The sequence below is a fragment of the Chroicocephalus ridibundus genome, chromosome 14 (assembly GCF_963924245.1).
Source record: "Chroicocephalus ridibundus chromosome 14, bChrRid1.1, whole genome shotgun sequence".
Lineage (NCBI taxonomy): Eukaryota > Metazoa > Chordata > Aves > Charadriiformes > Laridae > Chroicocephalus > Chroicocephalus ridibundus.
In genome coordinates, this window is record NC_086297.1 from 12,506,063 (window position 1) to 12,628,950 (window position 122,888).

A 122,888-nucleotide genomic window follows, 5' to 3' on the forward strand; every position below is an offset into this window, starting at 1 on the left:
AGACCTTCCTACGGTGCCTTCCAGCAAAGTCAAAGACAACCAAGGTTAACATCCAGGATAATTAATACCTTCTTTGTTTGTTTTACAAACAACCTTTTCAGATGCTCAGACCAATCTCGTTCATCTTAAACAGCTGAGAAAATCATTGAATCATTTGCAAATCACCTCTGTCTTCATCCTAAGGCTGTACCAAGCATCATCACTTTGGTGCTCAGCCCTCCTCTGTGTCCGTGAGCGGGGAGCAGTTCCTGAGGAGTGTGTGTTAGTCCCTGATTTCTCCGTGGGCTGCACCCACGCTGCACCCACGCTAAGGCGGGAAATGGGAACGTTGCCTGCACGGGAGCAGGGGGATGATCACGGGAATGGGGCAATGATCACAGGAATGGGGAGATGACCTGGGAATAATGTGACTGTCACAGGAATGTGGAGATGACCACGGAAATGGGGCGATGGTGAGAGGAATGAGGAGATAACCATAGGAACAGGGTGATGCTTATGGGAATGGAGAGATGACCACGATGGAAGTACCCTCCTTACCATGATGCTCTGCCTTTTCAACTCCTGATCTCATGAGGAAAGGTATTTTTGTAGCTCTGGGAGCCATTTCTGTGGTACCCAAGAGCTTCAGGCTCTTTGCTGTGATTGTCTCCCATGCTTCCCATGCAGTACCCACACTTTCTCTCTGCTGAGCTCAAAGCAGCGCCATTCACAGGCTGTGAACAAGATATGGAGATATTTTAAAAGTCATCCCTGCTGGCATTGGCGAGTGCCTTCAGCACTCCGCTCTAGCCCTTCGCCAGTGCTGAGGTTGTCCACTGTGTGTAGGAGAGACTGAAGCCTTCCCCACCCAGCCCAGGCTTCAGGTGCCTGTCTGCCAGCTGGGGACACCTTCACCACATCGTCACTCTGCTCCATCATCTCCTGGGGGCTGTGACATGGGGACAAGCTACACCAGCACAGCACCTGGAGAGGAATAGATGCTGCTGGTGGGATCCCAGTGCTCAGGCCAGCACCAGTGCCACAAACGGGTGAGCAGCCTGACCTTAGCGGGGATCTGCAAGCTCATTTTCTCTTTGGCATCAAGGGAAGTGCTGGTGCCTGACAATAGAGCTGGGTTCCATGGACTAATGTGCCGTGTGGGCTGTGCCAGGGGTTAACTGCTCCTCACCCTGTTCATCCTCACCCGCCCCAGGGAGTTCGTTTACTGGGACTGAGCAGAGTTCGATCCCCCATCTCCGCTCCCCAGCCCAGGGAAGGGGTTGGCACGTGAGTTACAAACTCAACGACCAGCTGATAGACGAGTATTGGCTTGGTAATTAAACCAGCAGGGTTCAGTCAATCATTAAATTGGATTGAATTAAATTGAATTAGATGGTGGCTGTGGGCTAACATCCCAGGGCAAGCGCGGCTGCCAGGGCCGCGATGGGAACTCCCTGCGTAGCATATCCCAACAGAGCCAGTGTGCCGCAATACGGATGCGATAGGAGGATCACTGACTGCTTTCCTTTGGAGGAACATCCCCCAGGAATAATTTATCTCCCAGCCCATATGCACTGGGCTCAGCTGCTGGGTTTCTAGGGGAGAGGGTTTCTCCATCTGGCCTTTAACCAACATCAGAAAGCTGGTGTCCATGAGGCCTGACCCTCCTGCTTTGAAGTCAAAGATAAATAGCCATGGAGGAGGCTTGTAAAGACCAACTGGCTCCTTTGAATGTAATATGATAAAACAAACTGCGTGTGATAATTGGTAACGGGAGGAGACCACCCTCTTCCCTTTCAGGCATACTATCATGCCTCTTGTGCAGAGACAAACTGGACCAGGACAGAGATCCTTCATGCCTGCGAGACCAAGAAGTGATGTATCAGCATGAATGGAAAGGGTGAGCTGCAGCAGAAGAGACATATCCTACAGCCACTGGATCTGTCACCATCTCTGCTGGATGCAGGAAGGTGATAGTGACTGGGACATGGTCTTCTACCCTGCCTCTGAACTGTCCTGAGCTGGGGAGCAACCAGGGTATGCCTGAGCAGGCAGCAGATCCAGCCTGGACTATATCTCCTGTTCCACAGCAGAAGCTGTGTTTTGCACCCTGGGAGAAACACTTGCACATCCATGGTGAAAAGCTCCAGGCAAAAACCTCAAGGCCAAACTTACGGGACAGAAAAGCCACCAACGAGCACCAGAGCAGTGGCTGGAACATGGCTGTGCTGCTGGAGCCGCTGAGCGGGATGAGCGGCTCCCCGACCTGTCGGGCTCAGACATGCTCATGCCCCGGTGTTTGGGCCCACTGATGGACGACCGGACAGGCTCCCACCGGCCCAGCTGGCAAGAGTTATTTATTTAAAGACCAGAGAGGGGCTGCGGTGCCAGGCTGCTCGTGAGCAGGCGGCAGCTATAAAAAGTCCTGCAATTGCCTTCCAAGCTGGTGATTCAATAACAAAATGCAAAAGTAATATTAAAGCTGCCTGCTGTGCCAACTGCTGGCTGTCTGCAGCAATAAAAATGCCGTAAATCAGCTCCAATTAAAGACTGCACAGAGTCTAACCGGAGGTTCCTGCTGAAGCCAGGAAAATCCCCGGTATGCTGAAATCGCTGGGGCAAATGCTGCATGCCGTTGCTTGCCACTTGCAGGGGACCGGAGAAGGTCAGAGGGTGGAGCGCTGCAGCCTGGCCCTGCAAATGCTTACTTTTGAAGTACGAGAGGGTTTTACAGGGCTCAGAGAGTTGGCAGTGTCTGTGACCTGTGTCCAAAGACGAGCCAGGGCTTGGGAATACTCTTCCATGGATTTACAAGCAGGCACTTCAGAGCTCTCAGGGTCAGGTCTGAAGAAGCTGAAGTTGCTGCTAGCCCTGGAAACTGCTTGCAGTCTTGGTGGAACCTGCCAACACATTTGGGCACATCCATGCCTTCCCCGGGTGGACCTTGAGAAGCTCACACCTCCTCACAGGGCAAGGAGACTGCTCAAACACATTATTCATCTTTAAAAATGGGCCCCCGGCTCCTGAGGCACCCCAGCAGCCAGCAGCTCTCTGCCCTTGGTGGAAGGTTTCTCCCCTGTGGTCTGTTGGATGCCATCCTCAGCTCAGTTTTTGACCGTTTGCTCCTCAAAGTTGGCCCTGAAGGGTTTTTCTCCTCCATGGCATGTCAGAGCACTTGAAAAGCCCATCACAGCGGGTGGGAGGCAGGTGTGTGGAGCTGGGATGCAGGAGGACACGCTTGGTTTCCAGCGCAGGTCCCATTCCTGTCCAGCAGCGCATCTGTCCCATGGGCTGGGGAATGCCTGGGGCAGCCCTGACCGCAGTGTCCCTTCAATTCCCAGCATCCCACACACCCTGGCATGGTCCCAGCATTGCCCCCCGTCCTGCAGAGTATGGACAGCTCTTCCATGCCTTTGCTCCTTGGCCAATGGACGCAGCCAGGGCTTCCACCAAGGGCGCTGGATATGCCCAGATGGGAACTTTTCAGGACTATTTCTTCTTTGCTGATCCTTTAATTGGGTAAAAAAATGGATGGGTTTAGTTAAATCTCTGACAGAAAGGAGCAATTGGTCTTGGATGGAGGTTCTGGCCCAAGAGGAAGGATTTGGTCCCTTCAGCCCAGCCAAGGGCCACCATGGGACAGTGAGAAATGGGCCCTGGGCAGCTCCCCCCTGCCCGCTCCCCAGCCATGACCAGAGCTCAGTTCTCCCACCCTGGGGCTTTGGGGCTTTGGTATGATGAGCTCTCTCAGGTGCAGCCCCTTGATTTTTGACCAGCCCCTCCAGCATGAGGCCAGTCCAAACTCTGGACCATGTCGGGGACTCGTGTTCCTTGGCATCACTTTTGTATATGACAAATCTCAAAAAAAAATACCCTGCTGGATTTGCTCAGCTCGTTCTAATTCAGTTCAAGTTAGAAAATGTTCTGTGAGCTTCAGAGTGTGGGCAGAGGGACAGGGGAAGGACAGTGAGGGGACAAACAGGGTTTCCAGCTGGAGTAGCCAGCGTGGGTGCCATACCAGTACTGATGCACAAGCCTTGCCTATGGGCAATGAAGATGGGGCATGAGAGAGCAGGCTACAAATAAACCCTGCATCCAAAATGCAGGGAGGGGAATCTTTCCCATCGGGAGAGGTATGCGTGACGTGCTCATCCTGATGGCATCTGAGCACCTAATCTTGCAGTTGTGCTGAGTACAGACCAGTTCTGGACGAGGCAGAGATCCCCAGGGAAATGTGTCCTTCACAAGTGGCTCCATGGGAAACCTCCATGATTTTTTAAATTTTTTTTAAATCTGCAAAATCCTAGCTCGGTTGCATTAGATGATCTGAGGTCCACTCCAGCTTGAATTATCTTCTGATCCTAATATGACAAAGAAATGTTTCACCTGGCCTTTCTACTACCTAATGGCTAAATCCTTTTCCCTTAAAAACTGTACTGCAAGCGAGAAGTGCTTCTGCAACATGAACTGGTGTAACTGGGATGAGAATCTGGCCCAGTGAATCGCAAGCTCCCAGCTAGCCAGAAGTAAAAGGGCAGCTCCCCAAACCTGCCGCACGTGGTTTTCCCGGGGACAATTTCCGATCTCAGGGTGTGGTGAGCAAAGCGGGGGAGGACAGATCTCGCAGACAAGTTCCTGCTTCGAGGGGAAAAGGGAGGTTCAGATTTCTGTCTGTTTTTTAGCAGAGGCTTGTGAACGAGCCCTCCTTTTCCTTGAGGGAAGAGAAACGCATGCCAAACCCTTGCGCAGAGGGTGGAAGGCCTGGTTGCGAAAATCCTGCTCTGCCTTTCCAGCCTTTGCTCCTTCCCAGGGTGACGGATGGAGGAAAGGGGAAGGCAGAGAGAAAGCAAGGAGCGGGCAAGCACTGGTCCCTGTGCATGTCTGGGTCTCGCTCCCAGCATGGTTGCAGCAGGATGATCCAAGATGGATCTCGTCCTAGGTCCTCCACTTCAGCCCTTCAGATTCAAAGAGGCTTGAGATTTTCTATGGAGTTTCTCAGCTTCCAGCACAACCTGTCAGCAAACGGCTGCGTGGCTGTCGGAGGCTTGCTCGGAGGGAATGCAAATCTTTCACTCTGCTGCTCGGATCTTGACTCATTTGCTGCAGAGGTGGCTATTTTTGCTGATCTGACATCAGGTTCACAGCAGCCTGTCCGACCAACTATTGTGCAATCCCCTTTTGTGAGTAAGGAGCAGACTTTCCATTCCTGATTTAGCTAACTTTTTAAACTATCCAGGACTAAAATATATGATGGGTGAGACAATGAAGCTCATATTTGGTGCTGATCCCTGCGCGGCGCCCTGGAGAACACCTCCTGTTCCAGAACGTTTCCTATTGACATATGAGATAAAATAAACAGTGCGGTCCTGGAGGACAGCATGCTTCAAGAAATAAGTGTAACCTCATCTTACTGTAATTTATTACATCTCAGAAAGCTTTGAAACTCAAGCATTAAGGATGAGGCTTGAATTTCCAATTCCTTTCAAGCTTCTCTCATAGAAATGTTTACTATAAAGTAATTTTATTGTGGAATAATTTTTCTTTTATTCCTACACTTCTCTGTGTTTTGATCCCATGCAACAAAGCAGCTAGTTTTTTACATGAGCAATTCTGCTTTTTCCTCGCACCTTTCTTCTGAAGGTGTCAAAGCACATTATACATCAAACGTGATCTCACCTCTGAAATGACAAACGGGCATAATGAAGTCTCTTCCCTTTGCAAGGTAAGCAAGGGCAGGGAAGGTATTGTGGCTGCCCAAAGCCACAGCAAGTCAGGATTTGAACTGGAAACCAAATCCGCATGGAATTTATTCACGTGTCTCCTTGATCTTTAAGGTCGCTTCTAACCTGAACCATTGCACGTTTCTATGATTCTATATGCAACTGCTGCATTTAAGCATTTGATTCTAAACCCTGGCTCAGTACTGCTCAGTACATGAAGTTATGGAGAAAAAAAATGACCCAGAAAGATGCTAAGACGTCCTGCTTTGCAGAGACGTGGGGCTCCTGAGGGAGGCCAGACCTGGGTCTGTAAGTCTTGGAGATGCGCCCAAAACCTGCCGCAGTCAGAAAGCAGGGCAGGAGGGAGGACACCGGTCTCTGCAGGAAGCAAAGGTGTCAAATAATCAAGGAACGAGGGTTGTTTGGATTATTTGTGGATGCTGGTAGGGACATGGGACAGAACAAACAGCTGTTGGATGTCGGTTGTGTGTTTTCCCCTTGCAGAAGTTCGTTCTGCCCAGCAATGTCCAAAGCAGACTGGGGATGGAGGCACACATCACCCAGTATGGAAATTAGCTTTCCAGTACATGCCACCAGTAGTAAGACCTCCAAAACCTCCAAGTTAGAAAAGAATAGAGCATTTTTTTGCCAAAATCCTCCGCATTATTTTAAAAATCTCAAGCAGTGCTTTAAGCTTAAGTAGTTCCTATTTACCTGCTCAGGTTCCAGCTCTGGAAACACCCACAGGGATATGCTTTGCCTTAAGCACATGCATGCCCTAGTAGCAACGGTATCATTAGCCTTCTGTTTAAACGCAGGGAAACAATTTTAGGATTAGGGACTAGCTGAGTTTCTATTTCAAATAAAAATCCTCTATGAGATGTTTCTTTCTGCTCTTTCCGGTCTCCTGGGAAAGTTAAAAATATCATCTTTCTTTCCATGGGTTAAAGATATTCAGTGGATTTGGGGAATTCCTTCCTAACACTGGCCTGGATAAAAATAATTGTGTGATAAAAATAATAACTCAATGCTATAACCCTGACACACTCCACGTGGCATCTACGGGATCCTCAAAGATTTTCCATGGAAATCATTTTCTATATGAAACTAAAGTCTTCAACCAGCTTGTCCCTAGAATGTCGTTTTCTGTGTGATGTTTCTATTTTTCTTTTAAAAGATGCCGTATGCCTAAAAATAGAAATTTTGTGATTGAAGCCCGAAGCAGCGTGACGTGGAGGTGCTAACACGGAGCGTGAGGGTGTCGGGGTGTGGGTGCTGCACCATCCCGAGGCCTGAGCCGCCCAGAGGGGTGACCATACCGGTGCACGATGCTGCTCCTTGGGTGCATGGTTTTTCCAAAGGAAGCAAAATACTCATCAGGCTGCTCCGTTGCAAAGCCCTGGAGTTGCCGAGGGGCTCGCATCGCTCCGTTGAATGCCATCCGAGCATCTTGTGGAGACCTGTTGGCTGAGCAAGGAAAAATTGTAAATCCTGGGAGATGCAGCATGCTGGATGCCTCTATTTAAGCAACCCAAAGTCCACGCGGTGTTGGCCTCACTCTGCTGCCTACAGCAGCTTGCCATGCAGCTCAGCCACCCTGGCCCCGGGAGTGGCAGTCCTTGCAAAGCGAAAAACAGCTGGGGAGTAACCAGTTCAGCCTTTCGCCTTTCATCTACCTGCGTTTGCGAGTCAACACCCTTATTTTTCGGTGAAACAGGATGTACGAGACCTCCCACTGAAATGGTAATTAAGAGGGAGACTTTCATATAAATCCAAGTGCCAGGAGTTGCGCATGAACTGATTTGTGTGCAGAGATGAGCAGAGATGACCGAATGATTTCCAGCTCCGTGCCAGGAGCCTGGATTCTGGTTCTCCACGGTTTGCCTTATTGCCTCCCCTTTTGAACCCAGCAACCCATCCAAAAATGCTAAGTTGTATTGAAATGGCAGGTCCTACTTTGAAACATTTCCATTCCTGTAGGTAGTCCATAGAAAGTTCTGCTTCCTAAGCACAGGGGAAATGGGAGACATCCTTACTCCTGTCCCCAGGCGCTGCCTGACCTGCCCAGCCCTTCCTGGGATCCCCCGCTGCAGCTTCGCCCTGCGCCAGGCTTGATGCTCCTTCTTGCCACTTCTTTCTGCTCCTCACCCCGCTCATCGACATGGTCAGAAGGATCTGCTGCAAATTCCTTCGAGCCAAATAGCTCTAATTCCTGAGCCACTCGCATTTGCATTTGGTCTGGGCAGAGAAACGAAACCCACAGCTCCATCCCTGGGAATCCTCGAAGTTCCTAGCTACCCACTCGCACGCAGGGCTGGAGCGAGCCGTGGTTGTGGCGGGAGGTTGTGCCTGTTCCCCAGAGGCTGAACGCGCCATGTGCGATCCCCGAGAAGCTCTGAGCCAGGGACCAAAACACGGGAAAGATTTTGCAAAACAAAAAAACACGGAAAGCCATCATGGTGTTGAAGCTCTCCATCTTGCACTCCCAGGCAGCAGGAATGCCGGAGTGCATGGGCCAGCAGCCCCCACCGAGGTGTTCCACCCAAAACCCACCCAGCACCGATTTTCAAAGTCCACGTGAGCCCACAAAACTCTCAGAGATGCTGCAAACAGCATTTTTTCCCCATGTTGCAGCCTCCTGCCTACCCGCTTCATCCAGAAACGGTGCTGGCGTCGGGTGAGGGCTCCAAAAAGCCTCAGGATTATGTTTACGGAAGGGTAAAAGCAGGGATGTGATCAGGAGCCCGGCGGGTGTGGGGTGGAGGAGGCCGGGGCTGCTCGGAGCAGGCTGTGCTGACGGCGGCTGCCAAGCCAGCACCGACACCGGGCCGGACCCGGGGGCTGGGAGCCCACGTCAAACTCACAGCGAGGGCTGGGTTTTTATTTTTAATAGTTGGGGTAATTACCCCCCGGGAGTAATTACTGAGGGCTGCGGCGGAGTTTCTCGAACGGGAAGTTTGGAAATCGGGACCCGGTGCTTTTCTGCCGGATCGCCATCCCGCCCAGCGCCTGGAAACCAGCGCCCGCCCCCTCAGACGGGCCCCGCTGAGGGGAGCGTGAGGTGGCCCCCAGCCCCCAGCATGGCCCCGCCGGCGGGAGCGCAGCGGCCGCTTCCAGCGCCCGGCGACGGGTTTCCCCGTTACCTCTCACGCCGGTGGAAGCCGGCCCGGCGCTCGGCGCCTGAAAAACCCTTTATCGCCCCAAAATACCAGGACACCGCCTGGGGGGGGGGGGGGGGGGAGAACGTGGGTGGGTGAGGAGGAGGCGCGCGCCCGCCCCGCGCTGCAGCACCGCGCGCACCGCCCGCTGCAGCGCCGGGGCCGCGCCGCGCCCCCCGCCGGGCGTGCTGCGGCAGCGGGGCGGAGCCCGCCCTGACAGGCGTGGCGGGCGACCACTGAGAGGAGCGCTGAGGGCCGACGGGCGGGCGGAACCCTCCAATGAGCGCGGAGGGGGCGGGGCGAAGCGGGGAGGTGGGGCTTGAAGGGTAGCGTGTGGAGGTTGCTATGGCCGTGGCTGGAGAGCGGCCGCGCGGCGGGCCAATAAGCGAGCGCGCGGCTGTGGACGGACGTGGCCGTCGCCCAATGGGCGGGCGGCGGCCGGAGGCGGCGGGGGCGGGGCCGGCGGCGGCGGCGAGCAGGGGGCGGAGGGCTCGGTGTGGCGCTAAAGGCGCGCGGCGGGCGGGGGGCGGAGCGGCGCGGGTGCTGAGGAGCCGGGCGGGCGGCGCGAGCTCCGGGGCACGGCGGCGGCCGGGCGCTACGCAGGTGAGGCGGCGGCGGTGGGGCCCGGCGGCGGTACCGATCTCCCCGGGGCGGGCTGGGGGGGGTGGGTGGGCTCGTCGGGGGCGCGCGGCCGGGCCCGCCCGCGGTGGGGGTGGGGCGGGGGCGGCGGGCCCGCCACACAAAGACCCCCTTGTGCGGGCCGCGCCGCCCGCCCGCCCGCGCCGCCGCATCTCCCCCCCACCTCCCCCGCCCCCCCCTCCGCCGCATCGCCGCCGCTCCCGGCTCCGTCGGTGAGGGGAAGGTGGCCATTTTCTCCCTTTCCCGCAGCCTCCGCGCGGGCGGGGCGGCGGGGGGCGCGGGGCTGTTGCCGGGCCCCGGCGGGCCGAGCGGCCCCGGCCGCCTCCTTTGTCCTTCGGGGCGGCGGCGGGGCCTGCGGGCCTGCGAGGGGGGCTCCGCTCCCGCAGAGCATCAGCCCTCAGCGCCCGGGGGCGGTGCGGCTCCTCGGGCTGCCCCTGTCCTTGAAAATGCCCGGGCTGCGCTGAGGGATGCCGCTCCCGGTGCCCTCCCCTCCGCTCCCCTTTTGTTTAGAGGAGCAGAACGTGTGTAGGGCTTAGGGCTTTTCTCCTTTTTTTTTTTTTTTTTTTTTTTTTTTGTACCAGTCTTTTGGGAGGGCTGGATTCCTGCATGATAAATGTGCTCATTTGTGTATTTCATTTGAATGCCATTGTTAACGGAGGAGCCCTGGGTAGAGTAAGCTGCAACTTGCTTTGCTTCTGCAGAGGGTCTTTTGTGATGGGCTCTGTGGAATTAAAAGCCAAAGTGGAAAAATGACCCTGAAACTGGCCGTGGTCCCCCGACATTAGGTATATTCCTCAGGAACTGGTATGAAGTCAGTCCATACATTCATTTCAGTCTTCAGCCTTTAATTCTGCTGGGGAACAATACTGATTAATTTTGTCGTACGAGTTCTATCTGACCTCTAGGTTTCATTCCATCTCAGTGTGCAAGGCTGAGACTGAGCTGACCATAACAGCCTTTGGCTGCCTGTCATACCTGGCCAGGGAGCTTCAGAGGCTTGACACCAAGAGGCATTTGCACATGAGGGCGGCAATGGTTGGTTCCAGGTCTTTGTTGGAACTTCAGCTGTAGGTCTAGCACAGTGGAGACAAACGGCTTTCTGAATTGGGCTTAGAGGCTCGGAAATTAAGTTTGTGGGCTTCTTGAGCCAAACGTAGCATTCCTTGACTAATATCTTCATTCTCCTGGCAGAGTCGTCCAGCTATCACCTAAGGTGTCCCCTCAGCAATTTCCTCTTTCTTCATTGAATTTTTCTCTCAGAGGCTCTTCTAAGATACTTTAAATGTTGAGTCATCACCTCTGATTTGAATTAAGCCGTCTGTAGTAAACGGTCTGCTCCTCAAACCTCTGAAGGGTTCAATGACTTCATGCTTACTTTACATTAAAGTTGGACAACATAGCAAATGTCCATGCCATAGATGGAGACACAGCTATTGTATTTAATTACACGTTCTTCTGAGGATGGGTGTGTTGCAGAACTTCTTCCATCAGGGTGCATACCATTGTATGAAAGATGACAAATGCAGTTTGCGAAACCCTGTTTGCTTTTGAAGCTAACCTTTAGATTACCTGCTAGAAGAGGCTACCATTAGCTAATGTAGCATTCTTCAGTAGAAAAAGATCTAGTGTGTGAAGAAACAAGATATTTAATGACCTGAGTACTAGGTGTCAGGCTTGACCTTTTTGCTCCTTGGGCAGTTCCAGATGAAACTACTAGCTCCAGGGTTCCTGGATGTGACAGTATTATTAATTGAAGATAGAGTGGCCTCGCTTAGATGGAGGCAAATAAGTAAAATGAGTGTTCAGGAGCTCTTGTCAGCAGTTTTTCTTTCCCCTTCATATTCTTCATATTACCTGTGAAGCTGGTAAGTTGGAAGTTGGAAAATCTAACATCAGTCCTTGCTGCGCCTTGAGCCTGAAGGTAAACTTGAGATCTGGAGACATTTTTTTTGGAATATGGTAATATCAGCGCTCACGACTGAGAACAGAAGCCATAGAAATGCAAAGTCTTATGTTTTCAGGAAGAATATGAGCAAGGCTTAGCCAACTTAATGGCTTGCAGAAACCCCAAGTGTCTCAAGTTTTTGTATGTAGTTGAAAATCCACAGTTTAAAACACATTCTCGCCACCTTCTCATTACTGTAGTTAGTAGGCTGTCCACTGAATGTTTTTTATGTTTTTTTATATCTACTTTTTTTACTGTTCAGTTGAAGCTGAGTTTACTGGCATGTTTTTGTTAAATTTGCTCTTCCTTATTTAAGAACAGAGACATATTTTGCCTGCTTGTAATTCTCACAGCTGTTGCAATGTCTCTCCATTGTTGGTGCACAATTAGAACCAGTTTATACCAAGTTTCCTGTACTGGGTCTGGGATTATACTTGACAGATCATTTTAACTTTTGTATGGTGGTTGTCTTATTCGGAGAGCTGCTGTGTGACTCTCAGCTGTATAGCAACATCTTTAGACTATGGAAGAAATTAAGGATGCTTCCTCATCAAGAGACGATACAGATATTAGTGAAAGGCCATTTAATGGGTGCGCTATAGCTCCATTCACTTTTATTGATAAGATTATGGTGTGTAACATACTCTTCACTTTCTTTCCCCTCCAATTTACAGAGTAACTGATAGTGGACACCTTCACTTCCTACAATGTCTCAGAGATCCGGACTGGAAGATCCGGAGAGATACCTCTTCGTGGACAGGGCTGTAATCTACAACCCTGCCACCCAGGCTGATTGGACTGCTAAAAAGTTGGTGTGGATTCCTTCAGAGCGCCATGGTTTTGAGGCAGCCAGCATCAAGGAGGAAAAAGGGGATGAAGTGTTGGTCGAACTGGCAGAGAACGGAAAGAAAGCACTAGTCAATAAAGATGATATTCAGAAGATGAATCCTCCCAAGTTCTCTAAAGTGGAAGACATGGCAGAATTAACCTGTTTAAATGAAGCCTCTGTATTGCATAATTTAAAGGATCGGTATTACTCTGGGCTCATCTATGTAAGTACTAATTATTAGATTCATTATGGGTGCTAATTCAGCTGAACTTACCTGGTTCCCATTCCTTTACTTATCTGACATGTGGAAAGCGGGTCTTGGCTCTGATTTCGATAGCCTAAATACTTTGTGATTAGTCCAGGGTCTTTTTCCATGCTGTGTACAGGTCAAGAACTCTGTTGTCATAAAACATATAATAAAAAATTCTCCTGTGGAAATAATTCTGCAAGCATCTTTCAAAAATAGAATGCTAAATGGCAACTCTGGGTGCTTAGCTCATGCCACTCATTAGAGCACTTGCCTCAGACATGCTTAACTGATACAGGGAATAGTATCAAATGGCTTGTTTGAGCTGACGAGAGATTACAAAACCTAACTTTGCTAAATTACTGTTGTTTAATTGCTCACATGAATAAGCATATATCTTGTTTTAACTTGCTGCGTATTAAAAATGATAATAAGAGGCTATGCTATTATTTAAAAGCTGAAGTTGGAGAGTGCTAGGAATGCAAAATGTCTTTTTGGAATCTAATATCAACTTAGTGGGCCAGGAAAGAATGTGTTCAAGTGCTTAAAATAAACAAATATGATAAAGCTTTCTTTTTTCAGTGGTTTTTGAAGCACTAATTGGAACATCTGGCTTATAGATCTTTCTGTAGAGTTAGGAATCACCACACCATTGATGCTGCTTTTGACCCCCTTCTTTCCATGTTAAATGAGTGTCTGTGGTGTACAGTTGAGAGTAGCTCCTTGTCTCTTGGCAAACGGATTGCATAGTGACTTGTTGAGTCAGAGTATCATTAAGAGCTACAAGTAGACTTTCAATCTTAAAAGAAACTGGAACATCTGCTTAAATGTTTGGCTCATTTTAATAAACACTTGTTCTGAAGCTTAAATCCACTTTATTTAGTTCCGCTAGTTAGTTGGCTCACGTTCCCTTCCCTTAGGTATTAATGGGATGCCTTTTTTGCTTGGCCCGTGGTAATATATGGACTTATTAAAATTATATGCAACTTCAAAATATTCTTTGTATTTGTACTTTTTTGTCAGTTTCCTATGTGGATTTTTGGTTTTTAGCCTTCCAAGGCCTTACATTGAGATCCTTACAGCAGAGCTCAGCAAAAAACACTTCTGGAATGATTCCTGCAAGCTTATAAGTAAACTAATTGGATAATTAGTAAGGACTGGATTGAAAATGAAAAGTAAACAAGTTGATAGGTCAAAAGTTTTCAGCATATGTATCAATCATAATGCTAGTTGTTATGAAATCCATTACAACTGTTATAACCCTATTTCATTAGGAAGGTTAAAAGCTGAAGGCCTTAAATGTCAAAGCAAGCTCTAGTCCAAGGACTCCATACAGTAAACATGACCACAAATGCTTCTCGAGGATGGCGTCAAATTAAAAAAGTCCACTTTGTGAAAGGCTGGCTTATCATATACGTGGAATTTTAAGTGATACGCTATGGGTGACTTACCTTTTTTTTTCCTCCCCCTCCACTTCCCATAAAGGTGCTTTCTGCTTTCATTCTTTAACTGTTGAGGCAGACTTTAAACCTTGGTTCCTTGGCATTGAGATGCTGCTGTCACATAGGAGGATTACTGCATCTGTCTATTACTAATGACCTCCCTGCCCCCGAGCTGGAAGAAGTTGGTTGGGATCAAGAAGCTAATGGATTTGTTGGCCCCAACTGTAGGTCTGAGCTACAGGAACATTGCTGGAGGGTGCTACTGTTACCAAGAATAATGTTTCTATGCTGCTGTAATAATGGCTTCTTGTTTGAAATTAAAACTCTGCTTATTTCTTGAAGGGAGAGAAAAAGCAGTTGTGACTACTATTAGAGTAGAGGTTGAATGCTGGCAAAGATCACTAGGCCATAGAGAGACACTTCACCAAGAACTTGAGATGGTGGGGTTTTTAGTGCGGTTCTAGCAAGGATCTCTGTGAGGGATCCCTAAACTTCTTGAACGTGGCACTATCAGTGCTGCTGCTGAGGGTGCAGCCTGGAGTGATTCCCATTGCCCGTGTATCCTGCTGATGTTCCCGTGGTGTAAAAAGAGCCCGAGTTAACTGAGCTGATGAAGTGAATGATGGTGGTTTGGCCATGACAAGAATCATTTAAAGGTATGTTTTGATTTCCAGATAGTACTCTTATAATAACCAAACTGAAATCTTATATTTTGGCGTTAGTCTCAAGTAGTTAACATGGAGATGGTGAATCTGTTTTGGTTTCCTGTAACTCACAATAGGCAGCATGCAGCGTTGCCTTTCAAGGAAGTAGAAGATGAAAGGCTGTCAACTGAAGCAGATACATGTTTCCTTTCAATCCCTAGAAAGGAAACAATCAAGCTGAGGGATTTGGTGAGTGGGTCTAGTCATAGGTCTATAATCTACCTCTCCAAGATGACACTATGACACTGCTGGAGGAACAGAGGTCTGACTAAAGCTAGCTAGTGCCAGTCGGCATGACCTGGGCAGTGATCCTCACTTCATCAAGAAGAGTTTCAAGTAACATCTAAGTGGGGATGGCGAGGAGTTTCTGGAACTTCTAGCATTTCTAATGTCTGCCAGTTGGCAGGATCTTGGCCTCTCAGTTGGGTTATCACTGTGCTGTGGGAGATGAACACAAATGGAGAATCTGGAAGACCAGTAGCTTGTAGAAGCATGATGTCAGTGCTTGGTCCTGTTTTTATTTCTGGTCTGTTCACAACAGCACAGAAGGTGAAAGGTAGCAGGACTTGTACAAGAACTGCTGGGAAGAATGGCTGTAATTGTAGTGATTGATCCCAGTTTTGCTTTGGAGATGAAATAACTTCGTTTCTTGCTCCACTTTTAACATCACCTATTCCATTTCTTGCCACAAGGTTTATTTTGAGTGTAACTGAACAGTATGTTAAAATTCTTTCCTAAAGAAACTATACTATCTTTGCAAAGTCCTCTGAAGTATACTAGATAGATATGGATATATATATATATTCATGCCTGAGGATGGGGCAAATCTGTCATTATGAATTGTTGTACTTTTCTCCTTAACCCATCAATGACTAAGCATGATCCTGCAGAATCTCAAAGTCATCTCAGATGATTTCTGCTCATGTTTGAGGCTTGGTTTTCATCAAGTGCAAGTGTTGGTTCTGGCAAGGTGCAGCCATCTCCGGCAGGTTTTTCTTTTTCTCTCATTCATTCTAGCTTTGGTAGGAGTTTTCACTCTTCTTTGTGTTTCATAGCTGACTTTTTCCAAATTCTGTGCTTTTCTAGGTATTTCTTATGGCAGGGATGTATCATTTGGGTCACTTAATACTCTAAACTGGTCTCATGTCTTGCTGTACTGGCAGCTTCTCATGGTTTTTGGTTACCTTAACTGCCAATTCTTCAGCTTCATATAAAACTTAACTATTCTGTCTGCTCAGCTTTAGAGTGGCCAGCGTTAGCACTAGCTTCAGTGTGTATTTAGCAATATCCTTCATAGCTGTAGATCAGACACTGGAGGTAGTTCATTGTAAGGGTACCCAGAAGGAATACCCAAAGGCTTAGGAGGTCCTTGGAAGATTTGGAATGAACGTGCTTTTGCTCAGACTGGTTTTGTGTGGCTTTTTTAATATCCTTATACCATGATGAACAGAGATCTTTCTGGGGGCAGTGTTTTAAGAAAGGAGTCTAGTCGTCAGAGGTTTTGGGTCACTGAGGTTTGTAGCCTGAGTGAGGAAACATCTTTGTTTATAAAAGACCTGCATGTAAAATGCAACTGTGAAGCCCTAGATCTTGGTTTCTACTTAAGTAGTGTCAGCAAAATACGATTTTCAGGTGGAGGGGGGATAATTTTTGAATCAGAAAATGAAATGCAGACATCCACTGGAAAGAGTGGATGTTAAGGGTCCATCAGCTTTGAATGCTAATAAGTTCAAGACTGTTGTTGCCTTAATGCTTTGTGACAAGCTGTGATAGCCAAGATTACTGCTGCAGTAATTCTCCTTGTCATGAAGTTCAGGGTTTCTCGTGAACCAGCTTCCGAACTCTTCATGGTCCAATATGGTATCTGAACGCAGGAAATCACCGATACCAGTTTTTGAACTGCTGTGCTGTAAGCTGCAGAGGTTCAGTTTTGCTCGTGGCTCAGAGGTTTGTGGTGTCAGTTTGCTGTTGGGGGTGTGTGTGTGAAGCCCAGCTGAAGAAGTGACTTTGGCTGCCCAAGCTATAGCTGTCCCCTTCAGTTGGAGTCCTGGGAAAAGGGAGACGCTTGAAATGGGTCTCTGGTTTTGGTGGGAAGGGATGGGAGTGGCAGGGGAGATAAACAAGAAGGAGGGTTTAGTCTGAAAATAAAGTGCTAGGAGAACAGATGCTACATTTGGCAACATGGGGGGGAGAAAAGCTCAGTTGCTTTGATGGAAAGCTACAAATAAGGTCTGAAAGCTGCAAAGGAGTTTCTGGTGCAGGAAGAGGCATTTTCTCCATCTTGATCTCTCTGCATTTCAATATCAACAATGTATTAGCTTCAGTGTCTATTCAGAAAGCTTATATGTAGGCATGTCAGTTATGTTCAAAAATAGGCTTCTACTCAAAGTTTACTACCTAATTTGACTCATATGGCTGATCTGAAGGAAAGAACTGTCCGTATTTTTTTTAAGTATTTAAATTGTCTTTCACCATGTTGTTTTCTTTGCACTTGGAAGAGAGAGTGGCTAGTTAATGTGCAGTCCGAGAATCCTTTTCTTTCACTTCAGAACAACATGATTCTCTTTTTTTCTTTTAACTCTGAATGTAAATTTTGAGATATGCTATATCGCTCCTAGAACTGCAAAAAGCAAAGTGGTCAGGAGTGTTCCTGATCATTCTAAATAATGCTGTGTTAGGCAGCATTCTGCGTATAACTTCATTAGTGTTTTGAATTTTAAGTCTATTAAAAGCATTTCAGTTAATCAAAATGCAGCTGGTTGCATAGATCAGGAATGTAAATACCTCATTTCTACCTAAATGGAAAGCAACTTGTTCTTGATATTGCAGACGCTGGCTGGAATTGGAATAAATAAGCTAATGACTTTTAATGCTTGTAAGTCAGGGATAGGTGACACTTTTTCCAGCAATTTAAAGCTCTGCTTTTGTCAGTACTGCCTTTGATGACTAGACTGACCCTTCCATTTCCCTTTTAAAGCATATTTTAAATCTTTACATGTTCCTACATACTCTGTGGATTAATGTAAAAACATAACCTTATGCTCATCTTGTTAGCAGAAGTATTTTCTTAAACCAAAATAGGTTTCTTGCTAAGTGCACTAGCAAACACAAATAGGATGGATCCTGTAGAGGTCTGACACACTTTACTGATTTTTCCAGAAAAGTATAACATCCAAGTTGCAGATGGCTGTATTTTAATGGTCTGACTGGTAAATGCAGACCAATATCTGAAAAGTTCCTGGACCAATGGCATGTTGTGCACTCAGTGGATCTATAAATGTTCTGGTTTGTTATCTTTTCTAACTGAAAAAAGATGTTGCAGGACCAGAAGTCTATCTTGTGCAGTCAAAAAGTTCCTGTACCCAGTGCAGTAAGATGAGGTGAAGGAATTGCTCACTCAAACATAGGGTGTAATTAACCTACAGTAAAAACCTAAGATATTAAAAAATCCAATGAGCTTTATAAAATCTGTTTAAAAAAAAATGTTGCTGTTGCCATATCTGTTCTAGTCCTCGCTCTCCTGGAAGAAGTCCATTGCCCGCAGTTGATTATATTGTAGCTTACCAATACCGCTATAAATCATGCAATTACTACTTAAATGCTTCCTGACCTCATTCAGTCAGAAAGATTAAAATTAATAGAATTTCTGAAACACTTGACTTCTATTAACCCATGTCAGTATTCAGAGGGCCTCTTGCCTTGGTGTGGCTGTGTGTGGGATGTTCCCCTGGAGCTGTCTGTTGCTGGTGAGCCCATGACCTATGTTTGGGTGCTCAGCTAGAAGATTTCAGATGGGGACGTGTGGCACAAATTGCGTGTGTGCTGTAGGTGAAGTCAAGTTAGAGATGACTGGTTTTGCTTTTCCTTGAGGAAGGACAAAAAGACGGTGAAGCACCCTTGAGGAAGGGGTTAGGTTCAACTTCAAAGTCCTCCAAACTCTAATGAACTATGCATTATCTTCCCCGCCCACTCCTCCACTTTTTTTTGTCTTAGCAAAGACTTTTTCAAAAGGGTTGGAAACTGTTTATGTAAGGCTTGAGAGCTTCTGGAACCTCGCTGCTAATTATTGTTCTCCGTGTACATGCCTACTGCGTTTTCTTTCTACCAGTAGAGAAGAAAGCATGCTTACTATTGTGCAATTAAAAATACGTCAGCAGATATTTTTTGATAATTACAAATGCTAGTTTCATTTTTTTAATGTACTTTCCATTTTATTGGGGCAGAAGAGGGAAAGAATGAGAAATATGCTGTAGTCCCCAGTTCCAGGGCCTGCTGTGGGTGGAAGCTCTTCTAAAAGTGCACTCGAGGAGCTATCTATAACCTGTTTCTTCTCTTAAGCTGCTGCCTCCTGTGAGGCCAGAGCATAACCTAGAACAATCTGTGTTATTATATAAGCTTCTGTGTTCTAATTGCTTTAATTTTCCTGCTGGTCCAGTTGGGAATGTTTCACGTTACCAAGTATCAAAGACTGGTATTCAAAGAACCTGTAAGAAATGGAGTTTGTTACTCAATTTCATCTTTTCCTTCACGCAAACCAGTCACGGGGTCTAGTACCTAATATACGGCAGAAGAAATGCTGGGTTTCAAATTGTAAGGGCTGCTTTGACACAAGAACTTGTTTTTAAATTAACTCTGATTTTTTGGAAGACTCATAAACGTGGTCGAGAGAGTTCTGTCTAGGGCTTTACTTTTGTTAGAAATGTCTGAAGGATTTTTGGGAAGTGAATCCTTGCCCTCAGGCAAGCAGATGTATGAAAAAGTACATGTTATTGTCAAATATTCTGTTTCTATATAAAATGGTAGTTTATCAGCCTAAAAGCGTTCAATAATTTGGATTGTGGGCTTCTGTTCAAGCGCTCAGTGGAATGCACTGTGTTGCAAGATACCCCTTCGAGCTGTGTGCCTGCATCAGAAGTCACAGGTAGGTCACTGTAGGCCGTCTGTAGAGCAGTCAAGCTCTGACATGCAGCTATGCAGGAGCCTTGTGAAGGGATATGAATACTCTTCTGGCCCTGGTGCAACGTAAGATCATGTTTTATGTGTTAGCAGTTGCTGTGGCTGAAGCAGTCATGCTGTCTGAGTGGCTGTGACACTGAGCCTGTCTGTCTCGGGGAGGTGGTGAGCTGACTGAGCAGGAGAATAACCTGAACTGCTGATACCATGTTGGGTTTTTCTCTCTTTAAACACATAACCTGAAGGCTATAAATGTGAAAATACAGTACTGGTGAGCCTCTCGTCTTCAGTGTTAGTGGTAGAGAACATCCATAGACAAGTCTTCTAAAGTCTGGGCTGTGCTTTTTCTTTAATAGAAGGTATGTGTTGTGCTCGTGCACGGATTTTACTCTTCAGTTGCCCTGAATAACAGTCAGTGGCTCTTGTCCCCCACCCTCTGCCACAGCCAAGCTTCCCAGTATTCCACACGAGGTTCCTCACCCTTGATGGCACCCTTGACTCCAACTTCCTGGGTACCAAAAGGACATAGTGGATTTTTTTTATCTAGCAGTTTGGGCTTGTATAGAGATGTCTGGGATAATTTCTGGGTTTCTTGGGGTGGTGGTGCGGGGGCTGCTGCGTGGCCCCTCTGCCTGGAGAGGAGGTGGGCGGTAACTGGGGATTAGCTGCTGTGCAGAGCAAAGATTGTGTGTCCCGCCACGGGCCGCGGCCCCCCTTTCCTCCCTCTGAGACTGAAGAGGTGCCTGCCCTCCTTCAAGGCTAGAATTCAGGATTGGATAACTGCTTCATTTAGGGGGAAAAGCTAGTACATGAGAGAGTGACATCAAGCTTGGAGGACTTAATAGGTTTTGGAGTGTGGAAGGTGGGTCTGTAACCTCAGGAAGTGAAACCAGACAAGAAAATGCTTTGATGATGCAATTTATCAATGTGGAGAATGTGCTCTACTTCATTATTATATGGGTGCTTCTTAAAACATGTATTGCTTTCTAGGCTAGAAACTGCTGGTTTATATTTCAGGTAATAATAGGAGATGTCCGGATACTTCAGCTTAATTATTTATGTAGTAATAGAGTAAATCTGTCACTTTCTATATTTGAAGAACTGGAGATAAATGTTGATCCTGGGTACTAAGGTGATGCAAACTGATAGTTACAAATTCCAAAAATTTACCTGCATCTTCCTAATGTGCTCTGAAGTGATGTTTTAAAGAGCCCTTTTGATGTTGCAGCAGGAGGAACCAACCTAACAGTCATAACAGTGTATTCCTTGATGCAGGAACTGTAAAGCTGAGCTATTAATCTACGGAACTGTACAAGGCTTTTGACACTAATACCAGCATATGTGTATACACAGTGAAGGTTTGATATGATTTTAAGGGAAGACAGACCATGAAAACCTTTCTTGCTGTGGAGCCCACACTCCAAATTTAGAGCTTAAATTCCCATGTGCTTTCACCTGGAAATAAGGCACTCTATTTGCCGGTAGTTCACTTCCATATATTTCTTTCTCAGGTTGCTTACTGCTAGGAATATAACGTAGTTTTCAAATAGGCCAGTGCCAGGAACCTGAACTCTGCAGTCTGGGATGGCTTACCAAAATCCAAATTACTAAATGATGTACTACTGGATAAAGGTTTGTAAGCATCTGGAAACATTCAAACTCTGCAATTAGTGTCCTGAAGGAGAGTTTGTATAACAAACCTCTGCCGGAGCACTGCTTTACTATTTGTGTCTGGAGCCTTGCCTAGAGAGTGTGCATTCCAACATATCTTATTGCTGTTGGTTGATATTGTCTATATCCTGTTCCTCAGCAAGGCAGAAATGTGTGTTTCAAGCAAGTAGCTTGTTGGCAGCTGATCCCATGATCTCAAGGTGAATAAGCATCTTTACTTGCCTTTAAGTTTTTAATAGACGAATCTACCTCTGTCAGCTGAAAAATTAATGAAATCTGGTTCTTCATACAGGCTGGCTAATTACTGTAGCTCTTCAGTGCTCCATCCTAACTGTAATTCAGAGCTGAGGGTTTTGGCAGAGTCCGTGTACTGCAGAACAGAGAGGAGGCACGGGGCATCACTCTGCCTCTTCTGTGTGTCTGGAAGCTCTGGGCGTCTGTGACAGTTATGTGCAGTATTTATTAAGTAGGGTGTCCACTTGTAAGGCAGGTGTGTAAGTATTCCTGTTAATTCTTTCTATGACTAGTCACCAAGAACCTTTTAAAGGTGTGTAAAACAATCTCAGCCTACTTTTAATTTCTTCAGTTTGCACGCAGAAAGCCCATACCTCCAATCTGCTGTCTTAGATATAGTAATATACTTGTAGTGTGAGACTTGCAGTTATGAAATAGCTGTATAAAGTTTTTGTACCACTCACCTCCCTCCCAATTAACTTTGACTCAATAAAAGCATCCCTTCTGTATTTATATGCCTACCAAGCCATGAAAACAACCCACCAGTATGTTCATATTTTGTTTTCTGCAATAGACGATGGTCAGGAAATTTGGGAGTGTTGTGGGAGAACTTGGTTCCATCTTCCCTTGAATAAATTAAGGCTTTACAGCGTGGTGATGTTTTGAAGAAAGTGTGATTTTTTTTTTTTTTTTTAATTTTTTTGAGTTCTGCAGGAAAATGGCAGGAGAGTGAACTGAGTGACAAATGTGCAGGAAAACAAGATGTTGGAGTTCAAGGTGCTGTATGTGAAGAGCTATGTCATGACGCAGACTTAATGGTTGAGGATAAAATCCTATCCTTTAGATTTAATTTCAAATAAATGAACGCCAGCACTGGTGAAACTATAGAATTTTGTGCTTCATAACTTCAATTTTGGCCCTGTTCAATATAAAGCCTCTTAAATACCCTTTTCACGTACTCAGGGCTTCTGTGGGTCTTTGTCTAGATTGGCTGAGTTACATCAGCATCTAGCTGGACTCTGCTTATTCTGATCATTCCGGGTTCACAGATCTATCCAAGTACTGCATTGGAAATAGTCTAGAAAGGCTTCCAGGTTAGGTATCATCACTAGAGGTCTGAAGGATTGTTACATTTGTTTTTATAAATTATTAATTCTTTGTGTAGCTAAATAGTGATGACATTTGCTCCATGTCTGTGTTGGGGAAATAAACAAAAGGAAGGGGATAGGAAGGAAGGATAATCTTCAAGTAGCTGTTCTTATCCTAGCACTTAACTTTGTGTTGTGTGTTGGATTGTTTTGGTTTTTTTAACTTAGTAGATCAGTTTATTCATGTCTGGGGAAGGTCAGTGATACTGGGGGAAAAAAAACAACAACTCTCCTTTGTGACCAAAACAACTGATAAAAGCTTTACATGAATTTGCAGAGAAATAGAGGTGTTGCACTTGAAAGAGGGCAGATAGTACCTACAGCAGGACCTTACAGCGTAACCATCCATCACTGTTTAGAGAGTTCCTGTCCGCAGTAAGATGCAGAACAGCAGCCCGTGGAGGTAAACTGCACGTCTCTGAGGCTGGTGGGTAAAAATCAGACCAAGGCTCAGAAGTGCTGCTGGATGAGAGAGTCCAGAATCATCCTGGAGGAAAGGGATCTGCTGGCTTAAGCAGATGTTCCTGCCCTTGCACTGGTCAGAGGGTGTTTGGACAGATTTGGAAATGGACTTTGGCTGCGTGAATTCTGCTCATGACCAGATTTCCTCTGCAGTCAGCAATAAACAAGTCTTTTTGTTCCATTAGATGTGGCTGTGGAGGAGAAACACGGCAGAGGTGCTGTTCAGTGATTCTGAGCTGGTGATCGTATGATGGGCTTGGTGGATGTGTGCCTTTCTTCTGGTTATCCTTATATGAAGGCTAGAATGGAAATCAGGCTTGTGGTAATTCTTGATGCCTTCGTGTCACCCATAGTAATTGTAGATGAATGGGGTGACCCAGTTGAGCACAACAGGGAAGATGGGTGGTAGGAATGTAGATCCAGTATTTATCAGCTAATTGGTTCCTTGGTCATTTGGACCATGCTATTAAAATAATTGTCCTGCCTTCCCTGTCCCCTACAGTATCACTGGTGGCCATGAAGGAGCTTGGTCAGGGAATCGATTCTATTACCAACCAATTCTTTTTGAAATTTATTTTGAGTAGTATCCAGCTGGATAAGTTACTGCAAGGGCACCGGTGCTGGCAAGAGGGACAGTGGTAGGAACATGAGGCTGGGAGGAACTGCCCACTCGCCAACAGACTCGCGTTTACATTGAGTTAATGACTGATAAGTTGTTCTTTATGCTTGGGTCAGTTGACCTGATAACATCTGTTTCCTTTCTCTTGAGAAATAAATACCTTATTACCAAGGTTGTTTGGCTGAGTAAGGCACTGCAGGTGCTTATCATCCGGCAGATCAGACCTGAATATTTTCCTGTAAGGACATAAGATGTCCTTATGTCAGGACATCTGGCATAAAACCAGGTTCTCTTTCTTTACTGATGGTGCTGCTGACTCAATTCAGAGATCACCTTCTCTCTGTCTTTCCAGAATCCCTTGTAGGTGTAGAAAGAACAGGACACCTTTTTCTTCAAATAGAATCTTTTATATAATTAAAAAAAAAGACAGATCAGGAATTTCAGCTACTTTGTTCATACATATGTAGCAGAAATTTTTTTTTTTAAATCAACAAATGTTATAAGAATCATGAGTTATCTACTTAATAATGTAGGCCCTCAACAGCTGTTAATGCTGTCTGCTTTCTGTCTCCATTCTTTCTCTCCTCTCAGCCTGCAAAGGTAAGAAACCCAGTTTTCCTGACATTCAGAAAGATACTGTGTTTCCATCAAAACGTGTCTCGCTTGCTAATGTTCCTATGCTAGTAAAGATGTGAATAATATTAGTGACCGAAAAGAATAAGTGTTCAAAGCACACAGTGAAATAAAGGTGAATGGAGAGATTTTGCTTTCTTAAAACCCATCAGCTCCGGTTGATTCTGAGAAGGCAAGAGCCACCCGGATGCCTTGGTTGAGGGGAAACACCACGGATGAGCTCTGGCTTTTGTATGGTGCAAAACTGCCTGAGTTTAACCTCTCATCCCTCCTAAGGACCGTACAGCCAGACTGCGCTCATCTGTCCCTCCCAGATAACACAGTGTGAGTGGCTGACTGTATGCATCTTTCTTTCACAGAATAACAGAATTGCCTGGGTTTGAAGAGACCTTTCAGATCGAGTCAAACCATCAACTGAACTCTGACAAAAACCATCACTAAACCATATCTCTAAGCACTGCATCTACCCATCTTTAACGCCTCCAGGGATGGTGCCTGAACCACTTCCCTGGGCAGCCTGTTCCAATGCTTAACCCTTTCAGTGTAAAAAATCTTTCCTAATATCCATCCTAAACCTTCCCTGGTACAACTTGAGGCTGTTTACTCTTGTCCTATCGCCCGTTCCTTGGGAGGAGAGACTGATCCCCACCTCTTTACAACCTCCTTTCAAGGAGTTGTAGAGAGAAATAAGGTCTCCCCTCAGCCTCCTTTTCTTCAGGCTGAATGTATATTTATTATATTTTCTCCGGGATTTCATGTATATGACATGATAACTTCCTTACAAATAACTCCTATGGAACAGAGACTGAACTGTTCTAAAGTAGTCTTTGACACTTAATTCTCAGGGAAGTGTGGACCTGTATGTATCGTTTGCAATGTGTGCTCAATTTTGTAAAACTCAAGGCGTTTTTTGACTAAACGGAAGTGTCTCAATAAGAGTCAATGAAATAAGCAACGTAACATTTGTTCTTCAGTCTCTTGATGGTGTAGTAGTCCTGGTAACTTCTGTTCAGCGTCAACTCTAAAAGCAGAGTGTGGAATGTCGTCTGCGGTGCCTGCTGCCAGGCTGCCCATCAGCTGGGCAGGGAATGACCTCTCCAGGAGGAGACTACTTTGGGATTGAGAAAGGCTGATGAGCAGGAAAGACATACAAATATGGAAAAAACCGTAGGATAGCAGAAATAACGGTGGCTGGAAATGGGCTTTTTCCAAATTAGTTACTGGACTAATTGAGGTTATTATAGTTCCTTCAAAAATGAGAAAATAACTTTGAATGCACATCTTACTGGAGGAGTTGAACATCAAAAGATATCCATAAATCCTGTAACTTGGCAAATGGAAGAGAGACTTAAATATCTGTGGGGAAAAAGATCAGATGCTCTACTTCATATTTACTCGTGTTTATTATCTTTAAATTACTTTGTATGTAGGTAATTAAAGAGCCTTTTAAGAGAACTAGACACCACTAATTGGAATATAGCATGTACTTTGAGTTGCTCAACAAAATGGACCTTACTTTTGTTCTAAGATAAATATTATAGGACCTGTGAAAAAAGTTTTCTGCTCTTTATGGCTCTGTTTCAGTACCGTTTACTAACAGAAATGTTTCTCATTTGTGTTTTTTTTTTTCTTTTAAGACCTATTCAGGGCTGTTCTGCGTAGTTATAAATCCTTACAAGAACCTCCCGATTTACTCAGAAAACATTATCGAGATGTACAGAGGGAAGAAGCGCCATGAAATGCCACCGCACATTTATGCAATATCTGAATCTGCGTATAGATGCATGCTACAAGGTAAGAATTAGTTAAGTGTTACTGAACAGTTAGTTGACAACTCTTTGTAATGTACCTAAAACTCAGGAGCTTCGTTATCCAGCTTTATAGTAATTTCTAACACAATCAGAATTTTATCTAATACTTAAAGGGGGGTGCGGGGGGAAGCTTTCTTATCTAGAACCTTAAACTTGCAGAATATAATAGCTTGGAGATTGACCCCTGTTGGCATACTTGTCTGACTTACTGAGGCACAGAAGCAAAATAACGCTAATAGGAAGTGTTCTGTGCCAGCTGCTGGTGCTGAAAGTTGTACTAGAAACACTTTCCTCTTTAAAAAAAAAAGAGATAAAATTCATGTCAAAAGACATTAGTGCGCTGGCTTTGAATGCAGTAAGAATGAAAAAGTGGGATTGAAAAGGGAGCGCTAAAGTATGTTAAGGACTTGTCTCTCTAATTCTATCAAAATGTTGGTGTTTTGGCAGCTGACAAATAATCTGATGTGACAATGAAACAATAGCGTGTGCGAGTTCAAAAAAGGGTCAGGGAAATACTGAACCTTGAAGATTTTTTTTTAGATTTATTTTTTTTTTTCCTCCAAACTGGTATAGGTCATGTCTGCAGTAGAACAGAGAGTAAGTTTATGGTGGGCACGTGCTTTGAATTTTGGCTTTAAGGCTGTGCCGGACAAATATGAAAACTGTGAATTTGACATTATATAAATGTGTTGAAATAAACGTATGGTGTTCAACTTGTAAAACTGCACTTTGGACGTAGTACGTTAGAAACACAGCTCATACTGTCCAATTTTGGTTCGTATTTAGGTGGCTGTTTTACTGGTCTGGACACACCGGCATCTAAAAAAAGTTGTATCTAAAAAAGCGTGTAATAAAGAGACAGGTCTGAAAAATTTCCCGTGTTTTCTGCTATAGACCTGGTCTAGCTGTGCTGGAAGTGGGTTAAAAGCTATTTGACCTACTTCACACAAACTAGGAAAACACTCTGCCACCAGGTTAACCAACCATTTAAATGTAAATCTTTTTGAAAAAAGACATTTCCTGTCTTGAAATAAATCACTGTAAGTGTTTCTTCAGTCGTGCCTTTGTCTCTAGGGCTGCTTAATAATAAACTCCAGGTTGCTGGATGGCCGAGTGCTCTTTCACCCCAGGAGAAACCACGCTGTTGTCACAGAGCAGGGTGATGCAGGGGCAAGCAATGGAAGAGCAGCAAATTGGGGTCACCAAGAGTCATCACACTTCTCAATGGATATTTGGGGCTCTGTTTTCACTTTTTTTTTTTTTTTAATGAAAGAAAAAAACCCTATGGCCTCTTGACCAGAACAACGGCCTCCAACGGCTCAGATCAGGGGACCCTTAATAACCAGTGTATGTAGAAGAATAGAGCAAACTCTCAAGTTATTTTAAGGAGTTTATTCCTAGCAGTCTCAAGTGGTTTGTGGATAAGGGCTTCCCACTCTAAAAGCACAATATCTTTTGAAATTGTTTCAAGAACTTCTGAAAAGTTCTTGAGACCAATGTCCTCTAATAAAGTAAGTCAATGTCAGTAGTTATCGCATGCAGGTGCTCTATATTTTTGGTCACGTACCACGGTAATACTGATTTCTATCTCTGGAGATCTTGCTACAAGTACAAGTTTTACTATTTTTGGAAGATGAAATGAAAAAAAAAAATAATTCATGTGACATTTGTTTACAGTCTTGTTTTCTTTCTATACTTTATATATATATAGGTTCATATTTTGTATCAAATCTTTGCTTGTGTCTTTCTGTGCTTGCTTTCTTTTTGATTTTGATTGTCTGAATTCTTTTCACTTGAAAGAACGAAGCCATAGATTGGAATAAGAATAGATGAAAAGTGTGCAACAGGATCAAATTATTAGGGAATAACTTCAAGGTTAACTAAATCTACGCTTCTAGTGCCCTTCACCTGCACAGAGCTACTCCCTGTGTATTTAGGGAGCAATTGCAGTCAGGCAGTGAACTTTACATTGATGGCTTGCCTCCACAACTGCATTGCCAGGGATAAGTACAAACTCTAGAACAAGCATTAGCAGTTTTGTGCTTGGCAAATATTTTACTAAGCAAACTGTTCTTGCCTGATTGGGTTGGATCAGAGGAAGAGACAAACCGTGCCGCGTCTGAGTTTATAACGCACTTACGAAACTCTTTGCAGACATTGCTTCCTTTAGGAGGGAGGCGATATGCAGGCTTGGAGATAGGCTTGCGTGAAGTATGAGGCTCACTGCTGTTTGTAGGAGTGATTTTATACAATCACCCTGCCTTTACATAGCCTTGTGAAAGAGTGATCAGTCCTGTTGAGAATGGCTAGTGAGCATTCGTGTAAAGCGGGCACCAACACTGTGCAGGGCTGGTCCCTCTCTGCCTCCACAGCCTCTAGATGGGACCTGATGCAGAGGCACTTCAGGGACTGAATTTAAGTCTCCATATAAATAAAACTTGCAATTACAACAACTAAGGCTTTCTAGTCATTAGAGCATCAAATAACACTTGTCTCAACAGTAGGAGATTGTTACAACATTCAGCTTATTTTCTGGTTAGCAGTGACAACGCAAGGTCGACTACTGAGCGTACCTAGAATTGGGCAGGGAGAGCTGGGGTTTCCTTGCCAGCCAAGCACTGAACATAATGCACAAAGCGTCCTTCATCTTCTGACTCTGCCTTATGTTTTGCCAGACTTTAGTCTTTAAATAATGAAACTGAAAACGTGTATCAGAAACTTCTGGTTAGTAGACACGAGTCTCTAACCAAGAACTAGCTGTATTGATCACAACGCTTTGGAGGAAGTCATCAGAGGTCGCCGATTGCATTTATTTGCTGCGTAATCTTTGACCAAGATGCTTTTGCTGATAAGTTACTAACACATATTTATAGCTGGAAAACTTCTTCTAGAGATCGTGTCAGTGTTTGTGCACATAGTTGGTAGAGGGTGCCAGGTAGGGGATGTTAGTTTTTTCCAATGTTTTTGCAAGTCCTGCTATTACTATTATAGCTTGTTCATAGAGTTAACTTGATATGAATGACTTTTGTATTTCCAGTATTTGACAACTAGAGTTTAACTATTAGGATTTAAACCTGAAATTGAAGCCATAGGAATACAATTCCTCTGGATAATATGACCATACCCTTGTAGAAGTATCTTTGCTGCTAGTTTGGGTCAATGAAAGTGGTTGGCTGCATTTTTCTGGCCTGTTCAGTGGTATTTTATTCAGTATAATCATATTTTCTTTCTTTGTAGCTAATCCCAAACTACTAATGTTCTAGGTGTTTGTGAGACGTGCTTATGCCAATTAACAGGGTACCTGGACCTGAGCTGTGACTCTGAACAGCCTGATGTCTTAAAACACAATTTTTCTCTGTGCTGGTAATTGGGTACATGGAGTAAACTGTTCCTCAGTATTTTAAAGCTCATGCTTTAATTGAGGGCACGCGTGATTAGAGATCAAGTTCTGCTAATCTAAAGGTATGTATGCTTAAAATAATATTTATGCTTAAACAACAAAACATAGATTTTCTATTGTAGATTATGAGAGCAAAAGGTTTTCAGTCAGCAGAAACAAGTGACGTGCACGTCAATAGTTATTCCTTGTCTTAAATGTTGCTGGAAATGCTCCATTTGGTTAAACCGGCGCTCCAAAGGGAGCAGCACCGTGCTTCAGTGTGCGCTCTGTTGGGAAGCAGTTATATGGCAGCATTGCGAGCTGCCAGTCATCAAACTGCGTGTCCCCTCGAAGAATTGCCTGTTCCGGAGGCCCTTTGGCCCCGCAGCCCCACGGGTCGGCTCTCATCCTGCCCCGTGGTGGGGAGGAGAAGGGGCTGGAAATCTATTTCAGTGCTTGTAAAATGTGGAGGACAAAGGGGCTGTAAAACTGCGAGTATGTTCAAGAAGCCCAGTTTGCCCCTTTGGAGAGGGAATGGTATTCTCTGGAGAGACGCACTGAATTAGTGTAAGCCGAGAGAGGAAAGAGGGAGGTGCAGAATTGTTTTTAATGGCCGAGTGTTGCAGCGGAACAGTTCAGCGGTGGGGCAGCTGTGGGCACTGGGGATTTGAGGCGAGTTTTGCGAGGAAAAACAAACCTCGTTAATCGCTGCATCTCCTAAGCGTCGCCTTTTCTGCAAGACTCCGTAAAGATTGAGTGTGAACACCGTGTTATTAAAAACAAGCAAGACTTTGGGTGTGCTCTGGCTGTGACAGTCAGGATTTCTCTTCAGGAAAAGACTCATTACCTAGTGCCTTGACCTCAGAAGATAATAACATGCAATTCAGCTTTATATACTGGATTTCCTCTCTCTCCCCTAGTAATTATTTTTCAAAGTAGTGTGGCAGTAGGGTAAGTGTTACTTCACGGGTGACTTAGTGGATTTCTCCTGTGCTTTCTCTTCATTTTCCTAATGTCATGCTGAAGCAGTCGGTGCCCGTAACCCAGGGGCTTCTGGGCATATGGAAATTGTTCAGCCCCAGACAGAAATGAAGTGCATGAGTGCGTAGGGTTGGAGCTGACGTGCTTCACAAAAGGTAGCTAGACTGAGCTTTTCACGGCTGCTGGACAGTTGACATGGTCGTAAGGAATTGGTATCCTAATCCCTGTGACAACATTGACCTTAATTCTGTTTGGTAATACAATTTGCGAGACTCGCTAGTGCTCTTCTCTACTGCTAAAAGTTATAGGCAGTGAGAAGAAAATGCTTTGATGGGGACTAGGATTTTCTTTAAGAAAACTAATTCTGTAAGTCTAATAGTTCATCTGTGACTATCTTGATTTTACCAGCGAGGGAGACTTGATTGTGTGAAAGCCACACTAACACAATTTCTTCTCTAGTGCTTTTATGATACTTGGCTTTCTCTTCTCCCCCCCTCCCTTCCTATTCTCCCACTGTATTTCTAGAGGAAGTAGAACATTGTTTTATTATGTCTCTTTATTCTTTGCCTCTTAAAAGTGCTTTGGAGGAAATATTAAGGAAAACTTGTTTACTTTTTGTTGCCAAAGACCAGCTTGCCTACTAATATTACTCTTGTATAATTATGCTTAGTCTCTCCTTTTTATCCTGTTTCCCTGAGGACATCTTGATGAGCACTAAATTAGCACTGATATTTTAGGACCTGCCTTTAATCCTGTTGCAGAGAAGGTTTATCGGAAACAGCATAATACGTGAAGTGAACACTTGTTGGAGAAGCCAGTACTGCCTACAGATGCAATACTTATCCCTTAAAAACGTCATATTGATCTATATTTTTAGTTAATCTTGACTTAATCCTCCCTTTGGGGACATGGGGGTCTCTTGTGTGTGGTGGTTTTTTTTTTTTTCCTCTCCCCCTCTTAAAGATATGGAAGAAAAGAATTGAAACTAAAGTATGACAGCTTTTTTCTTTAAAGGTCTATTAAATCTTCAAGTGGAAGAGCAAAGAAAAAAAATTGCTCTGAGACTAAAAAGCCTGGGACTGATAACTGGCACTTTCTGTTACGTGGGGAATATATAAAACCTGTTGTATGTGCAGTTAATATTCTTGATATTTTCCTTACTACTTGATGTATCAAAAGATTCCCCAAAGCTTTTGAACTGGTTACAAAGTTCAGGATGGCCAGTCTAAGTAGAACCAGCAGCTTGGTAAATGCCATGTGAAGGATTTACAGGTCTCTCCGGTGTTACACTGTGATTTCTGTGTTTTCACTTTGTCCCATCGGGCTGCTGTGGAGTATAAATACTTAAGTGACAATAACATTCACATCAGGATTGGATCGTACGCTGATAGGAATGTGGTATGCAGTGCTCTTCATGGCTGTGAGGGCCATTTCCCATGTAAAGGAAGAGATTCTAGAAGTAAGAAATTAAGTAGAAAAAACCGAAATCCATCATGCTGAAACAGTTTTCCACCTCCATTATTTTTGAATTTGAAGTAAAAGGAGAAACGCTTCTGTCAGCTGAACCTATTGCACACTATTTCATCTCCTTCCCCTTGCTCTTCCGTTCTGTCTCTTGGTATTAAATCTGTGTGTTTCAGGGACTGGGAAGTTACTCTCATGATTTAAATCGTTGCACCTTGTTAGACCAGCTCTGAATGAGACCCGTAGCGATTACTTATTGAACAAACTCAGTTGAACTTAGTTTCTAGAACCAGGTAATCGTATACTGCCATGTCTCTTTTTTTTTTTTTTTTTTAGTACTTTAGTGCTTGTGACAATAATTGCTAACCTTTGTCTTTGTGTAAAAAAAATGTGTTTGGATCCCTGCTCTTTCTTGGTGTTCAACCTCAAGGTTAAAAACTTAATTAAGCATAATGATATTTACAGTAAACAACTCTTCTTAAGCCTCAGTTGCTTAGAAGTGTTATGTGAAGTTACGCAAAAAAAATTAAGTCAACCACTTCAAGAAGCAACTTTCTTGTATTTAAAAATGAGACAGGGCTGACAATTGTTACAGAGAGAATTCTCAAGTTTCTTTGGTGTCTTGACTGTTTTCTCCCCACTTCTGAAGGAAAGTGTGGCAGCAGATTAGCCCGTTCCATGGTCTTTTCAGTTGATATTCTGACCAAATGATGATGATTTTAATTTTAAAACTTGCTATGCAAGCTGACCTCATAATTGAATTGTGACTGTGCTAGCCTACGGACAGGAATTCACGACTAAGTGCATCCAACTTAGGAAATCATTCATGAGATGAATCATTTTGTGCATATTACTCAGCCAGCACCTGCTTCTACTCTGAAGCTTTAGCTTAAATTAAACTCCATTTATTTTCTAGGTAGTTGTGAAATGGATAATTCACTTCTCCTTGGCTTTAGCCTTCAGATGACATACATCAAGGCATGATTGCTTGTGCAACAGAGACTTAAATGTATTCCAATCTTGTCAGCACGTAGCTCCGTAGCAGCACTGCTGGGTCTTGTGTGTTTTGCACAATAACTGGTTTTTGTCAGTCCTGTCTGCATTCCTCTGGGGTGTTGAACTCAGAGTTCAGCTATGCTCTGACTGCTACTGATAGCAATTGCAGTAGCTCCTTTTTCCTCCCCCTTCCTCTTCGCTGAAATGTCTTTGTTATACTCTGGCAGGGAAGCGACAAGAAGTAGGAGCAATTTTTATCACTTAGTGAGTGGAGAGAAGCGGTGAGGGGCTGGTGGTCGTCTGCTCTGCGTCTCCAGTAACCCAAGGCTTGCATCACCAATGTGATTACCAATTTGTAGCTCGGTGTATCTCTAGCTTCCTTTCACCTGTCCACACTTGATGCTTTCAGGAATTTGGCTGCTTAAATGCTCTTGACAGACATTGTGTATCTTCCCCAGTGATTCAGCGTTGCAAGGTGTTGTGCACCTCTGGCCTGCTGTTTCATAAATCGGGGTGAGTAAAAGCTCATGGCTTTCTGAATCCTCTGGGACGTTAAAATTCTTTTTATTCTGGGGTGTTTTCCAAGTGACGGTAAAGCCATCAGATGATGTGTAGAAGGAAAAGTCAGAAGAAAAAGCAGGAATAAAATACAACTACCTCTTTGTATGGGTATCTGTTATGAAGTAGCTTGGGAAGGTCTGACAAGGGGTAATGGGTACAAGTTACTCTTGGAGAGATTCCGATTGGACAGAAGAGGATTGTTTTTCGCAATGAGAACAATCAGCCATTGGAATAATCTCCCTGGGAAAGTTGCGGATTTCCCATCACTGGACACCTTTAAGATTGGGCTGGGCAGGGTGCTGGGCCATCTTGTCTGTGCCTGCGCCAGGAAAGGCTGGACAAGATGATGGGGCATTGAGCGACCTGGTCTAGTGGGAGGTGTCCCTGCCCAGGGCGGGTGGGTGGCACTAGATGGTCTTTAAGGTCCCTTCTAACCCAAACCATTCTATGATTCCTGAGGTCCCTTCCAACCTGGGATTCTATGAATTTTTCAGGCTGGGAATGTTCCTTGGAGGAAGACAACAGGGAATCTCAAATTGAAGGATTAGTAAATAGAAAAATGATGGTAGCAAACTGCAAGAACCAAATTCTTAAGCTCAGAGATGGAATGGGTGACTGACTAACTGTGCTGCACGGGAGCGTTTGGCACAAACCACTTGGTACCAAAGCACCCAGGTGTTAGTTACTGGGTGCCATCACTTTGAGTTCCCGTTTCAGGGCTGGGAATATGAAGACCAGCATGCTTGTGATCTGTGCCAAACACGTTGGGTAGAAACTGTTCTGAAGGATAAAACTAGCCTTTGCAGGAACATACAAATGCATATAATTTATAAATATTCCATACTGCTTTTTAAAAGAGAGGCCATGCCTCGCAAATGCATTGATCTGTGAATGAATCTGTATGCACAAGGGAGGGCTGTCTGATATGATCTGTGTGGCTTTCCAAAAGTAATTTGCTAATGATCCTAACCAGAGGCTCTTAAGTAACTGCAATACAACGAAAGGCCTTCGTACACATAAAGAACTGGTTAAAGATTGACCAATCTTGTCCATTGTTTTCTGCTTTTATGGTTTGGCAGATTTACTGCTGAAAACCCCGTGGAACGTGTGCTTGTGTTCATGCTTCTCATTTATAAACTTCTGGTCTGGAAGAGAGATGAAGGTTGTGAGGGGATGCTAGGCTTATGCTGTTATCCAGGGTAACAAAAATGAGAGCCCGGTGTGGAGAACTGCATCTTGGGGTGTACCGGGGGTTAAAAACAGTACGAGACTGTCGTTGTGGAGTGGCATGTGTGGGGTGTACTGGGGGGAATGGACTTCAGGAGTGTTGGAGCTGTTGTTGGCTTGAGTAGAAGCCCTCCATCTGTGGAAATGTAAATTCAGTGTTCAGCAATGGTTGTAAATCGGGTAGAGAACAAGGGGAGTAGCTGGAAAAGGGATCAAACCAGGAGACACTTTTGCCATAGACTTACAAAACATTTTATCTTCAACACTGTGTAGCTCTGGCCTTTCCCTGCTGGAGTGAAGAGGAAATATGACAGGAAAACAGTCAAAGAACAACTGAAGTCATCAAAACTGTATTTGGCACAGGAATAATAATTCAGGTCAGATCTAACAGAAGTCTAAAAGTGAAGTGGCGCAGGGAGAGGGAGTGGTGATCCTCCTCCCACCCCGTCTCTTCCTATGCAAGAACAAAGGGTCATTACTTGGAATTCACAAGTGACATCTTCAAAACAACAAGAAGCAGCAATTTTTTTTAACAGCATTGCTAAGCTGTGCTAGTCTGTCCCTCAGGATATATTGGGTGCTGAAAGCCTATGCTTGTCCAAAAAAGCAATTTGAGGAATTCATGAACTTGAAGTTTGAGGATGACGGATCAGGAAATTGCGGAACTTGCTGGCTGCTGGGAGGTGTTCTGGGGAATCATCCTTGCTTGCTAATTTTGGTCCTTAACGTGTCTGCTGTTGGAGTGCGTGATACCCATTCTCGTTTGTATGAGGTCTGTCTTGCTTTGTAACCCGCATATAAAAGTGCGCAGGGAGTAAATGGTAAAAGTCTGTGTCGTTTTAACCGCTGGAGGGTTGTGGAGTGCGATGGGGTAGTGGTGCGGCGCGGCAGCGCCGGGTCTGGCGGAGCTGGCTTTTCAGAGACCGATGAGACTCTTAGAAGCTGTAGCACGGCTGTAAGTTTATTATGACTGCACGGAGCTTAATTAGTCTTTATTGGGGTGCTTTCCATAAGTAGTATTTCATACTACACTGAAGTGTTAAACTCGCTGGGAAGAGGCAACTGGTAAAATGTCATTATATCTCTCTTTAAAGCAGTAGTTGTTCACGACGTTCAGCATCTCAAATGAGATAGATGTAAAAGACGAGGCTAACTTTTTCTCCACAAAACCACAGGGAAACATTGCCTTTAGTACAGGAATGAATTCACAGTAGTTACAGGGTCAAAAATTCCTACAATGACTATTGTCTCCTTTCTCGTACCCTTGTTTTATCCCCCCTTTCTTGCTGAAGACTAAGGCTGAAAGAAAGGGAGTGTTTAGGTGCTAAAAACGGGTGGAGAAATGCTGTAGTTGGTGGGGAGATGCTCCTCCTGTTCTTCTGTTCCCCTCCTGCTCTCCATAGGGAGATATCAGACTCCCCCCCGCCCCAAGTAATATACACCAGATTTTTAGATGGAAACAGTATTAAGCCACATAGAAAAACCCACCGATCGAAGCCATTCAGGAAACAATAATTGTTCGTGACCATTTCTGATAGGGAAGAATTACTCTAATTGTCAGCAGATACAGTGGAAACTATCAGATGAATGTTAGTGCTTTGCACTTCCAGAAAAATATGTTTGTGTCGGGTTCGTGTGCTCAAGGGAGAGAGAAGAGGATTTCAAGGATTTCCCCCCTGTAAATAGCATAAGGAATAGATGATGCTTGTTTTTAGAAAAATGGCAAAGGGGAGGAGAAAATGCCTGCTTGTGCACACAAATGCATGTGAGTAAAAGATCTTTTGACCTTAAAGCAACGAAGGTCAACATCTTTCCTGCAAAGGAAAGGAGATCTGAATATACCTGTGAATTTTGCTTTAAAAGCCGAAGGATAAATTTATATCGTGCAATTTCAAATTGTGGTGCTGAAATAGAATTTATTGAGAACTTCGTGGCGATTTAGGCACCAGAGGGTAGGGGAAGTGTGGTGTTTGTCCTCTGAATTGTCGAACTTTACAAACTATTCAGAATCAAACCTAAAGGAAATCTGTGTTTAAAAATTTAAGAAGGCAGCATTAACGCGGGTCCTTTGAGGAAAGGATTTTAATGTTTGAACTGGCTCACTTAACTTGAGAGATCCACCACACCATCCCCCCCCCCCAAAATCTTAATTGTAGACAAATGTTTATCTTAAACATTGCCCGGCGCATGAAGTTGGTTGTGCTGTACCTCAGCAGTTTGGTATGTAGAGTGGTGGACGCTCAGGAGCTTTTGTCTCCCGAAATGTCTCAGGAGACTGTAGCAGCGGCTTTTACAGCTTCTCTTGGGGAAGCGTTTTAGAACTACTTCGTGGTGTTCAGTGAGTGGGGAAAAGTAATGACTCCGCTGCTGAACAGAGGAATAAGGAGTCCATACAGCAAATCTGGACTTAAAAGTACTTTCAGATAAACGTACTCATCAAAAGGCTTGTAATGTGTCTTAGAAAATACCCATTAAAAATATGATTTTTAGCCCAGCTATTGCTGGGCCATGTGTCCCCATCACTGGGGTGTGTGGTGCGGCCGACCTTACCGGGGAGGGGTGATGTGCCCCATGGTCTGCGTCCCGACCTGTGTGGGACGGAGAACAAAAAGCCGAGCCGCTGAGCGTGCTGTGCTGAAGTTAAAAAGCCAGTTATGTGCTGGTATAGTACTTGCTGTCCCTCCGAACTTGTGGAGTTCAGGCGTAATGAAAAAACTTGGGAAGAGCCTGCTAGAGCGAAAGCTGGTTCACAGCCAGATCTGTTAAGTGGCTCGTGCTTGCTTATTTGTTTGGGAAAGGAGAAGAGCAGAAGTTAAATGAGTGAGCTTAAATGGCAGATATTGCAGCTAAAGGACCTCCTTGCATCGTTGTTTCGGTTGACAATGTAATCTTTGTCTAGACAAAATTGTACTATATAGGAAACAGAAGAGCTTAAGCGCGGGGTTGATGGAGGATAGAAACCACCCCTATGCTGAATACTCTGTGGTGTAAATAAAGCTTTTCCAGCGTGTGTCTTGCCAACTGCTACTAATCTTAGGTTACTTCTAAGCAGCATGCAAATAAAAACTGAAAAGTAAGCATAGGGGCGGCCTGCGTAGAAGACTTAGGACCTGCTCATTTCTACTGGGCAAGCCCTTCGGGAGCCACAAATCCAGAAGGCTGAGAACGGCTCATCTGTGTCATCCGTAGAACAGTAAGCGTAAGCGAGCAAGTCCTTGCAGCTCTGGCTGGAGCAGTTTAAGAAGTTGCTGCCTTATGGGTTGTTACTGCCCTTCAGCTAAGGTGCATGAAACGCTTCTGTGGGAACCTGTCGCTGGCTTTGAGGGTAAATCAGTCCCAGAAGCTGTCGGGGCTGGCCCGGCTGGCTGGCGGGGTGCTACAGCAGGAGTGTGCTCACAGTGGAGGCTGTTTCCCTCTGCATGTATCGACTGTTTGTACATCGCAACAGGTATGGATTTATAACCACGCTTGTTATAAATCCATACCCGTTTGAATTTGTTAGGGGAGGAATGTGTTACCCATTAACTTCTGCTCACAAATGCAGCAACTGTTTTAATTTCTAAGTTAGACTTACTAAAGCTTCTCTTGATACCTGCCGTAATAAAGGTAGCGAAAAACTGCCAGTGAAAACGTAAACCATGCTTGAGCTTCTTCAAACTTAATGAGAATTGAAAAAAATAATTCAAATTCTCTCTGGCGTGTAATGGAGAAGCTACCCACGGTGTCATTAAGTGGGCAGGACGTAGCCTGGCAGCTGTTTGTTTTCTCCTTTTATGCTGATTCAGCCCTGGCTAGCAACTGAAAACAAATGTCACAATTTTTTCTTTAGGAATTTGGATGATTTCAAGCTAATGTTGCAAATAACGAACTCGTGACTTCTAAAATAGCCTCAATTCATAGCTTGGCTTATTCTTCCAGGGTTTGACGGTGCTGTGTTGGGTTGGCCACTCGCACTGTGTCAGTGCTGGGCGCTTGTGCAGCAGCTTGAACTGTCTGGGGTGAGCGAGCGAATAATGAGTGTGGTCAGGACGTCTGCTGTAGCCATGCAAGAAATACTTGTATTCAGTGCCACGGTTCACCGTAAACGAGTTGCAGGGTAAACCGTGACTTGGGTTTGACTGACCTCTGCTATGCTTCATTTAACAATAATTAACTCAACCTACTTTGCAGTCAGTCAGCAAGCAAAACTGAAGCATGGCTGTTGTGATTTATCTCAAATCTCGCATCTTTGAGAGTAAGGGATAGAACCACATATTATTTTTTTAAAACTTTTGTTATTTTAACTTCACAAATAGCAGGAACGCCTGTAGAGTGTCTCCATCAATACCCCCACCCCACAGTGAAGAGGTGCTTTCTCAGCCCTTCACTAAAAACGTGGAGGTGTCTCGGAGTAGTTAGTCACAGGATACTAACGAGGCAGGAATGAAATACTGGTCTGCCAAAAGTGGTTTGTGGCGGTTCAGCTTGACGGCTTTCTCACATAGGCTGGTTCCTAAGCAGAGGAAATGTAGTCGATGGTGGCTGCCTGTGTCTTGTATCATGCTATATGGGAAATACTAGGGAAACAGGCAACGCTGGGAATTGGTAGTTGATTTAAACCAGAGCTGTTGTATTTGTCTCTGAAGTGGACGGCATTGGGCGGGAGGGAGAGTTTTGGTGTGATTCTTCATGGACTGGTGTCTGAGCCAGCATTGGGGGCTTTCAGTGTTTTGTGGAAAAAGTGTCTGAGCACTGGTGAAGCAAAACTGATAAATATTATTATACTATATCTTAAACCCACTGGATACCCGTGAGGAGTGGAACGCACCTGAATTTGATCTTAGTTCTAGTATAAATTAGTGTTACACGTTTTAGGACAAAGAATGAGAACTTCTGCAGGTTGATGGCTTGACAGTTTCAAAGAAATAAGACGTGGAGGTGAAAACCCGACCAACAGATGAATAAGCTGGTGATGAAAAGGCAAGAAGAAAAAGATGAATGCGGTTTCAAGGTACATCCAGAGAGAGGGTTTTTCCCTAAAGAGTGCCAGCGTCCTTGATCGCTTCTGACCTCCAGAGGTTCCTTCCAGCTTTTAGGATCCTACTTGCCTTTCTTGAATATACCTGTGATGTCTCCCTCCTTTTAGTGACCTGAAACCTGCCGAAGAGAGTAACCTGACAATGATAATTGTCCAGCTCCTTTAGCACTGGTGGATGTATCACATTGGATGCTTTGGGTATGTGTAGGTTCAGCTTCCTTAGTACTTCCTTGATTAAATTTAGGTATTATCACTTGAAATGTCAGCTTTATGGTGTTAGCAAATTACATGCTTTCTGAAAAGTTCACTTGACTCTTTAATGGGTTACTGTTGGCAAAATACCGACTGGATTCCTGTAACCTGCCCTTGTCTCTTTGTGAAGTTGCAGAAGGTACGTTGGAGAGTGAATGATGAAGCTGGACATAGCGAAGATTATTGCACAACCAGAGGCAGAGGTGAAATGTAGGATAAACAGAAATCTCATGGTGAGCTTAAGTGTGTCAGGGTATATTTGGTCTGCAGTAAGGTGGGTACTCGGCAAACAAACTTGTGCCTGTCAGTCTTCCTGTTACGCTTGTTAGAGATGTTTGTCGCAAGTCACTTCATAGTGTTAAGTGTTTGATGATAGTTTATGGAGTAACTAGGCAACATTTTGAAGACAAACACAAAATATAAAGGCATGCATCGTCTCTGTAACCAGATCTTTCTGTGCTCACCAGTCCAGTAGGACTTGGTTTAAAGAAAAGAAGGCAAAAAAAAGTTATTCAGAGGTTGGAACTGAAGAACGGCAGATTGTCGGACCACCTGCCTGCTTCGTAATGCTGTGTAGCATTTATGACCCAATCCTGTGAACGCTGTGGCAAAATCTGTGCTGATAGGAAGGTCTCTTTCCTCCAGGCAGTGACCCACTTCCACAGAACTTGTCAGGAATTCAGTTTTTAAATGTCCTTGAATAGATTGATATTTGAGCCTGTTCACCTACAGTAGAGGGCAAACATACACAGATCGTCCAAGCCTGACATCCACAACAAACAAGGCTATCGACCAGGGAACCAGGCTTTTCTTGGTTTATGCGCTATTGCACCCGAGTATTAAATATTTTCTAAAAATAAACAAGAACCCTCCATGCCCCCGACACTTACTGCCACTTTTTGGAAAGACAACGGTTTCTCCCATTTGAGAAATATCAAAGTTGCCTTCCTCCACCCCAACAAAAGCGCCAACTTCTTTAGTTACGCCAGCTACAGAAGTAAGGCTGGCATTTCATCCCTGCTGAACAGGTACTTCATGCTCTGGAGAAATAAAAGCAGGTTGATACTCCTATACATCCATTTTCACTGTTTTTTTTTGGTTTGTGTTTGTTTTTTTTTTTTTTTAGAATTAACCTTTTTATCTTGGCACACTTATTTCATGTTCTTACCTAAATAAAGGCTGTATGCAAAAGGGAAGGTGCTTATAGGAAGGGTGATGGGATTGCGAGACAGTCAATATTTGTATGAAAATTACTGTGTTTGACAAGAATTGTAGTTGCTGTCAAAGCAATCAGAGATATGTTAAATCTGAAAGCAGGTAATACGTCTGTGGAATTGTTTTCATAGATTTGCGTCTTTGTGTTAAGCTCAAAAAATGGCTTTCTAGTTGGGCAGTTCAGTGTGTGTGATAGCTCCAGATGGCCGCTTCCATGCGTTTCGAGTCAAATCATGAGGGTGAAGATCCGGGCATTTGCAATGCTTGAACTCTCAGTATAGTAAAGGGCAATTGGAGCAAAGACCAGTTGAGAGGGTGGGCGTCCGTTTACTGTTTTCTGATAAAGTTTCTGTGCTTGCAATGCCGCTGCCTTTGAGTTTCAGTAGGGAACTTGAAGACAGACTCTTCCTTTTCTGTTTGATTATCTTCTATCAATTTATGAATGACTATAGTGTGACCACAGCAGAACTAAGGCATGCTTTTAAGAAAAGCTGCTTTGTTAAAATACAGTAATTCTTTTGTAGACAGGCTTTATAGCTTTGAGCTACGACTTTTCAGAACATCCTGCTTGAACCAATTACCCAACAGAGTTAACAGGGTTTTTGTTAGGTCGGGTCTGTTAACTGGCGGGGAGTGAAGTCCTTCCATAGTTTGGTGAGAGAAGGGATCTGGAGTAAAATGTTTTGTATTCCGACAGTCAAAACTTCATGTTTGTTTGGTTTTATATATATACCTAGTAAGGTAAATGTCAGGATCTACTCTTACTGGATTTTCAAACAAGAAAACATGCAAAAGATGCAGCCAGGCAACAGGTTGGTTTGAAGAGCTGCCAGTTGCTGTCCCCAGAGCATATTCCTTTGGGTAGACAAGAGCAAAGTAGGTTTAAGAGAGTATAGGGAAAAATGGCTTTCAGAGCTGTAATTCTTCTTGTCCTCCTTGTATTCTAGTAATTCTCCCTGGCCTCTCCTTAAAGCATTTGCACCATTCAGTGTTGCATGACTGGGTTTCCCTAACGTGGCTGCTGCTTCTTGCAGTGGGACGTCCCTCAGCTCCACGGCAGTAGGTGTCAAATGCAGCAGCTGGCTCTTGCCTTGAGGTGCGGGAGTCACTCTCCCTTCGGGTGGAAGCAAGAGGAGGAGGAGAGCAAGAGTGAAAGAAATGCTTCGATGTCTGATACTTCCAGATGCTAAATATATAACTTGATACAGCGTAAGCCGATCTAACGATTAGCCTCTGCCAAAAGAGTAAGACCCGCTCTGATTATTCGTTGCTCCATCGCCCTTGTGCTGGCTGCTCTTTCTTTCGTTTTCCCCCCTCTTATATATTTTGATAGGATTAGTTTTCTGCTAGTATGACTCCCTGATGGGCTCACCATAGCTGGAGGTGACTACTAGAGCTAGCTCAAGGGAAGCAGTGTGAATGTAGGCTGGGGACAGAGGAGGTGGCACCTTCTGCTGGCAGCAGCTCACCTGAGCTTTTTCCACGGCTTTAGGGTGCCCAGCGCGTGGGTAGCTGGCACAAGAGGTGGTTCTCTCGCTTCCCATACACTAATTCCAGTGTTTGTGTGGCTCTGTTATAAACTGATCTGGCTGAAAACTAAATTTTGTTAGTTCCACCAGCTACGTGAGCATCACCTGCATCTGCACAACCGGCTGCTGGCTCAAAGGGAGGAATGGGATGGTGAAACTGGGCAGGGGAAGCAGACGTCAGTGGCAGCTGAAGTTGAATTACAGCAGCGGGGGAGCTTCAGCCTAAGGCTAGTGTCGGGTTGTGTTGCCTTCGTGCTTCCAAATTCTTCCATTCAAAAAGACATAGTCATCTACAGAAAGCAGAAAATCAAATTTTGTTTTTATTCATAGACTCTGCGTAATTTTCAGACTTTGTATTTCAAATTAAGAATATTGCAGTAACTCTCTTCTGTGCAACTTGATTGTTACAGTCTTCAGTGTAGTTTGAAGACCTTGGGATATATATAAATCCAAGATGTATATCTCTAACGTGAAGCGAGAGATTCCAATGGGACCCAAAGGGTTGGTCTTGAATTAAGACCTTGGTCCTCTCATTTCATCCCCCCACCACACACCTGTCCTCATGCTTATATTCATCTGACTGAGTTAAATGGACTTAGCGAGTAGCGTTGATTAGTGAGCTGAGTGGCTTTAACCTGCCATCGGGGGAGCACTGGAGCCTGCTTGGGGGACAGCAGCGGTGCTCTCGGTGTGGCAGAAGCGTGATAGACCTTTCCCTGAGCGACTGGAAGTTCTTCGTTTGGCTCAGCCTTATGATGTTGGGTTATAGGGGAGGAACTTGAAAGATGTTTATGCCGATAGCAAAAGTTGTGTTATCTAAGTCATCTTATAGGTGCTTTTCCCCCCTGAAATAGTGTCCTTTTGGGCTCAAAAGTGTAATGAACCTGTTGTGACTTTGTCCAGAGTAACCTTCCAGACCAATACGCTTCCTTGGCCCTCACATGGAATAAAAAGCAGCTAATGTCACATTTGCTAGTGCTGTTCACAAGAGCAATTTATTTGTGTTTCCTATTTCAGTTGCTCTAAAGGCTGGAGATGAGGATTCTCTGCAAACACATTCTGCCTCTTACTGCTGCAATGTGCTTATAAATCCCAAGGGATTTGCTGAATTGGTGTAGTCGTTATATATTCCTACAAATCTGTTTGTCAGATGTTAGAGTGCTGTTATTGCATGAAGACTTTGCTAGAGAGAGATGGTTTTGGTCTGTTCTTACGAGTCACAAGACTTATGTAGAAACTTAAGTGTTTTCCAAATATTTTTAGGTTTCCATGAACAACCATGTCAAAACTCTGTGGCTTTAATAAAAAAATTGCTATTAAAACTTCTGCAAAGGATGGCAGATTATTTTTAAGACTTAGGCACGTTCTCTGTCATAAAAACATCTGTCTTGTGGGCTGCCTCCTGCCCTTCAGCTTGAAGCTGGGTCACAGAGAATCGCACAGTTGTGTTTTTTTTGAAAGTAGTATTGAGATGCAAGTCCAAAGGTGAGGGATTTGGTGCTTCTTCCCTGCCCCGGATACCAAATGTGGCAAAAGTGGGCTCAGTCCTTTCAAAAGGCCGGCTGACGGATACGTAGGTAGTGCTCTAAGGAGCCTTTAGGAAGGGGACCAGCTGCTTTGAAATCAAGACGATGGATAAATTGTGTTGTTTGGGGGAGGAGAAAATCAAAACAAACAAACCAACCAGAAATAACTCTTCCATCTTAGTCATTTTGTCAGAATCTTTTTCAGAATGAGTCCGGAGAGATCAACTCTTCTTCTTGGGATGCAAAAGGCATCCGGCAGGCGAAAATGCATAAAGCAGCACCCTGAGCCTTCAAGCTGTAATTTTTTGTTATTAAGTGCTAGATGCTGGAACTGGCGGTTAGCAGAAGGGAGTGAGCAGAAGGCAAAGCTTGAAGCTTGCTGTTGTCTCGCTTCCACTTCCATAGTTTGTGAGGTTCGGAGTCCAGATGGACACAGAAAAATGGATTGGGAGTAACACACGTGAGTACCTGGTAACTTCAGGAGCTCTGTGTCAGTTCAGGCTCCTGGACATAGGAAATAAAAAAGCCCTGTTGAACTTGCTGGAGCTTCTGGCAATGACAGGATACATAGTTGTATGTCTGGCTTTGTAGACTTTCTCTAAGACTAAGTAGGTAAGAAAATGCATTTATACGGTGTGTCTTGCGTGTGGTGGAACACTACGTTTGCGTGGTAAACTGACGGGTAAAAGAGGTCATGATACAAAGCATTGACAAATGCCCGTTGCCTTGGAGTAAACTACTCTCAGTTTCAAGGCAAACATCACGTGTGTTCTTAAGTTCTTTTAAGAAGTGATAAACTGAAGAGCTGTAGTTTAGAGGAGACGAAGTGGCCTAGCTATAGTGACAAAATTAGAGAGAGGAGTTACTGGGAAGCGAGCAAGGGGGAAATCAATTTGTCACTGTAGAAAATGTCTCAATAAATATTAAAGCTAGGAAATACTAACTTTCCACTCTACTCATGGTACCAACTTGGCATCTATTCAGCAGTTTCTTCTAAAAGAACAAATGATTTGTGCTGTCCTATGTTATCTTGATTCGTTTGCTGGTGTATGGAGTCGCCCGTGATGCATGTGAGTCACTGTTGGCTACCCCTGGAAACGGGTCAGGGTCAGAAAGTTGCACTTTTTTCCAGTTTATGCTGACAACTGGGCAAACAATACACCCGCCTGCCCCTGGAGTTCTGGGGTTTGTCTCCTGCTGGTACCAAAAAGTTATTTCTGATTGGACTTGCAAGACCAGCTGCTGTAAATCAAAACCAGAAGAACATAAACTTTTTTAGAGTGTTCTCCTAATGTTTCTGTTGTCATTCTCCCACTGCTTTTCTCTACTCTCAGCTTTTTATTTCTCGCAGTCCTTCCCCCTTCCTCTTGTTTGTGTGTCCGTCCAGGAGCCTGCTCTACATCGTGCAGATGTAGGAGATGATCCGGTACCAGCCCTGCAGTCTTGTCAGAAAGAGCACCAACTTCTTGACTTTTATTTTCTTTCCCACTTGTAATAACCTAAACTAATATTCTTCTACTACTCCTACTACCATCATTCTGCTCTGTTTGTCACCCTGTAGGTGGGATTTTTGGCGCGAGCGTTGCCGGCCAGGCACGGGTGGTCGCTGGGATGCAGGTTTGACTTGCGCCTGCGGGGAAGCGCACCCCGCTGCGGTTTGTCTGCACCATGGCTAAGAGGATCCCTGGTATTTCTTGCTATTTTTGAGCAAGCTAGTACAAGGGGTTCAAAGTACCACTGTTCTCGTGTTTCCAATGTTTTTCAGTCAGAAAGCACCTCATATTTTCCATCATACTTGATGTTAAAACATAGTCCAACACTTGCCAGCGGTGCAGGCCACGAGCCTCTGGTGTAGCCAGCTGTGGCAATGTGCAGCAGCATCTGCCTGCTTTGAAGGCATGTCCTTCATACTTTCTATTCTCAAACTAATTAAAACAACAATATTTTGCTGAGACCAGGTCTCTTTTTAGCTGGTTTGCTTTTTTAGCTGCATTGTGCCTGTATGAACGTAGTCTTTTGATCTGAGGTCAGTTGGGGCTGCTGCGTAGCAAAGGGATCTCGGGTCTCCCTTCCACCAGTACGGCTTTTTCTACGTGACGCTCAGGTTTTCTGACATGAGCGCTGGCACGGTTGGGGGAAGGGCAGAGGACATGACTGCCCCTTCAACAGCAGCCTGTTATTTTGGCTGCGTACCCCGTCGCCAGGCTCCTGGCAGCCCGAGCTGATGTAAATGCAGACGCCTGTCTCTGCCCTGCTCGGCAGCCCCTCTCCCTGCTCACACGGCTATTTCTGGGGCTGGGTGGCAAGCCCGCTCCGGGAGCTGGTGTGCCTGGCCACCAAGTGCTTTTGTGCCTGGGTCGGTCACGTAATGGGGCAGTGTAACGGGGGCAAACACAGCTCACTGCTGTATTTTTATTATTTATTTTTTTTACATGCTACCTAGCTAAGGTTGAACTCCTGCTTCAATACTCATGGTTATGCACTAGCGCTATGAACTCGGCTTGTTTTACATAGGTAGGGTGAACGGTTTCGCACAGTCTGCAAAACTCAGCAGCAATTTGCACCTCAGTCTAATAACGCTTTTTCTGGACCCATTTAGAAACGATGTGAAATGCCATTTATGTTACTCAGCTTACCAGCAATGGTCATAAATGTAGTGAGGCTGTATATATGGACACAGAGCTGCTTCAAACCTATCGAGCACGTGGGGAAGCTGCCTTGTAGCAAGTGAAGCCGTGTGCTCATCCTGCTGGTACTGACTCTGTGTCCTAGAAGGAATAATGATCATCACGTTACCAACTGCTCCCTTTCTGCATCCCATCAGGGCATCGTGTCCAAGGAGAAGGGGCGCATGCGGAGAGAGGCAGGGAGTCTAGTGAAGTCCTGAGCTTTATTTACACTTGAGCAAAATAAAGCTTGACTTTATTTATTCTAATGTAATCCGTTACAAATTACCAATCAGAAAATCTGTTTGAAGTTCTGAGCTGGCAGGAGGCAATTGTGTTCTTTTGGAGCTAGTGACAAATGACTGAAGTGTAAATTCTGCATCTCTGATGCAGATTTATGAAAAAAGATGTTGAACTCATTGAAAGCCCTGGCTTGAAGGTGTTCTCCACCCGCTCTTTAACTGAAACGTTTCACTTTTTTTTTTTTTGGATAGATTTGAATGTTTTGATTATAGAACTTTTAATATAGAGTGTATGACGATGAAATGTATTCTGCGAAGATCCTGTAATTAGGAAATACCTCTTGCAGGGTATAACTGACCTTCAGGCATTCTTTTCAAAGGTCGTGAGTGCGGCAGTGGGTGTCGCCAAAGTGCTGAGCAGCACCATATTGCAGAGCTTTGGCTCTGTTCAGTATTTCCCTGGATGTCCTTTTGACAAGTCTTTAATGAATAAGCTAAATTATGGAAGCGCTTTAGGCTTGCATGTTCATTATAAAAAAAAAAAAAAAAAAAAAAAAAAAAAAAGTAGAGTAAAGCACTTGTTTTCTGGAGATGTTAGTGCTATTTCGAAGTGTCTGGTCGTTAGTATTGTGTACTTGAAACTGTTTTTTATTTTTCCTTACTTAGTACTTAAGATTTTAGATAATTTGATTAATCTGGGAAAGGGTGCATACAGAATAAAAGACGTGGGGCCAGCTTTGTCTGAAAAATGTGCTTAAAACTATTATTGTGGATTATTATTTAATTTAACCAAAACTTTGACTTTATTACATGAAAGGGCAGAACTTTTAGGAAATTCTGAGCTGTTGGTTGAGGCCTGTGCGTGTGAACTGGGATGTTTAAGGGATATTATTAAAATTGCTTGAAAGTATCATTATAATTGCTCAGCTGAAAAACGGATTTTTTTTTAAAAATATTCATTTAAAACTGTCTTACAGGTTAGAGGATAACATAACAAAAGACTATAACCGTGTTTGTTCTTGTTTTGCAGACCGTGAGGACCAATCAATTCTCTGCACGTAAGTGACCGCTTTTGGCCATTTTTTGACATCGGGATTGTGAAAGGGGTCTCTGGTACAGCTGGGGTAGGCAAAACTGGGTCTTCAGCCTTGGCAGCCAGAGACTAATGGTTAAAGATGTAGCACAAAGTGATATTTAATGTGGGGATATATTCTTTTAGTGCTGTAATTCACCTTATTGCAAGTTTTATAGGTATGTGCCGTTTAAGAAATGTAGTCTAAAAATGTCAGTCAAGAGACCTGAATCAGAAACAAAAAGCTTTTAAAAAGTGCCCATCTGTCTGAAACGCTGGGTTGGAACTACTCGAGGTGTAGCGCCCGAGGGGGACATGAATCAAAAGCCGGTGTAGAAACCCCGCTGAGCACCAGCTTGGCTTTGTGTCTGCTTCCAACAGAGGGCTCTGAACAAGTTGACACGAAGGTTTCCTTTTGCTTTCTCTCTGCACCTGAACTTGCCTCACCCAGCAGCAAACTGCCAGCTTCAGCTTCGTTTTCTCTGGGATCTGGAAATGCAATGGTGAGGTAGCTAGAAGAGTATGAATGCACTTCTGGGCCTATGACACCGTTGAGCTGGTCTCTCCCTGCCGTTAAAAGGGGTGATCCGGTTCCTCTCCCCACAGGCTGTGTGTTTCTGCAGCCTCTTGCGCCAGCCCTGGGGCTTGGTGGTCAGTGTTCAGAGAGCGAAGCTGGCAGAAAACTGAGGCTGCCACAAAATGCTGCTTTTCATCAGCCGAGTTCTCCGGGTCTGCGCTCTGTGGGCTCAGAGGAGCACTAGCCTGGGGCAGGAGCTGTGAACACGCAGGCGGGGAATGGTCCCTGTTGGTAGCAGCCTGGGGCTTAGGATGGTTCGTCTGGGTTGTGAAACAGCTCCTTGGCTCCATTCTGAACCTGCTTGCAGCCAGCAGTCTTGGGTATAACTGAACGTGTTCAATGATCTGAGGGGGAGAGGGAGGATACGGTAGCTCTCATGCCTCTGGCTGGGTTACGTGATCAGTTGACCGTGCTGTGTGCCAGTGCATACCGGCTGCATTGAGGCCATAGTTTGTGAGGATGCCTGCTCCCTGAAATAGCGCCATGGTTAGATTAATTGCTAAATGCAGATTAATTGCTGAACTGACCTGGGTTCAGTTTCCTTCTTGACATGAAGGGATTCAAATCTTTATCTCCTGCTTCCTACAAAAGTGCCTTAACTATCACACTCTACACAAGACTGAAGGTGGATCCTTTCAAGCCACACTTTTTTTTTGAACTATGGATGCTATGGTACAAGATTCGTGGGGCCTAAGGACAGAGAAGCAAATACAGTTCTGTAGCTAAGATAAAAGTTGATCCAGTTAACACAGGCTTGTCTAGGTCTGTGGTCTCAGCTCTTAGTGGGACTTGTGTTTTCATGTGATGACTACTTCATATGCCACGTACAAAACAGCCCTCAAAGCAGGGCCGGGATCCCAGAGTGAAAGAAATGCTTTGTTCTTGCGTGTCTGTGGATGCTTTGACAGTATGTGCTTGCCTCAGGTGAATTTTTTTGAAGTAGCTTCATGTTTTGTGCCTATGCATGAACCTTGCACTCCTTTACATGGTCAGCCGAGACCACAAAGCTTGGGATGGCAGTGCTATAGGATTTAGTGAATGGCTCGTCCGTTCATTTGCAAGTTGGAAAGCTTTTGCGTTCTCTTGCCTTCAACTTTGTTATTACCTCACCTGTAAGGTCACCATGAGCTTTTCATCTAAAGATGTCCCTGCTGACTGCAGGGGGGTTGGACTAGATGGCCTTTAAAGGTCCCTTCCAACCCAACACATCCTATAATTCTGTGATCCTTCAGTCCTGAATAGGCAATTGAACCCTGGTTTATATCTGGTACGGCACGCTTCGACGCCAAATATCTGGATCTTGTGAGACGTTCCACATCTTGGCGTGGCAGTGGATAAGCTGTTTGCTGGACGTCCATTTGCAGAGAGGAGCTTGTTTCCAGATGGGGAGGGGTGGGGAATGGAAACGCTTCCTTACAGGCAGACCTCAGGAGAATGTGACTATAAGCAGTACCGAAGCCTGGAGCTGCTGGGGACCACTCTGAGTACAGTCCTAATATTAAGACCCTCAGAGATGGTCCTGAGGACATCTCTTCTGTTGCACCTGTAAAATGCTTGGTGACAAACCTGCTCCATGTAAAACTTCAGAAGCTACTGCGAAGAAGAAGCCGTGAACAAGACATCTCTAAAGGACTTCAACACTATCCTGGAATCGTATGACAAAACGAAGTATTGAAACCGTTAGTACCATGACACTGGGCAAGTTTTGCTACCTTTAATTTCAGGGTCTTGGTTGCTCAAGTGTTAAAAGCTACACTGAACAGAAATGTGACAGAGTCTTAAAGCCGAGTTTCTAAACAACTGATTCCAGGCTCTGTTGGCTTTAACTTGCTGCTTTAACTTGTGTTTCTTGATGAAATGCTTAGGCAGCAGCATAAAGAAAAACAAGATTTAAAAAATAAAAAATCAATGTCACTGAACATAGTTTACAAGGTAATACATCTTTCCTTGGTAATGTGGCCTCAATTAGGAACTGTAAGGCATCGCATCTCCAAACTGGCCATACAGGACCGAAGAACATCCAGTCTAGGTCAGATCTTTTGAGAATATGAAGACACGTGATGTGATAGATGCTAGGATCCAAGGTGTTCCTGTCATCTTGAACACCAAAGTTTCACCATAGCCCAGGAGGCCTTGCTAATGCTGTCTGACCATCAACACCATGTAGATGCTGCCTATAAAACAGGATAGTAGGGGTTAGCAGACTGCTGTTCAGGATAATAAACACTCTTCTCTTAAAATAGGTTTGTCTTGGGCTGCTTTTCAGTCCAATTCAGTGCCATCAATACCATTTGTATTCCCCTGCTTGTATCTTTTGAACAAATAGACCATGAAGACAGCTGTCTGCTGTGGTACCGTCCGTAACGTGATTTCCCCCGTGGGCTTCATGGGAGAGCTGTGTTCGTTTGTCACGTTTGCATTATAAACTCCGTACTTGACATCTGGGTGGCTGAGATGCTAAATCCTCTTCATGAATGAGACAAGGCCATGGCAAGCTCCTTCGTGTAGCAGGCTGAAAGGAGGTCTCGTATGTTTTGACCAAGAGTGGGCTAGTATCCAGAACTTCTGTTGCATTGCTGATTCTGTGGTGAAAAGGTAAACTCTGGGTGTTTCCTTTCCATGCCACTGGTTTTACAGGTCTTAGACTAATGCAGGAATAAATAAGGTGGAAGGAGTGTGTCTCAACTGCACCAGAGGTGGTTTCAGAAACTGCTTTGGCAGTTCATAAAAGGCTTGAGACATCTTCTCACTCCAAACTTGTCTCAGGACCTGGGTCACCTGATTGACTCCAATCTTTAGTAGAGCTGAAAGTCCTTGGAATGCTTTTGCTTTTCTCCAGTAGAAGCGGTTCAAGCCAGCTAGTGAGAAAGAAAACATCCCTTGACTTGTGTACTTAGATGAGGGGACAGTTGTGGTGTGCCTGTCGTTCTCCTGTCTCTCACTGCCCTGCCTGTAACTGTCTTTATGTACACCTTGGAGATCAGTCTGCCCCAGTTGAGACCAGTGATGAGTGGTGTTTTTCAAGGGTCAGTATTGGGACCAACGCTGTTTAACATCTTTGTCGACATGGACAGTGGGATTGAGTACGCCCTCAGCAAGTTTGCCAATGACGCCAAACTGTGGTGTGGTCAGTGCACTGGAGGGAAGGGATGCCATCCAGAGGGACCTGGACAGGCTTGAGAGGAGGGCCCGTATGAACAGCATGAAGTTCAGCAAGGCCAAGTGCAAGGCCCTGCTCTGGGGTCAGGGCAATCCCAAGCACAAATCCAGGCTGGGCAGAGAATGGATTGAGAGCAGCCCTGAGGAGAAGGACTTGGGGGTATTAGTGGATGAGAAGCTCGACATGACCCAGCAATGTGCACTTTGCAGAAGGCCAACCGTGTCCTGGGCCGCATCAAAAGAAGCGTGGCCAGCAGGGTGAGGGGGTGGATTCTGCCCCTCCGCTCCAATCTGGTGAGACCCTACCTGGAGTACTGTGTCCAGCTCTGGATTCCTCAGCACAAAAAGAACATGGAGCGAGTTCGAGTGAATCCAGAAGAGGCCACGAAGATGCTCAGAGGGATGGAGCACCTCTGCTACGAAGACAGGCTGAGAGTGTCATTCAGCCTGGAGAAGAGAAGGGAGATCTTTATAGCCTCTTCCAGTCCCTAAAGGGGCTCCAGGACAGCTGGGGAGGGACTCTTGATCAGGGAGTGGAGTGATAGGATGAGGGGGAGTGATTTTAAACTGAAAGGGGGAGATTTATATTAGATATAAGGAATAAATAACTTTATTCTAAGGGTGGTGAGACCCTGGCCCAGGTTGCCCAGAGAAGCTGTGGCTGCCCCATCTCTGTAGGTGTTCAGGGCCAGGTTGGACGGGGCTTGGAGCAACCTGGTCTGGTGGGAGGTGTCCCTGCCCGGGGTAGGGGGGTTGGAATGACATGATCTTTAAGGTCCCTTTCAACTCTAACCATTCTGTGATTCTATGATTGCTTGATGAAGGTCCATGCAGTTAGCATCTTCACCTGTCTCTCCCTACCTGTAGCTGATCAAATTTTCTAGGTTTTTACCTTCTATGGCAGTTAGAGTAGGGGGCCAGACCAGCTCTCAAGTAATAGTATTTGAATGGCATCTGACCAGCTCTCTGGATCCGGCCCCCTTTTCTTGACAGCCGGGAGTGCCGCTCGCAAGGGTGTTCTTACACGTCAAGGTGTGAGATTAGTGCTATTGCAGGCCTTTGGGTTTGGTTTCAGTTCTTCTTCAAAGACTGCCTCTGCATTTTTTCCAGGTGCCTTCCTTTGTTTAGTTCTAACTTACTGAATGTCCCATCCATTCATACTTCCCTTGGAAAACCTTTAAACTCTCTTGTCTTCAGTTTTGTTATTACCTCACCTGCAAGATGCCCTTAAGCTTTTGATTTATCTGGACTCAGTAGACAGGACTCAATAGACAACTGAATTCTGATTTATATCTGGTACACGTGGTATTTGTTACCCTAGGCATGAAAGTGTGCAATTTAAATCTGGGGTTGAAGCTGTTGCATATTCTTCACCTGTCCAGATCTTTAAGAAATACCAGTCTGTTTCCCCTGGCAGGACTGCAGGACCTTCATGCAATTTCTATTCTGGTAAATAACTAGCTGTGTCCAGGCATGTCATGAAACCGCAAGGGTTATTTACTGTGTTTTCTAACATAGTTGAGACACTTCTTGGCTCAGCTTTTAGCACTAATGGGCTATATTAAAGAATGTCTTATCTCGGATATTATGTAGAGACTTGGAGATTTGGTCCCACTCTGCCTCTGGAGTAACAGTGGGTAACGATCCAGGTTGGGTCAGCACTTGGTAGAGATGAGTCACTGTTTGCGGGACGGGGCAGTCCGCAGGCAGTATGTAGCATTGAGAGAAGGTGCATGCAGGTGAACCTTCTTGAGGAACAGAGTTTGAGAACTCTCTCAATTTTTTTTCCCTCAAAGAGAACTGTGCTGAAGCATAACCTGTATTCTGTTGAAATGATGAAGATACAAATGTTCATTTCTGTCCAGTCCAGCTCTGGAGCCCTCAGCACAAGAAGGACATGGACCTGTTGGAGGGGGGCCAGAGGAGAGCCATGAAGATGCTGGGAGGGCTGGAGAGAGCTGGGGGGTTCAGCCTGGAGAAGAGAAGGCTCCGGGGAGACCTTAGAGCCCCTTCCAGTCCCTGAAGGGGTTTTACAGGAGAGATGGGGAGGGAGTTTTTATGAGGGAATGGAGCAACAGGACAAGGGGTAATGGTTTGAAACTGAAAGAGGGGAGATCTAGGTGAGATATTGTGAAGAAATTGTTTGCTGTGAGGGTGGTGAGCCCCTGGCCCAGGTTGCCCAGAGCAGCTGTGGCTGCCCCATCCCTGGAGGGGTTCAAGGCCGGGTTGGACGGGGCTTGGAGCAACCTGGGCTGGTGGGAGGTGTCCCTGCCCAGGGTAGGGGGTGGCACTGGATGGGCTTTAAGGTCCCTTCCAACCCAAACCATTCTATGGTTCTTTGATCTAAATGTGGAGTGAGCTAGCCTGGTGGGTAGCTCTCCAGGCACGCCTCTCATCACATCTTATTATTTTTTTTGAAGGTGGTGGGATTACTTGGAGGTTTTCTGTCTCAACTTCATCACCTGCTGATGTTCCATGAGGAGTTTGGGGTCTGACATGCCCTAAAGATGAGGATTTTTGCATAAACTGGTGATTTTAATGTTAGTAATATTTTCTCAAAGTCAAACTTAGTACCAGGAGTGGGGGAAAAACCAAAACAAACCCAAACCCTGCTGCTGCGCTCTCTGGATGCTTGTCTCAGCAGAACATCTTGTCCTCTACCTGACATGGAAGCAGGTTCTCCAGAGGTACTGCTCAGGCTGCCACCTGATGTGGTTGCCGCTCAGTTCTCCAGTCCAGGCTTGATGACACAGATGACTTTCTGCTCTTGCTGGAGAAATCAGAGTTGTCTCTGAACATAAAATGGTGTGCCTTCTTCCTCTCTCTTTTTTTGTTAACTTCTGATTTCTTCTCTTTCCACTCTCTATCTTCTAAGGAACCAAATACAGGCAATTATTGCTGAGGAGACTAGTCTGTGGGGCTTTATTCTGAGTTAGTGGTATATAATCTTATGGATATTTATGCACTGACTTCCTTTCTTCTGGTCTCTTTTTTTTTTTACTTGTTTCATCGTGCTCCCCTCCCATTCCCCCAGCCATGTGTGGGGGGACAGACAGCCTCAGGGACAGAGTTTGTAGGAGAAACTTTTTGATGAAATTAATACAGAGGTTTTTCTCAGAGTGAATCAAAAATCTTCTTTCCCCACGTCTAGAAGGACTCTATCTGCTCCGTGCTATAACCCTGGTTCCCTCGGGTGATGGCGGTGTGATTTCTTGTGTGCCCTTTGGCCTTTCACCAACTGAAAACCCCAAATGTATGCCCAGGCACATACGCGTGCAGTTCCGGAGTCCAATGGACAATTTATTGGACATTGGTGAAAGCCAGATTATTGCCTGGTTAATGATGAGATGGGAGGAGCTGAATGAACAATAATAGTGATGATTTTTTTTTTTTTTTTAGCTTTGAAGTTGAATGGTAGCAAACTGTCAGGAAGGTGCTGGAGCTCTCGATCGCTTTATAGTTTAGTTCATCAAGCTTTCAAATAAGAAGCCAACAAGCAGCCCCCCAAACCCAGCGCGTCTCTTAGAAGCTCGGCTTAGCTGACTTCCATCTCATCCCTCCCCCTTGGCCGGAGTGCAGATGATAATTTATTTAGGATCTTCTGTCTGTGAAGTCTTAGCTTGCTGAAAAGAAAGGAAAATATATGTAGTTCCATCAACTTGATCTTTCTGCTAGCTTTTGAGTATGTTATCAGTCTGTATTAACCCAGCATAAGAAATTAATTAGTGGTGTTAACTTTAATGTGCACACACGGAAATGAAAAGATGCACACTGAGGTAAATTGTGAAGTTGCGATGAGAAGCTTTGCAGGCTTTTTTATTTTTTTTTCTCCTTTGAGAAGCTGCAGCTGCTGATGTTTTGCTGAGTTTTGTTGTTCCTCTTTGATTATTGCTGTGAATGTTAACCGGGCACACCAGGCTGCTGCCCGAGATGAAGAAATTCCTGCTGTGGCATACGAGGAATCTGAGAGATATTCAGACCTTTCCTGGCTTTGTTGCCGTTAGCTGCGAGGCGACTTTGGGAAAGACAAATATGAAATGTGCTGCGCTGCACTTTATTTTTTTTCCTAAGCTAATATATTCTAAATTGGAGAATCTTACCACAAGCTTATGGTATTCTCAAAACTGAGACTGGGCTTGATAAACAGTCATTTGGCCGACGCTTGCGGCCGTACGAGGGTATCTAATCTGCACTGGCTTCCGTAGGAGTGGTGGGGTGTGGAGGGAATAGAGGCTGCTTAGTAAAGGACAACAGCAGCAAATGCCAAGCATTTTTGTATCCAGCCCCTGGCAGGAGTCCAGCTCAGAACATTCCCTAGCCAACGGGTGGGGAGATGATGGGAAGCATCTCAAGAGCAATGAGGGAGCCATAAAGCAGCCTTGCCGATAGTAAAGCCAATTAGTGGCTCTTCTGTGCTAGTCCAAACTATCAGTTCTACCTCTCTGTTTCAGAAAATTAGCCAAGTAATTAAGAGAACCTTTTAATTACAGGTCTTGACTGTGAGTATCTATTAATTTGTAACTGGTAGAAGATCTGCTCTATTTTCTGCAAAGATTCTCAGTTGTGTCTGAGAATCAGTTTCTCTTCTCTTCTTTGCGACTGCTGCTGTCAGGAGGACAAAAGACCATTGTTGGGGCTCTTCCTTACGCAGTTACTGTCTCCTACAGACAGTGTAAGTGCGTACTTTCATGCTTTGCTGCCTCATGGAAGTGGCTGCTGCGTATGAAACGAGGAATTGCTGGCCAGAGGACCTGTGAGCAGCAGGTCAGGATTGCTGTGTCTGGGGAAATCGGGCACTGAGGAGAACTTGCCCAGCTGCCAAGGTGGTGGTGCCCCTTCTCCTTTGCAGAAGGGTTTTCTGCTTCCAGATGAACTTCCTATCCCAGGGCTTGCTGCTGATCAGGAATGACAGACTGAAACTCCCAGGGCAGGGGAAAGGTTCAAGTGATCCAGGCTCCCAGCATGGAAAATACTGGCTTGTTTGGTTAGTTTTTCAGTAACTTAAATCACAGAGATGATCCGTAATGAGATAGATGATACGAACTGCATCTGAGCATCCTGATATATTCCAGATGCTTATCTTCACAAATGTTAGTTTGCAGGAGGGACTTGTGCACAGGTAGCAAGATGAAGAAAAGTCTGCCTTTGAATTTCAGAACTTTCTTTGTACATGTGTTTTTGTGTCCTTCTGTCTTACGTGACTCACGGCACTGCACTCTGGATGTCCTGCGTAGCCCTGACCTGGCAGTGAAATGAACGGTGAGCTGGGGCAGTGCTTGGAGGCTGCCAGTCCTTGCAGCGGGACTTCAGCAAGCGACTTTTAAACTGATTTGACTTCCTTAAAATCCAGAAACTCCTTTGCCAGTTCAGGAAGGGGCAGTGGTGTTGCCTTGTCCTGCCATACTGAGCCCTATAACTATCGCAAGAAGATGCGTAGATGCTTCAAAACTGCTTGTCGATAAGAAAAGCAACTGTTTTGCTACTGTTTTCTTTTAGAACAGGTCTTCCCCCTTAGAATCTTTCCCAGACGGATGCTTGACCTGTTGGTAGAAGGATCAGTGCTGTCAGAAGTGGGCTGCACGGGAGCACACGCTGCTCGCCGGGGAGTCAGGAGACCAGCTTCTGGTCCTGGTTGGTGCCTGTTTGCATTGTGACCTGCGAGTCGTCTCCTGCTCTGGTCGTTTTGCCTGTTTTCTAGATGGCAATCTGTTCAGCGGAGGAAATGCCTCTTAACTTCTGTGCAAGATTTGGGTTCAAGTTGCTCAGGGAAAAAACCTGGAGCTGGTTGAGCAGTCAGTCACTGATTTTTGCTAACCAAATTGTAGCCGAGATAAATTTGCCTGAAGACTACTTTCCTTTATTGAAAATAACGCTATAGCTTTACATGCAATGAATTTAAAAACCATGTAAAAAATTTAAAATGCTCAGGCTAGCTAAGCTTTTCCTATTTTAAATGTGCTTGAAGCTGCTTCAAAGCAGATTTGCTGCTCTAGGGAGAAGTGCTTTAACTCTAGATGCTGCATGAATTTACCAGGGACTGTCAGATATTCTTTGACCTGTCTCTGTGACAGAGTTTGGAAGGGAGGGATCCTCCAGTTGATGGATGGAATAACCTCATACCTCCGACTTGAGGCTATGGCTAAAGATGGTTTGTTTTCTTGGATGCGCTGTTTGATGTAGCCCGCGGCTTGAGCTGATGCAGCATCTCCATTCAGTCTCAAAAGGTGCTGTTTCTACTAATAGTGGAATTAACTGGCTGAAATAAAGGAGGTGAGATTACGGCCCAGCTGAAGTTGGCAGCAAAGATGCCATTGACCGAAGTAAGGCTAGGATCTCAGCCAGGGGTTTCAGTTGTTTAATTTATGGTAACATATTAATTGAGTTGTATTAAAACAAGGTTTTGAAAAAGTTAATCTTTAGCTTTGTGATACCATCTCCATTCCATAAATATTGCATGGAGCGTTACTAAAAGTTTACCTTTTTTGGGCAGGTTGATGGAGGTAGAAGATTTTAATTTATTTTTATAATTCGTTTGTTTGCCCTCCTGGGAAAGAACTGAAGTATGCAGATGTCATCATTTCTATAAATGAAAAGGACTTTATCCTAAATCGTCTTAATTCTTTTATTGCATATGGCAGCAGAGCTACCTAACACGATCCTGCAGGAAATACTTGGCATACTTGGGAGCTCCAGGGAGAGGAGAACTAGGATGATAACATCCATTAGTGTTGCTTTTGAATGAGAACTCGCATAAAGACTTCCTCTAAAAAAAAAAAAAAAAAAAAAAAAAAAACAAAACAAAACCCACTATTAGATTTAAGGGCTTTTTAGCGAAAGGAATGTATTGCAAGCACTTGACCTTCCTGTGCCGTATGAAGCTTTAGCGGTGCGTACGCCAGAAAAGCCCGTTGATCAGGAGACTCTTCTAAAACCATGTGCTGCTGCTGCCCTTTTAGAAAGTCGACATCTGGACTGTGTTTATTGTACTATTTTCTTCTCGCTGCATGTGTCAGATTAGATTTTCCTCCTTTAAAATTTAATAAACTTTGTTTTTCTGTAATTTGACAGAAAAGATTATTTATCTAGTTTTAAAGGCCTAGCTAATAACGCGTTCCCAAGCTCTGACGACAATAAGAACAAATTGTATTGTTTTAAAATGCAAATATATATTTCGGTGTACTTCTTTTCTTTCTTCTCTTACCTGCTGGAATAGTTTAGCATTAAGCATATTTTAATACACATCTAGAAACAGGCAGGACCGCTTCCATTATTGCTTATAGTCATGAATCATGTTATGTAAACACTGCAGTAAAGGGGAAACTAGAAATAAAGACTAATTGGGAAGCAAGAATTGACATCCGAGGTCTTTTTTTTTTTTTTTTTTCTGAGTATCAATCTTTACATTTGTCTTGTACGTGGTGACTCCGGGCCAGGTCGAAATGGGATTTTTTTCATTAAAAGTGCGTTGTTCCACTTGTAGCGGTCCCAAAGTACACCCAGTTTCTGTGTTGCATATTGATGGTATCTTGGCAAAAAGGAAACCCGGTTATCCATTAGCTAATTCTCAGAGTAATCCTCTTTGTAACCAGCTCTTCAGGTAATACCTTCCCAGGTTTTCCATGCAGCGAGCAAAGCTACCATAGGCAACGTGTTTCAAGGGAACTGCCGTCTCGGTCTCCGGAAAGTTTGGAGTAACTGAGTCCAGTGATTTCTAATCTTTCATATTCTGTATTATTTTCCAAAGTTGTTAGTCCTCTTCTGAGGAAAAATAGAATAAAACTGCTTTGTTGATGTAGTTCTGAGGAGCAGATGCCATCAATAAACTGGGGTGCCCTGGTTAATGCTCTAACATTGCAGGCTGCAATTTGAGGCTGGGGTGAATATCCCAGAGCTTCTCTGCGGAATCCTTCTCTTCAGTGTTTTCAGGTGAAGGTTTTTCTCCTGCAAAACCCAGGGGTTGATGTGGTCTGTCAGGTCAGATGCTGGGAGGGCTGGAGCCCCTCTGCTGGGAGGACAGGCTGAGAGAACTGGGGGGGTTCAGCCTGGAGAAGGCTCCGGGGAGACCTTCCAGCCCCTTCCAGTCCCTGAAGGGGTTTTACAGGAGAGATGGGGAGGGACTCTGGATCAGGGAGTGTAATGATAGGACACGGGGTAACGTTTTCAAACTGAAAGAGGGTAGATTTAGATTGGATGTTAGGAAGAAATTCTTTGCTGTGAGGCTGGTGAGCCCCTGGCCCAGGTTGCCCAGAGAAGCTGTGGCTGCCCCATCCCTGGAGGGGTTCAAGGCCAGGTTGGACGGGGCTTGGAGCAACCTGGGCTGGTGGGAGGTGTCTCTGCCCAGGGCAGGGGTGGCACTGGATGGGCTTTAAGGTCCCTTCCCACCCAAACCATTCTATGGGCTGTTTCCCCCTGAGGCTCGTCCCCAGCTCTTGGACTTACTTGTGGAGTTTTGCTGCGCTGCCATGAGGGGGTTTCTCTGTCCCTGTCACTCGCGGCTGGGGGATGCTCACGCTGCCAGAGCTCCCCCCTGCTAAGTGCCATTGTCCTGCAGGGTCTCCATAACTTAAGAGAATTGGGAGGTAAAAAGAAATGAGGTTTAGAGTCCATTCTCTCTGAAAATCTGGGGTAATATCATTTCTGCAAATGCCAAGTTAGAATTTCAAGCGTGATGTTGTCTCGTTTTTGCAGATGAGAAGTGTAACGTGAGGGTAGGGATGCTTCTAAGCTCACTGTCTGATCTAGAAGTGCAGGTCTGAAGGCACTAAATACTGAAGTAAATGCAGACTGGCTACAAAACTGGGCTGTTGCAGTGTGGTGGAGAAAGGCATTTATGAAGACTGCAAAAGAATGTGCTGAAACCCCCCCTGGAAAATTAACGTTTCCGTTATAAATGCCTTAGCTGAGAATCATGCAAGCACACAAAATGTGTATTTGTCGTTCTTACGAAGTAGTTGGCTTCCAAACTTTTAATTTCAGAACAATTGTTGAATGACACCAGTAATTTCACTCTTCCCATGCAAATGCCCATAACAGAATCCTTTTCAGTCTCATACACTCCAGAGTCGGTAGCGGCGGGCGCTGGCTCGCCTGAAACGGGCTCTTTCTGCGGTAGTTTACTGCCATTGAGTCGGGGCTGGGTGAGCCTTGGTAATCCCTTTGGTGTGTGGATTTATACAGAGACCAGACCTAGGTTTTAAAAAAAAAAAAAAAAAAAAAAAAAAAAAAGGCAGCTGTCGTAAGCTCAGTTGTGATCGCTGTGATGTGAACTGGGTCGCGTTTCCTGCCTGGAATATCACAGATGTGAACCTCGCAGTAAATTCTGTCTAAACACGTTCTGCTTTAAATCTGCCTCCGTCTTAAAAATGAAACGTGTCTTTACTATCTCTATTGATCTGTGTGCCACTCTACGCGAATAAATTCATCTCTTAATGAATTCATGTAGCCCTGTGGCCATAAATACGTCTTCAACCTAGCTGAGAGCCTGAGCTGAGTAGTGCACACAGTCTCTGGGTTTAAAATGTGTTTTGCTGTACTTTGAAACTGGCTTCTAAAGATGCTGAATGTTTCTATCAGCTTGGTAATTCTCATAACCAGCTCCTGGAATATAAAATATATGACAAGTATGCTAAACATAAAAGCGTATGTGTGTGTATATATATATAATGATTTAAAAAAATTAATATATATGTATCTGCACTCTGATAAATTCCGTCTCTGGCCTTGCGATCAAGGCAAAGGACACGTCTGTTCCTTGGTACTTAAGGTAACAAAGGAATTCAGGCATGTAGTCCAAAGCTTTTAATCAAACTAATGTTACGCGTTGTATCAACATCTTAATGCTAAAGACATCTGTAGGCTGAAGAAAGTATTTTAAACAAATACCTTGTGGTTCCCTGCCGGGTCAGTGCTTTTGGTTTTAGACAGTTTGTGAAGGTCCGTTGCGTAGTCGAAGCCATAAATGGGCTGAAAAGAGGTTGCTGTGAACAAAGGATTGATGAATTGTTGCAAATTAATTTTGAGGAAAATGTCTGAACTGTTTTGCAGAGGTGAATCTGGTGCCGGGAAGACTGAAAACACTAAGAAGGTTATTCAGTACCTTGCGCATGTTGCTTCCTCCCATAAAGGAAGAAAGGACCATAATATTCCTGTAAGTTGGGATATTTTCTCATTTGTTTCTTGTTCTTTTTGAAAACTACCATCTTCGCGTTAAAAAACCACAACTCTTTTAATTAAAGATAAGCTGTAATGTATCCACATAATTTTGCCTCAACCATTATTTTCTCTTTAGTAGTGGCTGAAATGAGCAGTTACATCAGATTTTCCAGTTAAAGTTAGCTGTTTAATTTCTGTTGTGAAATTAAATGCTTTATGCCAACAGTGTAACTAGAAACAGTATCAAAGCTTTCTGATGCAGTAAACCCCAGTTTAAAAAAAAAATAAAAAAAAAATTAATTAACTTGGGCAGTTCTTTGTGAATTTAGTTCCCAGGAGATGCAGTTTTCAGGACTCTATTTGTGAACAAGCTTTCTGTTCTTCCAAAAATTAACTTGTAGATGGGGAAAAATCATCAAGCTTAATAACTGCTGCGGACTTGCGATATCTAGAAGTCAGCAGCTAATAAAAAGCTCAGATTTTATTACCTTACAAATAAGAGCATATGCACTTCCATGTCAGAGAATCTTGAGTTTTTGTTAACTTGTCACTGATTTACATAAAATTTCAATTTTACTGCCAGCCTTCAAAATTTGCACGGATTTTTTAGCAGCTCTTTGCTTTAAGAAATGTGAATGGGTTTGAATATCGTTACTGTGAGCACTTGGAGCTCTTTGTAACGAGGAATTAATTCAATTTGGTACAAGGCAGTGGCTTTCCGTGATCAATCCCGGCGTTCGCCTGCTCTTCTCCAGCCGTACCGCGGGCGGCTCCGCTTGGAAGCTTTGAACGATATCATCCGGCTTAGCAGCAACAATTTCTGTAATTTCTAGTGCACGGCAATTAACGTTAAGACATTCTTGAATGTGTCAAGACTCAAACTCCTGGAAAAACAGGAGACGATTTTTGACCCATCTGTGAAGGGAAAAATAAAGGCAAGGCTTTGAACTGGGAGAGAAGGACAGGTTGCTCTGCAGGGAGACTTGGAGAATTCTAGTCGAGGCTATGGGGAAACCCGAATCTTTGCTTTAATCAAAAGCAAATAACGTGGCTGTGCATTGATAATTACTCAAACTGTTGCTGGTTTATCGCATCGGAAAGATCACAATTTCTTTTTCTAAGTATTTATCGTGCAGTCTGAGTGTGCTGCAGGTTGTGTCCACATCAGTTACCGTTAAAAGGAAGTTTCTCCTGGTCGGAGCGGCAGCTTATTAGGTGTGTGTTTGTGGCACACTGTCTTGGGTGTTGGGAGAATACGTGCCTCCAGGGAACGTTGTTTAGAATGCCATCCATCAGAATTGGTTTTCTTTGTAGGCTTTGATTTATGAATATTCTTGGCTTTACCGCTGTGCAGCCTTGAACAAAACCAGCACTTTTTTCCATTTCTACAGGAGTAAAAAAGCCTACAGCTATTGGAGAAGGGAATTATGCAGAGAAGGGAATTGTGCGGGGTTTGTACCAAATGCTTATGAATATACTATTGACCACTTGGAATACTTCAGGTTGAAAGAGCCTTCTGGAAGCCTGTGGTCCAGCCCCCTTTCATTCGTGCCTTCTTTCAAAGTCAGATTACGTTGCTCAAGACCTTGTTGAGTTAAGTTTTGAAATTCTCGAGGGAGGGATATTACGCAAACTTTCCGCAAACCTGTTCCAGTGCTTAACCACTTGAAGACCTCTTTTTTTATTGTTTAAAAAGCGCTCTGTGTTTATTTGGCCTTTCTCATGCCGCATTTCCGTGAGCGCTTTGTGGCAGTGCCTCTGCTGAGGAAGCTCCAGAAAGGAGCTCCCGTCATCGTAACAATTCCCGTGGCCGCTGGCTGGGCTTGGGAACTGGTGCTGGTGTTCTTAAAAAGACTATCTGGCTTTAACTGAAACAAATTTTCTTCGTTGTGTTTATTGCATGGCTGGTATGAAGGGACGGCACAGAACAGAAAGGGTAGAGTGGGGGTGGAAAAGGTCAGTGAAGGGAAGGACGAGTTGCCCTTTTTAATGCAGCGTTAGCTAATTCAATTGGAATCGCTGATTGAGCTGCAACGGGATGGTGGTGTTCATCTCAAAAGAGTTTAAGATGGTTGTTGTAACGATCTGCTTCGTGAACCATTGATAACTGAGACTGTGGAAAACCATTTTTTTTCTTTGTACAACATAATTTAAACACAACAAAAAGAACAGAGCAGTGTCCTGAGTGAAAGTTCAATGCTTTGATCGTGCACTTCATTCACTACAGAGCCACAGTAAGCACTGAATTAAGCAAACGTTTATGAAAAATGTAACCAAAACAGTTTTGAAAACACAAATGTGTCTTCCTTTTCCGTAACAATTCATTCTTATTTATATATTGCAAACCAAGAATATCTTAACTTACACACCTAACACTCAAAAGTTAGGAAGTGTCAGAGTTGGGGTTATAGAGGCAACCCTGATTTGTTGCCGATCCCATATTTGTTAGAAAACTGTGGAGGGCTGGTGGTGATCCATGGTACCCATCTGTACAACCGTCACATTCTCCTGCGCACGGAGAAGACGCTGAATAGGCATGTTAAATACACTGCTAGTCGTGGGTTTATTTTTATCCGTCCTGTTACAAATACGTGTTAGTGACATGCGTGTTACTGAGACGGTTCTGAATGCTCCATGCAGTATATTTTTTATGAAGCAACTTGTACGCTGATGAATGAATAATTATCTTCCCAACACTGTTCTGACGTCCAGAGTTAACTTTGTCTGTTTTGCCTGACGGTGCTGTAAAAGTATTTCAAACAAATGTCACCCCGTTTGACAGCTCAGGCCGTGGCCAAGCAGCGCTGATGTTCTGCTGCGTCACCACGTGCCTTCTCCAGCAGCACCGATTGTGAAATGCCCAGCTCAGGCGAGGAGCATCACGTAGGAGTTCTACCCACCCCTTGGACGTCCTCGTCATGTTTGGCATCCAGCTTCTTGTCCATGGCCGTTTTCTTTCCCAACAGCCCCCTTTCCTAACAGCTGGTGACTGTGCACCAGCAGAGGAGTCCTTGGCGTGTCCTCCTCAGACGGGGCTCCTGTGGGAAATGGAATCCATAACACGTTGTAACCACAGAGGGTGGAATTACAGCCCTGAACAGCCTTTATACCAGCACTTCCTAAATTTTGAGTGTTTGAATCTGTAGCCGCACTGTCTCATTTCCCGTTTAATCGCAAAGAATGTTAAAGGTATTGTCTTGGGCACTGCAGTAGGAAGCCTGGGTAGGTGCTGATGGTAAAAATGTCCAAGAGAAGCTTTAGTAATTGTGGGGCTTACCAGAGTTGGTGAGACTAAAGTAGTCCCTTAAATTAGGGATAGAGACTGGGCTTTCTAGAGCCAAGGAATGGAGGGGGGGGAGAAGTGCTTGGCAGTGAGTTATAACCTCTTCTAAAGCCTGAAGGTGGGATGAGAACGAGCCTGACTCCTTGGCTGTGGTGGCCTTGGTTGAGCATCAGAACTGACGCATGGACAGTCCTAGTTGGCCTGTAGCGTGGGAGAGAAGATGGAGGGTATCTGTTGTAAATAATGGAAAGCTTTAGCTTCACATCCAACAAATCTGAGCTCTAAAGCGTTTGCGGGCAGTGGGGTGGTAGTGTTGAGAGCTTTGCCGGTAAATCTGAATATTTTGCCAGCACCAAGTATATCGTGTTTATTCGGTTGCGAACTGTGCCATGCATGGGCCAGCTTTACAAAGGCAACCATTGTGCTTGAGCTCGGGTGGCTCAGACCAAAGGAGACCCACGCTGGTGTCTGTTGGCCTGGTCAGCTGTCCCATGCTCCTAGGCCACGCGCAGGAGCCCCTCTCATCTTCACTCCCAATTATTCTCTTGTAGGCTCGGGAGGTGTGGAGGAAAGGATATTTAGAATAAAAGGCGAAGAAGAGAGCAAGGACGGGTAACTGCTGAGCACGAGGAGGTGGCTGATATGTCTAGAGAGGGTTTTGGATGGATTAAGCAAGGAGGGTAGGGAGGAGATTTCCAAACTGCTTAGCTTGGGCTCGTCACCCCCATATGTACTAAGTGAGATGGGGAAGAGAGAAGGTAATGAAATAGTGTTAATGCATGTGTTAGAGCTGCTTTAATGTGGTTTAGTGAGTCTTAATTCTGACTTTTGAGTTCTCTAGTCTACAAACAGTGCAAAATATAGAAATAATTAAAAAAAAAAATAAAATTCAGTTGCATCCATGGCTTTCCAAAAGAAGGAAAAGTGCTGTTTGTCACTTACTGCCCGGGGACTGCCGTGTCCTGCAGCCCGCGTGAGGCTGGGGGTGCCCTCAGCCGTTCCTGTTGACTGTGGACGTACCTGGACCCTATTCATGGTCAAATGCATGAAGTCCGGCAGTATGTTAAGTTCTATAAATAACTGCATCCATCCACTTCCAGTCATCCTGCTGCCATGTACCTCTGGTTTAGAATTAGACTTAGACTAATTAGTCTAATTAGACTTAGGCTTTTGTTCCCTTCCCCTCTCCCCAAAAGCCTTCCCACCCCAGACTCCCTCTATTGTCGCTAAAGCTCAGCTCTCACGGCGGTGCCATTTTAAGCTTCAGAAATAGAATCGTAGAATCATTTAGGTTGGAAAAAAACATTGAGATCATTGAGTCCAACCGTAACGTAATTACTGGTACTTTTAGGTTAATGATGGCTTTCAGTGACTGCATTTGCCTTTGTAGCTGAAATACTAAATTGCTTAATCTGTTTTATTAATTTCAAAAGAAACATAATTGGTTTTGAAGGTCTTGGCTCGCTGAGATTGAAGCTCCCCTTAGTGAGGATTTCCCAGAGGAGCTTTAACTGCCCTAATTTGAACACAGAAGTTAAACGTGTGTCTGATTTGTGCTCAGTTCTGTTTCGAAGCGAGGACAGAAATGGACACCCCAAGAGAGCAATTCAGCTTGGCTGAAGACAAGCAAACGGAACGCCTCCTCATTTCCTAGGTGTGCCTATTATCCAGCGGTTACCGGAGGAGCGGTAGTTTCACACTGAAACATCTCACCTTTTTTTAGATGCCGGAGTTGTTTTCTGAGCAGGTGTGACGCCGCTTTCAGTGATTTTCAGTGATTCACATCACTGAGCTGCGTAAACCAAACCTTTGCCAGCTGCTTTACAGACCTCTCTCAAAATCTGATATTCTGCGCTAAACCAGTGCTCATTGTTTAAAATAATAGACATAAACGGCGGAAGTGCGCATCTGGCTTGGCATGAAAATTTTTGGGGGGGGGGGCGGATTGTGTTTCACCACAGTGCTTCCCCCCCCCCCGAGGCGCTCTGATGTGAAACTCAAAATTATCGAACTTGCAAACTGAGCCAGGGAAATAATAATGGAATTGACAATTTCTGCATAAACTGTGCAAATGTGGATTTTGAGCGGGTTTTAGTTTTACTTTATTACATTCCTGTGCCCTTTACCCTTCTTCCTGGCAAAATTTCAGGGTCTTCCAGTTTCTTAAGATTTTGCTGCTTCTCACGTGGATGGTCATTCTTGAAGGAAAGAAACAAAGCTTTTGTGTTGATTGTAACTTTGCGTTTCTTAAACGCTTGAAGTATAGTGCAAAACCAAACCCCCAGCCGCCTTAACTAGTGCTTTCCTCTTGGTTCTTTCATAACCTTTCTGATTTTAGAAGACTAATTATCACCTTATCTGTAGAAGACCACCTTGCAGTGACTGAGGCTGTAGAGAAAATTCCTTGGTGCTGTGGGTTTATTTTTTGTTGCTGTTTGGCAGAACTGAGGAAAGAAGTGCCCAGCTAATTAAACTGTTGCCCTTTTTCTGTGCTGCTCAAGGTCCATCTGTCATCTCGTGTTTTATTTGGAATTAATCCTTTGCGCAAATACAGGTTTTGGTATTTTTTTTCCCCGTGCAATGACAAACGAATAACTTCTCTTCTAAAATTAATTTGAACCGTTTCTCTGAAGTGAGTATATAGTTAAACTAAACCTACTGACATTAATAATTTGGGATGTGACTTGCAGCTGGAATGCTTGCTAACATATGCGTTTGTTTGTTTGCAATGGACAGCCCGAATCACCTAAACCCGTCAAGCATCAGGCAAGTGTTTTTCTTTCTGCTTTTAAAGTTATGTAGGCAAACTGATATATATTCTTCTATTTTCTGTCAATTTGTATTTATAACATGTGGGAAATCTTGTAGAGGTATACAAACTTGTAAACTTTGGAAATATTTAACTGGCTTTGAGGGAGTGGACTGGTGACCAGCTTACAAGTTCCTCAGCATTGCAGAGCACTTCTCATCGCATTCGAGGCGTCGCTCTGTCCTGTGTCCTCACAGGGTCACCCTCTCTCCAGCTGCCCTTCTCCAGTAGACTGTGCGTAGGCTTGGGTAGCGTGCTGCTGAGAGAGTGCAGAACACCTTTTTAAATATTAAGCAAAGTACTAAATAAGAGAGATTAATGGAAGCTACAGAATTCTTTTGATTAACCTACTGTGTTGTCTGAATATGTTTATAGCTTCTCAGGTAACATGATGACTTTAATCTCAAGGGTAAAAAGCTTGGCATAACCAACCATCTTCTGAAATCAAGTGTTTCCCCTGATTTCCAGGATAAGTGGTGTGAGCGACGTGGTATCTGTTCAGTGTTGCTGCCCAAAATAATGTTTGAGCTACGGCTGCTCCTATTCCCCAGGTTGGCTGGAGCTGCTGTGCAGGTCATAGAATCACAGAATGGTTTGGGTTGGAAGAGACCTTAAAGCCCATCCAGTGCCACCCCCTGCCCTGGGCAGGGACACCTCCCACCAGCCCAGGTTGCTCCAAGCCCCGTCCAACCTGGCCTTGAACCCCTCCAGGGATGGGGCCGCCACAGCTTCTCTGGGCAACCTGGGCCAGGGGCTCACCGCCCTCGCAGTGATAAATTTCTTTCCAATATCTCATCTAAATCTCCCCTCTTTCAGTTTGAAACCATTCCCCCTTGTCCTATGGCTCCCCTCCCTGATCCAGAGCCCCTCCCCAGCTTTCCTGGAGCCCCTTTAGGGACTGGAAGGGGCTCCAAGGTCTCCCTGGAGCCTTCTCTTCTCCAGGCTGAACCCCCCCAGCTCTCTCAGCCTGTCCTCCCAGCAGAGGGGCTCCAGCCCTCCCAGCATCTCTGCGGCCTCCTCTGGCCCCCCTCCAACAGGTCCATGTCCTTCCTGTGCTGAGGGCTCCAGAGCTGGAGGCAGTGCTCCAGGTGGGCTCTCCCCGGAGCGGAGCAGAGGGGCAGAATCATCTCCCTTGACATAACGCTGCCTGTTTGCTGCTTCCCTCACCCCTCCCTTCCCGGGGCAGCAGCAGTCGGGCAGCTCTAGCCCACCCTCTTGTGCGAGAGCAGGAGTCGCAGAGCTCCCGGTGCTGGGGAACCTGCTCGGCAAGGGGCAGAAAGAGGAGGGTTTGGTGGAAGTTGAGGGTAAGACTTTGGAAAGAGATAAAACAATTGCTGCCAGGTGTCATGCAAGGTAAATGCTCCACTCTCTAACCTGAGATGGTAAGTGATGCCTTTTTGTCATGGACACGAGCTTTTAAATAAAGAAAAAGCTTTGCAACAGCTCCGTGTGGTGTAACCAAGGCTTGGTAACTGAAGAAGCAACCATGGGGTCAGTTTAGCTGGTTGTATTCTTCCCCTTACGTTTTTCTGAAAGCTGACTGTAGAGCGACTTAAACTGTAGCGGAAAGGAAAATAATAAAAGAAACTTCAAGTTGGGTCTGGTATATTGGAAGCAAAAAGGAATCACCGGGACAGCTGTGATGCCTTTGCTGGTGTGTGGTAACTTGTTAAACCTCTGTAACCCAATCGTGCGTCTGAGCCCATGGTCTCATTTTCAGAAGTTACAGACATTCTTAGTATTTAACCTAATCCTCCTTCCTTGCAAACCTCAAGCCCGTTCTAAGGGTTTTTTTACTAAAATATTTCTCTGTTCCAAAAATAGAGGGAGCAGTGTTTAGTTTAACCCTCCTTTTGCTTAGAGTTACCGTGTCAGGGTTGAAATAAACCATTTGTTGGCAAACATTTTAAATGTATCAGTGGACACATGCTAATCCAGAAGTGTTGATACAGCGTAAGCCATAACCATTAACATTTCTGTTTCAATGTCATTTTGAACTACAGAGTGGATCCCTGTTGTATGTGAGTAGCATGTAGTTTTCCCTGCCTCACCCAGGCCTCACGACCAACCGAAGCACTGGGATGCTGGTTTTTCTGAAACTGAGACAATAACCCCTCCTTATCTTCATGTTGCCCTGCATGACGTATTGCATGACTTCACTTTTCCCACCATACTGCCATACTGCTTTTTCCAACTCCTGTTTAGATGGCTACGCCGGAGATACGCCCATAGGCCAAATTTACGCTCTTGCCAAAACACTGAACGCTTCTGAAGAAGAGGATTGGTTTTTGGCTGCAAAGCAGTCCATCTAAAAATGAAAACTACTAAATTGGAAGCCGTTTAACGCAGGGTGAGAGGTTGGCCATTCCTCAGCGATGGCGACGAAGTCTTCTTGCGAGCGCAAACCCCGGGGGCCGGCCGGGCTGCCATTGCTCTGCTCCCACGGGTCTCACCCACGTTTCACCCAACGAGCCACTGAGAACTTTTTGCTTTCAGTTGGCGAATTCGAGTAAGATTTTACGATGGGTTGCAGAAGTTCCTCTGCACGAACCCAAATTAAGGTTGTGGGACACAGAGGCACGTTAAAGCACGGCCAGAGCACGTCTGCAGCAAGATGCTTCAAGTGGCACGGTGATGTTCTGGGGGGGGGGGGGAGGCACATTTTTGAAGTCAGTGTGCTTTTCTTTTCCAGAATAGCTAGGATTCGAAACGTAAGCTGTGACGCGCTTGCTGCGTTTATTATACGTAAAGTGGTTTGTTTCAAGCTGGGTAGAGCACGGTAAGCGAGCTTCTCGCTTTTATACTTGGTGGCTACGCAGGAGCTGCCAGCGTGGCTGGGAGAGGGGAAGGGGAGGAATGGTGGGAGCAAACGCTTTCCCGCTCTCTGATGCCTTTACGTGGGAAGCTTTTAGAATATAAATCACAGACGTGCATATAGTGGTTACAACAGGGATCACATTTTTCTCCAGTTGTGGATTTTTTTCTGTCATTTTAAAAGTGCTCCTGAGAACTGTAACGTGTCAGACCTATCGTATAGCGCGTAGGTGCCGTGGCCCGAGCAGTGCGTAGGGTGCTCTGGGCTAAGACTCGCATCTAGTCCTCCTTCAGCTACTTGAGAATTCAGAGAATATGTAGTCCCAAAGGGAATATATTTGGAAGTAAACAAGTTTTGAGCAGATAACTTGAGGTCACATTAAAGAACGAGCAGCTGTTAGTTTCCAGAAGGACTTGAAATATGTTTCAATATACAAATAAAAGTCTCTTTTAGGTGTTAACTAATGAATTTAAAAAAATTCAGTATAGGAACTGACCTCACGTGGAAGCCTCAAGAGACTTACGTTTCCCGTTCTTTGATGCTCAGTCTGGGGCCTTTATTCATCTACGCTATAAATAATTGGAAAAAGCAGGTTTATGAACTACATTCCAGACAGCTTCATTTTTTTATTTTTTTTATTTTTTTTTTTAAACCATCCTTCAGAGCAGGAAGACAATGTCATATTTTCCTATGTCCATACGTACCTCCTGGGCTCATGGAAGCAGCACAGACTGTTTTTGTTACCAGACCTCCTCACGGACAGCCATTCTAAAAGCTGTTGTGCAATTTCCTTAAGATAAGTACTTTGATTTCTACAGCCATTGGCTTGAACTTAAAGAAATGTTTTTTTTAAAAAAAAAAAAAAAGCATTAAACATACTGAGCAACGTTGGCTGAATTGAGCAATTTGAAAATGGTCTTTGTATTTGGTGTGGCTCGGTTCCCGTTGTGCCATTCTGGGTGTTTCTCAGGTGCAGTCGGGTCAGATGGTGCAAGGATACGAATGGCTGGCTGACTGAAAATTCCGATTTCGCTGGTTTGAGAGTCAGTTTGAAAACAGGTATCCCAAAGCAGCCGTATTGTCAAATCGCTAAACAGGAAGCTTAACTTAAAACGGTTGAATTAGATTTTTCCACTTAAGTACTCAAAGTCTGTGCCTAATTTCATTAGCCCTCCATGTGAATTTTCTTTTCCGTGTTCAATGATTTGCAACATCTGTTAAGTCCTATTTGGTCACTGCTCTGTTTGTGTGTGTATGTGTGCCTGTTTAAATAAAACAAAACAACAAAAAAAACCCCAAACAAAACAAAAAAACCCTAAAAACTAAAAACCAACCAACCAAAACACGTTCTTCACTGGCTGGAGGAGACTTATCAGCGGATTTAGAAGTGAGGGGAAAATGATAAGCCCCTTCCGAAGGTGGTAGCGCTGCCACAACCTGGGTAACGTGCCTGCCAGGAGGCAGCAGAATGCAGGAACCTCGATGGCGTCGCGCTATGCTCATCTCTCTCTGTCCTTCTCTTTGTGTGGTTTTTAGGGGGAGCTGGAGCGTCAGCTTCTTCAGGCGAATCCCATTCTGGAATCCTTTGGGAATGCAAAGACGGTGAAAAATGACAACTCCTCCCGCTTTGTGAGTTACTCCTTTTCTCTGTAGAGTCTGTAAATCTGTTTATGGAGAAATTCCCTTTTTAGATATTTATCTAATTAGTATCGGAAGCTTTCTCTGTTCTTTCCTCCAGGCGTTCAGGTTCTATTACAATGCTTTTTGCATTGTTGGAGTCACCAAACACTCATCCTCACTGGCTCCTGGCAAAATTTGTGTTGATCTTATCCAGTTTCTAACTTCAACCGTCCTTGAATCCACAGGAGTGTTCACAGGAGTGTTGATATAACTGCCGTAGAGCTCTGCTGGGGCTCGCCTGCACAAATTACTGCTGAGCTACTGTAAAGTATGAAGGAGTATGGCATCAGCATGGAATCGGGCTAAATATGGCGCCTTCCTGTCAATAGCTATTGACTTTATCAATGGATTGGCTTATCAGATGGGGTTTTATGGATTTATTTATTTATTTGTATTATTTATTTTTTTTTAAAGCCCGAAACTTGCATATAAAAACTTCTCAAAAAGCCAGCGTGACTTTTTTCAAGGTGTGGGCACTTGTGTAGCTGGCCGATGTTGTTGTTGGGTCAGTGCCCTGTGTTTCACATCGTGTTTCAGGGGGAGATAACCGCTTCTGATGCATTCCATTGTTTTAAAAATAGAGGTGAAACTCGGGGTGAATAGCTATTTACCACTCCTTAAAACTTCCTTTCCTTTGAAGGGAGGAAATCAAAAGCGCCATCTCCTATTTCAGGGGAAAGATAGTTTTAATACAACTGTAAAACTGTATAGGAGGTATTAAATCTTTTTTTCTTGTGAGAACACGGCTAAAATTTACCGAACAAATGAAAGATTTCTTGGCCGCCTTGACGTGTCAACGGTTGCTTGAATTTATAACGTATGAACTCGGCTCCAGTGATAAGGACTCTGGAAAACTGTATGACTAAATCCCTCAGTCTTTTCAGTCAAGAAGGGAGAGCAGAACACTGTGGAAATTCAACTTTGATAATTTTATAGATGCATTATTTACAATTTTGCTTGAGGCATATATACGTTGGGTGTAAGATTTATGATATCAACGGGTTTCACTGCGCAATAATTCTACTTTGTACTAATTTAATGAAGATACTTTTTTTTTTTCTCCTAAAAGATGTTAGCATCTGGTTTGTATTACATCGAAGTCCGCGTTGCCATCAGGAACATAATCACTCAGATGGCTCCAGCTCTATTTTTGTAAAGGAGCAAGTATAATGCACTCCAGATGGTGTCGTCTCATGCAGAAAAAAAATAATCTTCAGTAACAAACCATTTTAAAACCTGACTTAAAAAAATACATATCCTCCCCCAAAGTGAGAAGTGCTGTCGTTCAGCCTGTCCAGGCTTGACAGCCTTCACCACGCGGCATGAAGATGCCAGCCTGGCCCTCCTTGTTGGTAACACCAGATAGGACTGAAATAAAGCTAATGTCTAATCGGTTTTTAAAATTCTTTTCTTCTACCAAAGGCGGTATTTTCTTATGTTTCAGGAAATAAAGTCTCTCCTTCGCAGTGGATGGGAGAGTGGGCTTATTGGGTTCACATTGCAGAACTAAATGCTTCCTTCTGATGTGGTTTTTACAAAGCCACGTACGTAGTTCTGTAATGACGGTGTAAGCAGAATTCAGCTGTTAGATGACCACCGCTGCAGTCGCTGACTGATTAATTAACGATTTCATAGCAAGATTTGCCAGTGCTAGCTAAAAGGATGTGTTAATATTTTGCTTTTTAGAAGATAAACTAGATAGTGACCCCTTTGGGGTCACAGTGATGACTGAAGCTGGAAGCGTGTGGGTCCCCTCTTCTGGTGCGTCACCTCGTTTAGCGGCCACATTTCCTCTCAATTATTTTTATTCATGGAATTGGTAACTTGACAGCAGAAATCAAATAACTTTTAAGAGTGAAAGAGTAAAATGGTTCTGAATTATATCAGAAAAAAACCACTGACTAGACCTTAGGTAATGCTTTATGTTTGTTTTCACATGTAACGTGGCAAATTCAAGCCATGTCATCCTGAAGGGGTCTGTGGTACCTCTTCTGGGGGAAGAAGTTGTCAGCTGCCGCTCTTGACATGCCAGTGCTGACACACGCGTGTTACATCGAGTTTATTGGCTGGAGTTCAGTAAAATGTCAGTTGCTTCTTTGTGACAGTTACAAATACAGCTTGCCGGAATTGTTACTGAGCAAAAAAGTATAAATGCTTCAGTTCCAAGCTGAGTGTAGAGCGTTGCGTTTCTTCACAGTCAGAAATCTGAGTTCAGCGCTGGTCCCTGACAGGACACGCTTTTGACAACAAGCCTGGTTCCTTGGCACGTCCTTCTCGTGCCACCGGCTTTCTGCCCAAACTCCGTCTGAGGCTGTGGGGAGTAACCATTGATGTTCCACCAGTTTTCTTAAAACTTGGAGAAATCACTCTGCGCTGAAGATGTACAACCGCAGGCACGGAGCCGTGGTTTGCTCTCGACGAGGTTGAGATCAGGCTGGTGGGTGGGTTATGGCTTCCTCTGGGCTCACCGGTGTGGCTGGGGGGAAGAGACTTGGTGGATCTCACGCACACAAATCTTTTTGATGTGAATGGGCTTTATCCGGGCAGGCGAGGAGAAGGGTGAGGTGTGCTGGTGAGAAGCTGCAATAGCTGAAATGATTGCAGTGACTTCTGCAAGGCTGCAGCGTGGCCACGTACCCCCCTCCCCGATACACACTTACTGGGGCGGGCTGTTGCTAGAGGACACATGTTCTACAAGCTTGTGGAGTAGGATATTTAATAAGACAATCAATAGTACAGTCCCTGAGCTGAATGGATCTGCCAGATGGGAATTCACCTTAACGTACTAATAGCGCTAATCAGTCAGGCTTGAGATAAATGAGGATCTAGATACTGATTATAAGAGTGCTTTCAGAAGGCCTCCACAAAGAATATTAGTAGGTGGCTTTGTGCAAATACCGTCTAAAGAAGCATTTAGATGTTAGCAAACGGCTCTGGTGCTCCCTGATCTCCAGACCCTGTTCCTACGTGGAGAGAGGACTTGCAGAAGTTGGTTGCAGTGAAAACGGAGAGCCCAGAGCAGTCACTGGCTATTCCCGCTGGTTTCTTCACGTGTTTGCAACCACGGGAATGTCGCACAGTTTCATGGGCACAAACTTGAAATACAGTAACGGTGCTGATAAAAGCGGTCCAAGTGCAAGCCGGAGCCTGGTGTCCTGTTGGGAATATTTGTAACCAAGTGACAAATCAGATGGGGCAACTGATGTGGCTTGAACTGGTATAATAGATCCACTTGCAACCGCTTTCTTTGCAAGAGCTGCTCTTCGTGTGGGAAGCGTGCGCTTTAGTTGGTCCTTCGTGGAGAAAGGTCCTGTGTGGAAGAAATGGGTATATTCGCTCTCTCTTAGTCCCGTCTTCACCAACAGCTAGCGAAGAGAGGCCGTGCAGACAGCAGCCATCCTGGCTTTGGAGATGGAAGTAGGAGCACACCGGGATCCAGGATTGCTGCCGATAAAGCAAACTTCTTGGTGCCTAAAGGCGCTATAGAAATACGCGCACTTAAAATCTAAGTGTTGCTCTCGGCCTTAGACATGTTGTGTCAATGGAAGAAATTGAGCTTCACTTTCCAGAAGTCTTTCATCAGTCTGGATTACAGACATATCGAGAATACGAGTTCTTTAATCATTAGGAAGTGTTTGTGCACAGCATAAGACATTCCACGGAGTACATTGAAGGGGAAAGATTTCGTTTGAACTTGTGTGAAACGCTTGTTACATGAATGCAAGAAGAATTACATTTTTATACAGACAGCATTGTTGTCTTAATGATAAAACTAGCAATTACAAAAAAATCTTTTTTTTTTTTTTGCAGGGCAAGTTCATTAGGATTAACTTTGATGTTACTGGTTACATTGTTGGGGCCAACATTGAGACGTGTATCCTACTTCATGCCACGTTACTGTCAAATCCAAGTTTCCCGATTTGTTTTGCTTTTAACCCGAGAATTCATTGGAATGCAGTGAAAGGTTACCACACTTCTACATGCCTTTGACAACATCCATCTCTTCCTTTGTTTCAAAATCGCGATCAGATATCAGAAAGTCAGCGTGCTTCCTCGTGCTCGGAAACCGGATACCCCAAAGTTGAGCGCTCTCAAGTCCGCTGGATTTTCAGACTGGCCTTAAACCCAGGGTTTGTTAAATAGACAAACCATTTAAAGTGGGCTTGCTCTATGAATGTTTTTAGGAAAAAACAAACAAAACCACCCCACCTTTCTCATGAGAAGCCGAGCTACTGTATTGTGCCAAAGTTTGCTTCGCTCTCGGCGGCGCTGCGGGAGCAGCTCTGCCTGGGGGAGGTGGATCCTTATCATAAAGTGATGGCGCTGGAAGCGCTGGGACACCTTCTCTTTTCTTAGGTCTTCTAGATACCAGCACAGATTCATTAACACGAGACCTACTAGCGATTAATACTGAAGCCTAATTCAGTTTTAGCTTTAAGGTTTATTTTTATTTATGATTGTGTTAAGAACAAGTGAAAATACTCGCAGTGAAAGCCTTTCTCTAAAGCTGTTTTCTTTGTGCTAAAATTAATGTGAATGTAACTTTTTTTTTTGTTTTTTTAGGATGTTTAGCCTGTTTTCTGGGGGAATAGCAGTAGGGTGGTCATAAAATTACGAAATCAGAAGTCTTGGTAAACAATATCATGTGAGTATTAAAGATAAACAGTGCTGCAGTTAAGCTTTCATTCTGTCGCTGTGAGTTAAACTGCTGAATTTTAAGTGCAGCGAATGTTTGGAAGTGTCACAAAATATAATTTCCCCATAAGGCTGGGAAAGATCTATAGTTATTCAAAATACGCTTTAATGATAAATGATTATTTTTTTTTTTTTTTATTCACGCAGCACAGGAATGAAGGCAGTTTTTGCTTTCAGATGAATTGTTTTGCCTGGAGCTTTGGCAAAACAGCAGGACCTAACTCTTAGGGAAATTTTTCTTCATGACAAGAACTCATCCTTGCTCGTAACCTGTGTCACTTCAAATCTCTGTCCCCCATTTGTTTTACGGTATGGAATAGGGAAAAAAAACAAACTTAAATAACATTACAGGGCAGTTTATTAGGCAGTATCTGCTGCCCAAATCCAGTTTGGAAGCTGTTGAAAGGCAGTGAAGGTTGTATGTAAAAATGCAGGGCTTGAGAGAAATGACAAACGCGTTTCAGATAAAACACTCCCGAGTTCAGCGGCTGCTGGGGTTTTGGTGCTACGAGTCCGCCGTGACCTTAGTAAAAGTGACTGAAAAGGAAAAGGACTGGCTGGCTCCTCGCTCACTTAGGCCTCGGCTGAGCCATTGCAGGCAACGGTCGGCTGCGTGTGGCAGGGACACGAGCCAACATCCAAGAGATGAGTTTGCTGGAATTAAACGTGCGCTTCTACCGGCCCGAATTTGAAATCTCTCATCTAAAGTTAGTGAAAGTTCAAATTGGCCCTAGTCCTGTCATTACTATTAAAGCTCTGCTTGTTCTTAAAGTAATTACATAGCCTGCTTGGAAAGTTTTGTTTGCACTGGATGTTTTTAGCCAAAAATTGCAGAAGATCCTTAACTGGTTATCATCAGACTTGTTGGAAAAGTCTCGCGCAGTTCGTCAGGCTAAAGACGAGCGGACATTTCATATCTTCTATCAACTGCTAGCTGGAGCAGGAGAACACCTGAAGTGTAAGTCAAGAGTCTCATTTTATGAGCTCCTTGTTTCTGCTGCCGCGTTTATTATTCTGGTGTTAAGACTGTCGAGTTTGAACTGTTCTTTGGTCTTGAAACAGTGCGTTTTAAAAGAAGAACGAAAAGCCAGGTGGCTCTGTTTTGAAATAAGCTCTGTGCTTTGTCAAGTTTGCTGTCAGGCAACTGTTGCATTTCAAGCAAAGGGCTCCTACGTGACAAAGTCCAGTTTGGCCAGTCTCTGGCTGGGAGTCGCTGGGTTGAAACCACGATGCTGATTAATAACAAACCCGGCCGGCAGCGACAGCCCGATCTGTTCTGGGCCGTGCCTTCAAACTGGGGAGAAAAGCAGCCATTTTACCAAAACATAATGAAACCCTGCGGCTTTCTTCAGCCACTGCAGTACTGTGTTGGTTATCTTCTACTCTTGGTTGGTTTTTTTCTTCCCCTTGGTAACTGTGAATTTCTGCTAGCTTGTGATAAGCGAAACTGCATGAAGGTACAGAGAACTGATCCACTCTTTCTGCTCCCGTGTTAGATAAACCTGTGTTTGGCGTCCTTGGGGTGGTTATCGCCAATACCTAACTCCATTTCTGCCTGTGTCTGTTATCTTTCGATAGAGATATTTCTTGTCTGATGTTCCAGATAGGGATTTGAGATGGTGGGAGCTAGATCTGAGTCAGGTAATGTTCTGTTTGCAGGCTTAATGCATTAAAGAGCTCATGTAGGTTGTTAGAGATAGAGATTCTGGGAATCTGGCTTCAGCTTTTAAGGTACGCTCACGTTTTTAGAGTTTCGGAAGCTGGTATAATGGCATGTAGCTGTGTTTGAGGAACTGATTTTGTAAAGCGCAGTTTGGGCGTTTAGCAAGAAGAGAGTACAGGTGGGTGTCAGTGCCACTTTTGAGCTTATTTTTTTCTCTCTCTTCCCCTTCTCCCAATACAGCTGACTTGCTGCTTGAAGGATTTAACAATTACAGATTTTTATCTAACGGCTACATCCCCATTCCTGGGCAACAAGACAAGGATAACTTTCAGGAGACCATGGAAGCCATGCATATCATGGGGTTTTCGCACGATGAGATCTTGTGTAAGTTACTGAGTGTAACTTGTAACCTTGTGTGCGTTGCTGAGCCTTTTGGATTTTTAAAGTGTACTCTTTTCTCTTGCGTGCGCACACACACTTGCCAATTTAACGTCACCACGTTTAACATTGCTTCGGTGTCTCGACAGCCTGCAGCAAATGTTTGCTTAACATGAGCTAGGGCTGAATTAAAGCCATTTGCCTAAAAAGTGCAGTACAAACTTTATTTCCTTTCTGAACTCTGAATACTTGGAATTTTGAAGAAAAGTAACACAAGGAATGTAAGAGAAAAATTTGTTAAGCTGCGCCCTCTTCAATGAAACTGTTGCATATGTCTTTTGTTAACACAGCAATGCTGAAAGTGGTGTCTTCAGTGCTCCAATTTGGAAATATTTCCTTTAAGAAGGAGAGAAATACTGATCAAGCTTCTATGCCAGAGAACACTGGTAAGTCGATCACGTTTGTGTGGATTCCTTTAACTCGAGCTGTAGTTTTCTTCCTGCCGTTTGTTCGGTGCAGATCTTGAAAAGTCCAGAGCAGTCTTCTGAGCTTCCTCAATAGCGTTCTGGGCCAAAAAGGGGCCAGGACCGTTGTGGTAGTAGCCAACGGGCAATTGTTGAAACTCTCCTCTTCCATTCTCGTAACACAGACAAATCTAAGTATCCATCACCAGGATTTATGCTGTTTGCATTGCTTCTAAACTTTGAATGAGTATTTCAGTTGTAGTCTTGTTTATTGCTATCTACGAAGACTTAAGCACTAGGAAAAAGCACGTGCTTAAATCAGTTTGTGTTCTTTGGTTCTTGAGGGCAGTTTTCTTGCCAATGAGAGGAGCCTGGAGGCCAAGCACAACTTCCATAGTGAAATGGCTGAACACAAGAATGCTGGTTTTAGAAAAAGCTGATTTCTGAAGTGGCATGGTAGTGTGACTATGATTGAATTGACCAGCAACGCAATCAGTATTTTTGAGGAGCGTATTTCCTCACCAAAAAAGAGAGTGGCTGAAGCAGATACCAGGTTGTTGATTTAGTACTTCAATACTGGCCTCTTAAAGGCTCTGGTGGAGAGTCAGCTTTGAGAACTGACTTCAGAGGAAAGAGCAGCAAGAACCATCGTTCACGGGACCTGCTGCACGTGCACCACTCGCATTCTTGTCTGTGGCTCCTTTGGTAATTGTCCTAAATCGCTGTGCGTGTCGGCTGCTTGCCATGCCCAAAATGTTTGTCGCTTCTCAGGGCGGTGGCCTGCTGCCCCAAGTGCTCCAGCCAGCAGGTACGGATTAAAGCGCAAAAGTCGTGGCCTCGACGCTGGGCTGGCGCTTGGCACTTTGAGTTTTGCAGTGAGGAAAAAAGGTTGGGCGAGGGATCAGGGTTTTCGGGCTTTTCGTGATAGCTGAGGCGACTCAACTGAGTCATTGTCCATTTGGAAGGTGTGATGTAAAAAGGTACAGAAACTTCTCACTGCTTGACTATCTCAGCTTTTGTATTGCCGTTGTTTTTTGGACGTAACATTCTGAATTAAAGTATTGGATATAAATATATTGATACTACCCGATATTTATAATACCGGACACAAAATTCTGAGTTACAAAGCAAAAATGCTGAAAAGCTCAGATGGCAGTTAAAGCACGTTTCTGTTCTCTTGTTCTTTGTTATTGTGTGTTTCTGAAGACACTGAGTGAAACTGAGCTCTCCTTTGTCATCTGTATTGTCACATCTCACTGTAATGGGTTTCCCAAGTGTCCTCCAGAGAAGTGAGCGTGTCCTGAGAGTGATTCATCTCAGCTAGAGGCGTGCGGCTGAAATAGGTCAGGTTAGTGTCTCCATAGATGGGAAGAAATTTGTGTGGGTAGTGGAGGTGTGAGCCTCGACAATGTGGATTTCAAAGCATATGGAAAGCAAATTCTACCCTATAGATAATAAATATAGATAAACAAATATCAGGTTCAAGCATTAGATAGAAGAGATGGCAAGAAAGCTGTATAGCCTTTGTGGATGGAGAGGAAGGAGAAGCTGTCTTCAGAGGACCGTTTCATGCCTACCAGATTTGTAAGACGCCTTTCTGCTGAAAGGGCAGAGGTTCATAAGCAACCTCATAAAGTTCACACTTCGACTATGATATGAGCTTTTCAGTATCTTTGTTTTATAATAATTCAGAATTTTATATCCAAAACCCAATAGTAATAAAACACAAGTCAGGATAGTCAGGACTTTCTACAACTGCACCTTTTAAATGGGATTTCCTCAACTATAAACAAACAAGATGAATTACACGTTTGTTTTTTTTTAAAGTGCGAGATTAATCAAGCTGAAATTGTGTGAACCAGCGCTACCTTTAGCTTCGACTTGAAAATGGTTCTGTTTCCTTCGGTCCAACCTCTGAAATGCTGGCTACAACCTCCTTCCGTGTCCGAATCGGATGGGATTTTAGCATTACCTCTGCTGTGGTTAATTGTCGTTACTGTTACCTAAGCTGTGGTTGGTTACCAACTGGAAAGGCCGGGTCAATAAATCCCCTGTTACAGGCTCATGAAAGAGGAGCCGAGTGCGGTGTTCGGAGTACTGCATGGGAGGGAAAAATACCCTCATTCCTTAAAAACTGTAATATCCTTTATATAGTAACCGTTATGCCGCAGTACCAAGCTGATGCTTCTGGCTACTTAATATTTTCAAGTTTTGTTGTTTTTTTGTTTTGTTTTTTTTTTTTTTTTTTTGAAAGATCCTCACAGCATTTGCTACTTGGCACCTAAGGTTAAGTTTTTTCTGGGTTGCTGATACGTATTTTTATAGCACTGAAATGTTCCTGTGTGTAGCTAAAGCAAAGGAGTGCCCAATTTGTGATGCTACCCTAATTTCGCTGATTTAATTGGGTGTTGATTCATGACCCTTCTGACGAATATATGGCCAGACAGAGAATCTCAACATGGAGAGCAAGTAGTAGCGTTTTTAATACCAGGAAAAAAAAAAACAACAAACAAAACAAAAAACAATGCAAAGAAGCTCTTATATACTGGTATTAAAATCTATTTTCCAATGCTGGTTTGTAAAAATAGCTTTTTTTCATTTTGACAGTAAAACACGAGCCGTCAGGTTACAAAGATAAGGAGTTAAAGTACTTTCTGGATCGTGTGGAGGGCTTCCTGCTAAAGGGCAACACTTACCCGGACCTAAAAATACCTTTAGCGTCACTCTCATTTTTAGCAGTATGGAATCATAAATACCGAACCTACTGGAAAATTCATTTAGAAAAAAGGGATTGATGCAGCAAGAACATGTAACGATGGTGTGGGCAACTGGTTATTTCAAATAATGAACGTGACACAGGGAGAGTTCCTGCCGACTAAAGAAAGTGCACTGCTGCCTGCATTGTTAGTCTATATAAAATATTACAAACCCCTGTTTTAAACAGTTTAAACAATGTATTTTGCTGTAGTCTGTAATAGAAGCATTACTCTGGCATACCTGCCTAAATTGACACAGGTTTTAAGCAACCTGTAGTACGATGGGGTTGATGTGCAGTGTCCTCGTGTTGTGCTTTTTTTCTGGAGATGAGAAAATGACTGTTCCCTGTAAGAGTAACAAAAGGAACACTTGCATGTGGGCTATGGACTGTTCATGACCTGCCTGCAATCTCAGGAAGTCTGGTGTTTTCCGCGCTCCCCTAAGGGAATTCAGCGGTGTCCTTCTGTAGAGCCTCCGTCAGCCTTGAGATGGAGGCCCTGCGTGGCAGGGGACATCTGTCCACAGGGCAGAAGTGCATCTCCCCAGCTGCGATTTCGAATGGCAGTTCAGTTTTTACACGGGCACGCTGTTGTCAGGAGCTTGTGTCACCGCTGTTGTTAGCAGCTGTGGAGGGTTTGAGTGCTTCCATTTATGACTTTGCTCCCCAGTCGCACAGAAACTCTGCCATCTGCTGGGAATGAACGTGATGGAGTTCACCCGGGCCATACTGACACCGCGCATCAAAGTCGGCAGAGACTACGTTCAGAAAGCCCAGACCAAAGAACAAGTAAGTTTTGGTGCTTTAAAGATGAAGTTGCCTCATCCTGATTAGCTCTTAATAAAGATAATTGGGGTTAAGTGTGTACTGACACTGACTTTGTTGAAGCTGTATTAAATATTGTTAGATGGTAAAAATCAATGGTAGAATAGAAGAAACTTTTCCCTTTCCCTGGCCTTCTGCTGGTTTCCTCCTTTAATGTCACTGTCATATGTATCAAACATGCAGAGAGCCTTTGGGTTTTTTATAGAACAGTTTAAAAACAATTTTTTCAAAACATTAATCAAACTATATACAGTTGCTACTGCTTGTTTTCATTCCTCGGTGGTATTAAGTCCATTAAACTTCTTCTGTTACTTAGTTATTTGGGGTAACATCCGTGTCCGTGTTCTTTTGATGACTTCTCCAGGGTAAATAAATTTTCTTGTTTGGATTTTCAGGCAGACTTTGCAGTGGAAGCTTTGGCAAAGGCCACCTATGAACGCCTCTTCCGCTGGCTTGTTCACCGCATTAATAAAGCTTTGGACAGGACCAAACGACAGGGAGCGTCTTTCATTGGAATTCTGGATATTGCTGGATTTGAAATCTTTGAGGTATGTCAGAACGCTGCTTATCAGATTTTTCTTTTCCTTATTAATGTGTGTTCAGGACTAACTGGAGAGCCACTAAACGCATGTGTGTTCCAAGGCTGCAGGAGGGTTTGGTTTCGTAGCACGCAAATGCTTTGATAACCCTAAATTACAGTGGCAAAAAGTCATACTTCGGTCTAAATTGTTCTTGTATATGTGACGTTTTTTCCTACCATACATTAGTTTAATTGTGTGTAACAGGGAACATATGAGACTTGTGTAACGCGTTTTCCAATTTTCTTTACATTATATTTGAACGTTGTGGAGTTTTAGTGAATTCCCTTGTAAGGAAATTTTTGACTTCCAGGTGTGTGATGCATCCTGTCACTGAATTATTCTTGCTTGCTAATGTTATTCTTTTAGTTGAACTCCTTTGAGCAACTCTGCATTAACTACACCAACGAGAAGCTTCAGCAGTTATTCAACCACACGATGTTTATCCTGGAGCAAGAGGAATACCAACGCGAGGGTATAGAGTGGAATTTCATTGACTTTGGACTGGATCTGCAGCCTTGCATTGACTTAATCGAAAGACCTGTAAGTGTGTGCATTAATAATGCTCTAAGGAGCAAAGGTTAGACTTCTGAATTTTACTTACTGAATCCTCCAAATTGTAGGATTGCATAACCACGTCTTGCAGAGTTGTCACAAAAAGCGAATTCACTTGAATGTTGAAGTCTAAAGCCTAAAATACCGTGTATTAGTAAAAGGATTTATCCTTATGTGATCTTGCCCTGATGCTAGGGTAGAACACTCAGCTAAAGATATGAAGCTACTATTTTTATACTTTTTTCCTAGTATTAATCATAGAATCACAAAATGGTTCGGTGGGAAGGAACCTTAAAGCCCATCCAGTCCCACCCCCCTGCCCTGGGCAGGGACACCCCCCACCAGCCCAGGTTGCTCCAAGCCCCGTCCAACCTGGCCTTGAACCCCTCCAGGGATGGGGCAGCCACAGCTTCTCTGGGCAACCTGGGCCAGGGGCTCACCACCCTCACAGCAAAGAATTTCTTCCTGATATCCAATGTAAACCATTACCCCGTGTCCTATCGTTACACTCCCTGATCCACAGCCCCTCCCCATCCTTCCTGTGGGCCCCCTTCAGGGACTGGAAGGGGCTCTAAGGTCTCCCTGGAGCCTTCTCTTCTCCAGGCTGAACCCCCGCAGCTCTCTCAGCCTGTCCTCACAGCAGAGGGGCTACAACCCTCAGATCATCTTCGTGGCCTCCTCTGGCCCCCCTCCAACAGGTCCATGTCCTTCTTGTGCTGAGGGCTCCAGAGCTGGATGCAGTGCTCCAGGTGGGGTCTCACCAGAGCAGAGCAGAGTCTTTAGTCCTGTCACTTCCCTATTAAACCATGCCATTGCATTATAGGATCTTTGGAGTGGTGGCTCAGTTCAAAAGACTTTGAACACTAAACTTTTTTTTTCATTTGAGATCAATAGCAAAATTCCTGAAACTTCACATAGTTTTCTCCATAAATCTGCCTTGCAAATAGAAAAACAGTTATCTGGAAGGCGGCTTTACTCACTCTTTAACATACTTTTCTAGTTGCTCAATACATGGAAGCTGGAGAGGGCTTCAAAGAGCAGGAGGAGCAGTTGGGCTGGGGGAGAGCAAAGGTCATCATTCCTGAAAATGATCGTTTTCACACCTCAGAACTACGCCGTCAAAGTTATTTTATGAGTTTTTAAATTAAAATTAGGGCATTGCAGTTACTACTGTCTGCATTTCAGTGTGTGTGTTCTAGAATACGCGTAAGCTCACAATGATGCTACGCATCCTGAAGAACAGAAAGGCCCATAAGCCACGTTCTTGTTTTTCTTTAGAGTAGGAAAAGGGAAAACTGGTTTCAGTGCAAAGGTTTGCACTTTGAGTGTGGAGCTTCAGGAAGTTCTGCCTCTTTGGAAGGTAAAATCCCTGCCAGAAAGCCTGAAGGGCGTTAAGTGTGGATGCTTTCAGTATGCAGATGTTTTGGTGAATATACTAAAAATGCATCAAATTACTTGATTATTTTTTTTTCCTGAAAAGCAAAGGTCAGTACCTTCGTAGTTGTCCTGTAAATGAGGTATGGGATGCTATGTAAGAGGCACGTAGAAACACCTCTCTTCAAATGTATAAACTTTACATTGACTAGAAACTTTTGAAGTATAAATTATTACAAACTCCTTTTTCCACTGCCTTCCTGTGCTACATCAAGTGTTTTCCCTGAGGAAAATGATCCTGTCGAACAATTCTACAGCTGTTATATACAGACATTGCTCGTTCCGTACTTCACTTTAAGAATAAACAAACCTTCAAACGGAGTGATTAAATCCTATGGAAAGAGAAGGGATTATCTAAAACTCTTCTGGCTGCTGAAGTTAAGCCTGCTGGATCTCTTTGGATGCTGCTACTGGATATCAGCGTGGGGCTTGGCAAGGGGAGGCTTGCTGGCTGCCATAGCAGTATCGAGTGGCTGGGAGGGATAATTGTCTTCAGTTTAGCTCATGTGAAAGCATGACATTAACTGCTGTGGAGATGTGGATGAGCTGCTGTGTATGGATGTGTCGCAGAAATGTCTGGAAGGTAACTCTGGAGGTCATCTATTCCAGGCTCTGCTCAGAGCCCAGGCAGCACTAGATCAGGTCACAGAATCATAGAATTGCTTTAGGTTGGAAGGAACCTTTCAGATCGAGTCCAACCATCCATCTCACGCTGCCAAAACCACCATGAAACCATGTCTCTCAGCATCATGTCTGCCCGTCTTCTAAATGCCTCCAGAGATGGAGATTCCACCCCTTCCCTGGGCAGCCTGTTCCAATGTTTGACAACCCTTTCAGTGAAGAAATTTCTCCTAATTTCCAACCTAAACCTCCCCTGTCACAACTTGAGGCCGTTTCCTCTTGTCCCATCGCCTGTTCCTTGGGAGAAGAGACTGACCCCCCCCCGGCTACCCCCTCCTTTCAGGGAGCTGCAGAGAGCGAGAAGGTCTCCCCTCAGCCTCCTCTTCTCCAGGCTGAACACCCCCAGCTCCCTCAGCTGCTCCTCACCAGACTTGTGCTCCAGACCCCTCACCAGCTCCGTCGCCCTTCTCTGGACACGCTCCAGCCCCTCAGTGTCTTTCTTGGAGTGAGGGGCCCAAAACTGGACACAGTATCAGGTCTGGGTCCATATGCGTTGAAATGAATTTGTTTGAACTAGTCACAATGTCGTTTATTGAACTGGAGTCCCCCACAGCTTGTTTTAATTTAAAAAAAAAAATAAAAAATTGGAATCAGTTTAGACAACTTCTTACTGGGGCATTCAATGATGTGTTTTAAATATTAATTGGTTTTTGAAAAAAAAATTTCTGTATTAAATATTAATACAATTTAAATCCGACTCTATTTCAGGCAAATCCTCCTGGCGTGTTGGCATTACTGGATGAAGAATGCTGGTTCCCTAAAGCTACTGACAAGACGTTTGTGGAAAAATTGGTGCAAGAGCAAGGAACCCACTCCAAGTTCCAAAAGCCAAGACAGCTAAAGGACAAAGCAGATTTCTGCATTATTCACTATGCAGGGAAGGTAAGGGTTAAATGTTAAACGCTTGGTTAGAAATGTCGGTTTGGGGAAAGGACTAAATGGGATAGCTACCAAATTTAGAAATCCTTGTGCAGGAGGGTGGCCTTGTGTCATTTTCTTGAACCCATTCAGGAGAGCTCTGATAGAGCTCTTGTTACCACGTAGTCAGAAACGAAAAATATAAACTAATATTAAATTAAGCAAATATTTCGGTTTCCTTTAATTTCATTGTCAGGTCTTACAGGCGCGTTTTTTCAGGACTTGTATTGAAAGGAATCTCTTCTGAATATCCGTGTTTCCGAGTTGATAGCAGTGCTTGAAGCAGGGCTGTGTCAGTACCCACTTCACTTTCATCTCCTCCGTTCACCCCAGACTTTCTGTATAACCCCTTTTATAGGTCAGCTGATACCTTTTGGTTTTACTGTTCGTTCAATCTTTACTCTCCCGTTGAGGGACAGAGCTCAGCTGTGATGCGAACAGGTCCATGGAATAACGATGCAGGTCTTGTCAGCGTTTTGTGGAACCCTCGTGACCACCGGGTCTATTCCACAGGGCCGCGCTATGCAATTAGTTTCATAACTAGTTAAAACTTAATCCTAGTAGCAGTTTTTGCCCTGATATTTAAAATAATCTGTGCAAATGATTAAAAGCCGTCCTTTAATTTTCATTTAAAGTACTATCGGCTTGTTGTTATCTATTCTTTGACGTCGGTGGTGCCAAGTCGATAATTGTAGTGAAAACCGAAATAATGACGTTGCACATTTTATTTTATCAATACCTAAAATAACAACTTAGACATAATGAAATCGTCACTGCAGTTGATAGTAGATTATATGTGAAACTAATCAGGTAATCAAAATGAAGTAAATCAGCTCGGTGCCTGACTGCTGGAAAGTAACTGTTCTGAGGAACACGCTGGTGCGGCGTCGCGCATCTTCCCCCGCTAAAAGGCATTTTTCAGTGTTCTATCAGAATGTACATTTCCTTCAAAGCTAGAATCGTTTGTAAAATAGCTTTTACTGCAAGAAGTACTGAGACGATGATCTGATTTGGTTTTGGATGCTGGAAGCATTTAAATGTGGCTTTCCTTCCCAAATCCCTTATTTAAAAATAGAAAACTCACAGTTTGTTCGAAGCAAAACCATGCTAATTTACTCCGGGAATTTTAGGGCGCTCTTTTGGGTTGGGATGAAACCCGTGCCGGTAGCACTGAGCTTTCAACTGCTGAGCGATAGTTTAATTGCAAACCACAGAATTGGTTCTTTCGAGATAAAAGCTGTGTTTGTTTTCTTGATAGTTAAACACTTTGTTCTGCTATAGTGAAATTTAAAAAAAAAAAAAATATCATGTGGCAGCACATCCTTAATTTACTCTCTAGTAATTTAAATAAAGGAATTAGCATCTATACTGGAGTTGTTTTTACATGTTCACAGTGAAGCCCTATTTTGGCAGTAGCACTAGGCTGAAAATGTATACCAGCTACTAGTAAGCAAAAAGATTGCTAAACTTTTAAGAAAAGTCCCGTTCCTTTACTCTTTCAAAAGAATAATAACTTCTCATGGTACTTTGAACCGTTCTAAGGAGGTGCAACGAACTCGTAGCAAGCAAAACATCAAGAGGAGAATAGGAGAAAAACGTCGGTATAGTATTTTGAAAGCTTTTTTTTAATGCTGGCAAATTAAAAACCGAAGCTGGCAGTTTGTCTGATCTTGTGCAACTTGGCTGCTCCACAGGTGGACTACAAGGCAGATGAGTGGCTGATGAAGAACATGGACCCCCTGAATGACAACGTGGCCACGCTCTTACACCAGTCTTCTGACAAATTTGTTGCAGAGCTTTGGAAGGACGGTAAGAGATCATACTCCCGAGTACACGACCTGTTAGCAATTTTACCTTGCTGGATGAGTTGGTGGGGTTCTTCGTATGCCTTGTTCCCTCCTCACCCTCCACCTCTACATTGTAAATATCTACAGCATTTTCTCTATTGTTTAGCCCCAAAAGTACAACAAGGAAGCTGGGTTACACCTATGGTCCCTTGCACATGTACCATTTCTGAGTAGCTGCTTCTCATGTTCATTATTTGAACTGATGTTCACTTCCTTCTTGTTACCCTGTGGCAAATTTCATCTGTAGAATCTTGTCCAAAACTCTTAGTTGGAATTGCTGCAGTTAGTCCTGAAGGTAAACGGCTGTAGTGGTACTTGCTGTTAATAAAACGTTGTCTTATGTGAGCACCAGCACAGCTGTTTCTTGTGCAGTGGTGAGTTGTATCCTGGAAATCTGCATCTCCTAAAGTAAAATTTGTTCACAGCCGTACTAGTGCTTAGGTATTGCATATTAAAATCCAATGCGATATTTTCCTATTTTAACTGTACCCTGCTGTTTAGCCCGTCTACCTGCACATCACCTTAAAGTAGTTATCAACATTTTTACCAAAATACCCCAAGAAGCAGAAATAGCCCAATAAATACTTACCCAAGGACTTCTCTATTCTAGTTTTTAACATCACAGTATATTAATCAGGTTATATTTATATGCCACAATATAAAAATCTTGTTGTTTCTTATTCCTGGAGGAAACTAAGCTTGTGATATAGATGATGCTGTAGGTTAATACTGAGTTTCCCTCTTATTCTCAGGAATACTTACTTGGTTCAGGTACAGAGAGCAGTTTTAATGAATATATAAACAACTCTTTGGTCGGGCAGCTGCTCCTTTCCTTTCGAGTACCTGCACAGAAGCAAAAGCGTGTTGGTCCAAATATGCGAAACTTGCTTCCCCAGAGAATTGAAACGTGCATGGAATATGTTGTGGCCTAATTGCTTTTGTAGCACAGTTAAGTCTGTTTGCAATTGCTGAACCTGTTCTGTATACTAACTGAAGTGTCTTGTGTATCTGCTCTTCTGTCTTTCTGTTTTTGCTGTTTCTCTGCCTTAGAGATTCAGAATATTCAGAGAGCCTGTTTCTATGACAATATTACTGGTCTTCATGATCCACCAGGTGAATGGATATAAAAACAGTAGGCCTACCAAAGGCAGGGCTGTTGTATCTCCAGGAAAACCATTTTTGCTCGTAGGCTTGCATGAACTCTTCATTTCATGCTACCCTTAGGTATACCTCCAAGGCAAACGGGCTCTGAGTGCATACCTTCAGTTGCTGCTGCATACATATAGCATCTCTATTTTATGCATTGCATTTAAGCATTGCAGGTAAAAAGGTTTGTGGCTTCCTAGTTCCATGTTGAGATGCAGAATTGCTTCTGAAGCGATTATCCCGGTAGCTCCAAGCATTTGAGAGAATGCGTAAGCTTTGTAACACTATCAAGCTTCTTTCTGCAGTCCAACATTGACAAAACTCTGGGACATTTTAGAACGCAGATGTGTTTTTTGGGAGGAGAGCTGAAGAATGTGTTGGAGTATCGGAGGGAGTGCTGCAGTTGTAGTGGGGGTAGTAAGGGAAATAAACTTCTTCCAGACTTGCTGGAATTGTTCTTCTATTTAAAAACATCTTAACTTTAATATTTCCCGTTGTAGAAGCTGCACACGTTTTTTGAGGTATCAAGAAACCAACAAATCCATTTAATTGGAATGTTTTTGAAGACGCTTTAGATATTTTATCCAACCTCTTCCTGTCCTTCCTGTCTTCCTCTCCCCGAGTTTAGAAGTATGTGTATGTCAAGGTTGTGCCTTCAGCCTTTCACTCTTTACTTGGGTTCATCTTCCACTACTCAGGATACGTCACACGCTGGAGGAAGCTTGTGGTGTCTCCTGAAGGAATTACTGGAGGCTGGACTTCCGAGGCTTTCGCCAATGGATGCCTGGCCAGTCGGGCTGTTCAATGACTGCTCTGGGCCTACAGGGAAACCTTGTATTTAACAATCCTCTTTGGAATATAAATGACCATCTTATAGTAGGAGAACAGAGGGGAGCAAAACACACAGTTGATAGATACGTTTACAAAATTTTAAAATGTATGTGGCCAAGCAAAAGCTGAATGGTGGCCAGTCGTTAGTGGTGTCTGCCGGGTGCATGTTTCTAATAATTAAAAGCTGTTACCCTCGTCCTCTGTAAGACCCATTCCCAGGAATCTCTGTCCCATTTCTGGTTTAGAACTGAATTCTGCTTCAAAGTAAATATTTGGGATATGATCTTATGAGCAACTTGCCACCTACTTAATCTTCTAACTTTAATAAGACACTTAGATTCCTGTGTTCAAAACTGCGTGGAGGATCTGGGCTCTCTGTAATACAACATGCAATATAAGTGACTATTCCAAATTATCGCCCAGTATTTTTCTGCTTTTAATTTTCCTTTCTTTTTTTTTTTTAATAGACCTTTGAAAACCAGTTGAGTGTGAAATAAAATATTGTCACTTAGTTCTCATAAATAAAACTAATTCTGGTGTAGCGAAGCACAATTTCCCCGTGCTTTGGTTTGAATGAATTTGAAGATATCTTCACAAAATTGAAATTACAGCCTATAGATAGTTGCTTGCTTCTTGCTGGCCAGCTTGGATTTCATGGAGAACCGATATAGGTTGTGTATTTTCTCAGTACTAAGAAGAGTCAACTATAATTATTAAGGTGTTAAGCCACCCGTGTATTTTTATTTAGCGAGCTGTTTAAATAATTGTCACGTGGAAACACGTTCATGTTTTTGGCCTAGAGGTTTACTGACGGCAGTCAGATTACTAATTTGTGCTTCTGAAGAAGAAACCATAGAGATCGTTACCCAAAATGTTCAAAAAAAAAATCAAAGAAAAACCTCTATTCTGATGCTTTATGGCAGCTTTGAAGTGCTTTGGTGTGCAGTTTTCCTGTTTTGAAACTTGTCTCTCGGCTAGGGAGGTCTCTGCAATTGTACAGAAAACTTGGAAGAATTCTTCGAAATAGCAGACTAGCAGAAGTCTGGCAGATGCTTTTTTATTTTTTTTCTCTCTTGTCATTGAAATTACTTTTGACTCTTCTGTAAATAGTTATCCTTTCAAAACACTTTTGAATATTCAACGAAACTCAGAGTTAATCTATATCATTACCCCACGTGACTGTGCGTTGTAAGAATTCAAATAATCGCCAGTTTCCGGGCAACTTTCTATCTCTTGAAAGTTGACTTAAGAGAAAGGAAATGGCTTTACTGGTCATGTAGAACTGCAAGTAAAGAGCTGGATGTTTTAGTGTGTACCTACTAAAGCTACACTATTCCGCTGTATAAGTTTGTGGCTTCTGGTTCCACTGCTTCTGCACAGCGTCCCCAGTACATGCTGAGCGCCTCGCCTACCGACGGCATCTCCTGTCATTTGTTCCACAAAGCTTCTGCTGCTGCACTATTGCTCCTCTTTCTGCTTATCTTGATACCTGACAAATATTGAAGCCCACTTAATTATTGTCTCTTGTCCTTCCCAGTGGATCGTATTGTGGGTCTGGATCAGGTCACTGGAATAACGGAGACGGCTTTCGGCTCTGCGTACAAGACCAAGAAGGGCATGTTTCGTACTGTTGGCCAGCTCTACAAAGAATCTCTCACCAAGCTGATGGCAACGCTCCGAAACACTAATCCCAATTTTGTTCGCTGCATCATTCCAAATCATGAAAAGAGGGTATGTACTACAGAGCACTCCTTTAATTCTTTCTCTTTATTAGAGCCTTCACCTGCATTTCAAGCTGTGCATGCTCTCTGCGTCTTCCTTTTGAAATCAGAAGCCAGGTTCCGCAAAGTTTTCACACTGGTCAAATACCTTCTCGGTATTCCCCGCACATCCCCTTATTTATACAGTTGACTTTGTAGAGGGTAGCCTGAAATACTTAAACTGCAGTTTTTCATGCATACAAACTAAAAGACTAAAAATCATACTTGTTTTGTCCAGGCTGGAAAGCTGGATCCACATCTGGTTCTAGATCAGCTTCGTTGCAACGGTGTTTTGGAAGGAATAAGGATTTGTCGACAAGGATTTCCAAACAGGATAGTGTTCCAGGAATTTAGACAGAGGTAACAGCAGGAACAGTCTCTTCAGTTTTTATGTGATAAAAAATCCTTGTTAAATAACTGTCGACGCTTCCCCACCAACCCAACCCAACTGGGAGAACGTCCAAAACCATTTGTGAAGTCTTGAAGTGGTTTGAACTTGAAGCAGTTAAATACTACAAAGTGATTCTAAAGACAGTAGGGAAGGGGAAACCGATTGAAAATGGAGTTCAGGAAGAACTTCCTGGAGAAATTCCTTAGCCAGGCACTTGGGGACTGTAGCCCTGTGGGTTTATAATAAAGTAGCTTATTGTTGAATGTAAAGGTGTTTTTTTCCATTTGACTTAAAGGTATGAGATCCTTACTCCCAATGCAATTCCGAAAGGTTTTATGGATGGTAAGCAAGCCTGTGAGCGTATGGTAAGTGTTTATACCTAAGTAGTGTCGAAACATGAAAAAGTTGAAATAAAAATTGTCCTTTTCTTGATGTAAAACTAATGTGCTTGCCTGTCCGTTTAGATCAGAGCCTTAGAGCTGGACCCCAACTTATACAGGATTGGACAGAGCAAGATCTTTTTCCGAGCTGGTGTCTTGGCGCACTTAGAAGAAGAACGAGATCTGAAGATCACAGACATTATCATCTTCTTCCAGGCCGTCTGCAGAGGATACCTGGCTAGGAAGTATGTCTGCTTTTATGATTTCATCTCCTCGTGGTCTCTTTGACAGGGAAATATGCATTAAAACTTCCATTTCAGGAGAAAATTTTTTTTTTTTCAAGAGTGTTGCCTGATAAACTGTAGTTATATCAAGGGTAAATAGGTGAATTTTTACCTAAAAATAGGAATTTGCACCGTCATTCCATAGCGATAGTTGCTTTCCGTAATCTGGCCTTTGTGACACATGCAGCTGTTTACAGTATAGCTAGTGGCTGCGAAAAAATCTCTGCTCCACCGGAGGTTTAGAGCTGCTTTGGAAAGCTGCTTTTTTGAAATGAAAGAACAGTTCAGCATCTCATCCATCCTGATTTTATTTTTTCAAGAAAATCTGGTAAGCATAAGACCAAATACCGTTTGTAATTATTGTTTTGAAAATGGTGAATCCAGCTTTTGCTCTGCCTCTTCATGTAAGGAATGAGTACTCGTAAATCAGTGTAGTCACTGAAACTTAAAAATAAGCCTATTTATGGTCTGCAAGTGTTCTAGGGTTGGGTAACCTAAAAATTAAAAACATGGACAGATGCTCAGCTGTATTTAACATGAAACGTTTTGCTCTTTCTGTCTCCAGGGCCTTTGCAAAGAAACAACAGCAGCTGAGTGCACTGAAAATCCTGCAGAGGAATTGCGCTGCGTATTTAAAGCTTAGGCACTGGCAGTGGTGGAGAGTCTTCACGAAGGTTCGTTGTATTCTGTCACGTTCTTTGGCTTTTGTAAATCGGTAGATGAAGTTTCTTACGTGTTCATCTCAAATCTTTGCAGGTGAAGCCTCTTCTTCAGGTCACTCGTCAAGAAGAAGAACTTCAAGCCAAGGACGAGGAGCTAATGAAGGTGAAAGAAAAACAGACAAAAGTGGAGGCAGAACTTGAGGAAATGGAAAGGAAACATCAACAGGTTTGTGTCCAAGATCAGCTTTTGATACGCAGAATGTATATTGGACTGTATCCTGTGTAAGGGAGCCATGTTGGGGAGACGCCTGTGAGCAAAAGCTCTGTGACTCGGGAGAGCTAACTCCTGTCACGCTTGGCTAAAATCTGGAATAGGAAGATAGGGCACAAGCTGTTCCTCCAGGAATGCAGAAGCCCCACGTTAACGAAACTAAACTTTTTTTGGTCTCTCCTAGTTTACAGGAGAACTTCAGTTGCAGCGTCACTTTCCTGCTCAGATGTGGTTTCAGGGAAGGATACTTCCGTGGTGTTCGTGTGCTGTTTAAGAAGTGGGAAGCAATTATGGCAATGATTGGGCAAAACTGAAAGTGAATGTGTACTGACAAGTAACGCTGATATCAAGTTAAAAAACAGTTGAAGGAGTGTCAGTAAAGCGAGATGTGTATCACTGTGGTAACTGAGACAGGATGGAACTGGGCTGGATATCCGGAATGGCAAAGCAGCAGTTCCTGTTGATGGAAGGGCATGGGCTGTGAGGAGCACCTGAGGACGCCGGGATTGTCTTAGTTTGGAGAAAAGGAGGCTGAGGGGCAACCTCATTGCTTTCGTAGAGTTTCCTGAGGAGGGGAAGTGGAGAGGGAGGTGTTCCACGTATCCATTGACCGAACACATGGGAATGGTTCCGTGCTGAGTCAGGGGAGTTTCAGATTGGATATTAGGAAATGTTTCTTCACTGAGAGGTTGGTCAAACCCTGGAACGGGCTTCATAGAGAGGTGGTTGATGCCCCAAGCCTGTCGGGGTTTAAGAGGCATTTGGACAACGCCCTTAATAATATGCTTTAGCTTTTGGTCAGCCCTGAAGTGGGTCAGGCAGTTGGACTAGATGATTTTTGTAGGTCCCTTCCAACTGGAACCATTCCATTCTGTTCTTGCGTTTACACAGCAAGAAATAACACGTTCCACTGACTCCCAAGTGTCAGCTTCAGCTACCCATGGCACTGGGGAATGCCACTAGGCAGGGATGAGTGTGAGGAACAGTCCAGGAAACAGGCACTTCCCTCAACTTTTTGATGCTGGTAGAATGGGACACATAGGGTAGACGCAATGGGATCTGTTCCTTAAGGAACAGTGGGTCAATACTGCTGTATTGGGGGGCAAGTGGGTCAATACTGCTGTAGCCCTACTGCGAAAGCCGGTGTCTTCTGGACCACTGATGAAGCCATCTGCTAGAAGTCATCATTTTTGGATGTTGACAGGGAGCCTAGAATTGGAGCAGAACTTGGCCTTTAAGTAACTTGGTAGTTGTCATATGTATAATCTCTCATGAGAGACTTCGAAATGTCGTTTTTGCTGCTTTACTACCTTTTCTGTATATTTACAGCTTCTAGAAGAGAAGAACATTCTTGCAGAGCAGCTGCAAGCTGAGACGGAGCTCTTTGCAGAAGCTGAGGAGATGAGGGCTCGCTTGGCTGCCAAAAAACAAGAGTTGGAAGAAATTCTCCACGATTTGGAGTCCAGGGTTGAGGAGGAAGAGGAAAGAAACCAAATACTGCAGAATGAGAAAAAGAAAATGCAGGGCCACATTCAGGTATGCCTCTTGGTAACTGGGAATAGAAAAGTACGCAAACAGGCCAGTTAAGGATGGGAAAACTCCCTCAACATCTCTACGGCACAGAGGAATTGGCTCCTTAGCACCTTATGTGCAATAAAATCAATTTGAATTTTTTTTTTCTCTTCTCTTCCTCTGTTCATTGTGAGTGTATTCAGCTCCTTGTGGTCTCCAGGCATATGAGGATGAGGAAAGAAGTCAAAATGTGCTGTTGGTAGCTGTAGCATGTGCAGATAAGAGTATTAAAGGTAGCAAGTGCTTTGGAGTGGGCAGAAACCGGGATTGACGGCGTGGACCTTACCCCTCCTTTCATGGAGAAACCAAGACTGATGGGATGGTGTCACTTATGAGAGAAATGTTCCTTTTTGACTGAAATCCAGTGAATATAATGAAGAATATTCCTTCTTAGACTCTTATGGATCTAAGACAACTTCATCTCCTCTGAGTTACTTGTTTTTTTGTGAAAATCAGAGGATTTAGATGCTTCCTTTTGAATACGTGGGGACTTTGAGAAAGGGAACACCCGAGAACCTATCTGGTTTTCAAAATATTCAAGGTACCTGAAGGGGACATAAACCCCACATCTCACAGCTCTTGGTGCTGTTTGATAAATGTCCATTAATGTATGGCTGAGAGTCTGCAGTCTGGTCTGATCTGGTTGTCATTAAGTAGATTTTTTAAAAATTTATTTTATGTTCAAAATTAGGAAGGTGAAAGACTCTCTGGTGGCGTGAGTGTATGTTGCCTGTACAGCATATTTCAGCCAAAGCTGAAATACAGAGTGAAAAGAAATTCCACGTGTTTCACATGGCCCTTAATTTCATTACCAGATCATTGATACTATAAATGAATCTAACAAAGTGAATGCATTTTTAGTGTTAGTTTAAGGCAGGTGGCTTTTCAAAATAATAATCATTTTTCACCAAGTTAAAACAAAAAAAAACAAAACCAAAAAACCCATGGGTAACCTGGAAAATGCACGGATGCAATTGCTTTTCTTCCCAGGACCTGGAGGAACAGCTTGATGAGGAGGAAGGAGCTCGACAGAAGTTGCAGCTTGAAAAAGTGACAGCTGAAGCCAAGATCAAGAAGATGGAGGAAGAGATCCTACTGTTAGAGGACCAAAATTCCAAATTTTTGAAGGTGAGACCAGTAGGCGTGGTGGAGATTCTGCACATAAGTAATAGCAGTGCCAAGTGAGAGCTCTCAAAACATCTGTGACTGCTCTTGCATTATCTATAAAGCTTGTGTCTGAAGACTTGTGGGTTTGAACAGGTTGAAGCTGAGACACTTGGAGCTTCTTTTGAACGACCTTTTGCCATGCATTCTTTCCAGTTCCATGAGTCTTCCAAATCTAAGAGCTGGAAACAGCGTTATTGTAGCTACTGTTGTTCTCTGCAAACAGATTTCCAAAAGCGTACAGCAAATGCTGTCCTAAAACCAAATTCCGAGTCTCGCTTTCTTGGAAAACAAATGTTCATGTTTCTCTACTTTTCCAATAGATCCTTAGTATTGACAGGTCAGTCACTCGAAATAAATGCTGTATTATTCATTAATGACCTAGATGAGGGGACAGAGTGTATCCTCAGCAAGTTCGCTGATGATACCAAGCTGGGAGGGGTGGCCGACACTCCAGAGGGCCGTGCTGCCATCCAGCGTGACCTGGACAGGCTGGAGAGCTGGGCAGAGAAGAACCAAATGAGGTTCAACAAAAGCAAGCGTAGGGTCCTGCACCTGGGAAGGAAGAATGCCAAACACCAGTATATGTTAGGGGCGGACATGCTGGGAAGCAGCTCTGAGGAGAAGGACCTGGGGGTCCTGGTAGACAGCAAATTATCCATGAGCCAGCAGTGTGCCCTTGTCGCCAAGAAGGCCAATGGCATCCTGGGCTGCATAGGGAAGCCTGTGGCCAGTAGGTCGAGGGAGGTCATTCTCCCCCTCTACTCTGCACTGGTGAGGCCACAACTGGAGTACTGTGTCCAGTTCTGGGCTCCCCAGTTCAAGAGGGACAGGGAACTACTGGAGCGAGTCCAGCGAAGGGCAACCAAGATGATTATGGGACTGGAGCACCTCCCTTATGAGGAAAGGCTGAAAGAGCTGGGACTCTTTAGCCTGGAGAAGAGAAGGTTGAGGGGGGACCTGATTAATGTTTACAAGTATCTAAAGGGTGGGTTTAAGGAGGACGGAGCCAGGCTCTTTTCAGTGGTTCCCAGTGACAGGACAAGGGGCAATGGGCACAAGCTGGAACATAGGAAGTTCCGATCAAATATGAGAAAAAACTTCTTTACGGTGAGGGTGACAGAGCACTGGAACAGGCTGCCCAGGGAGGTTGTGGAGTCCCCTTCTCTGGAGATTTTCAAGACCCGCCTGGATGCAGCCCTGAGGGATGTGCTTTAGGCAATCCTGCTCTAGCAGGGGAGTTGGACTAGATGATCTCTAGAGGTCCCTTCCAACTCTGAAGATTCCGTGATTATATACGCTGGATGAGACCTCTGTATGGATTTTGTACATTCAGTTATTTGTGCTGCTCAGAGACTCTTCAAATTGTATTTTAGCATTTATTCTTTCACCCCTTTCTCCTAATTAGGAAAAGAAGCTGATGGAGGATCGAATTGCTGAATGTACTTCTCAGCTGGCTGAAGAAGAAGAAAAGGCCAAAAACTTGGCCAAACTCAAGAATAAGCAGGAAATGATGATCACCGATTTGGAAGGTTTGTTCTTGCTACGTCTGCCTGTTAACAGCTTGGACATCGTGCTGGGAAGAAACGGATCACTTGTTGCGATGTGTGCAGGATCGGGTCCAGTCTGCCAAGTGGGACCTTATATGTAGATACCTTAACAGCTGTTGTTTTTGTCTAAATCTTGAGAGATTTAGATAAATCTTTCTAAAGCATTAGAAAGACGCTTGCAAGACGTGTTGGGTCTGGCTGCTCAGCGTTTCTCATGCTTAGCTTGTTAGTTTTTCATTTTTGAGAATCCATTTCGTTTATGGACACGCTCAAGTTCCTGCTGTTGCGTGCATCCCTTAGTAACAAGGTAAAACATCTCTCTCTTGGGAAGCTGCTACGCTTTTCTATGTTAACACTTTAGAACAACGTGTTTCTGGAAGAATGTTCGTAGGCATTCATTAGGCTTCTAATATTTTTTTGGATAAGCAAATCTGAATTGTTTTGCTTTTCTTAGTGCTTTGTTTATCTAAAAGGGTTCCATTTCTATGGCATTTATTTCTGATGGTTTTGCCCATGTTGTCATAGGCTGAACTAGCCCTATACGTAACCTTTCTTGATTTTATGTCTGTGGGGTTTTTTTAAATTACTTATTTTTATAGCTGTAAATAGCTATTGTGCTATGTTAATAAACTGCCAAGTCAAAGTTGCAAAATATAAGGCAAAGTCGCTCTCTGTGCCCTAATTTGGAAATATTTTTTTTCACTGACTCTATTACGGCCTGTCTTGCTACATATTTTAAAACTGATGTGCTTATGGAAGAATACCAAAATTTAATCTTACCTGTATAGGAACGTATTGAAATAATAGGGATAATAGGTGATTGATGTACCTTTTCTGTAAAAACCATATTCACAGACCTTAAGATGGGCATAAGTAAGCTTTACGCAATGGAAAATAATACTCGATTAGTTACGTGCTTAAATCAGGACTAGTGTTTCTGAAGATACTCGACAGATGTGTTTGGTTATGGTACCATTCCAAGATTGATGGCCTTAGAAATGGAAATTAAAGCTTAAATATAAGGCATGCAATTTCTTGGCTAGTAAAGCACAGTAAAATGATATTTACTCTTGGATATGATTCAAGAAGCCATTAAGATTCTCTGCTAGGGGCTTGGCACCGCTAGGCTCTGGAATTTGAGGAAAAAAAAAACCACAAAACACCCTAATTCAGTTTACTATGAACTTTCTCAATTACAAAATTGGGTCTTATGACACTGTTCTGTCACTCACCAGAAATATAATGTAAAAACAGAGGGGGAAAGTGCTATTTTTTTGGAATGAAGAACTGTTTAGAGAAAACCTGTGTTACTTTAGATTGTCTGGAAAATGCCAGATAGCGGTGGGTGGCTCGAAGAGATGATCCTTGAAGAGGGCTCCCTTTTCAAGATGATGTCCTGATCCAGTAGCAGCCTTAGGAAGGGTGTGAGAGAAATCTCTGCACTGAGGACCCATAAGTATTGAACAAGTCTAATAACTTAGGCTCATGCTAATGCATTTAGAATTACGCTAATGCCATGCTGAGCACCAGTGGTTTGGCAAAACCTTCCTGTGACTTAGATAGCTTATATACCTGGTCATTAGCTAACCGTAAACAATGCAGCCAGTAACCATCTTAATCAGACAACAGGCAGATCAACTTAATGTGTTTTGTTGTTACGGCACCGATAACTGGGTGGTTTTCACAAAGAAGTACCTTAGGGCAGGAGTTGGTCGGCTACAGCCCTCAGGGAAGCCCGCAGGGTCGCAAAGTCTTGCGAAATATCGATGGGATGCGAGTTAGTGACACAGATACTCGCAAAAACTGTTTATCCAAGTTTTCTTTAAGTTACACTGTTTTCCAGTAGACCTTTTGGAGCCTAGCCCAGCCCTTCCAAGACTATGCAAGCCATCATTTTTTCCGGTCTGTAGTTGATACTCATTTTTGAATCATGATGTCTGTGATCATTTGGCCTAGAAGCTCAAACTGCTCTTCTGTTAGATCCCGTTCCTTATTTTTTCTCAAGATGAGGTTATGTTTCTCTTCCCTTATGTCAAACTTTTTTCTCCAATAATTGGCTTTTTCTTGACTTTCTATTGAAATCATACAGTTCGACTTTGCTATTTCATCTTTCGCAGTCATCTTCCAGCTGCAGACTGGAGAAAGAACTGACACAGTATAAATTAACCTCCCCACCCTCCTTGCCACCCCAAACCTTCTGAGGATGACAAGAATAAAAATTGCATATAAATATCATTCTTTGCTTCCTTAGAGCGCTTAAAAAAGGAGGAGAAGACTCGTCAAGAACTAGAAAAAGCTAAAAGAAAACTGGATGGCGAAACGACAGACCTACAGGACCAAATCGCTGAGCTGCAAGCCCAGATTGAAGAGCTAAAGATCCAGCTGGCCAAGAAAGAGGAAGAACTCCAGGCTGCTCTCGCTAGGTCAGAGCGCGACGGGGCTTATGACTACAGAAGTGTGGTAGAAACCTGCTTTCCCAGACGGAATTGCAGTTCACTGCAAACGTATCGGAACTGGGAATGTTACAGCAGAAACCAGTTCACGTTTGTGCTAGAGCATCTGTAGGCACCTGTGCTGCGCTTCGACGCGGCAAAAAATGGCATTCAGTGTTCTATCAGCATCCTTGCTCTGCAAAGCTGCACTAAAATAAGTTTCACCGGGGTATAATAGCGTTTGGGCTCTGGAAGCTGCTTTTTGTCTCCCAGAGTTTCAGCCTCAAGAGGAAAAAAGCACGTCATTCTCAGTGAGCCTTCTTGGTAGAGGACTTTCAGTGATGGGGTAGGACAGGCCTTATCAAGACGTGTGTGGTAGCCTTGCGGTCACATGTTACAAGCTAAACACCTTTTGTGTTTTCTGAGTGATGATCTATAGTTTTGCGGGAAGAGAAAATTCTACAGATGGTGCATTTTTGGGACAGTGTAAAATGTAAACTTGAATGTAAACTTGGACGCAGGGTCATTCCGATAGTGCATCTTTAGTACCTGGGGCACTGCGCTTGTCGGGGGCTGGAGTATAACAGTAGTGGTTTTCTATCTATGAAGTTTCAGAAGGTCGGTTTTATTCTAGTGGAAAAGTTAAGATATCGTTTATGTACGTAATTTTAAATAATGCCAGACTGTTACGAGAATGGATCTGAAGGTATGGAATGTCATTAACTGTTGTGCCTCTGTTTAACAGAGGTGATGAAGAAGCAGTTCAGAAAAACAACGCACTGAAAGTGATAAGAGAGTTGCAGGCTCAAATTGCAGAACTCCAGGAGGACCTTGAATCTGAGAAGGCATCACGCAACAAGGCAGAGAAGCAGAAGAGAGATTTAAGTGAAGAGCTGGAGGCTTTAAAAACCGAACTGGAAGATACCTTGGATACCACTGCAGCACAGCAAGAGCTGAGGTAGGATCATACGTCTGTGTAAAAAGGGACCATTAAAATTAATCTTTGATTTACGAAAGACTCAAATGTTGATTTTGATAACTCTTGATGCTTCCTCTAGGACAAAGCGTGAGCAGGAGGTGGCGGAACTGAAGAAAGCAATTGAAGAGGAAACCAAAAACCATGAAGCGCAGATCCAGGAAATCAGGCAGAGGCACGCTACTGCTCTGGAAGAGCTCTCTGAACAGCTTGAACAGGCCAAAAGGGTGAGAAGAAAACGAATTACAGAAATACACTTTTCTGCTTTGGGACTTTTTATAAGTACCATAAGTGTTGCAGTCCCTTCCGCTGATACCTGCAGAGCGAAGTTGTCCTCCATACGTGCGTGACAATTGCAGTTGAATCAAATATATCGCGCTGGTTTGAGTATATTCCAACTTTTAGACAGTCTCGGCATCTGAAAGGTGTTCATTAGGCTTGGAAACGGCGCAGCTAGAGATAAATCGTGTAGTACTTCTGTAGGAATTCTCCAGCAGTCCACAAGCTAATTTGGTGAAAAGCAGTTCTCTGCAGGAGTGAACTACAAAATGCTTCCAAAGAAGGTGATGGTAACGTCAGCACTCACAAATGCTGAACTGCGGGGGGCAGGTAGTGTAAAAGTTCTTCCACCCACTCTGAACTTTGTGCTTGTGCTGTGACCTCCAGTGCCAGATACCCGTGGGTGTCAGATACCTTACCGGAGAACACAACACAGCTGTGCAAACTGGCGACCACCACTGGAGCAGGCAGGAGGCAGCACACCTGGATAGCGGGGCTCCTGCTGGTGTAGCTCGAGTGTCGCCTTCAAAAGTAGAATTATTCCCACGCTGCCAGAAAACCCCCAGTATCTTTAGTTGGTGAAATTATAGTCTTGGTCGTTCACGAATGTGTGTCTGTGAACTGTTCGTATACTGTAGTAATATTTTTATGTAGAGAATACGTCACAAGGTTCCTTAATTTAAAATACTAAGTGAGAAACGGTGCAGTTAAAGAGGGTGAAAATTATAGTTTATTCGCCTGCATGTCTTCTGCTCCTTATGCGTTAAATCTTCTCAATAAGAGTATGAGAAGATGGAAAAATACCCTGCAATCTTAAACAAAGCTCCTGATGATGTCTAGTTCTCGTGATACAGTAAGAATGGGACTTAAACATCCCGTATGCCAATTATTAGTTTTTTCAAAAGGTTTTTTGACAAATGTCAGTGCAGTGGTGAAAAGTGCTTTGTTAGGCACTTCCAGGCTGCTACGCCTACTAAAATCAGGGCAGCTTTCGTCGATATCTTTCCTTTTATTTCTGTGAGATGAGCCATGCTGATCTGTTAATGGGCACATTCCTGCCTACTTGCAGTGCTGCTGGGTCGCTGTACAGCGCCCACATCCCAGGGCTCGCTGAATTCATAGAAGTATCTTCTGGTCCTCACTGGTACCTGTGGTATCTGAGAGTGGAATAACTTGAAAAACTCATTTTTTGGGCTAACATACACAGAATGTTACATGGCAGCATTTTAAACGCTCCCTACTTACAACTTGCTGAGCACTTGGCTTTTAACTTGTAAACCTGATTTCCTGGGCTGAGTATTTTTAGCAGAAAACTTTATTGCTCTGTAACAAAGTGTTGAATTTATTTTCTTTTTGTTTTTTCCTAGTTCAAGGCAAATCTTGAAAAAAACAAGCAAGGCCTAGAGTCTGACAACAAGGAGTTAGCCTGCGAAGTGAAGGTACTGCAGCAGGTCAAGGCAGAGTCTGAGCATAAGAGGAAGAAGCTCGATGCTCAGGTGCAAGAGCTAACGGCGAAGGTCACAGAAGGAGAAAGGTTGAGGGTGGAACTGGCAGAGAAGGCTAACAAGCTACAGGTAAGGCTGTATGCAAGTCATAGAGTCATAGAATCATAGACTGGTTTAGGTTGGAAGGGACCTTAAAGGCCACCCAGTGCCACCCCCTGCCCTGGGCAGGGACACCTCCCACCAGCCCAGGTTGCTCCAAGCCCCATCCAACCTGGCCTTGAACCCCTCCAGGGATGGGGCAGCCACAGCTTCTCTGGGCAACCTGGGCCAGGGGCTCACCGCCTCATAGTGAAGAATTTCTTCCTAATGTCCACTCTAAATCTCCCCTCCTTCAGTTTAAAACTGTTACCCCTCGTCCTGTCACTCCAGTTCCTGATCCAGAGTCCCTCCCCAGCTTTCCTGTGGGCCCTGTTTAGGGACTGGAAGGGGCTGGAAGGTCTCCCCGGAGCCTTCTCTTCTCCAGGCTGAACCCCCCCAGCTCTCTCAGCCTGTCCTCACAGCAGAGGTGCTCCAGCCCTTGGATCATCTTCGTGGCCTCCTCTGGCCCCCCTCCAACAGGTCCATGTCCTTCTTGTGCTGAGGGCTCCACAGCTGGACACAGTGCTCCAGGTGGGGTCTCACCAGAGCGGAGAAGAGGGGCAGAATCTCCTCCCTCAACCTGCTGGCCATGCTTTTTTTTCATGCAGCCCAGGATGCGGTTGGCTTTCTGGGCTGCCAGTGTGCATTGCCTGCCCATGTTGAGTTTCTCAGCCATCAGCACCCCCAAGTCCTTCTCCTCAGGGCTGCTCTCAAGCCATTCTCCACCCAACCTGTATTTGTGCCTGGGATTGCCATGACCCAGGTGCAGGACCTTGCAATTGGCCTGGTTGAACTTCATGAGGTTCGCATGGGCCCACCTCTCCAGCCTGTCCAGGTCCCTCTGGATGGCATCCCTTCTCTCCAGCGTGTCGACTGTGCCACACAGCTTGGTGTCATCGGCAAACTTGCTGACGGGGGCACTCGATCCCACTGTCCATGTCACTGCCAAAGACGTTAAAGAGCACTGGTCCCAGTTCTGACCCCTGAGGAACGCCGCTCGTCACCGGTTTCCGGTGTTTCCACCAATTGAGCCATTGACTGCAACCCTTTGAGTGCGGCCATCCAGCCAGTTCCTTATCCTCCGAATGTCCTAAACTGCTGAAAAAATATGCAAGAAAGTAAAAGCCTTAAGCACGTGCAGAAATGGCTAGGAGAAATGACTTGCAAAGATGGAGCTGGGTCTACAGGAACTGGGTCTGTAGTTGATGTGGGAGGTGACGTCAGTCATACACTCATGTACTTGAGGAGCCTTAAAGTGGTGACGTGCCTCAGGTGGAGATAGCTGCACAGCCGTGATGTTAATCCTGAACTTTTTGGGCTATGTGAGAATTATAGCGGCTTTTAAATATATGGCTTCCCATCCCGGAGAGCAAATCCTGTAGGAGGCTCTGGTGACAGCTGGCCTACAGGTTTCTGGCCTGGGTGTGGAACTGAGTAGATTGGGCTGAGCTCATTTGAGTAGATTGGGCTGAGCTCCTTTGTCGGTGTGAGCAAAAACGTACTGAGTGGTGGTGGCCACAAGCTTCCTTTCGTGCTTCAAAGTCTGGAGCTTGACAGGTGGTGCTGGCAAGTCAAGGCCTGTTCTCCTGGAAAATGGAGAAAATGGACAAAATGCAGTCGGGGCTGACTTCTAAACTGCAGCAACAAGTACTTTAGGTAAATCAAGCTAAAGTGCTTCAAAAGGGGAATGGCCCTGTTCTTTTCAGGGGAAGCGTTCAGGCAGTCTCTCGCTGTGCATACAAGCGGCGTAGCCTAAAATAGCAGAGTTGGCACCTGGCAGTAACCTCTTTCTCCTGCAGTGATGCTTTTAACTCAGCTGCCACCCTGATAATCCCCGAATTAACAGTCCTGTAAAATATATGGTCCTATGATTAAAATAGCATTTAAGTGGGAATGCGGATATTGGGCCAAATAGCACGCCTGACTCTTGTGAGGTTATACCCTTGCGTTCAGGATTGACATCCCATTTCAAGTTTCTCACCAAACTTCACTATTTTTAGCTTGTTGTATCTCTGTACTGGGATCTGTTGTTGTCTTGCCATACCTGGAATTCGTTGAGGTTTTGTGTTCCGCGGTTCCAGCCTCCCGCTGGGACGTAAGCTTTGCCGTGAGTCAGCTGCACGCTGTTACCTTTAGACTGCTTGCTTTGCAGAACGAGCTGGATAATGTCTCGAGTCTCCTGGAGGAAGCAGAGAAGAAAGGCATTAAGTTTGCCAAGGATGCGGCCAGTTTGGAATCGCAGCTCCAGGATACGCAGGTGTGTGTGCAGTGAAGCTTGAACTTTGCACGGAAGCTTTGTTCCTCCTTGAAATGCTGACTGCATAACAGAAAATACATTGTCATTCATGGCTTGGAAAGTCCCTTGGGTAAAAGCTGTGTTTCCCGTTGAAGCCTAGTGAAACGTGATGTATAATGACTGCTCAGCTACGTGTGGGGCCAGTTTTTCCTGATCTAAGATTCATTACTCGATAGACTGTAGCCATTCAGTTTCTCTTTTATTTCTTAGTCTCTGTAGGAGAGAAATATAAAGTCAAAAAAGCCTTTCCAAGTAGAATGTTGATGTAAATAAGATCCTTGGGGTATATGAAAGGCACAAGGGACAATACCCTGTCTCTTACTGACAGCTTCTTTAAAACTGCCAGTGTTTGGTTTTGATTTAAATAATACAGCTTTATGTATGTATTCATCACTTAAACGTGCGCTTTTTTTGATATTTTTCCCCCCCCCTCCCTGTACAAAAATCCTAATGGTGACTACTTGAATAACGTTAATCACAATTGGAGAGGTCTGCGAGGAACAGGGTGGGGGGTGGAAATGGTCTTTACGCCTTTCATTAGTCTCCGTTACGACAGAAGTTTCCACTGCCAAATTACAGCTGTCTTCAAACTGACCTTTATATTTAAGCAGTGCAGCAAAACTTGGAAGCGTGCTGCCGGGGCAGGATTTGCTGCCATATATTCTTTCCAGGTGGTTTAAAACAGGGACTCTATTTTCCTTCTTTCAGACAAGCATATACGTTTTGAAGGTGACTCCTCTGCTTGTCCCTTTAAAGACGGAAAAGTATCATCCATTAACCTCTAGAAGAGACAGTGGCATGGATTCCCTGATCAGAAATATGCTTTATAAAGGCTTAAGCGTCCCCAAAATGAATGAGCGGGGCCTTTCTGAAAACCCAAATTCCAGATGTCTTCATAAGCGTGTCCTTGTACAAAACTGCTGTGAGAAAAATAATCAGACCTGAAATTCCATTTGCAGTAATGGAGGGTGGTAGCCCAAGGCCGCGGTTAACACACTGTGAACCAAACTGAACTTGGAATTTGCCTGTTTGTGCAACAGGAGCTGCTTCAGGAAGAGACCCGCCAGAAACTCAACCTGAGCAGTAGGATTAGGCAGCTGGAAGAGGAGAAGAACAACCTGCAAGAGCAGCAGGAAGAGGAAGAGGAGGCCAGAAAGAACTTGGAGAAGCAGATGCTCGCCTTGCAGTCACAGGTAAGCCACTGGAAATGGCGGGCCTGGTGTAGGGCCTGCGCATTTCAGGTGAGGTGAACTGGTGTCCCAAACCTCTTGGAAAAATGTCATGTAACTTGCACACGTGCTAGACCGGATTTTGGAATAACATTTCCTGTGGTCTTTCTCCATTGCAGCAATGACTGGTACAGCGAACTGGAGCAGGCAGCGCTTTCCCCCGCGTAGTGTGCTGCTAGCTCACAATTTTTGTGTTACTTCAGCAGTAACATCTATTTCTGGTTTTGTATTTTGGACCTGATGCTTTTTGTTCCTTCTCGTGATGCGCTAAGGAGCGTTATTTTCTTTTATTAAATTTCAGTTGGCTGAGGCTAAGAAAAAGGTAGATGATGACTTGGGAACCATTGAAGGCCTGGAGGAAAATAAGAAGAAATTACTGAAGGACATGGAGTCCTTAAGCCAGCGCCTAGAGGAGAAGGCAATGGCTTATGACAAACTGGAAAAGACAAAGAATCGCCTGCAGCAAGAACTGGATGACTTGATGGTAGATTTAGACCATCAGCGCCAGATTGTTTCTAACTTGGAGAAAAAGCAGAAGAAGTTTGATCAGGTAGTCTAGTTTCCTGTCATCTTCCTCCTTTCTATGATTTTTTAAGTGGCATCTTGTTTCTGTTGCTACTGCATAAACGAGCCTTGTCTAAAGAAGGGGCTGCCTAAAGTACTGTGGTTATTGATAGATCTTTTGTGAGCGGCTTGGCCTTTTTTAAGAGTAACTTGTCACTTACAGTTTCACTGAGTTAAATGCCAGCTTTGAGTCTTGTTAGATCAAGCAATGAGCTCTTTAGATACAAGAAGGAAATTATATTGGAACAAAAACTGAAGAAGAGTATTATTGTAATCCTTCAAGATAGACTAAGAAAGGATGTGAAGACTGAAAGATGAAAATAATATAAAACTTAGTTAACCTTGATTAGTGGCTTGCTCTCCTCACCTCATCCCAGAGTAGATGTAGCTGTTTTCTTACTAACGCTTTGATCAAGATTGAGACGAGACAGCTTCTGAAGGCCAATTAAACTTGGAGCATTAACCACTTCATTGACTAAACACCTGAGGCAGGAAGGACCTGATCAGAGAACTTATGAGCTGGATTAATTATTTCTTATGTTCAGATGCTGGCAGAAGAAAAGAACATTTCTGCCAGATACGCAGAGGAAAGAGATCGTGCTGAAGCAGAAGCAAGGGAGAAGGAAACCAAAGCACTGTCACTAGCTCGGGCTTTGGAAGAAGCCCTGGAAGCTAAGGAAGAATTTGAAAGACAGAACAAACAGTTGCGTGCAGATATGGAAGACTTAATGAGCTCTAAAGATGATGTGGGCAAAAACGTAAGTATGTTTCCACACCCTATTTCGTTATATACTGCGTAGGGAATAACACAGGAAAACTCCCGGGCTGGAGAAGTGTATTCGACACAAAAATAGAACTTCTTGAAGCTGACTTGTAACCCCAAATTCTGGATGAATTAATGCTCAGAATAAGAGGGTGGGCTTTATTAACATCAGGCCTTCTAAAAAGATGTGAAGACATGGAGAGCAGAAGTTGCTGGGAAAGGAGTAACAGCACCGGTGCTAGATTTAAAGAGCGTGTCCCACTGCTACGTTTTCTCTGTGACGTTGCACAGCTCATCTCTCCCAATCATCTGCTTAGATGGTTGTTGGGTTCTCTAATAGAGACTTAAAAATGCTGCTCTGCCTGTTTTGATTCATTGTCCAGTTGAGACCATCACAAAATGTAGTGTACTGAGTTCACGTAATGCCTTATTTTGCTGTTAATAACTGCTGATGTTGAGATACCTGAAGGAGAGGGTCTGATTGATGTTTGTGGCTTAGGTCCACGAGCTGGAGAAGTCAAAGAGAACTTTAGAGCAACAGGTCGAAGAGATGAGGACTCAGCTCGAGGAGCTGGAAGATGAATTGCAGGCCACAGAAGATGCTAAGCTTCGTTTGGAGGTCAACATGCAAGCTATGAAAGCCCAGTTTGAGAGAGATCTGCAAGCCAGAGATGAACAGAATGAAGAGAAAAAGAGGATGCTGGTTAAACAAGTATGTCTGTTTTACTGTACTTCATAGTGGGAAGGGTGTGATGGTCTTTTCCCAAATCTCTGTGGCTTTGGTGATAAGTAGCTACCAGAGAAATAAAACACTCTGCTTGAACGTCCCATCCTATAGAAATCCCAGTCACTGATCTTTACAAACAATAGAATAGGTGGTGTTGAGGACTAGCTGCGGTCAACCGTTAACGTTAGTCTCCCACCGATGGTCCTTCAACTCAACTGTATTTTGTCTCAAAAGCACTCCACACACAAGTAGGTTTGGCTGTTGCTCCCTGGGTGTATTTCAGGCCCATCCTATTTGGTGTACAGGAGTAAATCCATGGATGCTAACCCAGACTGGGACTGGAATTCGGTGAACAGTTTCTTAAATGAAAATCGTGGCAAAATATTCCAGATCTGCCAGACTTGAGTCTCTTCAGATCTGCTTTGTGTTACTAGAATTCTCAAGAAATGCCTTTAAAATGTCATGTTTGTAAGAGAAGGTGGTTCTAAATTAATATTTCTAAAGCTTTAAGGAAAAAAACCCACCTAATATTTCAAGATTTATCAGAAGAAAACAAAAACTTAAAATAACCGAGAATCACCGACGTGGCGATCTCTTAGAAATAAACAAAAGCGTTGGCCTAGAAGGCTTTTGGAGTTCACCGCAGTGCAAAATTGCTATTGTCTTCAGCTCTTGACCTGGCACGAGGAGGGAGGCTTGATTCAAAATGAAATATATTCTTCCATGTTGGTGACCTGTGGTATTTCTTTCTCAGTTTTATTGTTTGTATGAGTTTGTGTTGGCTACCTACTTTGCTTTTCTGTTTTGTGTTGGGAAAAAAAAAATAATGTTGGTGTGTAAATGCTAGTAGCCCAGCCGTTTCAAAGAGAATTAATTCATCTTTTTCTTGAGAAAATGCGGTGATTCTACGTCTTATTTTCCTCTTAGCGGTTCAATCAATTAGTGACGTCTGCCCCGGAGTGCTACCTAAATGTGGATAGATGCGCTGGGCAAGGAGCTAATCACTAAGTAGCTGAACAGATGAAATGGAAATGCTTCAGGCACTGAGCAATTGTCTTTGTTTTCCTGTTCCGTCAGTTCAGAGATCTCTGCTTCCAGTGTGTGCAGTTGGCTTTGCCGTCTGCAGTGTCGTCCCACGTACCTTGCGTTCTGTAGCCTCTTCCAATCGAGTAGTGTTCATTCTGCTCTGCAAAGCCCTTTCGGCTTCATCAAAACCATTTTGCCAGGGCTTGGTGTTTGCTCCGTTCCTGGAGCTGAGCCTGTTAACGCCTTGATTTCACAGGTGCGGGAGCTGGAGGCGGAACTGGAAGATGAGCGCAAACAGAAGGCTCTTGCTGTGGCGGCCAAGAAGAAAATGGAGATGGATCTCAAAGACCTGGAAGGTCAGATAGAAGCTGCAAACAAGGCTCGAGATGAAGCAATCAAACAGCTACGTAAGCTCCAGGTGGGCCCAGCTAACGAACTGAGCTGCTGTCTCTCCTGGTGACAGTCTGTCCAGGGTGTTGCTTGTCATTAAATACCTCTGTAGCTTGAAGGCAAGAGGAGTATCAGACTCGGCTATGCTGCCACGTGTCGTAGAGTGTCTGGCCTGAACTTCTCACCTGCTCGAAACTCCTCTCATCTATAAGGAATTCAGATTGTTCCCAATGTACTTCTACTCAGTAGTCATCTTCGTCCTCATTTCAACAATTTGCGTGAGGATTTACTGAGTATTGCTTTCTAGGCTGCGCTTTTAAAATTTATGGTTCTTTGTCTCTTTGAGTTTACTGATTTGAGCTCAGCTCTTGCTGACTGCTGCTTCCTCAACTCGTTGAACTTTTTTTTTTTTTTTAAGGCGTTTTCAACCAAAAACGCTCCAGAGAAAAAGGAGGAGTAAATCTTAGTTGCTTTTAAAAAGCTCCAAGATGCCCATTTCTTTTTAGTTTGGCAAGAAAAAACAAAGTCCTTGTGTCAAGGGTTTATTTCCCATTCCCAAAAAAATATTCAACATTTGGTACAGTTCAGTTTCGCCAAAGATTTTTCAGTGCTATGGCCTGAAGCTGCAGGAGTATGAGGCTGCGGCGAGACCGTGGCAAGCATACGGCAAATTAAAACTGCCTTTCCGCCCTGTCCGCTTTATTCCTTGGCCATCCCACTTCAAATCCTACTTCAACAGAAGGAGGGCAGTTCTGGAAGCGAGCCCTGGGTGAAGAGGGAGCCAGTCCCTAGCGGTACCCTGCTGCTCTGGTCCAAGGGCAGAGGGAGCCGGGGAGCTCCCACCTGAGCTCCGACACCCGCGCGAGCGCCTGAAGTAAGTGCTCTCGTGGGTGGGGGTGTTCTGCGGCTGTGGGTACAACCTAAATGCGGTTTCTCCGACTCTTATCTGGCTCTCTCAGCGTCTCGAGTCAAACTTGTGCAGATTAAGATTTCGGTCTGCGTTAACGGTGTTTCTTAAGGGAAGCGTAAATACGTCCTTCCAGGTATGCAAACCGGTGCGTTGCGTGACTTCGGCACTGAGAGTAGTTTCTGACCTTTGCATATTTGTAATAAGTTTGGGGCTTTTTAGTCCATTTAAGTGAATTTTTTTTACAAGTCGTTCCAAGAGCTTTACCTCTCCCATAAATTTCATGACAAATGTAATTGAGCAGCTCTTTAATATTAGAGTTTTTTCCTACAAGAAATATAGCAGATAAATGAGGTGAAGTCTTATAATGGGATATTTCTGACAAGGAATTCAGTGATGGGAAGACGAGAAAATTGAAGTTTTCCTATGAAAATAAGAACTGAAAATGCATTTATGGGGAATGAAGCCGCTTAGGAGGGAAGGCCTTACCTTTTAAGGGCCAAAATGCTTCAGAGCCGCTAATAAATCTTGTGGTTGTCCTAACACAGCATGGCTTTTTCTTTCCCCCACTTCCCAACTGCAGGCTCAAATGAAAGACTACCAGCGGGAGCTGGAAGAAGCCCGCGCATCCAGAGATGAGATCTTTGCCCAGTCCAAAGAGAGCGAAAAGAAGCTCAAAGGTCTCGAAGCGGAAATACTCCAGCTCCAAGAGGTGAGGTTGAAATCCAAGAAATTTGTTTTTCTTGCTAGGGTAAAGTGAAGATCGGAGAGTAAAAAAAGTAAAAAGCAATCTAGCGAGTTGAAGAGAGAAACGGGAGCCGGGAGAAGTTTCTCTTCCCCCCCTGCCCCAGGTCATCGGTGAGCTCCTTGTCCCTTCGTAGGGTCATTCCAGGAGCCTGGACTTGGCATTCCTCTGCCTGGGAAGCAGGAGAGCTTTATTGCTGCTTAAACAGATTGGAGGGCTCACTAAAATTTGCCAGGCGGCTCGAGAGTGTGTGGAAGGTGCAGTGCGGTGTCCGTACTAAAATTGATCATTGGAACTGTATAAAAAGCTGACAGGCTCCCCAGTACCCCAGTGGGCCATTTAAGTCTGTGGAGGTTTTTCACTCTGCCGTCTCAGGGCCTCATCCCTTTCTCTTTCGGGCCGGTGTTCCCTCGTTGTCGGCAATTCGTGCAAGAGCTCCGAGTCCTGCTGCGTACGGCTCCTCTCCCGTTGTCTCCCTGGTCTGTCACGCGGTCAAACGCCACCGGAATGGCCTCGTGTGAGAGACTGCCTCTTTCTTGGCCCGCGTTAGCTTCAGACTACAGTTTGAAGCAATCGTTCAGATTTCACTGTGCTCGCTGTTGGAGCCTTTACAGATCACCTACGGCTTACTTAGGGCAGCTCCGTGTCGTTCTTTTGCGGACTTCAGACTTGCTGGTCTGGCACTTGCGGTGCATTTAATTGTCCTTCGTAGCAAATGCCTGGGTGTTTCCACCGTTGAAGGCAGTTTTATAATAGAAGGTTCAGCGCTGTTTATGCTATTGTGCTAAAGCCGTTGCTGTCTGTGTTTTGCTTGCATCCGTGCTATGCACTCTGAAAGAACCTAAAAAATGGACTTAATTTAGTGCCCACTTTACACTGAGTGTGTTTGTGAGACCGTGCGACAGAATGGTTTTCTCCTGCTGTTTAGGGTGTGAATGTTACTGATTTTCACAGATGTTTTATTTTTCCTTAACTTTGTGCAAGGAAAACTTCAGGGCCAGGGAGAAGTAAATCCCTCGTAGTCGTATGGCAGCGAAAGGGGGGAAATACCAAGATGTCCTGCTAGCTTCTACAGCTGTCGCTTCTGCTTGTCCTTGAAAAGACCTCGGGAATACCGCACTTCACAGCATCTCCCAGAAGTCATTAGAAGGCTCGATTGCTTGCCGGAGTTTTTGCGATTCCTAATGCTGTGATGAATCTTTTCCTAAACCTTCGCAGGAGTTTGCTGCGTCTGAAAGAGCCCGTCGTCACGCTGAGCAAGAGAGGGACGAGCTGGCTGACGAGATTGCAAACAGCGCTTCAGGAAAGTGAGTCATCAAATGTATTAACGGTGCATCTGAAGAACTCCGGGCACCGGCAGCTGTAGTTCTCGGCAGTCCGCTTGCAAATTCTCTATTGACTTGTCTTCATGATAAAAATCCCGTGGTGTCATGAAGAGAATTGCTTACAGAGAAGCTTCTCGTGATAATTTGCAATGCCTAGAGTAGCAGAAGCAAACTAGCTGGTAGCTTTGCATCAGACCTGAACGTATCTTGACCCAAATACTTCCTTTCTAGGTCAGCGCTGCTGGATGAGAAGCGCCGGCTGGAAGCTCGTATTGCACAGTTGGAGGAAGAGCTCGAGGAAGAGCAGAGCAACATGGAGCTTCTCAACGAGCGGTTCCGAAAGACCACGCTGCAGGTGAATCGGTTCTTGGCCATGCTGTTGGGGCAATCTGTGTTTCAGTGAGCAGTTAAGTGGAGGCTCTGAATAGCACCAAATGACCTTCTATTCTTCTCCTCTGACAGGTTGACACTCTTAATTCTGAGCTAGCCGGGGAGCGGAGCGCTGCCCAGAAGAGTGAGAATGCACGGCAGCAGCTGGAAAGGCAGAACAAAGAGCTGAAAGCCAAGCTGCAGGAACTGGAGGGATCTGTGAAGTCTAAATTCAAGGCAACGATTTCTACTCTAGAAGCCAAGATTGTGCAGCTGGAAGAACAGCTCGAGCAGGAAGCCAAGTAAGGAACAAATCCGTCTGCCTGTGGTTGCTCTGTCAGCTCGATGTCTGAGCCCACCATGCCTTAAGTTTACGTAGGGCTGAGACGTGAGCTTGCAGCACGGGAGCTGGGATTTATTAGCGAGAATCCTACTGTTTAGGGGACCCGCTTTAACAAGACAGCTGTAAAGTAACTGGGATTGAAAGTTTCAGAATCTGCTTGCTCCGTAACGGCTGAACGAACTCTTGGAAGTTAACCAGGGGAATATGGTGGCTGGGGGCGCCAGGATCCACAGGCTGCTGCGGAAGTTTCTTGAGACAAGATAAAACGTTCCCTTGAGACACCTGCTCTCTGGTTAGAGGGAACAAGCTGAACAGCTGAGGTGGGACAGCTTTAGGGAGCCGAGGGGAGTCCTGTGCTCTGCCAGAACTCTTTCTGCAGCTCTTCCTGTCTGTGCTTTCCATCTTGGTCCTCCACAATTTTTGTTCGTTCTTTTTTTTTTTCGCTAGTTCCTCCCCGAAGCTGCGGGTGGGCTGTCTCATCACCATCTCCATTCTCTTTGTGCTTTTGGCTCTGCGGGAGGAGTGTGCTCCTGGGTAGCAATGACTTTAAAGCTGTTCTCCTCAATCTCATTGTGAAGAAGCACCTTCTTATCCCTCGCTCCAGCCTGCGTTACTGCCCTGGCATTGCTCCGCTGCTGAGGCTTTACGCTTTCAGAGCTACCTCCCGGCCAACCACCAGCACAATAAAACTATGTCGGTTCTGTTGATGGCGGCAGACACGTTAAGAGGACTCAAGTATCAGTTAGACAATGAGGCGAGAGCCTTTCGGAAAGGGCGGATCTGGTGTTCCTAGCCTTCAGGTACTGGGAAAAATCATGGCTTTTGGTTATTCTAGGGAAAGAGCAGCTGCTAACAAATTGGTGCGTCGCACAGAGAAGAAATTGAAAGAAGTCTTCATGCAGGTGGAGGACGAGCGTCGACACGCAGACCAGTACAAGGAGCAGGTAGGTGGAAGGGCTTTGCTTTTGAGGCCCGTTTCTCAAAAAAGGCAAATAAAACTATACTTTGAGCAAAAAGGGCTTTTTTAGAAGCATTTTAATGAAAACGTTTGAGGGAACCTCCATCTTAGTCAGTAAACCACTGGAGCAGCTCCCAGCAGTCCGTGTCCCCCTGCGTTAGCTCTGGTGTTGGTGGTTCATCAGTGTGTCCCGGAGTCCCCCGTGGAGCGGGCAGAGGGGCTGGCGGTTCATCTCCAGCCGCGTGGCCAGGGAGGGCAGGGTGTTAGCGAACCTCTCGCCTCCCAAATCCTGGGGCTGCAGCTGCCGAGTTTCATCCTGACGACCTGGTTTTGTATTTTAGATGGAAAAGGCGAATGCCAGAATGAAGCAGCTCAAACGCCAGCTGGAGGAGGCTGAAGAGGAAGCCACACGTGCAAATGCTTCCCGACGTAAACTTCAGCGTGAGCTGGATGATGCCACGGAGGCTAACGAGGGCCTGAGCCGGGAGGTCAGCACCCTGAAAAACAGGCTAAGGTAAGTGGTGCCGTAGCGGCGGGCCGGGGTTTATCGAAGCCCTTGTGTGCTGCGCCCTGGGGAGCATCCAGCTGTGGCACTGCGGAACAGCTGCCGACGTCAGGGGACGGGTCAAACCGGAGCCTGCTGGGAACTGCTGCCCCAGCCGGTTGATGATAACAAGGAAGCTGCCAGTCCGCAGGGATATTCCTGACACCTCTTGAGCCTGAACTCTTGGGAGCTGACGCTGGCAGGTTCCCTGGGGTTGCCGGTTCAGTCCAGCCATAAGTAAAGATGACAGAGGAGACGGCTCAGTCGTGCTGTTCCAGTGGCTGGTGCTTTTTTCCTGTCCCCCCGCCCCACAGCGGGAGTGTTTCAGCCCTTTCCTTGAGAGCAGGACGTTGAGATGAAGGTCTGTAGCGAGTACAGACGGGACTCAGTGGGGGTGAGGCTGGTGCCGAGCAGAAGCCACCTCCGGAGGTCCAGCGCGGCGGGGCGGGCTGGCTCGTAGGACCGGCAGGAGGGATGTGGTGCAGCGCGTCACAAGCGAGCAGTCGATATGTTTTTTTTTTTAGAGGAACTGCTCCGTTCAGCGCTTGCTCTGCGCTTGGTGCTTGTACGGAGACAATATTTTTAGTTACTTGGGACCAGCCAACTGAAGGTGATGGTGTAAACTGAGCAGGAATGCCAGAGTGCCGGAAGGGGTTTGCACCCAGCGCGTTGACCCCTCGGGCAGAGAGAGGGTTTCAAAAAGCCACCCATGAAATTTTCCCCGCGGGTGCCCTGGAGCTGGGCTGCCGCGTCCCCCCGCAGTTCCGCAGGGAGACCTTTCAGGGGCGGCCACCAGCACCCCGGGACTCTGGCTGCCAGAGAGACGGGACCCGTCACCGATGGCTGTCTGCTTGTTGTTGGCAGGAGGGGGGGCCCCATCACCTTCTCCTCCAGCCGGTCCGGGAGACGCCAGCTGCACATTGAAGGGGCCTCTCTGGAGCTCTCGGACGACGACGCGGAGAGCAAAGGCAGCGACGTGAACGAAGCGCAACCGGCCCCTGCCGAGTAGAGCCCCGTCACACCGTTTGCATGCAGAGACCTTTTACACAAGAGTCGGCAGAAGGAGGAGGACTTTTCCTGACCACCCAACTGCCTTGTGGCCCTAAACCTGCCTTACGAGACATCGGCACGCTACAAGGTTACTTACCATAGGTCAACTATGTCTTAAGGCTCTCCAGCCTCACCATACTGTACCCTGCTTCAGATATAGGTACAACTGCTTTTTTATATATAGTAAACAAAATGGGATCGTCTCTGTTCAGTGCATCTATTTTCCAGATACTCATTGTAAAGCCATTTTATAAAGCATCATGTGAAGGATGAACCGTTGGGGTTTTTTTGTTTTGTTTTGTTTGGTTTTTTTTTTTTATCAGTACAGAAACTTCATTCCCGGGGGGGGTAGGTGGTTGGGACAGGCCCATTGTCATGACTGTGCATGCTTTGTTGTACCGCGACATCCTTCCATTTCTTCTGTGCGCAGATGGCCCTTGGCTGGGGCGAGTCTGTTGGATCATTGAAGACCAAACTGCACCTCTTTTACCTTTCTTTCCTCCTAATTGTTGTGATCCGCACACAATCAGCGAGTGAACTGTGAAAAGGCCTTGGGAAGTGTTAGAGGGAAGTGTAGGGATGACCGAGTAGTGTCCATTTTTTTTTTTTTTAACCTGCAATATCATTTTTGAAGTGTTCTCAGCACCTGCTTCATCGGTTAGTGTTCCTGCAGTACAGGCAAACTGAACTCTAGCGTCACCGTTCCTCATCTGTACAGTACTTCTGCGTTTGCAGAGACCTGCTCGCACCGTGCCCACCAGATCCGTGTATATATTAAGGCTAGTATAATGTGAACACCAGTGGAAAAAATAAACATACGACACAGGCAAAATTAATTTATTAATTTATGGCTGAGTGAGTTAGTCTTCAGGACATGGAGCCGAGCGGCTGCCCCGTGGGAGGAGGCTACGTGACAGCTGAGCAGCCAGCCTGGTGTTCTGGGCAGCCGCCGCGCCGGCCGCCAGCAGCCGGGCCAGTACTGGGCAGCGTGGGGCTCGCGTGGAGCCCGCGGTCGCAGGGGTTCAGCGATGGGTGTTGCCTGCCTACGAGTTAACATGCCAGTGGATGTGAATCCTTTTTTTTTTTTGTTGTTGTTGTTGTTGTTTTGTTTTTTTTTTTTTTATTTTGAACAGTATTACAGGGAGTAGTTAGCATTCTTTTTGTTTAAATAGCTGAAAAACTGACATTACAGAAAGTGCCTTAGACACTACAGTACTAAGACAATGTTACATATATAATTTGCCTATATAACAATGATTTAATGTATTAATTTTGACTGTGCTTCATATCATGTACCTCTCTAGTCCAAGTGGTATTATTGATATTAGTGACAATGAATCAGTGTTAACTAGGAAACTTCCTCTGCCACATGCTCAGAAACCATGGATTTCCCTTTTTGGTTAAAAGCTTTAACATCTGTCGCAAAGGTTTTGTTGTGTGTGTTTGGATATTTTTAATCAAACTGGCTGTTGACCACCAGGCATCTGACTGCAAATATCTTGTTTTCTTGTATACCCATATTTCTAGACAATGATTTTTGTAAGACAATAAATTTATTCATTATAGATGCAGCCGCCTGCTCTGTTTACTTACAGGAAGAGCTTTCTCCTGAGGCTGGCATAGACCTTAATAAACGAGAATATGACTGGAAGCTGCCTTTTCCCTTCTTACTGTTTTGTTTGCTCGGGGGTTTATTGTCCTGTATTTTGACCTAAATTAGAACTTGAATGGCCTGGTCAAGGCTGAGCCTTTGCCTTTGAACTCTAATGGCAACACAGAGCTGGAGCACAAAGGGCCGTCTGAAACCTTGAGCTCGCCTTCAGGCACAGCCCCGCGTCGGCCTTCAATGGGGCCTGGTCTTTTCTCTGAGCAGGGAACTTTCCGCTTCCCTGGGTGCAGCACCTGCTCCCGACGGCCGGCTCGGGCAGAGCTCCGGCAGCAGGTAGAGAGCTCCGGGTAAGGCCGAGGCTGGGGGGCAGCTGCTGGCACCGATGGCTGGGCTGATCCCTGCTCAGCTCCGCCGTTGGGCGAAGGTGGGTGTTTGTGAAAGCAGGGACCAGGGTGCACCCGGATCCACTCGGGAGGGGAGAGGAGTGAGGAAGATGATGGGGGTTAAAAAATGGGATGAGGAGAAAGGAGTGTAGCAGACAATGGTGGCAGCTCCTGGCCAGGCTCTGCCAGCCAGAGGGGGGAGCTGCTCTGGTACAGTGCTACCTCTGCTTCCAGCCGCTGGGCCTGGCCTCCGAAAGCCTCCCAGCGCCGAGGGGCTGCGGGGGACAGGGGCTGGTCCCAGCTCCTGGAGCCCTGGTCAGGCCTGGGCGCCTTTTCCCCTGGGCCTGCTGCTCCTGCAACGTGCAGAAGGCCCAGGCTCTGTGCAAGAGCAGCTTACTCTGACCGGGGGAGTTTTAAGCTGGGGGGGGGGCATTGGCTGTGATGAGGGTGACCCTGCACCCCCAGGAGGGGGCTGGTCCCAGAGGAGGAACATGATCTCCCCCTGCCTGGGACGGGAGCTGGGGGGAGTGTGCTGCCAGGTGTCCATCCATCATGGGGCGGGGCCGGCCGGGTCAGCAGCAGCACCCGTGGGTGGCTGTGGGTGGGCAGTGGGTGCTGAACAGGGTCGGCTGCCCCAGTGCGGAGTCTCAGGAGCGCCTGGGCTGGAGCTGAGCCCAGCGGCCTGGGAGAGGCAGCACCGACCTTTGTGTCAGGCGAAGCGCAGCCGTGCTGGCACAGCCGAGGGTGCTGCCGCAGCCCCATCAGCCCACAGGGACACGGGAAGGGGAACAGCCCCAGCCCCGTGGTTCTGCAGAGGAAACACCGTTCAGCGCCTCCCAGGAGGCAAAAATCCCTGGTGGATGGATCTGGATGCTGCGAACAATGGCCCAGGCTCTTCCCAAAAATAGTAGAATCACAGACTCTTCATGGTTGGAAAGGACCTTTGAGATCATCGAGTCCAACCAACCACCCTACAATCTCTGCCACTAGAGCGTGCCCTGAAGTGCCACATCTAGACGTTTCTTAAACACCTCTAGGGACGGTGACTCCACCCCCTCCCTGGGCAGCTGTTCCAGGGCCTGACCACTCTGTCAGTAAAGTAATTCTTCCTCATATCTAACCTAAACCTCCCCTGCCACAACTTCAGCCCATTTCCTCTGCTCCTGTTGTTATTCCCCTGGGAGAAGAGGCCAACCCCCACCTCTCTCCACCCTCCTTTCAGGGAGTTGTGGAGGGCAATGGGGTCTCCCCTCAGCCTCCTCTTCTCCAAGCTGAACATGCCCAGCTCCCTCAGCCTCTCCTCACATGCCCTGGTCTCCAGACCCCTCCCCAGCCTGGTCGCTCTCCTCTGGACACGCTCCAGCACCTCCATGTCCCTCCTGTACAGCGAGGCCCGGAGCTCAGCTTCCCGTGCCAGGAGCAGAGGCTGCAGCGAGGAACGGTGTTTGCTGAGCGCCGGTTCCAGCAGCAAAGGGAAGTGTGAAGCACCCGGCCCAGGGAAGGGGAGCACAGAGCAGCATCGCCAACCCCAGAATAAAATACAGCCACCGCCAGCGTTTCTGCAAAATCCACTGATTCCACATTAAAAGAACTTTATTTTTGGAAGATTACTCTCAGTTGGTTCTGTTGTTTATGACCCACATCATGATCTGTGTCACCAGGGTGGTACGGTACACTGTCCTATTGAAACATGCCATATAGATTTTTGAATAAATAAAGCTACAAAGCCCAAGTTATGTACAAAGACCTTAGGCAAAGATATTATGTTTACAAACCTATGTACAATAAAACAAATGTAAACAGTCAAATGCAGCAGAGGATGCACAGGAAAGGAGGACCACAGAAACCCTAACAGCCCGGGGCGGGGGGGGAGACTTCCCACCTCCCTGCTGCTGGGGCCAATGGTTTTTCTCAGCGCTTGTAAATAAACCAACTCGGAGCTGCGGAGCCAACTGAAGGTGATGGACCTGACCGGGAACGAAGATTTCTAAACCCACAGATCAAACCCCAGCTGGGGTTGCTGGTTCATTTTAAAATCCACCGACTCTGAGGCACATAAGACAGAGAAATCGCACAAATACGTTGCTTGAAAGACCCACAAGGTACACAGTCGCCCAAAACTGTCACAGAAGCCCGCAGGTGACGTAAAATCCAGTCATACGTTACACAGATGGGAACGTGGTTGTGATGGTTACAGGGTCCTGGGAGGGGGTTTCACGGGCAGCGCGGACAGTTGGATTAGTGGCTTCCTAATGCTTCTGCCGAGTCCCTGGTGTGGAGGTGGGTGGAAGTTTGCCTGATGAAGGGCGGGTGGCGTTGGCCTGAGCTGTGCCCCAGGCCCGGGGCCGGCGGGAGCACCCTACGGCAGCTCCCTGTGTCACTGCCCTGCAGCTGCGAGGGGGCAGGAGCACGGAGGGAGAACGCTTCAGCCCTGCCAGCTCACACTAAGGCATCTGATATTGCAACTGACGGGCGACAGTCGCCTCCAGCGCTCCGCCAGCCAGCAGCTCCCTCCCTCCCTGTCCCTGCTGGGCCCCGGCCCCCCAGGAGCCGGGCACCGATGTGCACGGCCACCTCTGCCAGCTGGAGCTGGGGCCGTACAGGGCTGGGGGACACGCTCATCCTCCCCAGCCCACTCCACCACAAGGCAGGAGGCCGACACACGCCAGCAGCGACAGCCGCGCATCTGCCTGGCAGTAATTTAAGCTGCGGTAACTGAGTCACTTACCTGGACCCAAGTCCCAGGCGCAAATGTCCAAAGTGCCATCGCGCAGCCTCCCCCAGGGGCCT

The 122,888-nt window shown here is 44.9% G+C and overlaps 1 protein-coding gene across 4 annotated transcripts; it reads left to right on the forward strand.

Moving 5' to 3' along the window:
- The first annotated feature begins 9,337 nt into the window (after positions 1-9,337).
- Positions 9,338-119,671, forward strand: MYH10 (myosin heavy chain 10). Of its 4 annotated transcripts, XM_063352553.1 has the most exons (43): positions 9,338-9,460; positions 12,116-12,493; positions 26,021-26,177; positions 48,280-48,307; positions 62,102-62,204; positions 68,229-68,258; positions 72,653-72,745; positions 76,607-76,670; positions 78,351-78,449; positions 79,395-79,538; positions 79,883-79,978; positions 83,422-83,540; positions 83,972-84,124; positions 84,524-84,697; positions 87,533-87,706; positions 89,437-89,551; positions 90,640-90,702; positions 93,104-93,297; positions 93,565-93,686; positions 94,013-94,082; positions 94,182-94,342; positions 94,947-95,055; positions 95,138-95,269; positions 96,644-96,850; positions 97,877-98,014; positions 99,459-99,582; positions 101,852-102,023; positions 102,778-102,990; positions 103,091-103,235; positions 104,655-104,861; positions 107,023-107,127; positions 108,207-108,359; positions 108,697-108,945; positions 109,505-109,717; positions 110,222-110,434; positions 111,732-111,893; positions 113,356-113,484; positions 114,736-114,824; positions 115,074-115,197; positions 115,305-115,513; positions 116,390-116,498; positions 116,854-117,026; positions 117,921-119,671. In XM_063352553.1, the coding sequence occupies exons 2-43, from the start codon at positions 12,149-12,151 to the stop codon at positions 118,063-118,065; spliced, it is 6,024 nt and encodes a 2,007-aa protein (XP_063208623.1). In that variant the 5' UTR covers positions 9,338-9,460; positions 12,116-12,148; the 3' UTR covers positions 118,066-119,671. The 4 variants fall into 4 exon arrangements, with proteins under 4 accessions (XP_063208623.1, XP_063208625.1, XP_063208624.1 ...); XM_063352555.1 differs by lacking the exon at positions 90,640-90,702; XM_063352554.1 differs by lacking the exon at positions 68,229-68,258.
- Positions 119,672-122,888: the final 3,217 nt, after the last annotated feature.

Bases quoted from the DNA above. Each gene is read 5' to 3' on its own strand.
- MYH10 (XM_063352553.1), top strand. From the start codon at position 12,149: ATGTCTCAGAGATCCGGACTGGAAGATCCGGAGAGATACCTCTTCGTG. The intron at 94,083-94,181 runs GTAAGTGTTTAT...CTGTCCGTTTAG, and splicing joins AGCAAGCCTGTGAGCGTATG to ATCAGAGCCTTAGAGCTGGA. The intron at 117,027-117,920 runs GTAAGTGGTGCC...TGTTGTTGGCAG, and splicing joins ACCCTGAAAAACAGGCTAAG to GAGGGGGGGCCCCATCACCT.